General features: G+C 38.8%; 1 protein-coding gene across 3 annotated transcripts; it reads left to right on the top strand.

Annotated features, from left to right (window-relative positions):
• The first annotated feature begins 9385 nt into the window (after nucleotides 1–9385).
• On the top strand, nucleotides 9386–124988 carry PLA2R1 (phospholipase A2 receptor 1). 3 transcript variants are annotated; one of them, XM_036858525.1, is made up of 29 exons: nucleotides 9386–9732; nucleotides 24037–24420; nucleotides 27509–27682; nucleotides 38492–38665; nucleotides 43682–43795; nucleotides 44612–44755; nucleotides 47925–48119; nucleotides 49417–49574; nucleotides 51580–51678; nucleotides 54970–55082; nucleotides 64612–64781; nucleotides 77217–77419; nucleotides 79654–79799; nucleotides 83356–83440; nucleotides 85639–85771; nucleotides 86348–86383; nucleotides 86853–87010; nucleotides 92495–92559; nucleotides 98738–98841; nucleotides 100403–100542; nucleotides 108247–108364; nucleotides 109055–109185; nucleotides 109556–109703; nucleotides 112864–113102; nucleotides 114679–114847; nucleotides 116802–116942; nucleotides 118791–118907; nucleotides 120210–120386; nucleotides 122885–124988. In XM_036858525.1, exons 1-29 carry the CDS (start codon nucleotides 9618–9620, stop codon nucleotides 123097–123099), a joined length of 4365 nt encoding a protein of 1454 aa, XP_036714420.1. In that variant the 5' UTR covers nucleotides 9386–9617; the 3' UTR covers nucleotides 123100–124988. The 3 variants fall into 3 exon arrangements, with proteins under 3 accessions (XP_036714420.1, XP_036714422.1, XP_036714421.1); XM_036858527.1 differs by lacking the exon at nucleotides 122885–124988 and having other exon boundaries at nucleotides 120196–120354; XM_036858526.1 differs by lacking the exons at nucleotides 120210–120386; nucleotides 122885–124988 and adding an exon at nucleotides 119582–120180.
• The last annotated feature ends 701 nt before the right edge of the window (nucleotides 124989–125689 follow it).

The following is a 125689-nucleotide window of genomic DNA, read 5'->3' as shown; positions in this document are numbered from 1 at the left end:
AGGTTTTTTTTATTTATACAGTGAAGAAACTCAGCAAGATTATGTAATTTGACCAAAGGAACACAGCTGAGAAATAATGGAAGAAGAATTTTTAACCCATCGTCTCTACCCTGCTCTCTTTTTCTCCTCCTCCTCCCTTTACCTAATCCTTCAACATGTGAACACACCCACAGACTCTGCTTCGATTTATCAGGGAATCCTTTAGATGAAATCAAAAGGTGCAGCCACCCCTCTATTTTGTTACTGTTTTTATTTAAAAGGCGCATTGGTGATTACAAAAACTACCTTACACACTTTTCTGAATATTAAATGGAATAGGATATCTATATCCTATATCCTAGGATATCTATATCTATATCTGAATATTAAATGGAATAGAAAATGATTAATAAATGGTAAAATAAATATTGATCCATCACCAGGCTTTCCCATTAAGTTCTGGAAAGTTCTAGCCTGCAGGGTGACAACCAGAGATGCACGGCTGGAGAAGGCTCTTTGGTAGCACAAGTTTCCAAATGGGGCCCCTAGAGTCAGGCAGTCCCATACCCCGTGGCAGCCAGGCCAGGTCTCCCGGTCTGCTGTGGCTGCCCACACCTTGCTTCTCCCTCCCTGTGTGATTACAACACAGCCAAGTGGAAACTTTACATCTAAAACTCACCCCTCTCCCTGAACTGAGAGGTTTCTTGTCAGTTTCACTTTTTTTTCAAGTGCCAGACATTATCTCCTGCCCTCATCTATTCAGAATCCAATGCCCTTTCATGGGAGAAAGGAGACATTCCCCACCCCAGCTGCACGTTACAATCACTTTGGGAGCTTAAAAAAAAAGTACTGCTGCCTGGGTCCCACCCCCGACCCCTTGAATCGGAATCACTGGGGGTAGGGGCCTCCGTATTGGTGCTTTTCACAAGTTCTCCGGGGGACTCTGACCGCAGTGAGGGCTGAGCACCACTGGGCCAGCTGGGTTTCAGAAAACGTGTGTTGCTGGTGACATGCTCTCCGGAGGGGTCTCCTCTTTCCTCTACAGACGGTGCCCCTTTGCCTGCTACCTCTGCACGTCCTCTACGAGGTTACGTGTGAGAGGCAGAAGGAGAGCATGAGTATGCAGAAATTAGGCTGTGTGCTGACAGGGGAGACTTAAGATACCCTATGAAGACCCAGTCAAGACAGAGGCTCAGCTAAAACTTCCAAGTGAGTGGAACTTTCGGGCTAAATACCACACACTGGGAAAGCCGTTAATTGAATTAAATTGATATAAATTGCTGCCTAGACTAAGGTGAAAAACTAGTTCATTAACTCATTATGGAAATTGGCCCTTAGCCCAATGAATTTTTACTTGTTTTTACCCCTTAGTACTCCAGTCACTGTGGGTGTTATTAGTTAAAATACCACAGTACTGCTAAATCACAACGTAAAGCAATATTTTGAACACATCCAGAAGTGTTTAATAAATGGCTGGGGGAAAGCTGTTGAAAATACATATTAAATAGGTTAGAAAACTCATGTCTTATGTAAACCAATGTTCTCTTTTATCTACAGTACAGTTTCCTCTTAATGGGATAGCTTATTATGTGAAGTTAATGCGTAGTTCAGGGTAAGGCTTTAACAATAAGTCATTTAAGCTCTCAGTGTCCTCATCAGTATATAATGACTGTAATAATACCTACTTCACAGTGTAACCGTTGTGGGTATTATCTAATAATCGTAGTTACATCTCAGGAGCACTCACTACTTGCCAGGTTTTGGGTGTTTTGCATGTATTATGTTATGGGGTGGGCACTCGCAGTGCTCCCTTTTTACAGAGAGGAAAGAGAGGCTGGGCGAGGCACTGTGATTTGGTGTAGGTCACAGAGCAGACTCCCACCCAGGCAGACTTCCCTCTTCACCACCACGCTGTGGATACAGCAAGCACTCCAGAAATGGCAGCTCCTCGGAAGAAACAAGGTCTATCATACGGCTTTTCTCTCTACCCAGCAAGAGACCAAATCAATCCTCATTCTTTGTTTGCCCCTCGAGATATTTTTTTTATGTAGGTAATAACAATAATAAAAACTACCTTTGCTGAGTGTTTACTCTGCCAGTCACTGTTCTAAGCAGCTTCCAGATATTTACTCTTTTAATCTCCATAACAGACCAATGAAATGGCACTATTATTGTTCCAAGTTTGCAGATGGGGCAACTAAGGCACCTGGAGATAAAACCTGCCCTAGTCATACAACCAGCAGATGACAATCCCAGGGTCTGAGACTGGCGGTATGGCCCCAGAGCCCCCTCTGTCTGCCTCTGCTTGCCCACCTGTGATCATGGAGCCACATCCTGTGAGATCCCATCATCATCATCAACTTCTCTCCTGCCAACATCTTCAACTCCCTGTAGGTAATATCCTGATGGGGTGACATCGATCTGGATGAAGCCCGGTGTCCACCTTCCCCCTGCAGGTACCTGGGCTACTGAGCATCATTAAGAAAAAAACATCCACTCTAAAATCGTAGTCCCTGACCACATCTGGGCCCCTGGTTATGCCCAGATTTCTGGCCACATTTCCCCAGCAGCTCTCTCTGAGGACGTCAGAGCCAATCTCACCTCCTCTCCCCAACTCCAGCTCTCCACTCATTCTCGGCAGATGAACGCCCCTGCTACTTCACAGGGAAACTAGAACTTAGCAGAGGAGAGAACTCTCAACTCTACCTTCAGTTTACAGATTTGCCTGTGTCTACAACCATTATTTCCTATATTCCTGCTGTAACGGGAGACATCACCTTCCTTTCTAAAGTGAATCCTTTCACTTTTTGCTCTGGAAACTTCTTAATTCTCAGGGACCTCACTCTGAATTTTCCAACAGTAAGTATCTTTGAATTCCCCCTGTCTGCTGGATCCTTCCCATCAGCATTTAGATGTGCTCAAGTCTCTCATCTAAAAAATAACAAAGTAACAGAAATAACAGCAATGGGTTCACCCTCATCCCCAACCATATACGCACAGCCTGTACAGCTACATCTCCTGTTCCCTACAGCCACCAGCTACTGGGAAGAGTCATCTACCCTTGGTGTCTTGGCTCCTAGTCATCCCCAAACCACTGATGTGCCTTCTCCTCCAACCATTAGGAGCACTCTCCCCAAGGTCATAATTTCCCTCCTTGTCCCCAAATCCAGTGCACATTTCTGCCCTTAAATCCACTGATCTCTCCAGAGAATATGGAGCTGTCAATGATTCTCTCCTTGAAACACTCTTCCCCAGCTTCCAGACACCTAACTCCTTCTCAGTCTGTTTCTCTAGCTATCCCCAAATATTGTTCCCTATGATTCTTTTCAGGCCTCTCCTCTCTTCTCTTGACGTACAACAATCACATCTACTCCCATGGTTTCAATTATCAACAACAGATAACTTCCAAATCTATGCTTTCTGACTTTAATACCCATATATGGAACTGCCCCCTAGACATCTTCACCAGCCTCTCAACATATCCCAGACTGAAACCCTACTCCTTCCCCAAACTTGTTTCTCAGAGGATGAAGCCACTAGGTTGCCATGCCAGAAATGGGACATCATTCTTGATAACTCTCTCTTTCTCCCCAATACACCCGCTCAAACCCTAAGTCTTGTTGATCCTTCCTCTTATACATCTCGCAAGGTGTATTCACTTTCCCCAGTCTTCTACTGTCTCCTTTCTAGTCCAGACAAGAGCCATCTCTTTATCCAGGATCCTGCCGCAGCTGCTTAACCCTTATGAATTGCTCACCCCCCAGTCCATTCTCCATACTATGGCAGGAATGTTTTTTCTAAAATGTAACACATAAATCTGGTCACAATGAAACCCCCTAATGGCTCCCTGCTGGCTCTAGCATAAAGGTTTTTTAACATGATTTAAGACCTAATCTCAGCTTTCCTATTTAGCCTTAATGTTCCTAGAACCTCCCACCTCAATACCCAATCTCCCTGCTAAAAGAACTTCTCAAACACCTCATGTCCACTCTTGCCTCTATTCCCTCTGTTCTGGAACATTTTTCTGCTCAGCTAAGTCTCTCCTCTCCCATCAGCCCCCCATTCCCATTCCCAGGCAACCACTCACCTGCTTTTTGTCACATTTTAGTTTACAATTTCCAGAGTTTTGTGGAAATTGAATCATAAAGTATGTACTCTTTTTTGCCTAGCTCTTTCACTCAGCATAATTATTTCAAGATGCAGCCATGTTTTTACATGCATCAGCTGTTCATTCCTTTTTATTGCTGAGTAGGATTCCATTGCATGGATATACCTAAATCTATTTATCTAATCATCCGTTGATGGGTATCTGAGTTGTGTCCACTTTTGGGCTATTACAAATAAAGCTGCTATGAACACTCATGTACAAACTGTATATGGACATGCGTTTTCATTTTTCTTGAGTAAACACTTAAGGGTGGAACAGCTGAATCCTATGGTTGTCGTACCGGATTGAATAGTGTCCCCCCAAAACCATGTCCACATGGAACCTCAGAATGTGACTTTATTTGGAAACAGGGTATAGTCAGATGTAATTAGTTACAATCAGGTCATACTGGATCAGAGTGGTCCCTAAATGCAATACTGATGTTTTTATAAGAGAGATTTAAAGGGAAGAAATCCATATGATGAGGTACTACAAGCCAAGTGACGCTAAGGATTGCCAGCAACCACCAGAAGCTGGTTGAGAGGCATGGAACAGACTGTCCCTCAGACCCTCAAGATGGAACCGATCCTGCCGACACTTTGATTTTGGACTTCTGGCCTACAAAACTGTGAGAGAACTAATTCCTGTTGTTTTAAGCCACCCAGTTCATGGTGCTTTGTCACAGTTGTTCTAGGAAACGAAGTAGTTATATGTGTTTTTTTTTAACTTTTGAAAAGACTGTCAAACAATTTTCCAAAGTGTTTGCACCATTTTACATTCCTATCAGCAGTGGGTAAGAGTTCCAATTTCTCCACATCCTTGCTGCCACTTAGTGTGGTCAGTCTTTCTAATTTTAACCATTCTAATAGATGTGTAGAAGTATATCACTGTGGTTTAAATTTGTATTTCCCTAATGTCTAATGGTCTTGGAAATCATTTCATGTATTTATTTGCCATCTGTACATCTTCTTTGGTAAAGTATCTACTCAAATCTTTTGCCCATTTGATATTTGGGTGTTTTTTTTTTTTCTTATTATTGAGTTGGAGAGTTCCTTATATATTCCAGATACAAGTTCTTTATCAGGTATATGATTTGCAAATATTTTGTCCCAGTTGGTGGCTTTTCCTTTCATTCTCTTGATTCCTTTCATATCTTTTGAAGTTAGCTAGCTATTCAAGGTGCCAATTTGGATGCCACTTTTTCTTGGCATCACTTTCTCTGAGCCTCAAGCTTTGATGAGTGGCCCTTCTAAGTACTTGTCAAGTTTCAGACACATTCTCATATCATGACATGCATTGTAACTGTTATTACATTAGTTTGTTATTGTAATTGCTTGTTTACCTATTTGTTTCTCCCCCAGACTCAGAACTCTGTGAGCACGGTCAAGGACTCATCACATCCTGCTCTCTGTTGCATCCTCCACACCAGTACTGAGATGGGCAGAAGATGCTCACGTTCATAGTCACTGTCTGTCTCTCCAGACTCACCGTCCATAGTTCTCCACCCTGCACTGTGTTCTGGAAAGCTGACTTCTGGGGACTCCTGGACCACTGACTCCCGGCTGGGTCAGCCAATTGGAAGAGATCAGAGGGCAGGAGAAGAAGGGACAGGCTCTTCATTTTCTCAGCTTCCTCCCTGACAGGCTCCAGTTTGGTAACAATTGCTCTTCTCCTGTCCTGCCAGATGGCCCCTGTCGCAGAGGTGCAGCTCTCACGAGGCCCCTATAACTGTTCCCTGCCAGGTCCCTTCAGGCCCTGATACAGTCATGACAGCTTCCAGCACTGGCTAGAACCTAGGTCTTTCCCTTCCTGTTTTGGTTCCCTTCACTCTGCCCATAACTTTGTAAATAGTGTTTCACTATAAATCACTATAAATCAGGGTCTCACCCTTTCTTGCGGAGACTCTGATTCCTACAGTGATCTAAATACATTTGTTAATCTTGACTCTCACCATAACCCACACATTAAGTAAGTTTTAAATCCCTGAATCTTCTTCACCGTTTTCATTCAACATCATTCAGGTTTCTAATATTTTTCTCGAGTTACAAATGACTCCATACACTACATTCCTGTCCACCTCCTTCCTTCCTTCCCTCCTTCATTCACTCACTCAGCAGAGACTTTTGGAGAATTTACTAAGTGCCAGGAACTGTGCTGCCCTGGAGAATCAAAGAGAAGGAAAATGTAGTGGGTTCCTCAAGGAACCTACATTCAGGTGAGAGCTATAAATAAAGAATTCTAATTCAAAATGATGGAAGATGTACAAGGCTTGCAGGTGCAGGTGTTGCAGGCCGCAGCAGGCAGGAGACATCATTTCAGCAGGACAGAGCCCTGCAGAGTTCGCTCCTGAGCTCTCCTTTGCTCCTTGCTGCCCCGCTTCCTCCCCCTACTCTCACAGCTCCCATGGAAGGACATTGAAAATATGCCAGACTCTGTCCCAAGCACCGCGCAACATTATCTCATTAAATACAGCAGCAAATCGTTCCATCTGCATCTTACACGGAAGGAAACTGAGGCTAAGGAGACTAAGTAACTGGCTGGTAAGTAGCAAAGCACCTACTTTCACCATCGCACTACCCTACCTCCCGAATCTGAAACAGACGCAAGACCCGGGTATGGGGAAGGATCATTTTCTTGAAGGTGTAAAAGTTTTTGCCACAGATTTCCACCTCAAAGCCACAATACTTCAGGAAGAGATGAAAACGAGCCCTTATTGGAATCTTCTAATCATTGAATAGGAAATTTGGTGTCAGTAGGCCAGGAAGCTGTCATCACCATTCTTCATTACGCTAATTGCTTTGAAGATGAAATATGACTGGTCTCTCCTCTTTATCCTGCTCGTATTCATAGCTCTGCTACTTTGGAATATTATCTGCTCTGGGTCGGGGAAGGCTTTTTCCCCCCATTAGAGAGAGGATACAACTGAAGCCCGTAGCAGGTGGATGTCTCACCAGGATCCCACAGCCAGTGGGAGGTAGTCCAGTGTCCCAGTGACCGACCTCGCTTTCCAGGCTGCCCAGTAGCCAGCCTTTGCTTCAGCCAGGCCCGCCTACTCACTCTCTCCCGTGCAAGTGTTTCCCACTCCAGACTTTGTATTTTCTCTCACGACTTCTTCCCATCCTAGAACAGCCTCTTGCTCCTAAATACCCTTCACCCCATCTGAACACATCTAGCCCTGCGCCATCACTCTAGCCCCTCCTGGCCTCTCCCACTTTTACGTTCACTGCACTGCACCTCACCAAAGATTAATATCAAGGCTGCACTCTCCTACTTAATTATGCCACTTTGATAGCACTCAGCTGCCTCAATAGATGCCAGCCCACTCAGACAGGGCTGAACCATCTATACTTTGGGGTAATTCCCATAACACATGATATAGTGCTGAGTCACAGGAGAGATTTATAAATACTTCATGACTGAGGTCTATATAGTCTCATATGCTGAAAGCATCCTTTTTCTGCATGTTTCAGGCAGGGATGCTGACTTCTATATGTAATAATATGCTATTGACTCAGGGCACACTTTGGAACTTTTCACATTCTCTCAGCCACACCCCTTACTCCAGCCACCTCTGCAGCGGCCAGGTCTGCACAGGTTCCCTCTGGGGCAACGTGACAGCACCTCACCTCTGGCCACGCCATGCACCTGTTGCTGCCTGCCACAGGGCTTTCCAGTGGCCAAGGCATGGGACCAAGCTTGGAGCTTACCACTGCTATGGAAGTGTGCAGAGGAGTTAATAACCCTAGGACCACCTTCACCAGCAGAGACGGTGAGCCTAAGGATAAATGTTTCCCCCTTTCCTCTTCTCCCCAGGACAGACAGTTCTGAGACCTTCCGAGGTTCCTGCAGGACTGAGTGCATGTTGCTACGACAGTGGCCAAGGCAGTAGCTGTCCTTGCTTCCTTATTTCACTCTGATCTTCAATCCCACTCTCTGCCAGAGATCTCAACCCAGGCTCTGCTTTCTGGAGAACCAGGCTAAGACAATTTTATTAGTCTGTTTGGGCTGACTCAACAAAATATCAGAGACAGGGTGGTTTAAACAACAGAAATGTATTTCTCACAGTTTTGGAGGCTGGAAAGTCCAAGATCAAGTTCCTGAAGGTTTTGGGTTTTGGTGAGGTCACTCTACCTGCCTTGCAGATGGCTACCTTCTTGCTGCGTCCTCACATGGCCTTTCCCTAGTGCCTGGATGGAGAGATCTCTCTCTTCCTCTTCTTATAAAGCTGACCTTATCTAGGACCCCACATTTAAGACCTCATTTAAACTTGATTAACTCCTAAAATTCCTATATCCAAATACAACTACATTTGGGGGGTTAGGACTTCCACATATGATTGGGGAGCTGGTGGGACACAATTCAGTCTAAAGCTGACAGTGTTACTCAAAAATATTGGTTTGGTCTTGCCCAACAGGCAGCTGAGAAAGGCAAGATTCTCCAAGACCCCATCACCTTCCTTTTATTTTTTTAAAGCTCCCTTTTGCTTTCTTCCTTCCTCTTATGTTTTAATGACTAGCGTCATAAGCAATGTTTTGTTTAATGACTATTTAGGAAAGATCTTACATTAGCCTGTTCTCATAAATATTGAATGTTTCTAGTGTTCCACTAGTTATTTGAAAGACTACGCTTAGAAAGACTACATTCTAGTCAGGGTTTTCTTAGTTTAGGGAGGAACTTTTGCCAAGTTAGGGAGTAACCTCTTCTTAGAGCAAATCACTTTGCCTTTCTGGACCGGTTTTCTAGGTATAAAGTGGGACAAGGCAGTAACGGCTGTAACGCGGGATAACCCAGCTATTTTGCTGGGTTAGGAGGATCCAAGGAGATGGAAGGGGGAGGTAGTTTTTAAATGGGAAAGGAGCTCAACAATGGAAGAACCTTCAGCGTACTCTGGAGTGAGGAGGGTAGAGACCCCGGTGCACCCCCAGGGATCTCCGGGCTCCACATTCGAGGGGAGAGGAGGTCCAGAGCTCTCCCAGCGCGCCTGGGTCCACGGAGCAGCTCGGTTTACTCTAAGCTGCCTGCTGCCAAACCCGCAGTGTTTACCATAATCCGGGTGGCTTGCAAACCCAGATGTCAGACTTCCCGTCCCAGAAATTCTCAACTCGCTCACCCCCACCTCCTATTTGGCCTCCGCAAGAAGGAGAGAGAAGGCTGGAAGCAGGAGGAGCGTGCACGGGGCAGCCTCACCCCTCCTCTCTCCCCACCCCAAAGGCAGGAATTTCTGGGATGGGCAGATGGTCCACCCCCTCTTCCTCCTCCTGCTCCAAGCCGGAGTGGGTAGGGCGGGGAAAATCTCCTAGACTTTTCCGCCTTCCAGCCCATAACCCCGAGTGCCCGCACACTGTGGCGACAGGGGTGACGGTGACGGAGTGGATCTCCGGGACGCAGGGGTGGCGAGGCCTGGGGGAGGGGTGGAGCGCGGAGGAGGCTGCGGTCCCGCCTCCCCCACCGCAGCGCCGGGCGCAGTGTCCGGCGAGTCCAGTGGTTAGCGATGTCGCTGCTGTCGCTGCTGCCACCGCTGCTGCCGCTGCTGCTGGCGGTGCCGGCGGGCTCCGCCGAGGGCGCGGCGGTGGCACTCACCCCCGAGCGGCTTCTCGAGTGGCAGGGTGAGTGTCCCCCGGCCCAGAGGGACCAGATGGGCACGTCGGGGGCGGGGGTGGGCAAGAGGAGGAAGGGGCGAAGCTGGGGCGGGCGAGGGCGGCCGGGATTAAACGGTGGCCCGCGTCTCTGCCGTCCGGAGAAAGCCCTGCGGATGGGCTAGTCCTGCACGGGGACAGGCCCTGCACCCCCTCCCTGCCCCGCTTCCTCCAGGCTTCAGTCGGGGGCGCGGCGTGGGGCGGGGCCACGGCTCGCAGGCGGTTTGACTCGGCTGCGGTCGGGGACAAGCTGCGCGTAGGAGGGTAGGAGATGTCTCCAATGTAAACTTCCTAGAGCAGTGTATTTGGGAGGACCATCTCTGGGATAAATGATGGCAAAAATATGTCCCATTTTGTCCCCTCCCAAAGCAAGCGCTCTGGGTGTACGCTGCCACCTGCGGAGCGGCCCCACGCCTGGCTTCCCCGCTCTGCCCCTTCGGGAGAGAAAACAATCTTCTCTGTTAACGCCTCTCAGACCAGATGGGGGAAGAGGAGCCCCTGTGGCCCCAATGAACTTGTGAGCTGGAGCAAGTTACCCTCTTTGCTCTTCAGTTTCTCCCCTTTGAAAAGTGGGGCCTGTGACAGACATAGGACCCCTGAGGGTAAAATGTGATCCTTTGCAAGGCACACGGCAGGCCAGTGAGTGGAGCGTTCCTGCGGAGTTACCACTGCCATATACACGTGTACACGGGATCAACTGATCAAACATGTATTGAGCACCTACTGTACATAAGATTCATAAAGGGCTATGGACAGAGGCAGAAAGAGAGATCGCCCGCTTTCGTAAATGACTGTATGGGCTGGCTCTGAGGCAAAGGAGCCAGCGTGCAGAAGTGCAAAGCCCATGTGTGAAGGGAGGAAAGAGGTAGAGAGAAGCTAAATAAACCAGGAGAAGCCTCCAGGCAGCCTCCAGACTCTCAGCCTTTGGGGATAAGCTTGGACAGAAGGAGTAGAACATGTCACCAATGTCTGTGTTTATTTTTTTTCCCCTCTCAACATATTATGCATACATTTTGGAGGTAATCTTCTCTGGACTGTATTCTCTAGCATTCCTAGGAGGCTTTACCAGGGGCAGGTTGAGCAATTCTTATTCTAAAGTGGCCGAAGGTCAGAGGCCTCTTACCTCCTTCGTCAGTTCAATAAAAATGCTCCTGCAGATGCACCTGCGACCCCATGGGGTGATCCGTCGCCACTGACAGTCGCTGTGCCACGCTTACTTCTTTACATTTTAAAATGTGGGTCTTGCCTGAGCACTAAATGTCTCTCTGGAACAGGGCAGCAGCCGGGAGGACAGAAGCTGGCACCTAGCCACACAGAGAGAATGCGCTGGTGATCCTCTGAGCCAGGATTAGCACTGATGGGCTAATCCCTTCTATATGTAGCAGATCCAAATCCCGGCTGAGACAGCTGCTAATCAGTGCCTTCTTTTTAATAGTCAAGGACACTATGAGGTTAGAATCATCCACTACCTCCTGTCCCCTCCAGGTGACAGTTTGCAAATCTGAAGGCATTTGACATAGTTGGCATAGAGATTCTTCAGATGTGAAAATGCTGCTCCTAATTTCTAAAGAGCACAGAGACTGTGTGACGTTGATTGCTCCAATCCTCACACAGGCTCCCCTCCTTGACTCCAAGCACTCACATCAGTGGAATTTCAAGTATAATCCAGATGGGTTTAAAATCAGGTTTTTCCTGTTTGTCCAAAGATGGAAACACAAAATCTTAGCGTTAGAAGGGACCTGAGACATTGCCTACTCCAGCCATCCATTTTTCAGATGTAGAAGCTGAAATACAGCAGTGTTTTTTAGCTGTGTTTGGGTGCCTACGTTTGCCACTGTGTTCACTGGACTACATTGACTTACTCTTAGCCATGATTGGCATCCCCAGAGCAACCAGGAGAAGATATGCACCTATGTCAGTTTCATATCCACTAATAAGGGATAGGTAGTAATACAAGGCAGATTATACATATAGTGTTTTTCATCTGAAAATTTCTTTGATATGTATTACTGATTGATCTCTTACTTATTATAAGCATCCCAGCCTTGAGAGGCAGATGATGGACAGTATGGTGCTGACTTTTCAGTCATTTACCAATAAATTTGTATTAAAAAATCAGTAGATGCAGTGTCATATAGTAGTTAAGTTCATGGGCCCTGGAACCAGATTGTTGGGTTCAAATCCTGGCTCTACCATTTACCAGCTGTGTGACCTTGGGCAAGTTACTTAAGCTCTCTGTGCCTCAGTCTCCTCATATGTAAAAATGGAACTAATAATAGTACTTACCCAAGTATTGTCCTTTTGTTTCAGTATCACCACGGTGTCCTCTTCCTCTGGCCAGTCCAGACCATTTTGACGTGTTGACAGCCCTGTAACAATTACTTCCCTGTGCACAGCACTGTACTTGGCATGTCTGCAGTCTGTCTCCTACCTCTAGTTGCTATAGCAAGGGACCTCATTGCGGTTCTGAAATCTGAGCCCTTCATTCTAGCACGTGCTAAAACTTGATAATTTCATTCAAGTACCCCAGATACTGGGAGGGTAGAGGGGAGATCAAAGAAAGGGACAGGGCATCCTGGGGAAAAGTGGGCATAGTCTCTGTGGAGGTTGCTAAAGGAAATGAACTGGGGGCAAGTAAAAGAAGTTTGAAGCGACGTTGAGGGCTGAAAATTATAAATGTGAAATGGCCCCAACCAACATAGTAAGAGAGCTTCCCCTACAGCACTCAGCTTCCCAGCAGCAGGGGGGAGGGAGCCCACGGCTGTGTCAGTGCTCAGAGACGGTCAAGGTAGGCTCTTTTGAATGGCCAATGACCAAGGGAAGTGAGGGTGAAAGTAAGGAGACGAGAGAGATGGCAGAACAGGAAGGGTAGTGATTATACAATGGAAATAATGAATTTTGGAGGTGGGTCCATTCTCAGTAGTGACCAGGTCCAAGGTATGGTTGCAGAAGTGATCACTAAAGCGAGAACAAGTGAAAGAAGGTCCTCGGAGCAGAGGGGGTCAAGGAACCGAGCGTCCAGAGCAGTACAGACATATCCGTCTGAAACAAAAGTTTCATTAAAAAACACCCTTACCTAATATGATGTGCTGCTACTTTTCTACTGTTTTACTCTATTTTGCTTTGTAATGTTCCACTCTATTTTGATTCCATGATGCATTAATGGGCCACAGCCTGCACTGAAGAAAACACTGGGCCAGAGTGTTGGGAGTTAAAGGCCTTGGGGTGGGGAGGCCAATGGGGTGTTTGCTGGAGTGACATAGTGAATGTGAGGAAGAGGTCCAGGGCGGTGCGCTCGGTATGGAGCAATGAAGAGAGGGTGCCACGAAGGAGAGGTTTCTGAAAGAGGGTGGTGAGAGCCACCCCCTGGAGGCAGCAGTGGGGAGGAGTCGTGACCCTGAGATTTTCCCCTTAGCTCCCATTTCTAATACAAAGGTCAAAATGCCCCTCACCACAGCCAGCTGGGTGCTATTAATGCATACCCTTCCTTCACAGGTGAAGACAGGTTGAGTAACTTGCACCTACAGGAACTTGTAGAGTAGGGATGTGAACCGGATCCACAAGCACTAATGCGGAGGACCCCTGTACAGCCTTGTGACCTGATAAGATAGCTCATTCTTATCCCGCTGTTTGCTGGGAGCATGTGACTTGATTATGTGACAGGAGGAACAGGAGGCCAGCCTCTTGCTCTCTTCAACTCCTCCTTTTCTAAACCTGTACTTCCACATGTAGGAGTAAACATTTTCACAGAGCTGAAATGTGCAAAGCCATTGATTTTTTTCTAGGCAATTTTTATATCCCTGGGCAATGAGCCATTCTCCTAATCTGGGGATTTGGAATTTAAGTAAAAGCATGATCAGCTCCTGGTTTAGCTGCCCTGCCTGGCCATCAATCCCTCCAACCCTCAGACTCTGTTTCTTCCATCTCTGTTCATCATCTTTCAGAAACTCTTCCACTTTATACTTTTCTCATCCCAGTTTCTCTGACCGGCTTCTTTCCTCATGAGCCTTTGAGAGTCAGCATAGACTTCCAATTTTTCTGGTCCTTTTTACTCTTTCTCATTAGCTCCTAACCTCTTTTCCTATTATTGGTTGTCACAGTAACTGATACTACACCATGCGGGTTCCACGCCAATTACCAGAAAGGTTGAACCATACAGAGTTTCGTTGTCCCCTCAGCTTCCCTTCCTTGAGCTAAGAATTTGCTTACTTATATCAGGATTTCTGAAGAAATAATTCTTTGTTCTGCCTCTTCTGAACTCATCCCTATGTGATGAATCTTCATATGATCTATCAAAGTAATGTATTTGAGACATTTATAGACCCTTGTCTCCATCTTCTTTTAGAAATTATCCTTGAAAGCCTTTTAGGAGATGTTCCAAACCAAAGCTTGGAACGTAAATTATATTTTTTCATTGATCAGAGTGAAAAGAAATATTACAGTTCATAAAAGAAACAAACACAAGAACACCTTATAAACACTACAGTAAGTCACTTAGGGTAGAATATTTTATAAAGTCATTCAAGAAAAATGGAGGAATTTTATGAGAATTCCTATAAACTGGGTTCTGTGATACAGAGCTGAACAAAATAGACAAGAGTTTTCTGCTTTCATGCGGGGCCACATGACTTTCTAATTTACTATACTTTCCAGACTACTACAGTTCCAAAGAAATATGCTAATGAAAAAATTTCATTTCTTCTGGCTTTTTGCATCACGCTCTTGAGAGCTTTCCTTTTCGGTTATGAAAATATAAACAGAAAATTCAAAGTAATCATTTAACTATAAACATTGTTGTCTTATTTTGCTGCTATTTTTCACTACCCATGTCCAAAGTTAAGATTTGTTTTTCTTTTACTAACATTTATAAAGGGGTCGTAGTGATTGAGGTAGTCCTTATCAGGATCCTATGAGGACAGCACTATAATTAATTAAGCCCATTGTGCCGATGGAGAAACTAAGGCAGATACTCTCAACCTCAAGCAGTTCTGCCCTAAAAGAAGTGCTCTGTGGTTTGCCGAGGTCTTTTTTCCACAGTGTTAGCCTTGGCCAGTTAACAGGGCAGTCTTTATGGGCGTGTGACCAGAACTGTCTCGTAGGGCTCCATGCTCAGCAGGGCCTTGCCCTTGGGGTTGAATGCTCTGTGGTTTGGGGTCTTGGAATTCTTAGTAATTTTTATTTCTGAATTTGTGCTTTGGGTGTGAAATCCTGTGGGACAATGGCGCACAGACCAAGAGATTAAATCTAAGACCCTCCTCACGTCACCTCCCCACTTTCCTTGGGTGGGTTTTCAGCCTCCCCCTCCATACTCCTGTGCTCCGCCCACCACAGCAACAGGTTGCCTTGGGGCTGGGAAACTGAAGGCCCAGGGCCTGGGAGTGGACGACCAGTGGTATCTGGGGGCAGGACAAGGCTGCTGTCCCCACCGGGTTGGCAGCACCATTGCATGTTCCGTGGGGACTGAGTGGGGACCTATCACCTGTCCCCAGTCCAGGTACTGAGCGTGTTCCCAGAGCTTTCTGCCACGGAGGTTGCAACCCCTCACAGGCCCACGGGAAGTGAAGATTGACTGGACTTCCCTGTCCCCTCCAGGGCCCTACATTTTCGTTTTACTCTGGGCTCTGTGAATTACGTAGCTGAATAAGAAGCATGGGACTGTTATGAGTTGAACTGTGTCCCCCTCAAAATTAAGATGTTGAATTCATAACCCCCCAAATACCTCAGAATGAGGCCTCATTTGGAGATAGGGTCTTTTCAGATGTAATCAAGTTACAATGAGGTGGTTAGGGTGGGCCCTAATTTAATATGACTGATGTCCACCTAAGAAGGGAAAATTTGGACACAGAAATATGCATAGAGAGTAGATGATATGAAGAGACACAAGGAGAAGACAGCCATCTACAAGCCAAGGAAAGAGGCCTGGAACAGATCCTTCCCTCACAGGCCTCCAAGGAGCCAACCCAGCCGACACCTTGATTTTTGACGTGTAACCTCCAGATCTGTGAGACAACAAATTTCTGTTTAAGCCACTCAGTTTGTGGTACTTTCTGATGGCAGCCTTAGCAAACAAGTACAAGGACTAACAATATATCTACCATTAAGAGTTGGATTTGGTTGTGTTTTCTTTTTCTTTCTTTCTTTTTTTAAAATATTTATTTATTTATTTGGCTGCACTGGGTCTTAGTTGCGGCATGCTGGATCTTCGTTGCCATGTGCAGGAGTTTCAGTTGCGGCATGCAGGCTCTTAGTTGCGGCATGCAGGCTCTTAGTTGCGGCATACGGGATCTAGTTCCCTGATCAGGGATAGAGCCTGGGCGCCCTGCATTGGGAGTGCAGAGTCTTAACCACTGGACCACCAGGGAAGTCCCTTGGTTGTGTTTTCACTTCTGTCTCCCACTTAATACATATTTTTCTTGAGTATATTCTCAAAGCAGACAAGATGGATAGCTCAGTGTGAACACTTCTGCTTTCAATAACGTCACATCATTTCCAGGGTTGTTTGGTTGTTGGCTGAGTTGTTTTCTGCTTTTGTTTGTTTTGGTGACCCAGTCTTTGAATCATATCCCCCAGGGCTTCCACACGAAGACACGTTGAGGGAAGTTTAACAATGTTCTGTCTTATTGTTTCTTGCCATAACATGGTCTTCTGTAGCAAGACTCCCTGGTGACTGAGATGGTATATTTTCAGCACAGTCTATAAGATGTTAACAGAGCTGCTGTGAATAATGAGTTTCACACCAGCAATGTCTGAATGTCTGTTAGATACTTTCCAGTTAAATAAAGACAAAAATGATAGAGGAATAGACTAAAAACTAAAAGGAAGAAAAATGTTTTCAACTCAGTTTAAAAATTCACTGGTAAGATACAGAGACACAGCGAAGAACTTTGAAAGAGAGAAGATTTTCTGTAGAGGTCAGAAGATTTACTGCTAAATGTGATGGACGAAGAGGGGGGGCGGGGAGGGAATGAGAGTGGCAGAGTGGCGAGGACAGTCTGGAAGGGTTAATCTACTTCACACAGGGGTTGGTGACAGGCAATTTGAATCCTGACAAAACTGGAGCCCGGTGGAGCAGATTAAGCCAGGTTTCATTTTTCCTGCGTGCGAGAAAGAGTATTGTATGCCTCGTGGAACTTGGAGTGACGATTTGGGGAGATTAGGAAGAAAAGGGAAGAGAACATGTAAAAAGATTTAGCAAGAGGGGTCCCACGGGCCTGTGGAGGTGGTGATTATCCAGGTTCAGAAGCTGCAGGAGAATAAAGAAGGCTCAAAGTCAAGGACAATGCTAGGGCAGGGAAAGAGAAGAAGTTCTGAGACAGGACAAGGGGATATTTTAAAACATACTTAACTTTTTAGTTGATCATAGAAATCAATTGTTAGGAAGCCACGGGCTTTGTTAAGTGCTGTCAGATTGTCAAGAGATAAACACCAAATCTCAGATGATCTGGGATAAAAATGCAAGTATTCATGCAGGGATGGCCAAGGAGGACAGAACACACTTTTCACTTCGTTCTGTCCTTTCAAGTACAATGCACATGCTGCATGCTGCAAACGTCAGAAATTCCTTGCTTATTGGTTTGGAAAGTCATATTAAGAATCCAGCTTCTCTGCATCGTTCAGCCATGAACGGGACTTGATTCAGCACCACACAGCATCCCTTCCTGCTACAGAGTAATTAATCTAAGTAAGGAAAACAATCAAATCGGAATCTGAGTCACTGGACAGGACAAACCTGAATTTGTGTAGCTGGAAAATGTCAATACATCTCAAGAGAGAAGCTGCTCAACTTTAGATTGGTTTCAGGGCAGAGATGCCCTCCCCATACTTCCTGGACCCTTTCCATGCCGAAACTGAGATACTGTCAGAAGAGCAAGGAAATGGACAGATTCAAGAGATGATCCGGGGAAGGAAATGCTTGAGCCCAGCACCAGCTGTGTGGGTAGACGGAGTAGAAGAGGTTTAAACCCAGGGGAATGGAGTAGGAGATTGAAATTGGAGTGCAGTGGGCAAGCTGTGGGCTTCCTATTAGGAAGCTTGTCTTAAACATTGCACTTGACGTGAACCGTGCATTTGAGCTTTTCCTTCCAGTTCCCATAACATGGAAGGGCCCAGAGGCCGGTTTATACGTCGTTTGGATTACGTGCCACCGTCATGGTGTTATTTATTAAACACCAGAAAACCCTTTGCTTGCCTAAAGTCCACCATAAAAAGAGGATTTCTTTAGGAATTGTTTCGTTGTTTGTTTCAAGTGTTTTGGTTTTTTTTCAATCAAAAGAACATACATCTCACCGAGGCTTAACATTTCAAATCGTATCTGATTTACGTAACACTTCATACCTCAGCCAGTTCTAAGAGTAGCTGTTTAAAGGATAAGGGGACACTGAAAGGCGGGTGGAAGCAATCAGAAGGGGTGCTGAGCATGAAGTGGAAGGGCCTCAAGAGGAACTTCCTGCAGGGACCCCCAGTTGGCACTCTTCCAACTCTAATCGCAGCCCCAGGCTTTATTCTCCAATCTCATGGTATCATAGGGATTGGCCGGCATCTGACAGTGTATCGGATTCCTGAAGCCAGAAAACAAGTGATTGCAACTACCTTTTCCAGAATCCTCCCATTCTGTCGATCACCAAATCCTGTCACTTCTTCCCTCTTCGAATTCTCTCTCTAGTTACTAGAGTCTAACCATTCCCTTCCTTTCTCATCACCACCAGTTGAACTGACACCTCTGTCTCTCTTACCGGATCAAAGCAATAGTCTTCAGACTGTTCTCCATTCTGCACGTGGGCTGTCTCATCCCAGCTGAGAACTCCTCCAGGACAGGAACTTGGACATTTGTCTCACACCTCTACTCTCCTAAAACCGTGCTGGGCACACAAAAATGCTCAATAAATGATTTTATCGAATGATTTACCACCCTGATTCATCTTCCACACCACAGCCTCAGTCACGCCTTCTCTTGTTCCAAAAATTCCCTTTATCTGAATAACATACAAATTTTTGAATAAAATTTAAGCTCTTCATAAAATGGCCCCAAACCACCTCTTTCCAACTTTGTGTTCTACAACCACCAAACGCTTTTAGATAGTGAGGCTCTTGTCACCCTAGAGCTGATTATTTTCATCACCTCTGAGCTTTGATGACTTTTGCTCTATCCACAGTGCCCCCGGCCCAACCCTTCACCTCTCTGTCTATACCTTCTGCACTACCTGAACCCTCCATCTGTAATGAGGACAGGCACCCATGCTGGGCTAGTTCACCCATGTACCTCCATGTGCAACAAATATTAGGTCCCTATCAAATGTTTGTTGAATGAAAGTGTGTGTGTGTGTTCTTGTGAGAGAGTGATTGATTGATTGATTGATTGATTTCTCTGATCTTCTAGGCCAAAGTGACCCCTTCTAACTCCTGCCTTCCACCGTATTGTGCTTATACCTCTTACGTCAATATGTATTTTGGCATTAAGTTATAGTTCTTCCTGTATACTTCATGATGTACTCCCAGGGAGAACATCAGTTCCTCGAGGGCAAACACTATGGCACATATATCCTTCTATCTGAAGAGCTCCTAACACACCACCATATTAGGCGCTCAGTTAATGTCTGTTTGAAATTTCAAGTCTCCCACTTCAAATAATTTGGCAACAATCTACAGCAGCTCATTTTCTGCTTTCTAGGTTATAAATGAATGGATGTAAATAGAGTTAGACCTATATGGTTTTCACTAAGTATATCAATATAAAACTTCTAAGAAAAAAATGGATTTGGAAAAAAAAATGTGTAAGAATGATTCAGTTAAATGAGCTTTACAGTCCCATCCAGCGCTGAAGTTCATGGTTCTGGGTGTATGGGTAGGTAGTCTCCTCTGCTATGTCCATGTTCCTTCCGCTGCTGTTCTGCTGTCCCCTCCCCAGAAAATGGGCCAGTACGTGCACACACACCCACACACCCACACACACACACACACACACACACACTCTCCACCCAGAAAGGTCTGATGCCACTGAGCCACCATGTCCACCTCACACATGACATCACTTGAAGATCCACTCAAGTGTTTTAAATTCTGGTCTATTTTCTTTTTCTTATCTTTCATCACTTGTTTTTAAGGGTTTACTTTAAGTGCAGTTACAATGTTTTCTTTGGAACTGATGGAACTCCCTTCTTTTCATTAACTAGGAGAATTCCCATGATTCCAGAACGAATACATATAGTTTTAAAGAACAGATATTTAGAAAAATGATTCCTCTATCTCCGGTACCCTACACAGTGCCTTCCACATAGTCAGCACCCAGTGAATGCTTGTTCAATGAGTGAATAAATAAATAAATGAATAAAGAAATTCTCCTTCCGGGCTTCCCTGGTGGCGCAGTGGCTGAGAATCTGCCTGCCAATGCAGGGAACACAGGTTCGAGCCCTGGTCTGGGAAGATCCCACATGCCGCGGAGCAACTAGGCCCGTGAGCCACAACTACTGAGCCTGCGCGTCTGGAGCCTGTGCTCCGCAACAAGAGAGGCCGCGATAGTGAGAGGCCCGCGCACCGCGATGAAGAGTGGCCCCCGCTTGCCACAACTAGAGAAAGCCCGCGCACAGAAACAAAGACCCAACACAGCCATAAATAAACAAATAAATAAATTTTAAAAAAAAAAAAGAAAAGAGCCTCTTAAAAATAAAAAAAAATAATAAAAAAAAAGAAATTCTCCTTCCATTCCTTAGAAATACATGTCATCTTGAGGGGCCAAAGGGTGGATCTAAAATGATCTCATCTCAAAAGGCACTCAGAAGTAGAAAGTAGAGCCCCTATCTTCTATGGATTTTATTTTATTTTTTAAGGATGAAAATTAGTTTATAAGTTACTTCTGGTAAACCAATCCTTTTTCTCCTCCTAAACTTATAATTATGAAGGGAAGTATAATAGCATTTTACTGCAAAGAGATTTAGTAATTCTGGCAGTACTTCATTAATCACTTAATCAGTGTTCAAGCAGAACTGATGTCCTTGACATATATAATCAATCTTGATTCCTCCCACATTTGATCTTCATCCTTTTTGAAATCTGTCTACAGACACTAAGGATTGGTGACTTATTTTCATATTATGTTTTTGTTAGAGATGACTCATATACACATATAATAATAATCCACATATTGATACCTATATTGGGTCTCCTCATAGTCTATTTGAAAACAGCTGTTTTCTATTCAGTGAATTTATGGAGATTAATGGTGCTAGGACCAGATTCTATTATAGCTTAATGGGAAAATGGGATTGGGCCGTTTTTTAGCTTAGTGTGACATATTATTCTTTTGGAGATGGCATATTTATTGTTATTGGTAAGCCAGAGCTACTTGTTTATGATACATTCGGAGGAACTTTTCCAAAGCCACATCCTAAAGGTAGCTGGGCTTAGAAATATGATAGCACCCTAAAATAGAGCAGCAGGGAATTAAGTTTGTCTAATATCTTCTGCTTTGGAAAGATGTTTTTATGACCAGTGGTAAAACTACAGAAGCTCTGATTCTACCACTCCTTTTCTCTTAACACTTAATAATTTGGATATTTTAAAACATTATTTATTCACCTCAAATTTTAGTGATTTATAATTTCCATGTCCATTTACTTACAGACCACTCGTTTACCCATGCATAGACTGCTGGTCAACATCAAGCATTTTTGTCTTTCTTGTAAGAGAGCTGCAGTATAGACTTTACAGGTTGACAGTGTAGCAGATGAATAGATGAAGACTCAATTCATAATCACACATGTATTTGAACAAATGAGACAAAGATTTTGTCATCTGGTTATCTGAGGAATATTTTTCCTCCATGAAAGGTGATAGCATGGTATTTCTGGATTGTTAACTAAAATGTCTACACCTACTATGTGCTGCAGAATCTAAAGTAAAAATGAGCTTTTGTGCTAATGCTAGAAGTCTTTGGGGGTATGCTCAAATTAGTACTCTACAGGTGTTCAACCAGACCTACGGCTGGATCTGCAGATCAAGAACCAGGCAGCTAGAAAGATGACAATGACAATAATAACAACAACTCACATTTACTGAGGTCTTCCTGTGCCACGGTAGCACGTGTTGTGCTTTGCAAGGGTTATTTAATGGAATACCCTTAACATCCCTATGAGGTGACTATCATACATATTCCTAGTTCAAAGAGGAAAGGCAAGGCTCACAGAGATCAAGAAATTTGCCCAAAGTTACAAGTCTGGTCTGTGGCAGATCTGTCTGATTCCAGAGCTCTCAACCACCAGCCAGGTAGTCTACCCACCTATCTTAGGTGTATGAACTGAGGCCCAGAGGGTTATGGTACAGCCAGTGAGTTGCAGAGCTGGATATATTTGAACATATATATTAGATAGAAGCTAAACTACAGAACAATTATAGTAAAATAATTATCCTTTAGTGAAAAATTAATGGGACTCTGGGCTAGCTAGAAAGTAATTAGTAGATTACAACAGAAATTAAGGTTAACATTCTACCCAGGCATGGAAAGGTGAATAGGAGAGCTGGAGAGAAGGTTAATAATTCTCAGAGTCCACACTGCATTGGCAAGAGGTAGATTTGATCTTGAATGACTATTACTAATAACCACACAGACATGGGCTTCATTAGGAAAACAAATTTCCTGATCTAAATGAAATCTCCCTAAAACAGTTCATTCTCTGCCCCCTGCCCCGACTCCTTTCTCTTTTGTTCTGATGTATGGTGATCAAAGCAATTTTCTGACAACTAATTCAACTCCTCAAATATATGGTTATAAATAAGGTTATCAATTATTACATGAAGTATAGCTTCCATTAATACACTGACAATCTTTTTTCAACAGTGTCTTAAGTGATTTTGGTTATTGTAAATCAGTTCTTCTTGGCCTGAGCAACTTTAGAAAAACAAAAAGAACTTTTACCAAAATGAAACATTCCAGTGCACGAGGAGGCTCATTCTGCAGTGTTCCCAATCTCTAGAAGGCTCTGCCTGTGTCCACTATGGCCCTGCCACCGCACACGCCTGGCCCTAAATCACAGCCGTTTTAAGGGAACCTGATAATGTCCCTTTAGATTTTTGAAGAATGGACAGGAAGTAAGACGTGAGAGCAGAGCCTAGTGAATAGGAGAACAAAAGAGCTCTTGGACCTGACCAGACAGTCTGAGCTGAGTAACCCAGCAACCTTAAGCCTAAGTAAGCAGCAGCTGCCAGCGTGTTTAATCAACATCAAACATTTACTGAACTTCCACGATGTGCTCAGGACACTCTGAACTTGGACAAAAGAAATCAGACATGATTTCCACCTTCAAAAAACCTGTGGGAGGACATGTTCATAACTGTTGTGTAATAGGTGCCTTCCAGGCCAGCGACTTGAGGTAAAGTCAGGTAGTGGGCAGGTAGATACCACTAAGCCCTGGCTGGGCCCTGCCAGCTTTTCCACAGGAAACTCACCCAAATCTCCTCTTCTGGCTCCCAAAGGTTAGAGGCTCAGGGGTATATCACAAAATGTCTACTTCCTCCACATTCCCACGTGGCCTGTGTGGTTTCTATCTTGTCACAGTGCTCTTGCAACCTCTCATGTACCTAGGTGAGGGGCCTCACCTAGTGTCTTGGGCATCTGTCTGCTGTTGCCTAACAAGGATGTTCCCAGGAGGAGGCCATCCCCGTAGCGTATGTCCCCACCCTTCTACTCCTGATGGACCCAGCACAGAAAACAAATGTGGAGAAGCATTTTTTCTCACCAGCATTGCGTCTTGTATCAAGACACAAAGCAGCCCTTAACTTCTATCTTTTAGGTTTTCTACTGAAATTTGATGGTGGAAATTTTCATTTCAGTGGCTCTTGATTCAGCTGCCACATTCCTAACATTCAGGCACTTGTCTGAAGAAAACCAAAGTGACACCATGCCTCTGGGCACCCAATGTCTCTCCCTTGCAGCGCTGAGTATTATCACCAATCCCCGCTCTCTCTTCAGTTGTGGCAAGCTCCTTTTCTATCAGTACCATTCCGGAGTGGATTCACAAGCATCCTTTGTTACTGGAGGGCCAATGCAGTCTTAGACCAGAGGTTTTCCATTAGCTCTAATAAGTCCACGTATGCTTCCCAAGAAACTCCTTTGTTTTGTGCAAATCAAGCCCCCGTGGTGGACCTCACGCATTAAATTCAGATCTTTTTGCGACAGCTGTCAGTGTGACATATCACAGCTCAGACATGCACATTAGGATCCTCCAGACACTGGTTAATTATATATGAAGATTCTATACCATATCTTCTATTTTGCTGTTTCAGATAAAGGAATCTTCATTATCCAAAGTGAGAACCTCGAGAAATGCATTCAAGCTGGCAAATCTACACTGACCCTGGAGAGTTGCAAACCACCCAACAAGTACATGCTGTGGAAGTGGGTTTCAAACCACCGCCTCTTTAACATCGGAGGCAGCGGCTGCCTGGGCCTGAATGTGTCTAATCCAGAGCAGCCGCTGAGCATATACGAGTGTGATTCCACCCACATTTCCTTGAAGTGGCGCTGTAACAGGAAGATGGTCACTGGCCCGCTCCAGTACATGGTCCAGGTGAAGCACGACAACACGCTTGTGGCCTCCTGGAAATATCATCATAAGTGGGTTTCCTATACGTCAGGCGGTGGAGGCATTTGTGAATATCTGCACAAAGGTAAAAAAGAATTTCAACCAAAGTACACATGAAATGATATGTTTAGCAAGTTTGCCCATAAGTAAAGATTTGTAAAATATATGAAAGAGGTACACAGCACCTAGAACCTCCAGACACTTCTACTAAACACAATTTAGTTGCTTATTCGCTTATTGTAAAAGGATTACTGGAGTCTTGGAATGGGCTTGCTAAATTCTGCTAAAGAAGCAGAACTGCGAATTTAAAGGCATTAGAAGAGAAAACACTTAAATAACTTTGGGAATCAATGGAAAGGAGAAAGAACAGGAGGACGAGGGAGAAAGAAAATAAGAATAGAAGGAAAAGATTTTTTGAAGTTAGACTTTCAGGATGAAAATAAGAGCCTCTCCTGTCAATAATTCTTTTATTGTAGAAACTTTGTCCCATGTATAGAGTGTGTCTGCAGGGCACCTCAGTGCCTCCTAAGGCCTGGCTGCCGTCCGTGTGGTGGTCATGTTACAAGGCATTTATTTTATTTATTTATTTTTTTAAAGATTTTTTGACGTGGACCATTTTTAAAGTCTTTATTGAATTTGTTACAATACCGCTTCTGTTTCATGTTTTGGTTTTTTGGCCCCGAGGCATGTGGGATCTTAGCTCCCCGACCAGGGATCAAACCCACACCCCCTGCATTGGAAGGCGAAGTCTTAACCACTGGACTGCCAGGGAAGTCCCATGTTAAAAGGCATTTAAAGGCAGACTATTGTCAGGGGTTATTTGGTGTGTGCCGGGGAGCAGGAAAGCATGGTTTTGGTAGTGGGTAGGGGGAGGTGTTTTCATTTTCCATAGTTCTGTGATATTTGGTATTTTTAAACAGAGAAAGAAAGCAGCTTAGTTCTGAAATTCTGAAACCTCAAACCTGTTTGTCAGGTATTGTTTTTTTTTTGTTTTTTTCTTTAAATTTATTTATTTATTTATGGCTGTGTTGGGTCTTCGTTTCTGTGTGAGGGCTTTCTCTAGTTGTGGCAAGCGGGGGCCACTCCTCATCACGGTGCGCGGGCCTCTCACCATCGCGGCCTCTCTTGTTGCGGAGCACAGGCTCCAGACGCGCAGGCTCAGCAGTTGTGGCTCACGGGCCCAGCCGCTCCGCGGCATGTGGGATCCTCCCAGACCAGGGCTCGAACCCGTGTTCCCTGCATTGGCAGGCAGACTCTCAACCCCTGCGCCACCAGGGAAGCCCTGTCAGGTATTGTTTTGTAGCTCTCTTCATTCATTCATCCACCCATTCACCGTCCATCACGCATTCATTGAACACTGACTTTCTGTGCGGGGCATCTGATTTACAAAGGCCAACAGGACAGGTGTGGTCCCTGCCCTCGTGGTGCTCTGTAGAATTATAGCTTAATAAGAGCTTCTATTTCTAAGAACTCTAGGAAGCAGAGCAAGGAGCTACCGAGATCTCAAGCAAGACTTTCTCCCGTACCTGCGAGAAATGAGTAAAGAGAGACAGAGCCAAGAGCAAGCCATTTTCAGGACTCACTACAATAAAGCAAGTGCTGCAAACCAGCACTCTGAATAATCTACAGTTCTAAGGAAGAACTTGGCATTTTGTTCCAGGTTAACATTTTAGCCATATGCCCACACTCACAATGTATGCAGAGGAAGACGGAGTAGAAGGCAGAGGATGGAAACAAGAGGATGTGTCCTGGTATACCAGTAGTTCCTAACAGCCTCAACCTCTAGGGCTGATGGTGTGGAGTGAGCTCAGGCAACACCCTTCCCCCACCAGCTGTGGGAGAGGGTGGGAATCTCCACAACCAGCCCTTTCGCTCCAGGACCTACTGATTTAATTGAGGGTGGCCCTGATCCCCCTCACTATAGAAAGCCCCAGCTGAGTCATGAAAAGTTGTTGTTTCCTGCTTAAGGCCAAGGACGACTGATCATTGAAATACTCTGAGGGAGCAGCCAGCCGGCCACTCAGCAGGGCCATCTTTCTCCTAGACCACTGCAGGGGCCTCCAGCCGGGCATCCACTTTGCCCTCTCTCTGTGTACATTCTGTTTGCCACTGGGCACCCCGTGAGTCTTTAAAAATCGGATCATGTGACTTTCCCATTGAAAACCCACTGATGACTTCCCACCGCCTTCAGGGGAAAGGTGATGTGGCAGAGCCGGCCCTCTGTGAGTTGATGCTCCAGTGCCCTTCCTGGTTCCGCTTCGCACTGGGCCTCCCTCCTCCTCCCCGTCCACCCCGCACGGTTCTTCTCACAGGTCCCCCGTACTTGCTGCTCCTTATGCCCCAAGAACTCTTTTCCAAAGACTTAAACCTCCCTTCCCCCGGTTCTTATTCAGAGGCCTTCCCTGACCACCTTATCAAAAATAGTACCTCCACCCCTTCCCCCCCCCCCCCCACACACAGTCATTCTGTTCTTACAGTATTTTGTTTTTCTTCATGGTACTTATCACTACCTGAAATTACATGTTTACTTGTACATTTGCTTTCTCTTTTTTTCTCCCCACTAGAACAGAAGCTCCATATGAAAGCCAACTTTTACTCATTTGTTCACTATTACATCATATACCCAGTGCTGGACACATTAAATGCTCAACAGATGTCTGCTGAATGAATAAATTAATAAATGCCTATGAACCTCGAGATTCAGATGCTGATGGCTGATGTATTTGGGGACTGGAAGATATTTTAAAGTGAAATCTCCAGCTACATACAATATCTTGAAATAACCAATAATGGAAAAGAATCTGACGCTGTATACCTGAAACTAACACAATATTGTAAATCAACTATAGTTAAATAAAAATAATAATAATAAATAAATTTTTTCTTCTCATCCATTCACAAATATGTATGCTACTGTAGCAGTGCACCATAGTGAATAAACAAGGAGATAAACATACAAACAAACCATTTATCAGCATTTCCCCTGAACACAGCACTCAGTCTTGCACTTTTCCATATACTAGACACTGAGGTCCTGAGGGTTCACTGTGGTAAAGCGAGGGCCTTGCCCAGTGTAGGTTTTCAGTCGATAAAAAATACATTCACTTTATGACAGTTTCCAAAGATAAAGCTGACATACTACTTATTTGACTTTGTCCTTTTCTTTCTCCTAGATTTGTATACAATCAAAGGGAATGCCCATGGGACACCGTGCATGTTTCCCTTCCAGTATAACCGGCAGTGGCATCATGAATGTACCCGGGAAGGGCGGGAAGACAACTTGCTGTGGTGTGCCACGACCAGCCGATACGAAAGAGATGAGAAGTGGGGATTTTGCCCAGATCCCAGTAAGAATAAAATCTAGTCTTCCCCATATGTCATGAAGGAATCAAGGATGATTAGAAAGTTATTGTATCTAAAGGAAAGCACTGAGATTGATCTACTAAAATCTGAATAAGCTCTTTGATTCCATTTATCCAGACTTTGATTTTATGTTTGTTTTTGCCTTGAAAAGACAATTCTGATGTATATTCCTTTTTTTCCTTAAGTTCAAAAGATGTTAATTAGCCATTCCTCATTAAGTTCAGTACATAAGGATGCTTTAACCAGAATCAAATTATAATACTCTGTGATCTCATTAATCCCAGCTTCCAGGCAGGATACTTCAAACAAACCTGAATGCATATAAAGCTCAGTTATCCTTCCAATCCACTCCCTCTTATGAGCTGCCTTAACTTCTCCATGTCCTGACTGCTTGCCTTGCCCATTGTCAAGTCCAGGCATCAGCTGGCCCTTGATGATCTTTTTAAAATCGCAGTCGCCCTCGTTATTTCTCGACAATGAGTTCTTGTCTTGATTCCCTTTCCTTGTTACTCGATTTCTAGCTATAACCTCAAAATCTTTTTCTCTTCTTAACCTGATTTTCAAGGTCCAATGACAGCTGCAATGTTCTAAATTTTTTTTTGTCAGTTAGTACTTTATTATTTTATTGTATTTTCATTTAGCTTAAAGGTTTCCAGTGGTTCTTAAGTATTGGGGGTTATTTATATATACCTTCTACTTTCTATATTCAATTTCCTTCACCTTGGTTTCTGCAAGGCAGAGAATATAGCTTTTATAATCTCTTCATGTTCCATGCCTACATTCCCTCCACATAGTTAACAAAATGCCACAAAGAAATTGAAACAAAAAGAAATTGAAGAGATTAACTCCAAAGAATCTGATTTATAAATTGCCTGTTGAATTGTTTTCTAATCTAAGAGCCAGTACAGCTTAGTGAATAAGAAAGAGTGTAGGTTTTGAAATTGGAAAGACCAAGTTTGGAGTCCTGCTTCTTCCTAACAATGAGATCCTGAGTCTCAGCTTCCTCATTATAAAATGGAGATAATAACAGTACCTATTCGGGTTATTGAGAGGATACAATTAGATGATGCATCTAAGCCACTTATCATAGTACCTGGTACTCACCAGGATTACCATCATCATCATATCATCATCAGGCCTAACTTATCCTTTCAGCATGTGCTTCTGAATCAATGATCCTACCTCTTTATTATCTGTCAACAGCACTAAGCTAAGCATAGTGTTAGGACTTAGGACCCTCTCTTCAAAGAACTTGGCCTCTAGATGGAATACAGGAAAGACAGATTTGCTCCATGCCTGGAAATGCAGACTATATTTGACATGATGCTCTAGAATCACCTGGGGGATAGCTTAAAACATATATCCTCGCCCAGTCCCAGAGATGCAGTGAGCATTTGCATCTTTGACAAGTGGCCCAGGTGATCCTGTGGCAGATAATTCTTCATCAGACAATTCATAATATGCAGGTAGTTCTACGCAACATACATCTATATACAGGGGTGATGTCAAGACATTTAGCAACCAATCTAGTATGAGCTCTTGGTCAATCCAAGTGGAGACCTTAATGTGGAGGTTAGGAGTCCCAGAGGCCCACTGCTGGTATTAACCTCTTATCTGCTGTAATGTGAGGGGATGCTGAGGCAGCAGGGGGCACTTGAGGAGCTCAGGACAGCAGCTCTTCACCAACCAGCATGAAAGTATTTCATCATTTATTAACTGTCAGATCATCAGCCTTCTCTATCTGAATCTGAATGTCTGTATGGAGGTGTACGTGCATGTAATCCCTACATTCCTTGGATTCTTGAGTCAGATGTCACATTATTTACATCATCTTCTCTTTCCATTTCCATCTCCAGTAGATGTCATTATTAAAAGTAAACAAACCAATACTAATAAGATTAACATGTATTTCACATGGCCCTGATACTATGTTTTAAACTACACTATTCTCCTTGAGATCCTTTGAAGAGCACTGTCACCATGCTCTGTCACTTTAGCCAGTTATGGTTTCCCAGGTGGAAGCCTGGGTTTAGTTGTGCCCAGGGCTTTTCAGTCCCTGGACTATCTATTTGTTCAGCTTCCTACAGTTCAGAAACGTCCTCCACTTGACAGCCTGCCAGATTCCAACTCTCCTAACCTTTACCACAACCAGCAGAAAGCATGTTTATTTGTGCAGTGCTAAATTACAGTTCCAGTTTTCTTGCTTTCTTGTTACTTTTGGTTCCTGGTGGCCAACTTAACTCAAAATGATGTGCCGGAGACTGGAATCTGAGCAAGCAGATAGCTCTTTCCATGGGGTCAAAAAGTGGACAGAACAGAGAGGAGTGAGTACATTAAAGCAAAGATTCATACTTCTGTATCTCATCTTTCTTGCACAGAAATTTTTTAGTATCTCAATGTAGAATGATGCCTTTTTTTAAAAATGTTGATTGTAAGTAAGCACAATGTAAATTTAGTGCTAATAAACACATATAAAAACACACTAGCAGGGAGGGATATGATAAAACATCTGTCACTATAGATCTTCTAGAACAAGGATGATATAGAGGAATCTTTCTGGGTTTGTTTAGAGGCAATTCTGTGTCATACTATGTCCGTCCTGGTTGTGTGTCTTACATAGCTGGAGAGTCAGGCTTAGTTAGTTTGAGATATTTTTAGGGTACCAACCTCTGGGATGATCTGATTGCCCTGGAACCTTATTCACCTGATACAATTTTTATCAGTAACTTGAATGATGTAACAGAGCAGATAGGTACCAATATTGATGTATGAGTGCCAACCTTGGCTTTGTCAGCAGTATTATTACGTGTCTCTTGTCATGCTGCTCTCTCACTCCCGGCAAGGGTCGTACAAACCTCTCTACTCTCCCCTGACTTCTAACCCTGCCCTACATTCTCCTTCCCAACTCTTAAGAGATGACCTCAATCCCTACCTCTCAAAGAAAACAGGATCCATCAGAAGGGAAGTTTTGACAACTTCCTGCTCCCAAACCTTTAAGCCTACCTGGGTTTGCACCCATCTCCTTTTTCTCCTTCCTGTGCAATAGTGGTCCTCCTCCTACCTAGGGCAAATCTCGCCATCTGGACTCTGGAGCCTCCCGTCCAATCTTCTCCAACTTGTATCTCAGTGTTTCTCAAAGTGTGGTTCCAGCAGCATCAGCATTCTCTGAGAACTTGCTAGAAATGCAAATTACCAGCCACATCCCAGACACCTATATCAGACATTCTAGAAGTACAGCCCCAGCAATCTGTGTTTTAACAAGCCTTCTAGGTGATTCCAATGCACACTCTTACTCTAACATAGATGAATGATGCATCCTTCTCATTAGCAGTTAAACCTACTCACGTCTTAAAATAACATCTTAAAATAATACAACTCCTTCATCTCCACTTCAGCCTCCTGAAAATACCTATCTCTCTCATCCCCTGCATAGACAGACTTCTCAAAAGAATTGTCTACACCCCTTCACCTTGCTTTCGTTCCTCAGAGCACTGTCTCCTCTTGGCTTCTATGAAGATGTATGCCTGACCTCCATTTCCACAAACCATTCATTCACTCTTTTCCACAAATATGTATTGAACACCTGCTATGCACCAAGCACTCAGATGGGTGCTGTCATTATAACCACAAATGTGAAAGATGAAAGTCATGGTGCCTGCCCTAATGAAGTTCACATTCAGGTGAATGCTGCTGAAGGGCCTGATCTGACAAGGTCTGAAACTAAGTGTTTGTTGGATCTGGCAACATGGAGGTCATTGATGGCCTTGACAAGATATACTCTAGTTACCCGATTGAGTGGGTTAAAGAGTAAATAGAAAAACAGAAGAGGAGGGAAGGAACACTTCCCAATTCATTTTATGAGGCCAGTATTACCATGGTACTGAAACTAAAGACATCACAAGAAAAGAAAACTACAGACTAATATCTCTTATGAATATACATGCAAAAATCCTCAACAAAATACTAGTAAACAGAATCCAACAACATATAAAAAGAATTGTACACCATGACCAACTGGAACTTATCCCAAGAATGTAAGATTGCTTGAAAATCTGAAAATCAATTAATGTAATACCTATATAAATAGGAGAAAGGACACACAATTATCTCAATAGGTGCAGAAAAAACATTTGACAAAACTTTACATCCCTTCAGGAAAAAAACAAAACTAAACTAAAAACAGAAGAGAATTTCCTCAACCTGATAAAAGGCATCTCTGAAAAACCCACAGCCAGCATACTTAATGGTAGAAGACTAGATGCTTTCCCATAAGATCAGGAATAAGACAGACTATCCACTCTCAACACCTCTATTCAATGTTGTACTGGAGGTTCTAGCCTGGGCAAGTAGGCAAGAAAATTAAAGTCATCCAGATTGGAAAGGGGGTTGTAAAACTATCTCTATTTGCAGATGACATGATCCTGTATGTATAAAATTTTAAGTAGTCCACTAAAAAAACTACTACAACAAATAGACTCATTCACAGGATACAAGATCAATATACAAAAATCAACTGTACTTCAATACTGTAGCAATGAACAATCCAGAAATTAAATTAAGAAAACAAATCAAAAAAGAGACAAAGAGAAAACAAATCCATTTATTGTAACATCCAAAAGGATAAAATCCTTAGGAAAAATTTAACAAAAGACATGAAAAACTTATCTCTAAAAACTACAAAATATTGTTGAAAGAAATTAAAGAAAATTAAATAAATGGAAAGACATTCCATGTTCATGTGATCGAGGACTTAATATTGCCAAGATGGCACTACTACAGCAATCTTTATCAAAATCCTAACTGACTCCTTTGTGGAAATTGACAGGCTCATCCTAAAATTCACATGGAAATTCAAAGGACCCAGAAGAGCCAAAATAATCATGAAAAGGAAGAACAAAGTTGGAGGACTTACACTTCTCATTTTCAAAACTTATGCAAAGCAACTGTAATCAAGACAATGTGATACTGTCAAAATGGAATAAAATTGAGAGGCCACACTTATGATTAATTGATTTTTGACAAGGATGCCAAGACAATTCAATGGGGAAACAATAGTCTTTTCAAAAAATGGTGCAGGGAAACTGGATTCCACATTCAAAATAATAAAATTAAACTCCTATCTCTCACCTTATAAAAAGATTAACTCAAAATAGATTTTAAAAATGTACATGGAAGAGATAAAACTATAAAACTCTTACAAGAATACATAGGGGTAAATCTTCATGATCTTGAAAATGCAATGAATTCTTAGATATGACACCCAAATGCAAGCAACAAAAGAAAAAAATAGATAAGTTGAACTTCATCAAAATCAAAAATTTTTGTGTTTCAAAGAACACAGTCTAGAAAGTGAAAAGACAACCCACAGAATGGGGTAAAACATTTGCAAATCAGATATCTAATAAGGGACCTATATCTAGAATATATAAAGAACTCATAACTCAATAATAAAAAGACAAAAATCCCAGTTTAAACATGGGTAAAGTGTCTGAATAGACATTTTTCCAAAAAAAGATTTACAAATGGCCAATAACCACATGAAAAGATGCTCAGTATCATTAGCCATCAGGGAAATTCAAACAAAAACCACAGTGAGATACCACTTTACATCCCACAGGATGGCTAAAATCAAAGAGACAGACAATAACAAATGCTGACAAGAATATAGAGAAATTGGAACTCTCATCCACTGCTGGAAGGATTGTAAAAGGATACAGCTGCTTTGGAAAACAGTCTGTTGGTTCCTTAAAAGGTCAAACATTGGGTTACCATATGACCCCTAATTCTACTCCTAAGTATATATCCAGGAGAAATGAAAACATATACCTACACAAAAACCTTTACACAAATGCTTATAGCAACATTATTTATAATAGCCAAAAAATAGAAACAACCCAAATGTCTACCTATTGATGAATGCATAAATAACATGTAGTATACCCAGTAGTATTTAATGGGATATTATTGGGCAATGTAAAGAAATGAAGTACTGGTACATGCTACAACATGGATGACCCTTGGAAACATTATGCTAAGTGAAAGAAGCCAGTCACAAAAAGATCACACACTGTATAATTCCACTTATATGAAATGTTCAGAATAAGCAAATCTATAGAGACAGACACTAGCTTAGTGGTTGCCTTGGGCTGGAGGTAGGGGTGAGGACTGAGGGAAGAATGGTAAGTGACTGCTAATGGGAATTGGGTTCCCACAAAAATGTTCTAAACTTGATTGTGGTGATAGTTGCACAATGCTTTGAATATACTAAAAACCATTGAACTGTATACTTTAAATGGGTGAGTTATATGGCATGTTAATTATATCTCAGTGAAACTGTTTTTTTTAAAGAGTAAATGAGAGATGAGAAATTGGAGACAGCATACGTATAAAAATATGTGATTAATGGGGGTAGAGAAAAGGCAGAGACTGCGATGGGGAGGCCAAGGGAGGGAGTTTTTTGTTTCTTGTCTTTTAAGGATGAGAGCTGCTAGGTCATCTTTGAATGCATCTGGAAAGGATCTAACAGAAAGAGGTTGAGGATGCAGGAAAGTGAAACAATTGGTGAAATAAATATGGTCTCTCAGAAGGCAGAAGGAAGTAGTGTCCAGATCATAGATGGACAGACTGACCTTTTATGGATGTAAAGACAACTTCTCCATGGGAGGGAAGAAGGAGAGAATAGTACAGGTCCAAGAAGGTTGATGGATTAAGTGATGGGGAAAATGAGGAGAAATTAGTCCAGTGGCTGTGGACTTTCTCTGAAGAGGGGGAAGAAAGAGTGAGAGGTTTGGACAACAGGAAAGGTGTGAAGTGAACACCGTGGCTGCTGGGAGAGCAAGCTTATTAGGGAAAACCGGTAATGTTTCCAGGAAGTATCGGGGGTGGTTGATAATGAACCCATCAGATGACTTTCCTTGGCAGTGCTCATCTGTTGGATGCAGGCACAGAGCAGGCAGATGATTGGGTTCCTCTGCTGGAACGCACTCCATAAAGTCACTAATGGACTCAGTCCTCATCTTACTGAAAGATTCAACAACGTGTAACAAACTGACACCATCGCTTTCCTTGGGCTTCTGGGACCCACACCTACTAGTTTTCCTTTTTCCTTTGTGGCCACCACTTCTCAGCTTCCTTTGATAGCATAGTCTCCTCTGCCTAACTGCCTTTAAATTCTGATGGGCAAGCTTGGGAAATAACATGAAAAAGATGGAACATGGTACCTGCTTTCCTGATACTTAATTTTATCAGGAAAAACAGACAATCAATAAGCAATCCCATAACGCGTCATTTAATCTCAACCGTGATCAGGGCTACCAAGGAGCATGTAAGGCATTGGGGATGAACAGCAGGAAGTCCTGACTTGGTTTGGTATCCCTTTTACATGAGATCTACCAACAAAGTACTTTTCAGGGAGCAGATGTTCAATAACTATTTGCTGAGTGTATGAAAGACCAAAGAGAGAGAAAAATAGTAACTTTGTAGCCTGGAGTTGCTTGAATAGTATAAGAGTTCTTTTTTTTAAAAGAATTCAACCATTTTTTAAAGTGGCAGGAAAGATACACCTGGGACAATGACAAAGCTGTATCCTTAGGGATGACAAAAAAGCCATATTAATAGAGAAGGAGAAATGGCTGCATCTTAGTCATAATCTATAATAAAATCGGTGTTGACGTGAATATACTTCAGTTCATTAGAAGAAAGGTGTATTTTGAAAGGGGACAAAAATCACTATCATGCAAAAGATTTTGGCAATCTTTCTTCAAACAGTAGGAGATGCAAAGATATATAGGACATAGTTGCTTCCTTCAAGGAGCTCAGAATTTAGCGACAGAAGAGATGATATAAAGACAACCAAAGATGCAAAGAAATATAACAATCTGATGGTATCCCTTAGATTAGAATTTTTCAAGAAAAAGTAAATGTACCAGCCTGCAATTTTCAGTGGCTTAGAAGCAGAAGTTAGTTATGAATAAGCAAGAGGATTAAGAGTAAATACACGCAAATGCCCCAGGCCAGGACGGGACCCTGTGGCAAGGGAGTTCCCGAGGGACAGTCTCTGAGGCCAAGATGAGCATGCAGGAGGCCCCCTGGGGAGGGGTCTCAGGATTGATACACACGGAAATGAAGGGAAGAGAGCAGGATTTCACAGGACGGTGATGCAGGGCTGGTGACTCCCCACACTGACCCACAAGGAGTTCTCAGGCTGGATTTGCCCCTAGGTGGGGTGAGAGGAGGGGGTCTTATAGCCCTGCACTGACCAGTCATGGTTTGCAGACTGCCCTTAGGAAGGGAGAGTGATATTGGGCAAAGAGCCTCTTCAGCCAAGGCAATCCTTGAAGAAGGCTTCATGTTGAGAGGTGTCTGCTGGCAGCTGGGGAAATAAAGCCTTTGGTCCTGAAGGGAGATCAGAAGAACACATCACAGTGCCCAGGCCCAAGGTGGCACTTTCATTCCACTTGTTACCATGAAATCTTCAAATCAGATCCATGGAGTCACATGCAACCCATCTAGAGATGCAAAGAGAGGACTTGTGTCTGACGGCATAGAAATACAAATTCTTATATTTTAGTTAAAACCAAATTTTAATGACAAATGGACTACCTTATTAGAAGAATATGGGCACCTTTTGCAAACATTTGACCGGTAGTTTCCTTTTGATTAACCTTAAGAACTGGCACAGATAACACAAAGCCAGGGGAAATCTAACAAAACTGGGCAATGTAATTTGTAGCACAGACAGGATCACCTGCAAGCCTCTCATCTTAACTATTTAATGTATAGAATTCAGGCAGATTTCTGCAAAAGGCTGTTTTATGTAGCTTAATCCATGTCCTGTTGAAAGGGCAGGACCAACTCTTGGCAAAAATGGGAATGAGATCAACTGAAGTGTCCTCCGAATCTTTTCTTATCATGGCATGGCTTACCATGGAGGCTTATAATTAGGACTTATTATCAAATCTTTACCGAAGGCAGTAGATGAGAGGCAGGTACCCTATACCCAGATCTCTCCTTTTGACATCCTCCTCCTATCTCCCCTTCTGACATCCTACTATCTTCTAGTAGCCAAAGGCTACTCATACCTGCTCTCCTTGGGAAGTGCTTCAGATGATTTCTTTCAAGCCAGGGTTCCCCAGTGTTTGCTTTGTGAACCATTTGCATTAGAATCAGTAATACGTTAGAAAGTCAGCTTTCTGAATCCCACCCCTGACCTTCCAATTCAAAATCTCTGAGACTGAGAACCAGGAACCTGTGGTTTTTTTAAGAAGCTGGCTAAGTGATTTTTATGCACACTGAAATTGTAAACACTCCCCTGTTCCTCTTTCATGGCCTCAGCTCTCACACGGGATGAACAGGGCTAAACTGATGTCTGATAATGCTTAGTGTGCTGTCCATCTCATGGATGGCGTAGCTTTTTAACTGAAGACGGTCTCTGAGGATTCAAACTCAGTGGGGAAATTTCTGCCACCAGGGCAAGATGATTACTGAAGATGTCCTCCTCCCTTTCTCTTCCTCTTCCTACAGTTTTCCTCGGTGATAGACTTGTCTTCTTGGTGATAGATCCTCCCTCAATCTTGGATCCTTCTATAAATACATGTGTCAGTCAGGAAACTCTGTAGACAACCTTAGATTTATGTAATAACTTCTCCTTAACTAACTCAGTTCTGGGAAGGCACATTGCAACCAGACATGAAAACAAACTTCCCACATTCCCAAGGGAGCCATCTAACTAAGTATTGTGGGAAAAAGAAAACAAAAAAGATTTCATTGTCAAATAAGTTTGAAGTATACTGAATTAAAATTAAGCTGTTTCTTAGAGAACTTCTCAGAGCCTTTAATATGCTGTTGTAGATTATGAATTCCCCAGAGGAGGCTACATATGCACTATGTTCCAGCTTTTCTTGGAGAGCTCTTGAAGTTGTAATACTCTGTGGATTGTACTTCGGGAAAAGTTGTTCTAGATTTTAGCAGATTGTCTGACCATCAGTTACACTCATGCTGTAGCATGGTTCACATTGTCTACATTATGAAATTCTTTGGCTGAGTTTGATTTCAGGTAATTTTTATGGCTGCTTAGGTTCACCTTAGGGTTTGATTTAAAATTTCAGCAAAAGCACCCAAAGTAGGTCTTCATTTTCTGTTATTTCAATAAACTTCAGATTCCAGATCCATGTTTCATATTTTATTAAATTTACTTTTAAGCAAACTACACAATCCTTGGCCAATGTTTTGCAAGTGGATTTTGCTTCTCCTCCTTTTGACTGAAAGAATTTTCTTAAACTAAATATCAGTGTTCTTAATGTTTATTTGAAAACTTCTGTTCATTTTAGGGTCATGTTTCTACTGTATCCCTTTTATTCCATCTAGCATTTTGGTATTTGCAGGGAAAAGCTTTTTGAAACAATATTTGCATCTATCTCAAATAAATACTTCAGTTCACACAGCTTTCAGTATAAAGTTCTGACTTTAAAGAATTCACTTGTTATTTTCACAAATACCTATACCCCAATTATATTTCCTTCTCTTAAAAATAGCTGATGTCATTTTCCCAGAAAGGATCAGAGCTTCTTTATTGATAATTTCTTGAATTTCCTTTCAATCTTGAACAAGTTTTACCATAAAGTGCTTATGGGAAAACAATGCAGATTTCATCATAAAGACCTAATCAAGAATAGATAAGGGCTCTGAAGTTTTAGGAGTTGCAAGCTAGAATCATGCCATTCAAATTCATCTTAGAAATGTATCGCTGTAAAAATAAAATAAGATTATAATGTTTTAATGGATTTTGTTTTCAGCATCTACAGAGGTGGGTTGTGACGCTGTCTGGGAGAAGGATCTCAATTCACACATTTGCTACCAATTCAACCTGCTTTCCTCCCTCTCCTGGAGCGAGGCACACTCTTCATGCCAGATGCAAGGAGGTGCATTATTAAGTATTGCAGATGAGACTGAAGAAAATTTCATAAGGAGTAAGTAGGTGGATGATGCACATTGATGTTGGTACAATTAAAATGATTGGTGTTTACAGTTACGTCCATGTATGCCAAGATACCTTCTGGAAAAAAAAAGGTCCCTTGGAAAATATTTTTCTGTTATTAACATGGCCCAAACTCACACCCAGAATTTTGAACTGAACCCTGGGCCATTCCATTTGACACCTGGCCGTGCCTCTCTTATTTTCTCCGCCTTGGACAAGAGAAGTTGAGGCTACAGCAAGGGACCCAGGAGAATTTTCAGCTCCAACAAGTGCATAGGGAGACTTCTAAACTTAAGTCCGAATTCCTGCTTTGCTGGGGAGCTTAGCCATTCCGTTTCCATTTATAAATAATTAAGCTGTTTACTAATTAAACAAAATCTTACCTGTCATCACTGTGTGTAGTAGTAGGGTTTCCAGTGGATGCCAAAGAACTTAAAATTTAATTGGAAAAGCAAAAGCACACACATGTTAACTAATGCTGTAAAGTAATAACATAAACTGTCAAAAGACTGCTAAGGAGCTGGGTCTGATCTATTTCAACTTCTCACCTAAACTCTCTTTTTACTTCTCTTTTATAGATTAAATGTGTTTGTAGACGTGTACATGCAGCATTTAAAAATCTTTCTGAAACATTTGAAAGTGTCACAAAATTAGTCACTTTCATTAAAAGTTTCTGATGCTTTTTTCCAAATTATATTGCACATGTTTCTTCTAGAATAACAATAATAAAATCATTCTAGGATAATTTTAAAAGTTCAAGTATACAGAAAGAAAACCAAAGGAAAAACCCTCATAGTTCCACAATCCAGAGATAACCATGTTTCTTTTGCAAAAAAACATACAAATGCATGCATAATCCATAGTATCTATGAAAAATGATATTAAATAAAAACATGAGGCAGTTGTTGCACAGAGGTTAGGAACAGGGACCAAAGAGTCACCTTCATGGGTTTGAATCCCACCTCCATCACTTACTAGCAGTGCTAAAGAAGTAAATTAACCTCTCTGTGCCTCATCTTCCCCGCTCTATCAAGTGGAAATAATAACAATACCTACTTTTTGGTGGTGAGAATTACATGTTATAGAACAGGTTAAAATTTAGAAAAGTGCCTGGCACACAAAACAAACACTCAGTATGTGTTAAACATTTAACAGCAACTATGCGCACAGTTTAGTTACATGCTTATGTAATTTACCTGCATAGAATGAACATCTGTCCATGTCTATAAATATAGATCTACATCATGGTTTTTAATGGTTACATAGTGATACAGGTTAGAGATAATATATTTAGCTAATCTCCAAATATTAGATAGGGATAGGTAGATAAAATTCTTTATTTTGTTTTTATTTACTTATTTGTTGCTATGGAAAACCATCCCTCACATACCTTTGTGCATAGATCCCCGATTATTTCTCTCTAAGTTTGTAGAAGTGGATTCACTGGGTGGAAGAGGAAGCACATTTTAAGGCTTTTGAAAGTCATTAATAACTTCTAGAAGGATTGTAACAAATGCATGAACAGTATATGTCTGCCCCTTTCCCCAGACTTGCAAAAGTGGGAAATTATCACTGAAACTGATCTGAGTGAGTCATATTGCGGGAAAACACCCATTTCCAAAATCATTATTAGCCTGTAATGGTATTTATAGAAAATTTTGTGCACCATTTATGAATTACAATTGTTATCTATTTTGACTGCTAGGATCTTTAATAAGAGAGTTTAGACTTATCAGACTTGAATAAAGATTAAAGGAATAAGATATGTCAGAGACTTTGATTTAAATAACACAACTTTATAATTAGATTTCGGGGACTGTTTAGATTGGGAAAACAGAGGAGTATTCATAAAGACAGAAGCTTGTTCTGACCAAGGTTTTTTTTTTTTTTTTTTTTTTTTTCTGACCAAGGTATTTTTTAATGTTGAGAATAGTCTACTGTTTCTTGTTAATCGCTGATGAACATTAACTATGGTATAAGGAATTATCTAAACTGCCACAAATGCCAGGAAATAGCCAAAGGAATTTAAGTTTGCATTTACTATTACAGAATTGTGAGTCAATTTACTTGTAAAGCTAAGTAGACTATTTTTGTACTTTTAAACACAGATTAGAAATTATACAATGATTTTTTATATGTACTGTCAAAACAGTCACACAGAGGGTATTCAAAATAACTCTAAGGTAAGAATAATTAATACTTAAATATTTTAAGTAGATTACTTGAAAGCATCACTTGGTACTTACCCCGATATGAAATGTGGAAATTTCTCCATCTTGTCAATCCATCTTCCATTCTGCCTTCTGTCATGATGACACCAGTTTTGATTTAATCAAATGGTGATATTGGAAGGACTAACCAAATAGACATTAGGAAGAGACTTGTGTTTATGCCCCAGAAACTTGGAAAGGCAGGGCCCATGAATGTTATGCTGTTTCTGTCCAGTGATTTCAGGGATCTCAAAATTATAAAGCACCTTTTTCTCTTTCCTTAAAGGTTTAGCTTCTTCCAGTTTTCCACTGTTGTTTCGAAATACCCAATCACAGAAGGTGCTGCAGCCTTGTGATGTGAATGCACTAATCTTTACAACCTTGGTGACCATACAATCGATCATCCAAACTGAGATCCTTTGAAGAGTAAAAGGTTCTGCCATCAATACTTATTCTGGAACTACCAGCATAAGCCATGAATTTTCCAGGCAAACTGGGACATACAGTCACCCTATTTATAACTCTTATCTGTCAGGGTCTCAGTCTCAGGCAGGGTCCCTGCATCTGGCTCAGAATAAATTGGGTTCTGAAGCAGATGAATCATAAGGGATCAATGCTCTCCTTTATAGATTAGAAGATTCAATGGCAACATTTGAAAGTGTCACAAAATTAGTTACTTTCACTAAAGTCTCTGACACTGTTTTTTCCCCAAATATTACAGCACGCGTGGTACATGTTTGTTCTAGAGTAATTTTTTAAAGTTCAGGTGCACAAAAAGGAAAACCAAAGAAAAATTTCCCCTAATTCTACAATTTTGATAAGCATATTTTTCTACACAAGCATGTCAATGCACATGTTTCTACATAGCATTGATAACAAAACTGGAATTGAATTAAAACAGGAGGAGCCGAGGCACAATGGTTAGGAGAAGGGGCCCACAGAAAACTTTCTCCCACACCAAGCTGAAGAAGCATTTGCACTGCTCATGGCCCCAACCTGCTATTTTTTTTTTTTAACGTCTTTATTGGAGTATAATTGCTTTACAATGGTGTGTTAGTTTCTGCTTTATAACAAAGTGAATCAGCTATACATGTACATATATCCCCATATCTCGTCCCTCTTGCATCTCCCTCCCACCCTCCCTATCCCACCCCTCTAGGTGGACACAAAGCACCGAGCTGATCTCCCTGTGCTATGCGGCTGCTTCCCACTAGCTATCTATTTTACATTTGGTAGTGTATATATGTCCATGCCACTCTCTCACTTCGTCCCAGCTTACCCTTCCCCCTCCCCGTGTCCTCAAGTCCATTCTCTAGTAGGTCTGTGTCTTTATTCCCGTCCTGCCCCTAGGTTCTTCATGACCATTTTTTTTCTTTTTTTTAGATTCCATATATATGTGTTAGCATACGGTATTTGTTTTTCTCTTTCTGACATACTTCACTCTGTATGACAGACTCTAGGTCTATCCACCTCACTACAAATAACTCAATTTCATTTCTTTTTATGGCTGAGTAATATTCCATTGTATATATGTGCCACATCTTCTTTATCCATTCATCTGTCGATGGACACTTAGGTTGCTTCCATGTCCTGGCTATTGTAAATAGAGCTGCAATGAACATTGTGGTACATGACTCTTTTTGAATTATGGTTTTCTCAGGGTATATGCCCAGTAGTGGGATTGCTGGGTCATATGGTAGTTCTATTTTTAGTTTTTTAAAGAACCTCCATACTGTTCTCCATAGTGGATGTATCAATTTACATTCCCACCAACAGTGCAAGAGGGTTCCCTTTTCTCCACACCCTCTCCAGCATTTATTGTTTGTAGATTTTTTGATGATGGCCATTCTGACTGGTGTGAGGTGATACGTCATTGTAGTTTTGATTTGCATTTCTCTAATGATAGTGATGTTGAGCATTCTTTCATGTGTTTGTTGGCAATCTGTATATCTTCTTTGGAGAAATGTCTATTTAGGTCTTCTGCCCATTTTTGGATTGGCCAACCTGCTGTTGATCCCTCTACATACTCTGGTCCCTTGGATCATGCTCTCCTCTTGGCCGGACAACCCCCATTGGCTCTCCAACTGGACAGCCCTCCCCCCATTTCTTTAGCATACCTTAAATTTGAGAGCTTGCCTCCCGACACTAACAACACTTAATCTGCCTTCCCCTTCCTAGCCAGACCCCTAAGGAAAAGGTCCTCTAAATTGTTCAATTTTTTAACTATGAAATATTTCAAGAGTATTGACAAGTGTAAACATTACGTCTCTGCACACACATACCCATTATAGAGATTTAATAGCATTTCTTCCTATTCCTCTTTCTCAGGGCCCGAGGTAGCCTGAGCTCAGCATACTTGAGTCCTGAGCCTCCAGATTGAGGCCACCAGACACACGTGGCAAAAAAAAAAGGAAGACAGAGGGGCACTTTGTAGGACTGGCCCTGGGCACTTCCTCCTTCCCCCTCTAAAACCCTCAAGTGGGTAAGCTCACACAGGTCAGATGGTCTCAGATTTGTAACCATGAACTCTTGATGGATTGACGACCGTTGAGAGGCAGGATTCCTGTATGCTTAGATTAAGCACTTCACAGTTGCTGTCAGTGAGCCTTGAGGAGACTGCCATGTTTCTCAGGCTGGCTATTTTTACTCTGAAGCACCAGTGTGGGGTTTAGTAGCACTTAAACCCTTTTCTGTCATTGATGGAGTTAATTTATGACTCCATGCCCCAGGAACAGGAAAACAAGAAAGACGTGTAACATTGATTTTTTTTTTGAAGCTCCGTATTTCTCTTATTTCAGAGCACTTTGGCAGTGAAGCAGTGGAAGTATGGATAGGTCTGAATCAGCTAGATGAAAATGCTGGTTGGCAGTGGTCTGATAGAACACCACTCAACTATCTGAACTGGAACCCAGGTACCTGCAGCGTTTTGTTTACCTTCAACAGGTGGCATTGTCCCACAGCCTAAAATAGCAATATTTCCCACATATATATACGACATGTTATTGTGAAAGTGGCTTATAAACATTTTTAAAGCCTGATTGAATTTCTAAAAGGCATGCTTTTCCGAACGAGAAAATGGAGGCCGAGAAGGTAAGCCAAGGTTGCAGGAAGATTTGGGTCAAAACCAAGATTCTAGTCAGTTGTTTTAAAAATAGCAACAGAGATAAGAAATTAAATCTCAGAAGTAGATGTTTATGTACAGATGGTTTTCGTATATTTTTTCCCTCTCTCCTAGTCAATTTCCTCTCTCTTCAGTTAACCTTTGCCCTCCAAAGATATGATCAATTACTGTCTTACATCAGTATGTCTCACACAAAAAAAGGAAAATTGGTTTTTCTTATGGATTCTAAGTCAATTACATTAACTGTGTAATACAACGCACTCACATTCTGTTTAAATGTGTTGTTTAAAAGATTGTTATAGTTGAACCTTGAATAACTAGAAAATATAATAAAGTACGATTGCATTTTGTGAAAAAATAATAGCAACAGATTGCAAAGTATGTCTCTACCTTAAAACAATAAAATCAGCTGTTGCTATCTTTGGGAAATCATTTCATTGTCATGCCTGGACTTCAACTGCAAAATCATAAATATAATTATCTTATAGGATTTACTACATATGCCAAAGAGAAGGGCTGCCTCCTTGATGCTAAAACTACATTTCAGTATATATTGAACTAACTGCTTTTGCTTCTAACATTAAGTACACACACATTGTATTTTCAGAAATAAATTTTGAGCCATTTGTTGAATATCACTGTGGAACATTTAATGCATTTATGCCAAATGCCTGGAGAAGTCGGGATTGTGAGTCCACTCTGCCTTACATATGTAAAAAATATCTAAACCATACTGATCACGAAGTAGTTGGTGAGTGTTTTTATTTTAAGCTGTTTTTATGAGTTGCTTACTTGTCCTCTCAATATATTCAAAGTCCTTTATTTTTTGCTAATAATTTATAATTTAAACTTAGCTAAGGCTAGTTTTTATATGAATAAAAATGTGTAACAAGATAAGATCTGTTATTCCAAAGGCACCATGAATTTAATAAACGCATTTAGGTTTTTACTAAAAACTAAAGTAAAATAACCTAAGTATAGAAAACATTTTCTCCCTCTCTTTTTAAAAACTTTGCTTTCTTATTCATTCTGTCTTAGAAAAACAAGATATGCTTCATTTTCTATTCTAGTTGAGTTTTATTTATGGTTACCCTAGAAATTAAACATATGAATTAGAAAATAGTTTTATAAAATTCTTTACTTCACTGATCTCCTGTCATACTCTCTATCTCTTATTAGTAATACTTCCTCCTTGAAATAACAAACAAAACTTTTAGGTGTACCTGAGACTTAAATACCACATAATTACAATCTAGTACCTGAAGCTCAGTTATTTCTATTCTTAAGATCTATTACTTCTTCTTAGTTTCTATGGAATTAATGTCTGAACTCAGGAAGTAGAGATAAAAACACAACCATTTTCAAAGAATCATTACCAGCATAATTAGAAACAACTCTACATTTAAAATAATAATCTGAATTATCTTTCTAAAATATTATCCCTTACAGTTAAGCTTTTTTATTTTATTTTTTATAGATTTATTTATTTATTTTTTTTTTTTGCTGCGTTGGGTCTTCGTTGCTGTGCACGGGTTTTCTCAAGTTGCGGCGAGCAGGGGCTACTCTTTGTCGAGGTGCGCGGGCTTCTCCTTGCCGTGGCTTCTCTTGTTGTGGAGCACGGGCATGCGGGCTTCAGTAGTTGTGTCTTGTGGGCTCTAGAGCACAGGCTCAGTAGTTGTGGCTCACCGGCTTAGTTGCTCCGCGGCATGTGGGATCTTCCGGGACCAGGGATCGAACCCATGTCCATTGCATTAGTAGGCAGATTCTTAACCACTGCACCACCAGGGAAGTCCCCAATTAAGCTTTTTTAAATTGAGGTATAGTTAATTTAGTTTCAGGTGTACAGCAAAGTGATTTTGTTGTATATATATATATATTCTTTTTCAGATTCTTTTCCATTATAGGTTATGACAAGATACTGAATATAGTTCCCTGTGCTATACAGTAGGTCCTTGCTGTTTATCTATTTTACATATAGTAGTGTGTATCTGTTAATCCAAAACTTCTAATTTATCCCCCCCTTTCTCCTTTGATACCCATAAGTTTGTTTTCAATGTCTGTGAGTCTATTTCTCTTTTATAAATAAGTTCATTTGTATCATTTTTTTAGATTCCACATATAAGTGATATGATATTTGCCTTTGTCTGACTTACTTCATTTAGTATGATAATCTCTAGGTCCATTCATGTTGCTACAAATGGCATTATCTCATTCTTTTTATGGCTGAGTAGTACTCCATTGTATATATGTACCACATCTTCTTTATCCATTCATGTGTCGATGGACATTTATGTTGCTTCCATATCTTGGCTACTGTAAATAGTGCTGCTATAAACATTGGGATGCATGTATCTTTTTGAATTAGAGTTTTCATCTTTTCTGGAGTTTTCAGGAGTGGGATTGCAGGATCATATGTTAACTCTATTTTCAGCTTTTTAAGGAACCTCCTTACTGTTCTCTATAATGGTTGTACCAATTTACGTTCCTGCCAACAGTGTAGGAGGGTTCCCTTTTCTCCACACCCTCTTACAATTAAGCTTTAACTTTTATTTTCCTTTAAGTAGCTAAGCCTAAAGATATTGTAGAATATGGGGGTGAGAAGAAGCATATCATCATTTTTTTACGTAGAGATTTTTTCATTATGTCAAGAATGTGCTGACATTGCTATCACTGTTATTGTCCTGTCCCTCCCTCTTTTCCTTTCATTTTCCTGCCTCAATTTCTTCTGTCTTCATTGTTTTTTCTTATGCCCTCCTGCACTGCCTCCTGCTATCCTTCTTTTCTTCAATTTTATTTGCTCTCCTGATCTATTAATTGCGGTCAGAAGACCAGAAATGATGGCAGCTAAGCTAACTTTGTTTGGATTATTTGCTGTTGTTTCAAGTCCAACAAATACTTTTGATGATCTAGTCCAGTGTCTTCCAACTGTGCATCCAGGGTCCCCAGGTTCCTTCTTTATCTCCACCCTTGCGTCAATCAGAGAAGTTCCTCTTTTATCTTTTTATCTTACCTCTAGAGTGAAGTTTAGGGGTCATTTTTTAAAGGGGTTCTGTGACTGTGTTTTTAGGTTGATATTATCTATCTATCTAAATGTTTTAACATTCATCCACTGTGATTCTAATAGCTGTCAGAGTCCTAGAAGCAATTTTAAAAGAATGTCTTGTTTCCCAAATTAGCAGTGAAGTTGTTTCTAACTAAGTTAGTGCTTAAGGGAGGCACCCAGTTGTGGTTAATAAAATAAAGTAAAAATGCTGTCATCAGGCTGGGGGCAAGCTCCTGGAAGAGGAGAGCCAAAGTTGGCATGCACACAGCTGCCTTCCCTGCCAGTGTCAAAGCGTCGTGGCATTATTTTGCTGTAAGTCGAACCCAGAGTCCATATGAACCCAGAGGGACATCAGAGGCACTCAGCCTGACCCCCAAAATAAAAGCTATCATCTCTGCTCTAGAGAAAGTGGCCAGAATTTCAGATTCTTTTCAGCTGAGAATAACTATCTACCCCCCCACCTACTACTGTATATAAAATTCTTTAAAAAGCATTTAAATTGTGTTCCATAATACTCCTTTTTTAGTGTAAAAAGGCTTTTTTAAATGGATAGCTCTAAATGCTAAATTTTATATCTAGCCCTGACTCTCACTTTGGTTGTATGACCTTTATCAAGTCTCCTTAACCTCTTTGTGCCTTAGATAGCTCATCTGGAAAATGAAGCACTGAGATCCATTAGATCCTAGATCCAGATCATAGATGGGATCCTTTTCAAGTCTGAAGGTCTAGAATGCTATGATCTATATCTTATTGTACCATACGCTTCTGTTTTTCAAATTTAAAAAATAATCATATATTAATGGTGATTTATATTGGGGTAATAAGTAATGTTAAAACAATTGTGGAAAATAACTTCGTTTTTTGTTGGTTCAAAAAGAAAACGATGCTTGGAAATATTATGCTACCCACTGTGAGCCTGGCTGGAATCCCCACAATCGTAATTGCTATCAACTTCAGAAAGAAAAAAAGACCTGGAATGAAGCTTTGCATTCTTGCCAGTCCAATAACAGTGCATTAATAGACATAGATTCGTTAGCAGAAGTGGAGTTTCTTGTAACCCTCCTTGGAGATGGTGAGTGCCAAGTGTCTTTGGTTCAAGAAGTATGAAATATAATGTAGTAACTCTCTTTATCAGTGAAGTTGAAAAGAAATTAAGCTATTTAAAATTGATTCTTTATGGCACATGTATCTGAAATTTCAAATAATATCCAGGAGTGAAAATTCACTGAATTTTTACAAAATACATATTCAGAAACTTTGTAACATCTCATAGATTCCAGATATATTAGATGTTTTCATTTTTTGGGTTTTTTTTTAAGGGGGAAAGGTCATTTCCTAAAACTTCTAATTTGAAAAACCTGAACCTGTAATTTAGCATAATGGGCACTAGATAGCAGTAATGTGCTGCGACCATGTAATCCAAGCAATCAAGGAAATTCCTTACAAAAATGATTAGATTTAAATAACTTTAGCCAGTGAAAATGGGTAATTTATTTGGTGTGGTGTTTTTCAAGCTGTGTAGCATATTCAGGGGGTCCAAGCTCTGAGGCCTCCACCCTGCTTTACCCACCAGAGCAGATCTGCCCCTACCTATGTCATATATGGACATAGAATTCTGCTGGAAAACATTGAAATCATTGACTGAGATTAAATCTTTTTTTAGTGGAAAAATCCAGTGTCTACTCTATTTCAGTGTTAGGTTTTAGTTTGGAGTGAAAACAAAACTCCTTCTGTCATTGTTCCTCACCCTTCACATTTGGGATTGAAAGAATCCTGTGACTGCCACTGTGTCAGCAGGGCACTGGAACACTCTCCCAGCCATCGAGGGTCTTTTCGCCCTACCTAGACTGGCAAGCTTTATTTTATTTACTTTTCCAGCAACCCCACTGCTCCTATTCAATGCTTCTAAGAATTTCTGCTCCTTTTTTTTTCCTAGCCAAAAGAAAAAAAAGTAAAGCTAGACATCATCAAAAGTTTTTTTTCTAAGTGCCTTTTCTTAATTCGATTGACCTTCCTATTTTTCCTTTATAGAGGTAGAAGAAAAACCAGACTTTTCAGATCTACTTTCCATACTGTAGCACGAACTAACTAGAGTCCCAGCAATCTGACTTGCTTAAGCTTTGTCCTTGCCCTGGCTTTCACTGACACTCTGCCTCACTTATAAGGCCTATATTGAGCAGATCTGGATAGATTAAGGGGGGGAAAGGTTTAAGCAGGTATTTTATACCAAAACTTAAAAAGGTTTCATTCCAAGAAGAAACAAAGAGGAAATCACATACAAAGTGGTATATATTGGTAATAGCCCCTCTGTGTTATCGCCTTTGCAGATACTATGATTCTTGTAAGTAATTTACGTTTATCTCTTGCAGAAAATGCATCAGAAACATGGATTGGTTTGAGCAACAATAAAATTCCAGTTTCCTTTGAATGGTCTGATGGCTCCTCAGTCATCTTTACTAATTGGCACACACTTGAGCCCCAAATTTTTCCAAATAGAAGCCAGCTATGTGTCTCAGCAGAGCAATCTGTAAGTTGATTCATTTGTTCAATGCTCACTTTGCTGGACTTGTACTGAGGGCCACCTGTGCCAGGGACTTGGGCTGTGGCAGAGACCAAGACAGGCACAGTGCCTGCTCCTCCTGGGGTTTCCACGCTAAGCAGTAAAACATATACACACTAAAACCACATGGTAATTATAGTTGTGATGATAGTTCTGAGGACATAGGTTCAAGATGGTGAGAAACTTGGGTTGGGACAGCTTCTTCAGACAAGACAGTCAAGGAGGGCTCTCTGAAGAGGTGACAATTAAGCTGGGACTTGAAGAAAAAAAAAAATCTCTTGAAGAGCAGGAGAACATTCCAGGCAGGGGGCAGCTGCCCAAAGGCAGGCCAAGGCTTGCCATTTCTGATAATCAAAAAGGAGACCAGGGTGGTGTGGAGGTATGGACGGTGAAAGGTGGTAGGAGATGGGGCAGGAAGAATGCAAAAATGTGAGGCTTATAGGCCTGGGATAGGACCCACTAAAGGGCTTCCAGGAGACAAAAGCATGATCTGATTTACATTTTAAGAGCAACTGTTGCTGCTACATAGAGAATTGATTGGAGAGAAGAGAGTGGAAGCAGAGAGACCAGTTTTGATATAATTAAGGTGACCTTAGTTTCCTATTGACATTCTCCTTTTTTATTTGACAGACATGGGTATTTCACTTAGCATATTCACAAAGCAGGAGCCAACATTTGGACAGAGAAATTGTTTTTAAGAGAGTGAGGATAGGTATTAATATTATTGGAGGTGTTAGGACAGTGCTGCTGTAAGTGTGATATTTTGTGGCCCCTTTTTAGCAACTCAGTAGCTCCTTAAATAGTAGATGCATAAAAAGTAACACTTATTCCCCTGAAGTTGAACTCAATATGAATGTAATTATTATAATTAACTAGTTACCTAAACATGGTCGATACCTCAATTTGAATCTGAGAGATTGGTAACTATTCATTCATCTGTCCATCCAATAGTTACTAAGCAACTACAGTGTGCCTGACAATATCCTATAACTGGATGATTTGCTGGGGACTCCATGGGGATGGGCTACAAGGCTGCTCTTACAGGTGAAGGTGTCAGCCTCCTACATAGTATGTTTCTGAGGGTCATGGAAGAGCTCTCTACTCACCTAAAACCCTGCATGCCTGAGATACCTAAATTTTGAATTTGAATTGTGTGAAAATTTGAATTGTGTGGTTTTAGCCTAAAGGTCTGATTAAATGTGTTAAAATAAAAAATCCTTTGGGAGGATAAAATTTTAATCAGTTAGCAGTTATTGTATTTCATCATTAATGAAGGATATGAGAACAGCCTTCATTAGAACTAGGAGAAGACATGAAGGTATCTGCCTGTCATATAAAGAGGAAATGGAGTGGGGCTTTGGAGAATTCGTGATGAAGAAGGGTACTGGGGGTTGAACATGAAGTTCAGCTATGATAATGTTATCTCGGGTGATTCATGGTGCTTTCCAGGCATTTCCCCAGCATCAGGTTTATACAGCATCAGGCAAGCAGCGAAGCATTCAATTTAACACCTAGAAGTGATCGGAGAGAAGAAGCAGCATTCTCACTTGGTCAGGGGAATAGTTTCATATAAGTGGTTCTCAGAGTGTGGCCCCCAGACCAGCAGCATTCACATCACCTAAAAACTTGTTAGAAATGCAAATTCTCAGGTCCCACCTGACTTACTGAATGAGACACACGGATCCCAATCAACTGTGTTTTAGTAAGCCCTCCAGGTGATTCCAGTGCGCACTAAAGATTGAGAATCACTATTTATCCCATCTTTAAAAAAGTATTGAGAGAAGTTTAACGTAAAGCCAGACCTCCCACTCGTATGTAGAGAATCAACCCTTTCTAACAACACAAGATCCTGACACATTACCCCCCTTGAAACATGCATTATTAATCATATTTTAATTCAGAATTATTGACTTTGACTATCAGCATCAATAATGGAGTGTATTCATTCATCTTGTAATATTTTTCCTCTTAGGAGGGACACTGGAAAGTTAAAAATTGCAAAGAAACACTTTTTTACGTTTGTAAGAAAACAGGCCATGTCCTTTCTGACACTGAATCAGGTTGCCAAAAGGTAAGAGCTGTGAACATTGGAGGGACTTCATAACCAGACTGATTTATCCACCATCAAATTAAAGTGTATCTCTCTCCCTCTCTTTCCTGCCTTGGCTCCCTCCTCTCTCTCTTTCCCCTGCTTCCCTTTCTTTCTTCTTCCCTTCCCTTCTTTTTTTTCTGAGTGGGCTATTGTAACAAACCAAACAATTATCAGCTAGGGGCACATGAAAGATTTACAGCTCTGCTAAGGATTGTTGTCTTACCATCTACTTGCACCCAAGACTAGTTTTCTTTTGAGATAAGAAATGTAAATGATCCTGTTATACCATCTGTATAAACAATGTCTATCATGTGATACACTGTCTCACACGCGGTTTTCATTGTCTTCCAATGAAGACTGTCAGAGTGAAAGCAAATGCATTCCTTTGAGTCAGAGAGTGATCTTCTGCACCCAGAGTCTTGTTTTCCTTTTCACTTTTCTTAAACTTGAATATTTGAATAAAATACAATAACAAAGAGAAGTGCATGTTTGCAACACATTTATTATTTAGGAAAGGGATAATAAAAATACTTTGTATTTTAAGTAATAAACTATTTTTGGTACTTAAAGTACTATTTTCAGTACTAAAAATAATAAAAAACATATTTACTTTAGGTTTAAACTTTAAAGGTAGAAAATAATCTGTCTTAAATTTCTTAAAATACATTCAATATTCTGCAGTGTTACAAAAAATTTATCTATCAGTGTCCTTAGCACATGCATTCCCTCTCTCTCTCTCTCTCATCACACACACACACCTAAAAATTTTGGATTTAACTACTGGAGATTTTTATGCTGTGTGAGTCTCAAAGTGTTCACAAATCTGGTTTTTATGCAATTCTCTTTTAATTATTTTCTCTTCTAATCCAGTTACTTATGTTCCAATTAAACGATAACCCCTCTCTTCAGAAACTGCATTTGATTCATTCATCAATGTGTAAGCATATGTTACTCTTCACACTTTAGCTGAACAATACATGTGCCATAGCTGACATGTGACCAGACGTTTTACCTAATGATTACAATTCCTGAATTAGTTATTACTGATCACTGATCTAATCTCTATCTGATCAGAAATATTGAAAAAAATCCATCCTACAGTGGCTTTCAAGGCAACTCAACATGTTTTATTTGTGTCGAAAGAGTAATTAGCTTCTTACACAGCAGAAACAACTGATGTTCTACCTAAACTTTTGTATACTGCTTCCCTCTTTCTGACCAGCCTTATCAATATTTAAGGATTCTGGGTTCAGAGCCAGTTCTTTACTCTTATGGTGAAATTCCATTAATTTCTTTATGCATCTATGAATATGGTTTTCGAAAGTTTCCTTTCTTTTAGCCATCTGCTTCAGTGCAATTCTCTAAACAGTTTGCACAGGCAAAACCAACTTATAAAATAAGTCTGGATAATTTCAAAGCAGAAATTTTTTAAAATTTTATTTCCATCTAAGTCACTTTTGGGGGACTGGATAATATGAGCAATCGTTTCAGTACTGTCACCATCATGACTTCATGTAAAAAGAAATGGCATCTCATGTACAAAGGATATTCACAAATACAATCAATTATTCTTCCCGCTTTCATTGTGCGGACAAAGGCTTATAGTAGAGTCTTTGTTTTCCGGTTATTACTATGCCACATTTCCCCCCCCCCCCCTTTCCTTGAGCCTGTTCAAGTTCTTGGGTTTTTTGTTTTGCTAAGCAGCCTATGATCTAAAAACCACTAATGAAGAAGGAGTACTTTGTCAGAAAGGTCAAATTGTCAGCCTTCCTCCTCCCGTCCTTCCAAATACAAAAGCAGTCTAACCTCCCTGCCCCCTCTGGAGTGACCCACGGAGGGGTTCTGGCTGACACTGTCAATTACTCACACAGATAAGCTTGGGGAGAGAAGTTAAGGGAGTGAATTCAGAGCACATCCTGGCGGGCTGGATGTGGTGCTCCTGTGATCACGCCTCATTTAATAATGTTTTGAACGAAAATAGCTTACTTCTAAAATAAGATTTTTCTCTAATTTACTGCAAGGTTGAGACATTTTCTGAGTAGTATAGCAGAAATCATTTTATATCTGATCAAAATCTGGCAAGTATTGGCATGACACAAAATGAAGTGTATTTTAAAACTGGTGAATACATAAAAATAGACTGATAGAAGTGATATGATTTTATAATATTGGAAGAGAAAGAACTAAAATATCTCAGTTGAAATATAGAAGACTAATGAACCCATGTCTCCTGTACCGTATGATTTTAAAGAATAGAGCCACCCTTCTTTGCTCCCAGGGCTTAGCCATACACGTTTGTCATTTTTTGTCTAGGTGCCAAAGCTTGTTTGCTTTCTCTCTAAACGGCTAGCCAGTTGACTTTGGAATGATCTTTACCAAAAAAATATATATATATATATTTTAGCCAGTCTCTATTTGGAAGCTTGATGATCCAGACAAAACCATTCTGGATTGCACCAAAATTAGGTTCCAGGCCAGTTTATCCACTAGTCTCTGACTTAGATTTTCTAAGTCCCTAATCTCAATGGGATAACAACATGAAATAAGCAGTATGAAAGACCCTTAAAAAAAAAATCAAAACAGTACACTGTTACCTAGATACTTATGTCCTCTTTGCTCATACCGAGTTCCTGGCTCTATTCTAGGGTCTCTGCCTGCATTTTCTCCCCTTGATTCTCAGAACAACCCCATGAATACTATTATTATCCATATTTACAGAGGGGAAAACTAAGACACGGAGCGATTAAATAAGGTCACATGATGGTGGAGCCAGGATTCAAACCCACGCATTCTGTCCTTAAAGCCAACACATTCGATTTTTACCATCCCATAGGAACCATTTACAGTAAATCTTATAAGTCTGAACAGAGAGAGAGAGAAGGAGAGAGAAAGAGAGAGAGAGAGACAGTGTGTGTGTGTGTGTGTGTGTGTGTGTGTGTGAGAGAGAGAGAGAGAGAGAAAGAGGAAAGGAGAGAAGGAGAGATCTTGAGTGAATGTCCCTTTTTTTTAAATTTGCTTTTAAGGTTTTGGGCTTAAAGATTTTAAATTAGTTAAAACATTTAGGTTTTAAGAATTAATTAAATAAATGTAGAAGTGGCTGTAGCTAATGGCAGGTAGAATAAATATAAATATATCAAGACAAACATTCAAGTTTTGAGTTTTGAGTGGGTCAGAGAAGAAAGTGGTAAATAAGATTACACCAAAAATATATATATTTTACTATTTAACTAAATCAGATTGGGTCCTTAATTTTCATTTTCCTTGTTTAAGGGATGGGAGAGACATGGTGGATTCTGTTACAAAATTGACACCGTCCTTCGAAGCTTTGACCACGCCTCCAGTGGTTACTACTGTCCTCCTGCACTTGTAACCATTACAAACAGGTAAAACAGAAATTTTCTATCAGAAACATGCAGCGCTTTTTTGCCGTGAGGGCTCTTAGAATGATAAAATCTAGCCACAATCAGTAACTAGTGAAAATCTAAAGTGTGCTGTACAACAGAGTATTAAGTTATTTAAATTATTGATTTAGATGAATTTAAACCATACAATGTTCATTTTAAATTGATTTTTGAGTAACAAATAGTAAAATTTAAGATGTCTTTTATTTTCCATAAAGATTTCTTAATTATCTAGCTTTGCTAATATATTCAGTTGTAATGATATTTTATCTGAGTCCTTGTAATAGAAAAGAAATATGTTATTTAAATATGAAGTGTTTTTTAAATGTAATGTGTATGAGTCATGTGGAGTTTTTTTAGAACAAAAGTAAGTGAAACTAAACTGTGGAGGATTTTCAAATGCTTCCCCATTGCTTCTTAGGTCTAAGTTTGTTTAGATTTAGATTTCTCTATGCACAGGTATCTGTACATACAAACAGAGAAACTGTGCCCTTTTTACACTCCATACAATTTGCAACATGTTACAGATGTGTAGCAAGGGGTAAAAGTACTAACATCAGAAGAGACCTCAGTGTCACTATCAATGCCAGGAGGACAGTGAGAGCTGGGAGACAGACTGCTCCAGGCTGAAGACAGAAGCAAGGTAGAACTCTTCAGTGGTTCCGTGGAAAACTATACCCACAAAGCAAGTCGCTTGCCTTTTTACCGAGGTCATTGCCTTTAAAAATATCTGTTGAAGACCAGGAAGCAGGACAACTGGTGCTATGGTTTTATCTAGAGACCCCTTCACATGCAGGTCTAACGTGTAGGAGGAATTCTGTGTGCTTTCTCTGCTCTCCCCACATGGGAAGTCAACGTTCAAAGCCGCCAGTATTTCCTTCCTCCTCTTACCTCTTACCTTCTGTCCCAGTCTTTCCTCCAAACAATGCACAGGAATGCACACACACACACACACACACATACACACACAGAGGGATAGATTGACCGCATTTGGCAAAATAAATTGCCAGGTGAAATATTTTATGCTCAAGAAACCCTTTCTTCGGGGCCCAGCACCACCTCTGATGTATCTCAGTGTTGTTTTTAGTTCTCCTCTCTCCTTCCCAGAATAGCTACCAGCCAGAAGAAAGCCTTTATCCTCAGCTTTGTTCACCCACCCACAAGTTGTCGAGAGTACCTTGGGCTAGAAGTCCTCCAGTCAGTGAGTCAGCATTGGACCTTATTCAGGATCTTGACCAATGAAGCTATGCTCTTTCATTAATTATAATGTTTTTCACTGAAGAAAAAGGTCTAATTATTTCACCTGTTTTTACATCTTATTCTTTCTTTTTGTGTGTGTAATATTCATTGAGTGTCTATCACATACCTGGCACTGTGTTAACTACTTTTCATATGTTATCTGACTATGCAAAAATCAATAGTCAAGAGTTTATTAGAGGGACTTCCCTGGTGGTGCAGTGGCTGAGAATACACCTGCCAATGCACGGGACACAGGTTCGAGTCCTGGTCTGGGAAGATCCCACATGCCGCGGAGCAACTAAGCCCGTGTGCCACAACTACTGAGCCTGTGCTCTAGAGCCCACGAGCCACAACTACTGAGTCCACGCACCACAACTACTGAAGCCTGTGCGCTCTAGGGCCCATGCTCCACAACAAGAGAAGCCACCGCAATGAGAAGCCCGCGCACCGCAACAAACAGTAGCCCCTGCTCGCCGCAACTAGAGAAAGCCGGTGCGCAGCAACGAAGACCCAAAGCAGCTAAAAAATAAATTAAAAAAAAAAAAGTTTATTAGAAAATTATTTATTGAATATCTACACTGTGAGAGGCATCATATTAAACACTGGCGTGCTGTACAAAAAATAAATAAAAATAAAAGGCACAGTGCAGTTGCCCAGGTGCCACTTGCAGGCCAGCAGCTAAAGAGATAGAACATAAACGCATGAAACAAGTGAAGAAAGTGGAATAACACAATAAATGGATAAACTCAAAGTGACATTACAGATAACTCATAGTGCCAAAGTGACCCAAGTAAGGCAGAAACCTGTTAGAGTTCAAACACTTCATTTTCTAAGAATCCTTTGGGGACCCCATGCAAATGATAGAAAGTGTCTAGAAAAAAACCTACTATGTTTCATTTCCCCCAAAACTGAATACGAGAGTGTGCTGTGAATACTATAAAATATTTTTTAATGAACGGTATTCAGTAGCCAAAGCTGATGTGTAGTCCAACTCTAAAGCAGATCTATAGCTTGGGTAAATTTGTTTTCATCCCCTCCTCGACCTCCTAGGCCCCCCAGGTGACCTTTCGCTGGCATGCTACTCAGTCACCAGTCAAGCCCCCGAGTACTACACATTAGTCCCAGTGAGGCAGCTCTCCCAGGCAGTTAACATGCCTTGCAAACATGTCTGCATCCAGAACAATGACTCAAAAATGAAACATACAGGCTTCCCTGGTGGCGCAGTGGTTGAGAATCTGCCTGCCAATGCAGGGGACGTGGGTTCGAGCCCTGGTCTGGGAAGATCCCACATGCCGCGGAACAACTAGGCCCGTGAGCCACAACTACTGAGCCTGCGCGTCTGGAGCCTGTGCTCCGCAATAAGAGAGGCCACGATAGTGAGAGGCCCGCGCACCGCGATGAAGAGTGGCCCCCGCTTGCCGCAACTAGAGAAAGCCCTCGCACAGAAACAAAGACCCAACATAGCAATCAATCAATCAATCAATAGATCTTTAAAAAAAAAAAATGAGACATACAAGTTGAAGACAGGAAGTGTCCTAAGCTCTTGATTTTTATTCATTCGGACCTTATCAGATAAGAAACAAAGACCCACGGCATACTGTTCTTTGAGTGACAATTCACATTCGAGTATTTTTGAACAGCATCTTTTGTCTGAGAAGGTTGGGCAGTAGATGGACAGTCTCCTCAGATCCAGGAGTATCCACTAGCAGCCTTGCTAATCATTTTCTTCCATTACTGATTTCCTGTTTGAGTTAAGACACTCCTGTCACTCACCAGTACCCAAGCTTGTAGTTGCTAATTGATTTTCTACTCTTCTGCACAACTGAGCGACACATTTGATGGGCACAATTAGAACCACCTGCTACAAATTACGTACTTCTTTTGTTATAGGGCAACTGCTCCTGGTCTAGGACTTTTAACACTTTGTGGAAGAGAGAGAGAAAGAAAAACAAACCCTTATTGCCAAATAACAGAATTTTATTTGCTTGCTGTTAGAAAATTTTGTTAGGCCTGGCCACCTGCTTTCAGACAGAGCACGAATGCAAAACTTGAGTTCCGAAGTTACCATGGATAATTGTCTAAATGCATGTATATCTAAACCTTGAATCAATCAGCCTTGGAATATTTGTACAAAATAATCCAAATGACATTCGATTTTGAGAATTTTGCCTAAAATGAGAAATGCTGCAATATCTCATTTTTTCCTAAGTTTAAATGTGCATTATTTGCAAGCATTTTTATAGCTCTGCCGTTTTCTTGCAACCATATCCCCCAAACACTTTTACAGTTAACTTTTTAATATTGTGGCAAAATATAATACATAGCAAAATTATCATTTTAACCATTTTAAGTGTACAGTCCAGTGGCATTAAGTACATTCATATTATTGTACAACCATCACCACCATCCAGCTCCAAAATATTTTTCATCTTCCCAAACTGAAATTCTGTATCCATTAAACACTAACTCCCCATTTCCCTTGCTCCCAGCTTTTGGCAACCACCATTCTACCTTCTGTGCCTCTGAAGTTGACTACTATAGTTACCTTATAACTAGAATCATACAGTAGTTGTCTATTGTGCCTGGTTTATTTCACTTATCCTGATGTCCTCTAGGTTAATCCATGTTGTAGCATGTGTCAGAATGTCCTTCCTTTTTAAGGCTGAATAATATTCCATAGTATGGATATACTACATTTTGTTTATCCATTCATCTATTGATAGACACAAGATACTTCTGCCTTTTGGATACTGTGAATAATGCTGCTATGAATATGAATATCCAAATATCTTTCAAGTTCCTGCTTTCAATTATTCTGGGCACTAAACCCAGAAGTAGAATTTCTGGATCATATAATAATTCTCTTTTTAATTATTTGAGGAACAACCATACTGGTTTCCATAGGAGCTACAACATTTTACATTCCCACCAGTAGTGCACAAGGGCTCCAATTCCTCCACCTCCTAGCCAACACTTGCTTATTTTCTGTTTTTACATAATAGCCATCCTATGGATGTGACGTGGTATCTCACTGTGGTTTTGATTTGCATTTTCCTAATGATTAGTGATGTTGAGCATCTTTTCATGTGCTTATTGGCATCTTTATATCTCCTTTGGAGAAACGTCTATTCAAGTCTTTTACCCGTTTTTGAACAGAAGTGTTTGTTTTCTGTCATTGAGTTGTAGGAGTCCTTTATATATTCTGGATATTAATTGTTTATCAGATACATAATTTGCAAATACTATCTCCTATTCGTGGTTTGCCTTTCACTCTCTTGATAGTGTCCTTTGATGTGCAAAAGTTTTTAATTTTGATTAAGTCCAATTTATCCTTTTTATTTTTTTGCCAGTGCTTTTGGTGTTTTATCCAAGAAATCACTGCCACATTCAATGCCATGAAAAATTTCCCCTATGTTTTCTTCTAAGAGTGTTACAGTTTTAGCTCATATGTTTAGGTCTTTGATCCACTTTGTGTTAATTTTTGTAAATGGTGTAGGGTAAGAGTCCAGCTGCATTCTTTTGTAGGTGGATACTCACTTTTCACAACGTTATTATTGAAAAGACTGTCCTTTCCTCATTGAATGGTCTTGGCACCCTTGTGGAAAATCATTTGACCATATATGCAATGGTTTATTTCTGAGTTCTCTATTCTATTCCATTGGTCTATATGTCTGTCTTTATGCCAGTATCACACTGTTTAGATTACTGTACTTTTTAGTAAGTTTTGAAATCAAGAAGTGTGAGGCCTCCAACTTTGTTCTTGTTTTTCATGCTTGTTTTTGCTATTCAGGATGTCTTGAAATTCCATATGAATTTTAAGATGAATTTTTCTACTTTTGCAAAAAAAAAAATCACCGGGATTTTGACAGGGATTGCATTCAATCTGTAGATCACTTTGGGTAGTATGGACATTTTAACAATAAATCTTCCAATCCATGAATATGGGATGTCTTTCCATTTATTTGTGGCTTCTTTAATTTCTTTTTTTTTTTTAACATCTTTATTGGAGTATAGTTGCTTTACAATGTTGTGTTAGTTTCTGCTGTATAACAAAGTGAATCAGCTGTATGTATACATATATCCCCATATCCCCTCCCTCTTGCGTCTCACTCCCACCATCCCTATCCCACCCCTCTAGGTGGTCACAAAGCACCGAACTGATCTCCATGTGCTATGCAGCTGCTTCCCACTAGCTATCTATTTTACATTTGGTAGTGTATATATGTCAATGCTACTCTCTCACTTTGTCCCAGCTTACCCTTCCCCCTCCCCGTGTCCTCAAGTCCATTCTCTACATCTGCGTCTTTATTCCTGTCTTGCCCCAGGTTCATCAGAACCTTTTTTTTTTTTTTTAGATTCCATATATATGTGTTAGCATACGGTATTTATTCTCTTTCTGACTTACTTCACTCTGTATGACAGACTCTAGGTCCATCCACCTCACTACAAATAACTCAATTTTGTTTCTTTATATAGCTGAGTAATATTCCATTGTACATATGTGCCATATCTTCTTTATCCATTCATCTGTCGATGGACTATTTGTGTCTTCTTTAATTTCTTTCAGCAATGTTTTCTAGTTTTCAATGTACAAGTCTTTTGCCTCCTTGGTCAAGTTCGTTCCCCAGTACTTTATTATTTTTGATGCTATTGTAAATGGAATTATTTTCCTTTTCAGATTGTTCATTGTTAGTATATAAAAATGCAACTGATTTTTGTGTGTTGACTTTGTATCCTCCACTTGCTGAATTCATTTATTAATTCTAACAGTTTTTATTTTTTTGGTAGAATGCAGTTAACTTTCTTTTTAAAAACACATTTTGGTTACCCTTTTTAAAATTACACAATAGAAACAATAGAAACATTCTCATTGGTATAAATTCAAGCAAGCCAGAAGAATATCAACTAAAAAGTGAAAGTGCCCCCTTACCTTTACTCTTGCCCCCTCCCAGCCAATCTCTCATCCCTCCCCAAAAGTAACTGCCACTAACAGTTTGGATTGCTCTTCCAGGTTTATTTCCTGTGTACATATTAGATGTATTTTCTAATTCTATATTTTTCTTCTAGTCTTTTGAAAGAAACAATATCCAAAAACTTAACATTTCTAGTTCTTGAGGAATACCATCAGAAACTTCTTGCAATAGTGGTCATGACATGTCCCCCATTTGAAAACTACTGATATTCTATTGCCATTCTTTATTTAAAAGAAAGAAATTTATCATTTTAATATTAGTTCAGCAATAGAGTTAGTTATTTGAAAATGGTATCAAAAGTGCTAACAAGTGTTTTATTGGGAGAAATACAATTGCACTTACTCAGCTCAAAGCTGAGTCCCTCCTAACCAAATCATGTATGTGTATATATATATATATATATACATACATACATACATATACATATTGTTTAATTTGAAATGGCTCTCTAGTGAAGCTACTTCCAATGCATTACATTTTTTCAATCTCTGGTTTTAGGTACCACAAACACAGTCATTAATTACTGATTTCTGCTAACTACTGTGTTATTCACAGACAAGAAGCATCTTTTTTTTTTAGCTACATATGTCACTGGCTAAACTGATGAAGAAATATAATGTTCAATTAGAAATTTAAGCATAAAATACCTTTTTCAAAGTGTGCATTTTTGAAATATAAAATATTTACTTTGAAATGAAAAAATGTGTCAAGTATGCCAAAAAATATGCATTGCTATCTTCAAATTGCATTTTTTTAATTAAAATTTAATGTTTAGCACCATGAGCAACAGATCCTTCTCAAACTGATACAAGTTCAATATACACTTGTTTTTTTCTTGTTTACATTGAAAATAAAAATTTGATTTCTTGCCTTTTTAAAGGATTGATGGGAAATTTTTTTCTGATTTTTAAGAAGTATTCACCTACAGACTTTGATTTTATAAGTAGGTTATAAGCAAAATATTTTTATCACTTGTTTTTATGAAGAATAACAATTTTTACTTTACTGAATTCCTCAAAAAATATATAAAAATATGTACATATGGTTATTGTTTGTTTCTTAAATCATAATAACATTTGAATTAAACAACATCAGTGAAACCAGACAAAAAATCCAGATATGAAACTCTGGAATATTCTCAAATGAAGAATTCTAAAACACAGGGCCAGAAAAGACTTTAAAAGGTCATCTGCGCTATTACCGTAAGCCAGAGTTTTCACAACCCTTTAAGTGTTTGAAGCCAAACAGTGAGTGATAAAGAATATAAAAAGATCTCTTGTTTCTTTATCAGTTGGAAACAGACACTCAAGAGATTGCATGCTGTTATCCAGAGTTAATTTCTTAAGAGTACATGGTTTAGAAAAAAAATATAGTTGCTGAATTTTGTTATTAACAATGCCATCTTCTAAACTGGACCAGGAAAAACTAGAGTCCTGTTTTTATCTGAAGGTTATAGGATTTAATGTATTAGTATTATATGTAACTGCTTAAAAGATATACTTGCCAATTCAAAAAGCAGGTTTGTATTGTTTTGAGCAATGATAAATGGTTATAAAATAGCAAATCAGAGTGGACTAAATAAATCTAAAACCAACAGGGGACAAAAGCAAAGTGTTGTCATGAATAATGATACCAGAGGCCAAGCTCACAGACAACGTTATCTCTCCATTATCCAATAAATGCCATAGTACAAGGTAATGGAAGAACCAGTGATGGCCCCTGGGTTTAGAACCAGCACAGTGACTAGTGGTCCTGACCGTAGCCTCCATGGTGCAGTGCCTTGCTGGCCTCCTAGCAGTGTAGTTTCAGGCACCAGCGATGCATGATAATGATGCTACTCTGCCTCAGAGGGGAGAAGGAAAAACGGATCCTATGTTATAAGAGCATGAACCACTGGAAGTGTAAGGAAACTTACACAGCATCTAGAGAGTATTTACTTTTATTACCTTCTTTTTGAAGCATGTTTATGTAAGGTTCTGCAATCTGATTAAAAAAAAACTTTTCTAATTTCAAATGTGTGCTATTTAGATTATCAATAGACTATCTGCAGAAAATAGTCACTAAAGCATATGCTCTGCAAAGATGAGTATCATGGATGCCTCATATAACTAACTGTTGCTAGTGATGTTCATAAGGCAGTTAAAAAGTTTGCATCTTTGTGTTCTTTTCTCTTTCTCTCCCCTATTTCCTTTGAGACTCCTCTATTCTTGAATGACCCCATTTCTTTTGCTTCCTTTAGCAAGTTAAAGATGCATGGTAATGAAAAAAAATCCAAAATCAGATGAAAAAGTCTAATTTGCTTTCTCCTTAGGTTTCCCAGATAATTTCATCGGGCGTTTCCTTTCTTAATGTCTCAGCGGGTCTCGCCAAAAGTTACCACTGTTTGAAAGGTGTTTCTTCAAAACTTTACATGTATCGAAAGCAAATTTTTCAAGATAGTTTCCAACTTAGCTTAAAATTTCAATGCTGGTTAAAGCTTAATACATATTTCTGTTAGGTATTCATGTGGAAGCATGTATACAAATTTTCTAGATTCTGCTTTCAATGCATTCATGTTGAAGAGGGAGCATTGCCAGCAGTTAATGAACACTAATTCATTCAGCCGGTTGAGGAATATAGTGGGTGTACTTCTTTGGATTAGTTCCTAGGGTTTTAAATTTATCTTCAGTGAATATGCACATCTGAACACATTTGAATAAGCCAATGACTCCATGTGCCTGTGAACAAACTGATCTGGGAGACATAAAATTGCTACTCCAATTTCTGTTCCATTCTCACCAGGCAAGTGTGGTGGGTGGGCGCATGTGAACCCTGTGTCGGCAGATGCTCATTCAGAAAAGCATAGTGTCCCTACTCCTCCCTCTTCTCCACCTCCCCCACCGCCACCTCCCCACCAAATGCACATTACAGCATGTGTGTGCTGTGTGGCCTAATTACACAATAGGGCACATGTTGCACCAAGAAATGTATCGCTAGCTTTCTGGACTTTACTACCTACACTCCGAAACTGGAACCGGACTCTATTCCTTGAAAGAACTGAGCACCACCTTTGAGGATCAAATTTTCCTCACTCATATATTTCCGGGAATTGCACTGACGTTTGGCAATTTATTAGTTTATTTGGCAATTTACATTTATTAGTAACGTTCAGGGTCTTTGAGTATTTTTCTGTCCCATGTTCTAAAGAATTCATGAGAAATGTTTACACGGGTGCCATTCTGTGCACCTCATTATGTTTTAACGACATTTCTTTATTGCCCAGAAACTTACTATAATCATTTCTTTTTTCCCTTTTTCAGGTTTGAACAGGCTTTTATTACCAGTTTGATCAGTAGTGTGGTAAAAACGAAGGACACTTATTTTTGGATAGCTCTTCAAGATCAAAATGATACAGGAGAATACACTTGGAAGACGGCAGGGCAGAAGTCAGAGCCGGTGAAGTACACACACTGGAATGCACGTCAGCCCCGTGAGTAGAGGGCACTGTCACACCACTTCTCCCTCCTGTTTTCTTTGCCCCCAAATTCTATCCACCTCATGGTCCACCTCCTCTGATTCTTCCTTAGTGTTTTCTTAATGCATAAATCAACTAAAACAATTACCACCAGTTCTCAGGGGTGATATATGGCTGGCCATTTTTTAAAGTATAATTCATATGAGTCACTTGACAAGTTCAAGGTATAAATTCATTGCTCAAGACCACACATGCCTTTGTTAGCAGAAGTCCAGTTTCTCCCTCCTAAAGTCTTTTCCTCATCCGCCCTCATTGTCCAAGAATCTCAGGGGCTTACTCAGTCCAGAATAGTGTGTCACACTTCAAAGCAGAGTGAATGGGCACATTTGAGCGTAGCTAATCAGTTCACAGTCACTGCCACGTGACTTTGCTGTGGAATGTCACTTAGGTAACATTCTTGCTACTCCATCTCCTCCATGGACTTCTGTGGTACCTTAGCCAGAATTTCAGAGTTACAGGTCTATTAATTCACCATCCTGTGCTCAGTTCTGGATCCCAAACCATGAAACTGTGCCAGAGAAGCTAATGGTTTCAGCCATAATCTACACAAAAACCAGCCCCTGTGGACCAAGCTTTAGGCCCTTGTGTTAATCTTAGGTCACCAACCTAGATCCAACACACCTTTACCTCAGTGTGAACCCTGTTTGGATGCCTTGATCCCTTTCTTTTTTTTTTTTTTAAATAAATTTATTTATTTTATTTATTTATTTTTGGCCGCATTGGGTATTCGTTGCTGTGCCTGGGCTTTTTCTAGTTGCAGCAAGTGGGGGCTACTCTTCGTTGTGGCTTGTGGGCTCTGGAGTGCAGGCTCAGTAGTTGTGGTTCACAGGCTTAGTTGCTCTGTGGCATGTGGCATATTCCCGGACCAGGGCTCGAACCCGTGTCCCCTGCATTGGCAGGCAGATTCTTAATCACTGCACTGCCAGGGAAGCCCTTGGTCCCTTTCTTGCCTGGGGATCTCAATCAGGGCTACCCAATAGATAATAGACAATAGGCTACCTTTAAATTTGTATCTAGAGGAAATGGGTTAGAGGCTCAAGCTCTTCCCTGAGGAAAGATAACTATTATTGTAATATTATAATAATTGTTATCATATATCATATATATAACAATAATTAGAGAACTAAACACCAATTAAAAGATATTTTTAGAGTGGTTCAAAAAATAAGACCCAAGTATATGTTGTCTTCAAAAACCCCACTTTAAATATAGACACCTGGGCTTCCCTGGTGGCGCAGTGGTTGAGAATCTGCCTGCCAATGCAGGGGACACGGGTTTGAGCCCTGGTCTGGGAGGATCCCACATGCCGCGGAGCGGCTGGGCCCGTGAGCCACAATTACCGAGCCTGCGCGTCTGGAGCCTGTGCTCCGCGACAAGAGAGGCCGCGACAGTGAGAGGCCCGCGCACCGCGATGAAGAGAGGCCCCCGCGTGCCACAACTGGAGAAAGCCCTTGCACAGAAACGAAGACCCAACACAGCCATAAATAAAAAATAAATAAATAAATAAATCAAAATTAAATATAGACACCTATAGATTAAAAGTAAAGGGATAAAGATATCCATGTTAACATTAATCAAAAGAAAGCAGGAATAGCTATATTAATTTGACACAGAGCAGATTTGAGAACAAGAAAAATTTCCAGGGATTAAAAATGGACATTACATAAAGATAAAAAGTCAGCTCTAAAGAAGACATAACAATCCTTAATGTGCATGTACCTAACAACAGAGTATCAAAATATATGAGGGAAAAACTGATAGAACTGCAAGGAGAAATAGATGAATCTACTGTTATAGTTAGAGACTCTTAACACCCCTATGTCAGAAATGGACAGATCCAGCAGACAGAACATCAGTAAGGACAAAATTGAACTCAACAACACTATCAATCAACTGGATATGATTGACATCTATAGACTACTTCATCCAACAACAGCAACAGCAGATTACACATTCTTCTCAAGCTCATGTGGAACATCCACTGAGATAGACTACATTCTAGGCCATAAAACACACTTAACAAATTTAAAAGAAGTCATACAATGTCTGCTCTCAGATCACATGAAATTAAATAGAAATAAAGAACAGAAAGATAGCTGAGAAAATTCCAAAATACTTGGAGATTAAACAATGCACTTCTAAATAACGCATGGGTCAAAGAAGAAATCTCCAGAGAAAATTTTTTAACATTTTAAATTAAATGAAAATGAAAATACATTTGTGAGATGAAGAGAAAGCAGGGCTTAGAGGAAAATTTATAGCACTGAATGCACATACTAGAAAAGAAGAAATATTTAAAATCAGTAATCTAAGCTTCCACCTTAGGAAACTAGAAAAATAAGAGCATATTAAATCCAAAGTAAGTAGAAGAAAAGAAATAATAAGAATTAGAGCAGAAATCAATGAAATTGAAGACAGGAAATCAATAAAGAAAATCAATGAAACTAAAAGCTGGCTCTTTGAAAATATCAATGAAATTGATAAGCCTCTAGCCAGGCTCACTAAGAAAAAAGAGAGGAGACACAAGTTACTAATATCATAAATGAAAAAAAGGGACATCACTACAGATCCAATGGACATTAAAAGGATAAAAAAGGAATATTATGAGCAACTCTATATCCATAAATTTGACAACCTAGGTAAAATCGACCAATTCTTTGAAAGACACAATCTGCCAAAACTCACACAAGAAGAAACAGACTCTCTGAATAAGCCTATATCTATTAAGAAATTGAATCAGTAATTCATAACTTTCCAAAACAGAAAGCAGCAGGCTCATATGGGTTCAACTGGTGAATTCTACCAAACATCTAAGGAAGAAATTATACCAGCTCTCTACAACCTCTTCCAGAAGTTAGAAGCAGAGGGAATACTTTGTAACTCATTCTATGAGGGCAACATTACCCTAATACCAAAGTCAGACAAGGACAATACAAGAAAAGAAAACTACAGACCAATATCTCTCATGAACATAGGCACAAAAATCTTTAACAAAATATTAACAAATTGAATCCAACAATGTATAAAGAGAGTTACACACCTCAATCAAGTGGAATTTACCCCAGGTATGCAAGGCTGGTTCAACATTTGAAAACTTATTAATGTTATCCATGACATCAACAGGCTAAAAAAGCAAAATCACATGATCGTATCAATAGATGCAGAAAAAAGCATCTGACAAAATTCAACACCCATTCATGTTAAAAACTGTTAGCAAACAAGGAATAGAGGGGAACTTCCTCAACTTGATAAAGAACGTCTAAAGAAAACCCACAGATATCATACTTAATGGTGAAAAACTAGAAGCCTCCCCACTAAGATCAGGAACAAGGAAATGATGTCCCTTTTCAACACTCTTTTAAACATTGTACTAGAAGTCCTAGCTAATGCAACAAGACAAGAAAAGCAATTAAAAGGTACAGATTGGAAGAAAAGAGATAAAACTTTGTTCACAGATGACATGATTGTTTATGTAGAAAATTAGAAAGAATCAAAAAAAATTCCTGGAACTAATAAGCAATTATAGCAAGATTGCAGGATACAAGATCAATGCTCAAAAGTCAATTGCTTTTCTGTATACCAGCATTGAAAAGGGGAACTTTAAATTAAAAACATATTACATTAACACCCCTCAAAATGAAATTTTTAGATATAAATCTAACAATATATATAAGATCTATAGAGGAAAACTATAACCTTTAATGGCAGAAATCAAGAAGAACTAAATAAATAGAGATTCCATGTTCATAGATAGACTCAGTATTGTCAAGATGTCAGTTCTACACAAATTGACCTATAGACTCAATGCTATCCCAGTCAAATCACCAGCAAGTTATTTTGTGGATATTGACAAATTGGTTCTAAAGCTTATAATGAGAAGCAAAAGACCCAGGATAACCAACTCAGTACTGAAGGAGAAGAACAAAGTCAGAGGATTGATACTACCTGACTTCAAGAGTTATTATAAATCTACAGTAATTAAGACAATATGGTTTTGGCAAAAAAAAAAAAAAAAAGACAAATAAATCAATAAAAAAGTATAAAGAGCCTAGAAATAGACTGACACAAAAATAGTCAGCTGATCACTGAAAAAGAAGCAAAAACAATACAATAGAAAAAACTTTTTGACAAATGGTGCTTGGGCAATTGGACATCCACATGCCAAAAAAAACAAAAAACAAAAAAAAATAGACACAGAGTTTACACCCTTAACAAAATTAACTCAAAATGGATCATAGACCTAAATGTAAAACACAAAGCTTTGACATTTCCAGAAGATAACATAATAGAAAACCTACATGACCTTGGATATGGTGATGACTTTTTAGATACAACATCAAAAGCAAAATCCATGAAATAAATAATTGATGAGCTAGATTTCATTAAAACTAAAACTTCATTAAAACTTGTGCTCTGAGAAAGATAATGTCAAGAGAATGAGAAGACAAGCCACAGAATGGGAGAAAATATTTGTAAAAATCATATCTGATAAAGGACTGTTATACCAAATATACAAGGAACTCTTAAAACTCAACAAAAAACCCAATCTAAAAATGGACAGAAGATCTTAAAGAAGATATATAGATGAAAAGTAAGCATATGAAAATATGTCCAACATCATATGTCATTAGGAAATTGCAAATTAAAACAATGAGATACTGCCACACACTTATTAGAATGACCAAAATCCAAACCATTGACAACACCAAATGCTGACAAGGATTTGGAGCAACAGGCGTGCTCATACATTGCTGGCAGGAATGCAAAATGGTATAGCCACTTTCAAAGACAGGTTGGCAGTTGCTTACAAAAGTAAACATACTCTTACCATACAATCCAACACTTGCACTCCCTGGTGTTTACCCAAATGAATTGAAAACATGTCCACACAAAGACATGCATATGGATTTTTTTTTTATAGAAGCTTTATTCATACTTGCCAAAACTTACAAACAATCAAGATGTCCTTTAGTAGATGAGTGAATAAACTGTGTTACAGGGGCTTCCCTGGTGGCGCAGTGGTTGAGAATCTGCCTGCTAATGCAGGGGACGCGGGTTCGAGCCCTGGTCTGGGAAGATCCCACATGCCACGGAGCAACTGGGCCCATGAGCCACAACTACTGAGCCTGCGTGTCTGGAGCCTGTGCTCCGCAACGAGAGAGGCCGCGACAGTGAGAGGCCCCCGCACCGCGATGAGGAGTGGCCCCCACTTGCCGCAACTAGAGAAAGCCCTCGCACAGAAACGAAGACCCAACACAGCTAAATAAATAAATAAATAAATAAATAAATAAATTTTTAAAAAAACAAAAAAAACAAACAAAACTATGTTACATGCAGACAATGGAATATTATTCAGTGCTAAAAAGAAATGAGCTGTCAAGTCATGAAAAGACATGGAGGAAACTTAAATGCGTATTACTAGGTGAAAGAAGCCAATCTGAAAAGGCTGCATACTGTGTAATTCCAACCATATGACATTCTGGAAAAGGCAAAACTATGGAAACAGTAAAAAGATTAGTGGTTTCCAAGGGCTGGGGGAGGGAGGAGTTTATAGGCAGAGCACAGAGGATTTGGGGGGCGGTGAAACCATTCTATATGATACCACAATGGTGGATATATGTCATTATACATTTGTCCAAACCCATAGAATGTACAACATCAAGAGCGGCCCCTAATGTAAACCATGGGCTTGGGGTGATAATGATGTGTCAATATAGGTTTTAACAAATGTACCATTCTGGTATGGGATGTCAGTAGTAAGGCACGTGGGGCACAGGGTATAAGGGAAGTCTGTACCGTCTGCTAAATTTTTCTGTGAACCTAAAATGCTCTAAAATATATTGGTTATTTATTTATTTTTTTAAAAAACTATACTTTTAAAGGATGCATGCAAGGTGAAGTAAGACAAATTAGATTCTTTGTGTATAACCATTGGTTTAGGAAATTTGTATATAAACCGGTGACTGCATAGCTCTAAACAAGAAACATCACAATTCACTCAATAAACAACCTTCTCATTCTACAAATTTATGAATGTTATTAAAATGCAGAGAATAGTAAAGTTCCATGTCACACTATTACTGGAAAAAAATCCCCAGGTATCATTTCTAATATACTTTGTAATTTTGTTAGGAGTGTCTATACCTGTCAAAATAAATTAATACATTTTGACTAGACAAAATTCTTAGTTTTTAATGTTATCTTCCTTGGGGCATATTTGGATGTCTAAAATTTGGAATTGAAGCAGAACTCCTTGTCATTCATAAGTTTCTGCTGTAATTTATTTGAGTGGCACTACTCTTTTTCTCTTTTCCCTGAAGCAAAAATAATATCGTGATGCTCAGTTTGGCTGCTCAGGCTGATTGACACTGAGTAAATTGTCTCTGAAAATGTAAATCTTTTTTTGAAGAAAATAGCAATATAAAAACCCCTGTGTTTCCTTTTTCCTTTAAAATTGCAGTTTGCAGAAACACCATCCTAAATGACATTTTTTTTCCTGCCTGTCACAAAAGAATCCATTAGCTTGGTCCCCATGTCAGAACCTTAATCCAGCCCAGACTGACTACATAAATTGACCACTGAACAGGAAGCCTGAAGCTTTTTATAAACTCAGTGAAGACTCTGTCCTTATGTCATATCATCAAAATATTCAATCTGTGGTGGAATCATAGTTCTGCCATTTTTCAACCTTGTATTATGTTCACCAAATAGCATAATGAACCACCATATATACCCATCACCCAGTGTCATCAATTATCAACCCATGGTCAATCTTGTTTCATCTATACTCCCACCCACTCCTCCCATTTCCCATATTTTTTCATAGAAAATCCCAGATATCATATCATTTCATCCATAAATATTTCAGTATTATCTCTAAAAGATAAAGACTCCTTTTTAGAAACATGACTATAATACAAGTATCACAACTAAAAGTAATTAACTATAATTCCATAGCATCATAAATCTTCAGTTAATGCTCAAATTTCTAAATAATTCATAACTATTATATAATGTATTTTAGAGTTCTTCATTTGAATCAAGATCAAGAAAAGGTGCATGCACTGTAATTGGTTGGTATATCTCCTGAAGTCTGTTTTAATCTCTGTGTTTTCCTCTTCCTTGCCCACTGTCATTTTTTTAAAATTTTATTTGTTGATGCAAATGTGTTTGTCCTGTACAGCTTCCTTCAGTCTAGGTTTTTTTATTGTATTCCCACAACACATTAAAAATGTGTTACTCTTCTGGAAGAGGCCCGCCTGGTATTCTAGGAAGTAACAGTTCACTAAAGAGTATATACTGTTTGTTGAGTTGGAAGAATAACAATATACTACCTTTGGTATAAAAAGCAAACATTTGAGTATTCTTTGCACTGAGTGTCACAGTGCTAATAAATGGAAGTCTTTAATATAAAAAAAAGTTACTCTATTCTTTTTATTTTTCATAAAATTGACATTTTTAAAATGACATTTTTAAAAAGTTAGAATCAGAGGCCTGATCTAAATCAGATACTCTTATTTTTTTGGAAAGACCATTTCACAGATAGTTGTATGCTCCATATGGAGGCATATAATGTCCAGTTCTCTTACTATTTGCAATGTTAGAAACCATTAATGATCGATACCTAGATCCATGGATTCATTAGGGATTTCTTCATAGCTTCATAGCTGGGATATTTCTATACAGAGATAATTTCCTGCTATCCTTACTAAAACAACAACAAAGAGACTATGGTACTTGGTATTTTAAGAGAAGTAACTATTCAGGTAAAACAGGAAAAACAGTTTTGATCCATACTAACTAGTGCCACTGATTAAAGGGAAAGAAGACAAATAGGGCCTTTCTCATTTAGGGAGAATCTAATGCATTAGAAACCTAAATGTACTTTGTACTTAGATTAAGGATTCAATATAAATGGAGGCTGCTCTATGGTGAAAGAAAACAGGTAAGTCCATCCTTTAAGACATTCAAAAAAACGCTTCCGGGCTTCCCTGGTGGCGCGGTGGTTGAGAGTCTGCCTGCCAGTGCAGGGAACGCGGGTTTGAGCCCTGGTCTGGGAGGATCCCACATGCCGCGGAGCGACTGGGCCCGTGAGCCACAATTACTGAGCCTGCGCGTCTGGAGCCTGTGCTCCGCAACATGAGAGGCCGCGATAATGGGGGGCCCACGCACCGCTATGAGGAGTGGCCCCCACTAGCCGCAACTAGAGAAAGCCCTCGCACAGAAACGAAGACCCAACACAGCCATAAATAAATAAATAAATAAATAAACAAACAAACAAACAAACAAACAAACCCACCCAAAGTTAAAAAAAAAAAACTTTTCCAAGTTTTATTAGAGTTTCACAGTTACTTCATAGAGAAAATTTTGCATCCATCCATAACTCAGGCTCTGTGACAAAAGGTTTGTGTTTCTAGATCTAGATAGCGCTGTGAAAAAGGTATGTTTCGCTCATGGGATAACTCCAGAGTATTTACCCTAATTGTCTCAAGTCAATGGAAATCTTCTGTCAGTGACAAGGAAAATGGGATTGCTTAGAGCCAGTCAGATATGTTTTCTTGAAACTGCCCTACACATGGCAAGGAGAACCCTGTCTAGCCAGCAGATAGTTATCCATTTTGTCTCATCAGAGTACTGAAATGCACCAACACACAAATGAGGACAAACAGCCTCATTTCTGAGCACCCTTTTGGTATTTCCATATCTTTTTATAAATATATAGGTAACTGTCATACACACTAAAAATGTGATAGTAGATCTTCAAGGAAATGCTTCGGTCTCACAAAGGAGAGAAGCATAATTAGAGGGGAAGATTCAAGCATTCATTCAACAGCTATTTATTGAATGTCCACCTCCTCTGTACCTTGACATTGTCTCATGGTAGACTCAGTTAAATATGGTTTCAAATTCCAGATCAAACCCTCAAGAACTACATGGCCCTCAGGCAAGAAACTACACCTCTGTGCCTTGGTTTTTCCATTAGTGAACTGTAGATGCTAATATCCACCTCAAAGAGGTTTTGAAGTTAAATAGGAAAAAGACCATATAAAATGCCTAACATGGTATCAGGCAGATAAGCAGAGCTCCATGAAAGCTCACCTTCCCTGACCCAAAGCTTCACTTTTCTCCACGGAGAAGCAGAGGAGAGAGATGGAAGGTGGCTGGGGCAGAGGGCCTGAGATTAAGGATGTGAAAGTTGTTGCAGGGAAAGGGAAATGAGTAGACGGGCTCAAGTAAAATAATTGTCTAAAGGCCCGGTTATGATTCCCTCCTGCCCTGAGGCCACAAATAGATATTGTTTGTTTTCAGGTATATGGCCAGAGAAGTGAAAGATGGAGGTTTTCCCAGGTTGGTTCAATTTACTATAAGGCTAGATAGTTTTGCCAAATTGAAGAGACTAGACTAGTGAATTGGAATTTCTTAACTGACCGAAAGTGTTCCCATTCGTGTTTGATGGAGAGAGTAAAGGGGCGGGGATAGAGGGAGGCTAAGGCAGGTGAGGAGAATCAGTTCAAATGTGAGATTCACCGCTAAGGGATATGACGACAGTTGTTCTTTTCCAGTGAGAAATGAGTTAATCAAATTGGAGAACAATTTCTCTGGGAGAAGAAACACCTCTGCTCTTTTCCACACCCTACCCTTATTATTTGGCTTTACAAGCATCCCCACAACATAAGATTATAAATTTGGTTTATATCTCCCTTAGCCCAGTCTCCCTTTATTATACCACTTTACTGCTTCTTTGAGGCTGAGACTCTAAAATTTAGGTCAAATGTTCCATTAAGTTAACCATTTTCGAATACCAATAACACTACTGCACACTTTTTATCTTCATAGCAGTTCACAAACATCTCCTTCTTCACTAATGAAGATGAGTTGAATATCTAGTGTCTAAAACCAAAGCTATTTAATCATTGTCTGATGTGGGAAAGTAAGACAAAATGCAAGACCAACAAAAAAGTATATTGCATTTTAAACTTGCTGATTTGAGCTTTTTAAAAATTCTTTGAACATGCAGGCAGAACTTGTGCCACAAAATCCCAGCTTTTGTAATGAAAACAGTCAAAATAAGAATAGAAGCAACATCTTAGTGATGGTTTTAGCCCTTCATATCTTTCAGGGAGCTTTTTAATATATTATTTTATCAGATCTTCCTGAAAATCCATAAGAAGAGAAGGGATTATTGCCCCTATGTTTTAGACAAGGCTTTTTGTGATTTATGAACCTTGAGTTTCAAGTTACTAAATATTTGTGCTGAGACCAGAACCCCAGACTTCAGGCCCCAAGTCAAAGGCTGCTGGGAAGGAAGGATGGAAGAGTCAGGTGGGAGTGTGTGTTTTTTCCTGCTCTTTCAACTAGAGCAATTCCATCCATATACATATTAGGTTTTCGGCTTCCACATGGATTTCCACAGTTCAGTTTCATTCGAATTTCATTACACAGAGCGGGCAGCATCTCCTCTGTTGTTCATGACTCAGCTAGATTGTGAGCTGCGTTCCACAATTACACTCAGCAGACCTGCAATGCTCCATTCACAGCAGGGGCAGTGGCATGCTATACTATCTCCCCTGCTTGGCCCCCCAGACTCCACCTTGAACACTAACTAGCTCTTCTGGCCAGTGGAGCCAAATGATGGCCTTTGCGTGGACCAACTCTCTCTATTGACTTCCGTTTCTTCTGCATGTCACACAGTCATGTTTTCTTGTTTACCACTGGTCATTTTCATCTTTGTGGGTCTCTTTGACCATCAGCGTGCACACACGTTGAGCTTCCTGCAGGTGTCTAACACGGGGTGTGCACCCAGGATTGTTGAAGACACAAACACTCGTGTTGTAGCTTCATTATTCTTTCTCCTTCTTCACAAACTCTTTTCCATTCCTTTAGGAGGAATGTAAATCTTTGTACATCTTCCTCTGTCTTCTTCCTTCTCATGCCACTCCTCATTATCTCTCTCTTTAGTCTTTCTATCAGCATAAAACAACCAAAACATGGCTGGCAGGATAATGTCAATTACCCTGTATCTACAGAAATTGAAGCCATTACTTCTGAAGGGAAATTAAGCAAGACAAATATCTAGTACCAAGTGACTACATTTTTTAAAGTGCCTTTAGATCCAGAATCGTCACAAGTCTTTAGATGCTTCATCTATAATCACTTGCTTTTTTAAAAGCACCCCTTGAAAACTTCTTTCTCCTTTTCATCCTTCAAAATTCAGCTCAAATGTGATTTCCTGCAAATCCTTTACTGACATCCTGAGGAGACTCCATCACTCCTTCTGAAGTCTCCCCACAGAAATTTTAACACACTGTTACTATAGCACTTAATCCATCATGTTTGCTGCCATTAATCATTTATTTTTTTGTGTCTCACACTAAACTAAATGTTTTTTGTCCTTCTGTCTCAAGCAGCTAATAATATAAAGCCTAGCCTGGTACGTAGATACAGATGCATAATTTTATTGTTGTTGTTGTTGAATGTTGATTTAGTTAACTGAATGATCGCTCTGGATTGATGAAAAAAGAAGCTCATTTTTACTCAATTTTTATTCTATTTTTGGAATGGGATTGTTTTCTACTAGTCACTGAAATTTGAAGTGCATTTTTTAGCTGTCTTATGAGTTGTATACATTTGATGACAAACTTGAGAATCTTAACATAGAAATTGCTTCTATGGAAAAATATGTTTCATTTTCCAAAATGTTCAAACATATGAAAAAGAATAAAATGGAATTTGTCCATAACTAAATGGTCTTTCCCTTTTCCCTGATGTCTGCCCCTATCCCTGCCCCCAGAATTTCACCCCATTTAGAATATACCTCATTCTCTCCACTCTTCCATGGTGTACAGTTTGGTTTTCTGTTGTGTACCTTGCAGTCTGCTTTACTCCATCATTTATGTATTTTTTCCTGTTGAATCTATTTCTCAAAGAATCAGCACTATGCATTTTTCATTGTTAATTTTTCACAGTTGGGTTTCAAAGCACAGTGTACAGGGTAGGTATTCAATAAATGGTGAATTAAATTTTCCTCTGCACAGTTAAAAAGCTCAATAATTCAAAGTAGAGGGATGTTGGCATTTGATGAGATATGGGGGATATTTCAGTCCCAAGTTGGAACAGCACCTAATTTCCCATCATTTGCCATCTGAGCTCAAAATGCCCAAATTTTAGGCTTCATAGTCTCTCTTCTCTCACTTTGCCATCTACTATTCTCTTCTCCAGAGATGAAGAGAAATGAGATGATCAGGCCAATAAAGCATCCTTTTTCATCTTTATTGTTCTTTTCTGGATGCTTCATTATGAGATGTCAACTATTCAACACTCTAATGAGCTGTCTTCCAAGCACAAAATGTTCTAGTCATCTGGTATTAAAGTGTTGTTTTCTGCTTTTAGGCTACAGTGGTGGCTGTGTTGTCATTCGAGGAAGGAGTCCCCCTGGTCGCTGGGAAGTGAAGGACTGTAGACACTTTAAGGCAATGTCCTTGTGCAAGCAACCAGTGGAAAATCAGGAGAAACCTGAGCAAGAAGAGAGATGGCCCTTTTCCCCCTGCTATTTGGATTGGGAGTCAGAGCCTGGCCTGGCCAGTTGCTTCAAGGTAATACTAAGGTTACATGGGCATTCTCAGTGGGACCAACATTATTCCAGCTTTGTCCATGTATCCCAAACTCCTTTATTCCAGGATAGTGCCTGGCACACAGCAGGTACTCAGTTAATATTTGTTGGCTGTCTCCATCCTTTCAGTTATATTCCAAAATAATTTTTAAGTCAAAATATTGACAGATCCCTGGTGACATTGAGGCCTCCTCATGAGGACCGATATCAAGGCCCTGATCAATATTGTTCTTATTGCATATACAAATGAACAAGGCAGACATGCGCTGGATATTGAAATGGTACAATTCCATATTGTTTGTAAGCAAATGAATAATGTCCTTCTTCTGGAATAATACCATTCTCCTGCCAAGAATAGCTTTCGCAGCTTTTGATGATCAAAAGTTTATATAGAGAGATAGAGATATAGAGAGAGATATAGATACAGATTTACAGAGAGGTAGATATAGATAGAGATATATAGATGTAGAGAGAGATATAGATATATACACATATGTGTGTGCATGTTAGAAATGTCTTTTTGCAAATCATCTTTAGATCCTAGGTTTAAATCAGTATCTACAATCTTCTTCTCAGAAATACATTTTTGAAATATGATGTTTTTGTTTGGTGGTTTTGTCTTTGGTTCATTGTACAAATAGAGATTTCCAAAATCCTGGGAGAAAGTTCTTCTCTGGCACCTGGGCACATGAAGAGCAGAATGGAGACAGCCTTTATCTCTAGAAATATTGCAGTCTCATAGATGGCCTGAAACACTTGTAATACACTAAATTTAAATGTACACATGTATAATCCTACATTAAATTCATGGAATAATAGGCCCAGAAGTGACCACACAGAGCAATAAGTTAAACCTTAGAAATGAGTAAACTGCGGCATGAAGTGAGATGAAGTGATTTGCCCAAGATCACAATTATTTATTGACAGAGTTGGAATAAATTGCGGTTTTGGAACTCCCAGTCCAGTGCTTTTTCTACTACACATCACCCTGATATGTCAACAAATATATGGTGTGTTTGATGGGCATAGCAGTAGGACTTATGAATTTAAAGTGATTCCAGAAAAGGTTCCCAGAGGAGGTGGGTTTTGACATATAATTTAAAAGATGGAAATGCTGTGCTGTGGTCCATGGGACTGGGAAGGTTATTCATCCTGGTTTCAGCAAATCAGAGCCTGGTGAAGCCTGGCCGCAGGGTGCCTGCCTGGCATTAGAGACTCAAGCATAGTGTCAGGCAGTTAAAAATGAGAAGGGTGCAGAGGCCCAGAATCTGAAGCTCCAGGTTTTCAGTTCCTCACCCTTGACCTTAAATAAAGTCAAAAGTATGCCCGTCATTTGACTGACTTCTTCCTGCTACCGTGAGGACAGCTGAGAAACAGGAGAGAATTTAGTCACAGCTAAAACCCAAAGACCCTAGAAATATACCTGCCCTAGGTCCCAGGTCTCATTTCTCATTTCTTCGCCTGGGTGAGCCAGATTCATTCAGCTATGGAATACGAGGTCTAATCCTAGCTCTGCTAGTTTGTGGCTGTGTGACCTGAAATTTGTAACCTCTCTTATCCTGACTGTCCTCATCTCTTGACAAACATTTTTTTTTTTTTTTAATTTTTTATTTATTTATTTTTATTTATTTATGGCTGTGTCGGGTCTTCGTTTCTGTGCGAGGGCTTTCTCTAGTTGTGGCAAGTGGGGGCCACTCTTCATCGCGGTGCGCGGGCCTCTCATTATCGCGGAGCACGGGCTCCAGACGCGCAGGCTCAGTAGCTGTGGCTCACGGGCCCAGCTGCTCCGCGGCATGTGGGATCTTCCCAGACCAGGGCTCGAACCCGTGTCCCCTGCATTGGCAGGCAGATTCTCAACCACTGCGCCACCAGGGAAGCCCTCTTGACAAACATTTTATTAAGGGACAAGCATATGCCAGTCACAGGAAATTTAGGAGGGGAAAAAAAAAAAGAGATTTCAAGGAGGAAAAGGGTCCTCATCTGTTAAACTGAGCCTATCATATCCTCTGCATGACTTTGTCATGAGAATAAAATGAGATAATGGTATTACAACAACTAGACACACTTTAGTTCAATAAATGTTATTTCTCCCTACTCGGTCAAGCTTTTAAAGTAGAATAATGACAACAATTATATTATTGTCATCTTCTTGTCCAGAATTAAACAGCCTCACCTTATTCATGACCGTGTCAACTTTTTTTTCCTTTTACTACACAGGTATTTCATAGTGAAAAAGTTCTGACGAAAAGAACATGGAGAGAAGCTGAAGAATTTTGTGAAGAATTTGGAGCTCATCTTGCAAGCTTTGCCCATATCGAGGAAGAGAATTTTGTGAATGAGCTTTTACATTCAAAATTTAATCGGTAAATACTTGTTAATTTTGAAAAATTTCAGTCACATATTTTGTCTCCAAGTAATGGCTTCTTAGGCATGAGTATCCCAAATATTGGGGGTATTTGGGATATTCAAAATCTCAAGTATTTAAGTCTAAAACCAACTAAACACTCGTTGTGAAAGAAAAATACATACTTACGGTTTTATATTTATATTGCACCAACTACTCATTCCATAAAACAAAGAACAAAGTGACGATTGTTTTGATATTTGAAATCTTTTCTGTGTACCTCAAATCAGAATTTTAGAGCTTTCCTGCCAAGTTCAGAAATTATCTAGCCCAGTGGTTTTCAAAGTGCTGTCTGAGGGTCCGGAGGGTCCTGAGCCCCCAGAGCAGGAGACCAAGTGGGCAGAGCTCCTGGTTCCTTGCTCACTGACTCAGCAGGTCCAGCCAACTCCACTTCTAGTTGTTTTGTATACAACAGGAGTTCATGTGAGATTTGGTTTGAAAAAAAGAAAGTCCCACTAATTTTTTTAAAAAATTCCAATCCAACCTTCTAATTTTACCTCTGAGGAAACAGGCATTCACTTGTCTGCATCCGTTTTGCCAGTTTACAGAATCTTGAATTTAACGAAGTTGGAAAATCAATCAAATTTAAATTTGAAGAAACATAGGAGGTCTTGTGCTACCTCTGACCCAATGCGGGAATTTCTTCTACTACATTCCCGTGGTCATCTACTGTCTACATCAGGGGTCCCCAACCTCCGGGCCGCAGACCAATACCGGTCCGCGGTGTATTAGGAACTGGGCCGCACAGCAGGAAGTGAGCAGCGGAAGAGCGAGCTAAGCTTCATCTGCTGCTTCCCATTGCTGGCATTACCGCCTGAACCGTCCCGCCAACCCCCCCACCCCCGGCAGTGGAAAAATTGTCTTCCACGAAACCAATCCCTGGTGCGAAAATGCTGGGGACCACTGGTCTACATAGTTCCTTTCAGTTTCAAAGTGCTCTTTACTTGGCATAAAACCCATTCCATTGTTGGAGGCTAGTTTCAAAGATCAACTTTCTAGTAAGCCAGAGCAATACAGATCAAGTCTACTCCATTTTCAAATATTTGAAAATAGCCATCATGTTCTCTTTTAGCAAGTCTTCTCATCCCTTGGCCTCTTTCTCTAGAATGTTCTTGTCAGTTAGCATGTATTTTGGGAATATGTTCTGTGGAAGGGACCCTATTATATGCATGGGTGGCTGGAGAATGCAATAGACATGACAGACAAAATCCTGCCCCTGAGGATGTCGTGGTCTGGGGGTGGGGGCATGCCTCCATATATTTAACACAAATATAATACCAGGTACTCTGTTCCAAGCTCTGGAAATCTGAAGTCTCAATGAAACACTTACCTGAATCTCAGAGAAAATCCAGAACTACTTTTTGAGGAAAATCCTGGCCTTCCCCACAAGTTTCCTTTAGGACCCTCCCCTAAGAAGGTTAATATGTAACATCTATCAAATTATTCATCTCCAGCATCTACAAAAATGACCTCAAAGGTGGGAATATCTCCCAGTGTGTGTCTCATGAAGTACTCCAGGGGAAATAGGGGGATTTTGTGGTCAAATATGTTTGCAAAACAGGGCACGATCTTGCAAATTTGCCATATACCTTAGCATTGTAAAGACTTCTAGAAGGAAGCAATTTCTTTGACTGCAAAACGCTTTTTTTTTTTTTTTTTTTTTTGAGACCACTTACCAACATCCCACGGAACTGCTGGTCCCTGCAGGAAATGCTGGCCTGAGACCATGGTTCCCGATTTGGCTGATTCTCACGCTCACTTGGGAGACTTTTTCACACAGTGCCCTCTGGTCTCACGCCAGAGCTGCTGAGTCAGATTCTCTGAGGCTGAAGAAAAGTTCAAGAAGCTTCCTTGTTGATTGGTTTGCTAGTCTGGTGCGGGGCCTCAGATCCAAGGGAGATGTGACCGTCTCCACTGTTCTAAGTTGTAACTTGGCTTCATGACTTCAGCCCCTTGCAAAACATCCTTTCATACTTGCATATGGTGAGGTTTGCTATATGAAACAACACATGCAAACTGCTTCCAAGTTTGCTGTAACATCAGATTTCATTATAACACTTGTATTTATATAAATTCTCACACTTGGATTGTCTCATAGAATTTAGTGTCAAGTATCTATCAAATTATTGATCTTTGGCACTTAATCACGAAAGCTATATAACGTATGTTTTACTTTTTGTCCAGACTGCCAGGGAGTTCAGCCAAATCTCATGCTTAATTATACCAAATAAACCAATTCTCATAGTTAGCATACATGCTTCTTCTCCTTCTTATGGCACTGCTTTTCTATTTTATTATATTCATATTATATTATATTAATTAAAGTTACATAATTTTAGGAAAATGATGAAGAGAAAATAAATACCAGTTCATCGTTTAGGAGCCAATATATAGCAGGAAAAATGTAAAATTCTGAATTCAGTGAGGAAAGGAATAAAACGCTCTCAACGCAGGGAGAGTGACGTGAGTTTTCAGCCTGGCCATTAAGATTAATATGCCTGGTTTAACCTTAAGGTAGCATTCTCACCTTCCCACAACCTTAAATGTAAGTTACTATCATGGCAGTGACCAATGCGCCTCAGTGATTCTGACCTTTTCTAAGTCACATTTTACTTTCATTTGTATCGTTCAGGCAAAGGAGCTCAAATATCTGAGAAGGGGATGCTTCAGAATAGGCTTGCTTCTGTGCACTAAGGAAAATAAAGCATCTGTCATGACTCCTGAATCTTTTAAATCTTTAATTCTTCAAAATTATTCTCAGAAAATTATCTCAGTCAGATGATTCGTTGTACAATTAGGCTTTATTGCTTGATTTATTGAGTGCTCTCTGGTTTGATGCATTCGTCCTCAGCCTAATAGGAGGGAAGATGGTTCTCTGTGGGGCTTCTCACCAAGTCTAACCAGTGGTGACGGCTGAAGTTAATCTACCGTGCCTCAGACTGGTTTGCTGTGGAATTATTTACATTGGGACATTAAAAAGAAACCAAAAAAACAAATCTGCTGTGTACCTTTTATTAAATGGGGTGGTGATGATTAACCTTCAGAGAATACATGAACATTTGACAAAAGAACAACAAATTAAAAGAGTGAAGTAGTATAAATAGTATAGTCAATTAGCAAATAAATAGTCCTCTAGGGAAAAGACGTTCCAAAATTTCTTACCAACTTGCTTTCATGTGTTCTTGTCTTAATTGAAAGACATTGCCCTTCCTAATGAACATGTGAAAGCCATGTTCTCAGTACGAGCTGACGGTTCCCCCAACTGCCCATCACCAGTGAGCACACCATACAAACCAAGAGAAATGGGAAGTGAGATTAATCTTCTCTCAGTTCATTTTATAGCTCAGGTTTTGCTTACAGGAAATGTTCCATAAATGCTTGCTGACTTGACCAGTTCTGCCAGTAGCGTCAGCTGTTCCCTACACAACTAAATACTTTAAAATATTTCTTGAACATTTTACATAATGTTGTGAATTCAACGGGAAGAGCCAAGTTTTTGTTTCCTCTCTTCATAGGACAGAAGAAAGGCAGTTCTGGATTGGATTTAACAAAAGAAACCCACTGAATGCTGGCTCTTGGGAGTGGTCTGATGGAACTCCTGTAAGTCTTTCCAAGCTGGAGAAAAGAAAATGAATTCAAAGCAGGCGGCCCTGGAAGCACTTGGTAAACCAACCAAGAGAACCTGGAGAGAATGACCATCTTCCCCATGACCCAAACCTAAATCAAAAACTGCACCAGACCTTGGTACCAAAAGAGTTATTTCAGCAAGGTCTTGAGAAACCTTTGCTAGCCAGATAGTTCTAAAGCCAGCTATAAGATCTCATCCCAAAAAGGAATCAAATTCTCTGAAAAAGCCCCCAAAACCATCTCCCATGTGAAGACTCTCCAGCAGAGAAGCAACTATTCTCTAAAATAATACCAGGCTTCCTTTGCACCCCCCACCCCTGCTGCATAGCACCTGATTGTGTAAGTGCGGGACCGTTGTCTGTGTCGCAGTGAAAAGAAACATTTTCAGTTTCTCTCACTCTGAAAGAACAGAAACGCCAGCCTTAAACACAGCTCCCCCTTCTCAGACAAAGCAAGTTATTTGGAAGGAAGAAAAAGACTTGCTTTTCATTCAGCCTCACGTGTAAAAAAACCTCTATGAAGGGAAGAGGGAACTCACAATTACGTTTTGGTTTTTTTTTTTTCAGGTACAATGAGGATTTCTCAGATTTTCCTCATAATAGGGAAAAAACAGTAGCAGTATTCCAGATTAAAATGAGATCCATCTGAAGGCACATGCAGAATCAAGTTATTCAGTTTCACCTGTGAACTGGGGGGTAGCAACAGCCTGCAGTGAGCATTTAATGCAGCTCCTGTTCCTTGAGCCCTAATTATGTTCTGAGCACTGAGCTGAGTGCACTCCTGCATGATCTCATTTCATCCTTGCAGTGATTCAATATAGTGGGTATTAAAATGATTAAGTAGTTTGCCTAAAATAATACATAAGAGAGTCAGTATTTGTACACAGGTTGTCTGCCTCCAAAGCCACAATATCGTAATGTCTCCTCGTTGGCAAAACAGCAGCAACCAAACTTTGATGAAACAGTAAAGATCAATAGAGAAAAGGGACCTATCTCTAGGCCTGCGACATAGATGGTGTTCAAATCTGTAGCAAGGAAGGGGTTTGCGGAAAAGCTACATGCTTATAGTGGGAACAAAAATAGTAAGAGTGTGCTAGTTTAAAAAAAATAATGATTCTACCCCAGTACTGCTTCTTTGAAAAGGGCATCAGGACCAGAGAACAGGAAGAGATCTTAGAGATCACCCAGCCCCACCCAACTGTTTTGCGGATGAAGAAACCAAGGCCCAGAGAGTGGAAGGGGCATAGCAGGGTCGACCTACCCCATAAATGGCAGCTACCACATGGCACAGTTGGTTAACATTAATACGGCACTTGGAGCATAAAATGTGGTACATAGAGGCTGAGAATGCGTTTTAGTAAAACAAACAAACAAACAAAAACTCATCAGTAATAGGAGGGGAATAGACAATTTGGTTCAGAATCAGTGAGATTAAGCGGTGAAGCAGTGGACTGAGTCCCTTGCCACTTCCCTCTGGACAAAATAAATATCAAACTCATGCCATTCTCCAAATCTGAGCTTATATATATTTAAGTTAGATGAATTGTTGCATGACTGTGTAGATGTTTGAGGAGGAGCATAAATGGTTTCAAAACCCTCTTTTTTTCAAATTTTTTACCTCAGTTTTACTCATGGTCCATCCACTCTTCTGTCAAGTAGTCATCAAATCATTGAGAAGGTTGAATCTCTAGTCAATACCCCGTTATGTGATCATTCCTGGAAAACATTGGATAGTTTCCTGATTAAAGCTAGGGTTGACTTAGAAGTTAGTGATTAGAGACTAAAAGCCTAGTATTTATGCAAAAGAATCTACATCAAAGGTGAGACTCGATTCTGAAAGATCCTTGAGCCTCTAAACAGTTTACCCAGGATCCCAGGGCTAGCCTAATCTTGCCAGTGAGAAAACAGTGCAAGTTCATCTGACTTGTTCCTTCTGGAGAAAAGAGTAGAATGCCTCTTAAAGAAAGAAAAAAAAAAAGGCATCTTCAAGAAAAAAATGATAAAGCTTTGATTAGCTTGCTTTTCACAAATGTGGAACAACCTTTAACTGGCATCATAACCATACTTCCTCCAGAAGTCTATTGTGATTTATTTACAGGGATGCCTTTTTGATCTTTTGAAACTTTTTGCGGGGGATCATTATTAAGGAATAATGAACTTCATCTGCTGCAGGTTGTCTCTTCATTTCTAGACAATAATTATTTTGGAGAAGATGCAAGAAACTGTGCTGTTTATAAGGCGAATAAAACGTTGCTACCCTCATACTGTGGTTCCAAACGTGAATGGATATGCAAAATTCCAAGAGGTAAAAATATTAATAAGATCTTTACTATTTGTTTGCTTTCTAATAATCTATAGCATTTTCCCAAGTGAACAGTTACAGAGGTCTAAAATTTAAGCACCCTGGAGCACAGTACCAACAGCCTTCATGATGAACCAAATTGTAATCTTTTAGCAAATAATGTATCATGGGGGAATGAGAAAAGATGACACCAGTGTAGTATGCTAACTTAGTAGGAAATGAAAATAACTGCCTATGTTGTGGAATACTGTATTTTGCAAGTACAACCTGGAGGAAATGTCACTGTGACATTACAAGCAAACAAAATTACTTATCAAATGAGTAAGTGAAAGCACCTGGCACAGTGTGTGACACACAATGGGCTCTCAACAAGTATTCACATCCTTTTCTCTTTAACCAGAGATCTCTCTTGAGCTTCCTCTTCAAGTATGAGAACTTACCACTTTCCAAACAACACCTGGTTCTTAAATGATCTTTTAAAAAGCAAAGTCCAAAATATTGTGTTTAGACCTAAAGTAATTCAGAGATAGTACACCTGTAAATAAAGTTCACTCAAACTGGTTTGCTTTCACTTTGCAGATGTGAGACCCAAGATTCCACCCTGGTACCAGTATGGTAAGGACTATCCTGGCAGTTCTTGAATTTCTAATTATGTGCTATTTTGTAGCATTACTGTGTTATTACATAGCTCCAATCAAGTTTCTCTTTTCTTGTGTCAATTGACAACTAATTTTTTCAAATTAACAAATTCATCATTAATAAATAATCAAACTAATAAATGTCACTAAATATTACTGAAGACTAATATCATAGCTTAACTCCATGTTCATGACACATGATTTTAAAATACGTATCTATCCCAGACTTTTGAATATACGTGAATGTTTCTTATATGAAATAGACCAAGGAAAATAAGTAAATTGTATACTTATTTATGTGTGGGAGTGGGTGTATACACACACATTTTCTTAATGCTGAGTGACCAAATTACACATTTGGGGTCAATCATAGCATACCCTATTTAAGTCTGTATTACATTGCTCAATAATTGTTGCCTCACCTGTGTTGCTTATTTTTCTTTCAGATGCACCCTGGCTCTTTTATCAGGAGGCAGAGTACCTTTTTCATACCTCTGCCTCGGAATGGTCCTCCTTTGAGTTTGTCTGTGGCTGGCTGCGCAGTGATATTCTCACTATTCATTCTGCACGTGAACAAGAATTCATCCACGGCAAAATAAGAGCGGTACTTAAATATGATTAACTATGAGAAACTCAGAGCTTAACTCCTTCTTTTGTCCTTGAGGGATTTTGTTTTTATATTACTTCAGATATTTATTTGTTTCATTAAAAGTCTTAGATTTTTAAGAACTGTTTTTCTTCCTGTTATAGAGATTTAGAGCAAATAATGGAAACACAGGTTTACGATGCTGGTCAGTCATTTCACTTCTCCTCATGCTTTTTTAGCAACAAAGGATGAGTAAATAGCATTTTATTGTTTTTGTGAGGTTCATTCCATCATTCAATGCATATTTATTGAGTATACTCTTCTAGGGGCTGAGGCTCTATCAGTGATTAAAATAGACCAAAATTCCTGCCCACCTGGAGTTTTTAGTCTAGTCTGTGAAGGAAGACTGTAATCAATATAAATAAATAGAATTACATAATATTTTAGAAAAAGATAAATGGATAAATGCCATGGAGGAAAATAAAGCACAAATGAGGGACAAAGAGTACTGGGAGGTACATGGCTATTTTAATGTTTCAAATTTGACTTATAAGAGTACAATATTTTTTTAGACTCTATGCAGAAAATGGTAAGGAGTGGTTCTCCATTTCAACTTCAGATAGAGAAATCCTCTGAGAACCTAGGCTTGTTAGAAAGCAGCATGCAAAATCCATTAAACAATGAATAAGACTGCCAAGGAATAGTGTTGGTTTTCAGTGTATTTCTTCAGCAAGCATTTATTGAGCACTAGGTATGTCTCAGACACTGTGGTATTTGTCAAGGACACAAAAATGTCAAGGACGTAAAAATGAAATACAGTCAGTGTCTTTAAAAAGCTGGAAATAACACGATGTAATAAGAGAAAAGGGAGCAGTATGTACAATACCAAGGGGGCACCAGGGAGGAAAAGCCTCATTCCCAATTTTCCCTAGGAAATTGTTGAAGGTAAGAAAGAGCCTTTTTTCTTTTCCCATAATTTAACATTAGTTCATGGTCTGCAGGAATCCTTGGTTGCTCTATCATCTTTTCCTATGTTTGTAAGTTGACTGTTAAAATGAAGCTCTGGATTAAAGCATCCTTGACTTGTAAGAGAAGTGTCTCCCCTCACACCTCACTGGGCTTTCCTGTTTCTATAGTTCTGTTTGATACACATACAGCCTGTGAGGTGCATGCAGGTTGGGACTACTACTGCATTTTGATGGAAAAGTCAAGAACCAGAGGAGTTAGGTGACAACTGCACGGCCTCACAGAGACTCAGTGGCAGACCACCCACGAGAACTGGATGTTCCCCAGTATTGGTTCATGCATTGTTTTACTACTCTCCATCTCCTACAAATGGAACACTCAAGCCAAAACTGTAATATTAAATATCAACAAATTACATATCATGACCTCGGAAAATACATTTGTTTCTTTAGCTAGACAGCAGACTCCTCACCCCTGGCGGCAATAACAAGAGATCAGGTGAATGGCTAAAAACTAATCCCTGGACATGCAAAGTGCATGTCCCAAAAGGAGCTGATACTTGGCCAATGCTTATTGTAACAGTGTCAAGCACGGCTAAGTACTAACGTTTAATGGCATTTAATCTTTCTAAGAACTCTCTGTGGTAAGTTCTATCGTCAGCACAATTTACAGATGAAGAAGCTAAGACTCCAAAGAGGTGAAGCAACTTTGTTACACAGCAGCTAAGTAGTGGAATTTGGAAGTGATCCCAGGTCATCTGACTTACAAGGTCATTTTTAAAAATGGCCGCAGGCAGCAGAACAGCATATTCATTACATTAAAGGGCTAGTTCTAAAATCCATCCAAAAAAAGGAAACCCTTGTGCATTGTTGGTGGGAATGTAAGTTGGTGCAACCTCTATAGAAAATAGTATGGGGGTTCCTCAAAGAACTAAATCCAGCAATTCCACTCCTGGGTATATATCTGAAAAAAAATGAAAACACTAATTCGAAAAGATACATGCACCCCAATGTTCATTGCAGCACTATTTACAGTAGCCAGGACATGGAAGCAACCTAAATGCCCATCAACAGAGGAATGGATAAAGAAGATGTGGCACATATATACAATGGAATATTAGTCATAAAAAAGAATGAAATTTTGCCATTTGCAACACGTATATGGACCTATAGGGTATCATGCTTCATGAAATGTCAGACAGAGAAAGAGAAATACTGTACGTTATCATTTATATGTGGAAGCTAAAAAACAAAACAAATGATTAATATAACGGAACAGAAACAAACTCACTGATACAGAAAACAAACTAGTGGTTATCAGTGGGGAGAGAGAAGGGGGACAAGATAGGGGTAGAGGATTAAGAGGTATAACCTACTATGTATAAAATAAACAAGCTACAAGGATATACTGTACAGCATAGGGAAATATAGCCATTATTTTATAATAACTTTAAATGGGGTATAATCTATAAAACTTTTGAATTACTATGTTGTATAGTTGAAACTAATAGAATATTGTAAAACAACTATACCTCAACTTTTTTAAATTAATAAATAAAATAAAAAAAAATAAAATCCCTCCCCAAAAGATGGCTGTCAGCTCTGTCTCAGACATGCACAGTAAAGGGCTTCTTTGATCGTTCCAGCAGAGCTTAGCTCTTTTAGGAACCTCTGCAGGTCTTCTCTCTTAACCTTTCCCTCAATTCACTCTCCCAGCCTTTGGTTGTTGGGAAGCCAGTGGAAATGGCAGAGTTAATACCTCCCATTGAAGGGAATAGTAAAACCCCACAGGCTTAGACATTTGAGAAGGCATAGCCAGTGCCATGATCTAGTTGAGGACTAGATCTAGTGATCTCAAACCAGACAAACCTTGTAGTGTCTTATACAGCAAAATTATTACCAAGCCTATGACCATGTTAATAAAGAATGCCCTGTCAGTATTATGGGTGAGTGGCTGACTGATCTAACACTGCACTGTGCCACAGAAGAAAATCATCATAGGGAATGTGCAGACCAAGAATGGAGCCAAATGGGAAGGGTATCAATTTAGAAAAAAGAATGCTGTACATTTCTAAAGCAGTTCTTCCTCCTGCTTAGTTTATAGCAGTTAGGCAATTTTTGTTGGTGGTAGCGGTGGTATATACGGTGACCATTTACATTTCTTAACTAAGAAATCCCATATCTAAGAACGTCTTGCTAGAATGAGTCAGTCCAGAAGTTCTGGATGAGGAACTAAACATGTAGAGGTCATACCACTCATTCTTGTGGCATGCCCATCCTATAATTGCAGGAAGAATAAGAATTAAATATTTTTAAAGTTACATATGCATTGTATAGCTCCTCTAAGAAGAGTAGTAACTCAGAAATGTGAAAGACAAAGATAACATTCAGTTGGGAGTAGAAGAACTAATTATTGAAAAAGAAAGCTGGATGCATTTTTTTAAAATCTGAAGCAGAATTTTTTTAACAGAATATTTCCGTCTTGGAAAAGTGATGAGTCAGAATTTCCTCTTTGACTAACAGAAAGCATGATGCGAGGGAATTTTTGAGTACTAGTTTTTTGAGCCATCTTGTTGGTCAGATTAATGCCAAAAAAGTAAAAAAACATGAGCACTTTAGGAGTTGTTTGACATGAACTAACATTTTTATGCTGTGTTGTACAATATTTGCATTTCAAAATTGCAATTTACTCTTACTTTTAAATTTTTATTTCAAAATATTTCTAACAAAAATATATCAAATCTATTAGTCATCCTCAAAAATCTGGTGTTTTAAATCCTTAAAATAACTTGGTTTTGCTATTTTTATGGAAACATTTTAAGAGATGACAGGTTGTTCTTCCTTATACTGCTTAGTAGATTAATATACTGGCTATTGCTGTGGGTTATTTCTTTTTGGTGTGTTCTTCCATACGATGCTATCTATAATGACTGCTCTTCTGTAACAAAACATAATTGATACTATGAGGTACATGGTTGTATCACGTTTTTTATACAAAAGAATACTAATGTCTTCTTTTGTTGCGGTTTCATACCTAAACGGAAATTTACAACATCTATTTTTCACATTGGATTTTTCACTTTGGGTGTCTTCTATCTTGTCCTATGAATTTCTGTTCCATATCACAACAGGTTGTGATGTGCCCTGTGGAGGATTACCGTGCTATAATCGAGGTAGTAATAAATATGCCGCTTAAGATGCAGTAGTTACACTTCCCCTTTAGAGGTCCTTAATTGGGGCAGTGAACAATCAGGCCATGATTTCCACTATTGTTGCACATGAGACCTCCTTAGATTGAATGAAATTGTTGTGGTTCTTCCACTGAGTTCACAGCCAGTCTCGATGGACCCATTCCAAAATCTGACAATAGGAGTCTAAATTCAGCATGTAAGAACACGTCCATGAAACAACAACTCAGGGATCCAAAATTATAGTTGCTCCATCTTGCATTATTCTTAAATTGCTGATATGGCAGACAGCCACACTGATTAAGGAGTAAAAATACCTGTGTATAAATTACAATGTTAGAGAGCTATTAGGTTCTGTTGTATGATGACCTGAAATTCACATGGAAAAATATTTATATATCTTAAAACGCATTCCCAAGTCTTTACAGAAGAAATGAAAGTGTAAATTTAAATGTACAATGCCTTCAAATTAACAGGTTTTTAGCATAAAAAATTAAGTTATATTTCACACACAGCACACACACAATAAAGAATATTGATTTAAAGACCTTAGAGAAATCCTTAATGCCTGTTCTTCTTTTATAGTTAAAGAGGGAATTTCAATTTCCTGGGTCATAAGTCCAGTATTACATCTGCTCTAATGTGTGTATGCATGTGCATGCCTATGGTGTTTCAAGTTTATTCTTTATTGTACTGGGATCTATGTGATAAATAATGGTGTAAATTCATAAAATATATAAAGGATAATTTTCTAGTTGTCAAACATTGGAAATACTGTAGTATTATTTTGTCCTATAATGCGATTTCCATTTGAATGGGGAGGGTGCTAATACTTAGTTTAAAAACTTACCAATCAGACTAATGCCTAAAATACAAATTATTCTTACTATTGAGGTCTTTGTGCCTCGAATTGTTTTTCAAGTAGGTGGCATATATAGTAAACTTCTATAAATCACTGAGAGCATAAACCACTAAATTTTTAGTCAAAAAAGGAGTCCACATTCTATTTTGCTTTACAATATTACTTTTTAAATCCCTATTATGAGAGTTAGAAAATTTACTTTTAAATATATAGGAAACATTGTAACAAAGTTATGGCATGTTGTATGAAACCAAAATTATTTTCAGTATTTGATTCCAATTTTCTTACATAATGAGGAGGGAGTAGTTTAGAATAATGAAGTTTCAGGTCTTCTCAAGATGCTAGGCCTTAGTGTACTCTTCTTTAGATAATTGGGTAAAATACTGAAGAATAGAAAGCTATTAACAGCGACCCCATTAATCTTAATAGTGAAAAGGGAAAAAAAGTAGGATAAATGCTGAACATTCTCTCTCTCTTTTTTAAATAGCTATCAAAGTATGGTGTAAACTGGTGGATTGGACTTCGAGAAGAAAGAGCCAATGATGAATTTCGGTATGGACCTAGATTAATTTGCATTTAACTTTGTTTAACGGGTTTTTATTTGCAGAATGATTAGACTAGATCTTAGTGGTTAACTTGTTGAATAGGTGATTGGTTTAAGATGGTGGAGTAGAAGGACGTGCTCTCACTCCCTCTTGTGAGAGCACCGGAATCACAACTAACTGCTGAACAATCAGCAGCAGGAAGACACTGGAACTCACCAAAAAAGATACCTTACATCCAAAGACAAAGGAGAAGCCACAATGAGACGCTAGGAGGGGCGCAATCACAATAAAATCAAATCCCATAACTGCTGGGTGGGTGACTCACAGACTGGAGAACACTTATACCACAGACGTCCACCCACTGGAGTGAAGGTTCTGAGCCCCACATCAGGCTTCCGAACCTGGGGGTCCGGCAACAGGAGGAGGAATTCCTAGGGAATCAGACTTTGAAGCCTAGTGGGATTTGATTGCAGGACTCCAACAGGACTGGGGGAAACAGAGATTCCACTCTTGGAGGGCACACACAAACTAGTGTGTGCATTGGGACCCAGGGGAAGGAGCAGTGACCCCATAGGAGACTGAACCAGACCTACCTGCTAGTGTTGGAGGGTCTCCTGCAGAGGCAGGGGGTGGCTATGGCTCACTGTGAGGACAAGGACACTGGCAGCAGAAGTTCTGGGAAATACTCCTTGGCATGAGCCCTCCCAGAGTCCGCCATTAGTCCCACCAAAGAGTCCAGGTAGGCTCCAGTGTTGGGTCAACTCAGGCCAAACAACCAACAGGGAGGGAACCTAGCCCCACCAATCAGCAGACAAGCAGATTAAAGTTTTACTGAGCTCTGCCCACCAGAGCAACAGCCAGCTCTACCCACCACTAGTCCCTCCCATCAGGAAACTTGCACAAGCCTCTTAGATAGCCTCATCCACCAGAGGGCAGAAAGCAGAAGCTAGAAGAACTACAATCCCGCAGCCTGTGGAACAAAAACCACATTCACAGAAAGACAGACAAGATGAAAAGGCAGAGGGCTATGTACCAGATGAAGGAACAAGATAAAACCCCAGAAAAACAACTAAAGGAAGTGGAGATAGGCAACTTTCCAGAAAAAGAATTCAGAATAACGATAGTGAAGATGATCCAGGACCTCGGAAAAAGAATGGAGGCAAAGATTGAGAAAATGCAAGAAATGTTTAACAAAGATTTAGAAGAATTAAAGAACAAACAAACACAGATGAACAATACAATAACTGAAATGAAAACTACACTAGAAGGAATCAATAGAAGAATAACTGAGGCAGAAGAACAGATAAGTGACCTGGAAGACAGAATGGTGGAATTCACTGCTGCGGAACACAATAAAGAATAAAGAATGAAAAGAAATGAAGACAGCCTAAGAGACCTCTGGGACAACATTAAATGCAACAACATTTGCATTATAGGGGTCGCAGAAGGAGAAGAGAAAGAGAAAGGACCAGAGAAAATATTTGAAGAGATTATAGTCGAAAACGTCCCTAACATGGGAAAGGAAATAGCCACCCAAGTCCAGGAAGCACAGAGAGTCCCATACAGGATAAACCCAAGGAGAAACATGCGAGACACATAGTGTTCAAATTGGCAAAAATTAAAGACAAAGAAAAATTATTGAAAGCAACAAGGGAAAAACGACAAATAACATACAAGGGAACTCCCATAAGGTTAACAGCTGATTTCTCAGCAGAAACTCTACAAGCCAGAAGGGAGTGGCATGATATACTTAAAGTGATGAAAGGGAAAAACCTACAACCAAGATTATTCTACCCAACAAGGATCTCATTCAGATTCCATGGAGAAATCAAAAGCTTTACAGACAAGCAAAAGCTAAGAGAATTCAGCACCACCAAACCAGCTCTAAAACAAATGCTAAAGGAACTTCTCTAAGTGGGAAACACAAGAGAAGAAAAGGACCTACAAAAATAAACCCAAAACAATTAAGAAAATGGTCATAGGAACATACATATGGATAATTACCTTAAACATGAATGGATTAAATGCTCCAACCAAAAGACACAGGCTTGCTGAATGGATACGAAAACAAGACCCATATATATGCCGTCTACAAGAGACCGATTTGAGACCTAGGGACACATACAGACTGAAAGTGAGGGGATGGAAAAAGATATTCCATGCAAATGGAAATCAAAAGAAAGCTGGAGTAGCAATACTCATATCAGATAAAATAGACTTTAAAATAAAGAATGTTACAAGAGACAAGGAAGGACACTACATAATGATCAAGGGATCAATCCAGGACGAAGATATAACAATTATAAATATATATGCACCCAACATAGGAGCACCTCAATACATAAGGCAACTGCTAACAGCGATAAAAGAGGAAATCGACAGTAACACAATAATAGTGGGGGACCTTAACACCTCACTTAAACCAATGGACAGATCATCCAAACAGAAAATTAATAAGGAAACACAAGCTTTAAATAGCCCAATAGACCAGATAGATTTAATTGATATTTATGTCACATTCCATCCAAAACCAGCAGATTACACTTTCTTCTCAAGTGCACACAGAACGTTCTCCAGGATAGATCACATTTTGGGTCACAAATCAAGCCTCAGTAAATTTAAGAAAATTGAAATCATATCAAGCATCTTTTCTGACCACAACGCTATGAGATTAGAAATCAATTACAGGGAAAAAAATGAAAAAAACACAAACACATGGAGGCTAAACAATACGTTACTAAATAACCAAGAGATCAGTGAAGAAATCAAAGAGGAAATCAAAAAATACCTAGAGACAAATGACAATGAAAACACGACGATCCAAAACCTATGGGATGCAGCAAAAGCAGTTCTAAGAGGGAAGTATATAGCTATACAAGCCTACCTCAAGAAACAAGAAAAATCTCAAATAAACAATCTAACTTTACACCTAAAGGAACTAGAGAAAGAAGAGCAAACAAAACCCAAAGTTGGTAGAAGGAAAGAAATCATAAACATCAGAGAGGAAATAAATGAAATAGAAACAAAGAAAACAATAGCAAAGATCAATAAAACTAAAAGCTGGTTCTTTGAGAGGATAAACAAAATTGATAAGCCATTAGCCAGACTCATCAAGAAAAACAGGGAGAGGACTCAAATCAATAAAATTAGAAATGAAAAAGAAGTTACAACAGACACCACAGAAATACAGAGCATCCTAAGAGACTATTACAAGCAACTCTATGCCAATAAAATGGACAACCTGGAAGAAATGGACAAATTCTTAGAAAGGTATAACCTTCCAAGACTGAACCAGGAAGAAATAGAAAATATGAACAGACCAATCACAAGCAATGAAATTGAAACTGTGATTAAAAATCTTCCAAAAAACAAAAGTCCAGGACCAGATGGCTGCACAGGTGAATTCTATCAAACATTTAGAGAAGAGCTAACACCCATCCTTCTCAAACTCTTCCAAAAAATTGCAGAGGAAGGAAAACTCCCAAACTCATTCTATGAGGCCACCATCACCCTGATACCAACACCTGACAAAGATACTACAAAAAAAGAAAATTACAGACCAATATCACTGATGAATATAGATGCAATAATCCTCAACAAAATACTAGCAAACAGAATCCAACAACACATTAAAAGGATCATACACCACGATCAAGTGGGATTTATCCCAGAGATGCAAGGGTTCCTTAATATACGCAAATCAATCAATGTGATACACCATATTAACAAATTGAAGAATAAAAACCATATGATCATCTCAATAGATGCAGAAAAAGCTTTTGACAAAATTCAACACCCATTTATGATAAAAACTCTCCAGAAAGTGGGCATAGAGGGAACCTACTTCAACATAATAAAGGCCATATACGACAAACCCACAGCAAACATCATTCTCAATGGTGAAAACTGAAAGCATTTCCTCTAAGATCAGGAACAAGACAAGGATGTCCAGTCTCACCACTATTATTCAACACAGTTTTAGAAGTCCTCGCCACGGCAATCAGAGAAAAAAAGAAATAAAAGGAATACAAATTGGAAAAGAAGAAGTAAAACTGTCACTGTTTGCAGATGACATGATACTATACATAGAGAATCCTAAAGATGCCACCAGAAAACTACTAGAGCTAATTAATGAATCTGGTAAAGTTGCAGGATACAAACTTAATGCACAGAAATCTCTTGCATTCCTATACACTAATGATGAAAAATCTGAAAGAGAAATTAAGGAAACACTCCCATTTACTACTGACACAAAAAGAATAAAATACCTAGGAATAAACCTACCTAGGGAGACAACAGACCTGTATGCAGAAAACTATAAGACACTGATGAAATAAATTAAAAATGATACCAACAGATGGAGAGATATACCATGTTCTTGGATAGGAAGAACCAACATTGTGAAAATGACTATACTACCCAAAGCAATCTACAGATTCAATGCAATCCCTTTCAAATTACCAATGGCATTTTTTACAGAACTAGAACAGAAAATCTTAAAATTTGTATGGAGACACAAAAGACCCTGAATAGCCAAAGCAGTCTTGAGGGTAAAAAATGGAGCTGGAGGAATCAGACTCCCTTACTTCAGACTATACTACAAAGCCACAGTAATCAAGACAATATGATACTGGTAGAAAAACTGAAATATAGATCAATGGAACAGGATAGAAAGCCCAGAGATAAACCCACACACCTATGGTCAACTAATCTATGACAAAGGAGGCAAGGATATACAATGGAGAAAAGACAGTCTCTTCAGTAGGTGGTGCTGGGAAAACTGGACAGCTACATGTAAAAGAATGAAATTAGAACAGTCCCTAACACCATCCACAAAAATAAACTCAAAATGGATTAGAGACCTAAATGTAAGACTGGACACTATAAAACTCTTAGAGGAAACATAGGAAGAACACTCTTTGACATAAATCACAGCAAGATATTTTTTGATCCACCTCCTAGAGTAATGGAAATAAAAAGAAAAATAAACAAATGGGACCTAATGAAACTTAAAATGTTTTGCACAGCAAAGGAAACCATAAACAAGACGAAAAGACAACCCTCAGAATGGGAGAAAATATTTGCAAACGAATCAACGGACAAAGGATTAATCTCCAAAATATATAAACAGCTCATGCAACTCAATATTAAAAAAACAAAACAACCCAATGCAAAAATGGGCAGAAGACCTAAATAGACATTTCTCCAAAGAAGACATACAGGTGGCCAAGAAGCACATGAAAAGCTGCTCAACATCACTAATTATTAGAGAAATGCAAATCAAAACTACAATGAGGTATCACCTCACACCAGTTAGAATGGGCATCATCAGAAAATCTACAAACAACAAATGCTGGAGAGGGTGTGGAGAAAAGGAAACCCTCTTGCACTGTTGGTGGGAATGTAAATTGATACAGCCACTATGGAGAACAGTATGGAGGTTCCTTAAAAAACTAAAAATAGAACTAACATACAACCCAGCAATCCCACTACTGGGCATATACCGGAGGAAACCATAATTCAAAAAGACACATACACCCCAATGTTCATTGCAGCACTATTTACAATAGCCAGGTCATGGAAGCAACCTAAATGTCCATCGACAGACGAATGGATAAAGAAGATGTGGTACATATATACAATGGAATATTACTCAGCCATAAAAAGGAACGAAATTGGGTCATTTGTAGAGACATGGATGTATCTAGAGACTGTCATATAGAGTGAAGTAAGTCAGAAAGAGAAAAACAAATATCGTATATTAATGCATATATATGGAACCTAGAAAATGGTACAGGTGAACCGGTTTCCAGGGCAGAAATAAAGACACAGATGTAGAGAATAAACATATGGACACCAAGGTGGGAAAGCAGTGGTGGGGGGGGGTGGTGGTGGTGTGATGAATTGGGAGATTGGGATTGACATGTATACACTGATGTGTATAAAATGGATGACTAATAAGAACCTGCTGTATAAAAATAAAATTAAATTAAATTTTAAAAAATTTGTTGAATAGCCTTCAAACATTAACTTATAAATTTTCATTTCCCTAACCACAGACATGAATTTTTTTTAATTTAATAAAATATTATGCCTTCAATCCATATCCCAGAACTCCAAAAGTGGTGTTGGAGATTGAACATGCAGAATGAGAGAAGACCTTTAATTTTTTAATTTTCCTGCAGCTGGAGAGATGGATCACCAGTAATATACCAGAACTGGGACAATGGAAAAGAAGAATCCATGATTAATCAGAGCCAGAGATGTGGCTTCATTTCATCCATAACAGGTTATTTTGTTCATCCACTTTTGGGTTTATAATACAAACATAATTTTCAGAAGACTTGAAGTCTCCTTTTCATTGCATTAGTTCAGTGAGAAGGTTTTGTTTGGTTACTTTGCTTTTCAACTGAGTGTGTTTAATTTTATAAGTCTTAAGTCTTAAGGATGACCATTCCTACAGTTTATTCCATGCATTCATGTTCTTGAAAATAATTTATATCCAGATAAGTCCTTCCTCTTGAACCAAAACTACCAAAAATGAGCCCACTGAAATGGGTTAAAAATTGCCTGACAAATACTATTCTGTATGAAATTTCAACATGGGCCCATTTTTAAAAATCTCTTTGTAGTATCCAGTTTATAAATGGTCAGAACTTTAAACTCTGAAATTTACTTCCATTTTCCCATTTAAGAAAAATTTTCATTGAATTCAGTATTCTTTTTTTTAACACCAGGCATTAATTGCTGCCTGCCTTAGAACACCAACTCTTTGCCTGTTGGATTTAGAAGTACATGTACATTTAAGATGGGTTTTTAAATTCTATTCATCAATACAGTGTTATTGGGGTTGATTGTCCACTCATATTCATCCCACTGTTTCTATCCAATAAAAGGTAATGATGTCCCTGACTCTAACAGATTCTCCCAAGTCAGGAGAGGGATAAACATGGAAAGCAATCTCTGATGTAAGGACAGCTGCAGAGAAAGTTAAGAGATGAAAAAGCATGTTGTTAATCAGCTCGTTTTTGCCAGCAGGTGTCACAACAGCCTACAGAAAGGCTATTTGTGATTCTGGAAGAATAGCAGCTAATCGGCATTGAAAATAGCATTCCGGCCCCTCCTTCAGAATGCCAATATCTTTTTGGCTCATACCCCTCACACTAGAAAACTGAATCTGCCCTTGCAATTTACATGCATCCTTGCCCTATTCTGGAATTTATAACTTGAATGCTAATGAAATGCATTATATAACCTTTACTCTGAAAATATAGCTCTTCTAATTAAAAGAACATTTTCCAAGAGACTGAGGACTTTGGGATAATATTCCTGAGGGCATGTCTCTAAGTGTGTGTGTTTTGTTTAGGGGTCAGGGTTCAGAAGTGCTTCTTCCTTAGAAGTTCCTGAGTTATTTTTTCTAAATTATTATATTTTTAATAATTATAAAGTAGAAATGATCATCTATTGTTTTAGAATTTTTTTACCTTGAGGTTGAATACTTTAAGTCAAAAATATTACTCTACAAAGTATTCTTTGGCTAACCAAGTAAAATATTCTTAAAACTTTCATCAGTTTTGTGATTGCAATTGCAGTATTTGTTTAGATTTTTTTTTTTTTTTTTTGCATTTGCAAAATTTCTATATTCTTAAATTAGAATTACTGATTTGGCACCTTGCCCAGTTAGCTCTTGTCACTAGAGAACTCTATGATTAGTGGTTAAATTTAGTTCAATTTCTAGATTTAACAAAGTCTGGTAAACCACAGCAGTCATAAAAAAACAGTGACCAATAGAGAATGCCTACAAAGAGTCACCATTGTTTCCGGTCATTTCTAACCATTTTCTCTTCCAGGACTCTGGGCTAGTGAAGAGTGTTCAGTTTCTATGCCTAGCATCTGTAAGCGAAAAAAGTTTTGGGTCATAGAGAAAGAGAAAGATACACCAAAAAAACATGGAACATGTCCCAAAGGATGGTTATATTTTGACTATAAGGTAAACTTGTTTCCAAAAAGTTGCTTTTGTTTCTCTTTTGTAGGTTTTAATTTTAGAAAGTAATCAAAAAGCAGGTGTGGCTTTGAAAAACTATGAGTTGTCCATTGGACCTGGAATTTTTTTGTCACAATTTTCAAGAGATTTGAGAAGTTTTCTATTTAGGGACAGATCTCTTGAAATTAAAAGGTTTTGTCAAAAACAGCCTTGACACCACCCTTCATATGTGTACTCAGTTTTGGCTACTGACATTGTCATTCATTGCGCTGTATGACTGTTTCGGTAGGTGGGATGTGGGTGTGTGCACATGTGTGTGGGCATGTGTGTGCGTGTGTGCATGTGTATCTAGGCCCTGTTCCCAAATGAGCTGTCAGCTCCAGAGGGCCCAGACTGTGTCTTCTTCTTTTGTGTCTTCCCTGCCTGGAGCCCTCATAGAGCTCTACCCACCTTGTCAATTGCCTGACTAATAACGTAGCTCCGTCAACTTTGTCTTGAGCCTCATATAGCTGGCACTTCCACGAAGTGAATTTTTTTCCTAAATGGCCAGTGGGGATACTGTAAACTAGATTTATTATTTCTGATACTGTCTCCAATTAAGGCTGAGACTTCCCCTCCACTCCTTATGTTTTAAAATAACTTTATAAGCCTTAGGTGGAAGTAATTAAAATGCATCTCAAATTATAAATGTTTAACTCTTTGATAATTAAAAACTCAAACTGTGTCATAATTTCATATGCTAGTAAGAAATTGCTCCTCCATCATGGACAATTTTCAGTCTATGTGTTTAGTTACATTGGCAGGGCATTGCCTCCCTTGTGATCTTCCTCTCATTGTTAGTTTGTGAAATGGGGCCATTTGGACTTAATACACATTTATTGAGCACCCACTACATATTTGGCACTGATATTTTTAATTGTGGTAATATTCACATAATATAGAATTTACCATCTTGACCATTTTTAAATGTATAGTGCAGTAGTGTTAAGTATAATCACACTGCTGTGCAATGACTCTGCAAACCTTTTTCATCTTGTAAAACTGAAACTCTAAACCCATTAAACAACAACCCCTCATTCTCCCTCCCCACAGCCCCTGGCAACCACTATTCTACTTTGTCTCTATTAATTTGACTATTTCGGACACCGCATGTAAGTGGAATCATACAGTACTCGTCCTTTTGTAACTGGCTTATTTCACTTAGCACAGTGTCCTCCAGGCTCACCCATGTTGTAGCATGTGTCAGAATTTTCTTCCTTTTTAAGACTGAATAATATTCCATTATATGTACATAACACATTTTGTTTTTCCATTTATCCATTGTTGGACATTTGGGTTTCTTCTACCATGTAGCTGTTTCTGCTGGCAATTTCATATATATATATATGAATATATATATATATATATATATATATATATGAATATATATATATATTTTTTCTTGTTTTATTGAATTTTTAAAATACACAGAATTGTTATCCCATCTTACCTATGAGAAGACTGAGTCTAATAAAATTATGTGGTTTTTCTGAAACTTACAGCGAATAAGTGTCAGGCTGAGAATCAACCTTAAGTTTTTTGACCCTGAGTCTTGTCCCTTTCCTACAGCTGCCACTTCACATAAGAACTTAAGAATTACCAATCACCTTAGCCCTATGACACAATCAGTCCGGGGGCACTGTGAAATATTTTCTAAAATAATATAGTCATTCTCTAAAATGTTATATAGTATTGAGACACACTATTTTTAATAGTTGATACCTTCAGTCTGCTTCTTATTTTCTCAAACCATAAACTCTTTCTACCAGTTGCAAATTATTTATACATTTCAATATGACAAACATAGCAAATATTCAATAGAACTTGAGTATAACTAAGGTTTTTATTCAAACCTTTGACAATTAGCTTTTTATTGTGGTAAAATATGTATAACATAAAATATGCCATTTAAACCATTTTCAAGTGTACAATTCAGTGGCATTAATTACATTCACAATGTTATTCAACTATCATTTCTATTTCCAAAACTTATCAACATCCCAGACAGAAACTCTGTAATTGGTTAAGCAATAGCTCTCTATTCCCCATCCCCTCTAGCCCACGGTAAGCTCTAATCTATTTTCCATCTCTATGAATTTGCCTATTCTAGATAATTCATATAAATGAACTCATACAATATTTTCCTTTTGTGGCTGGCTTATTTCACTTAGCATAATGTTTTCAAGGTTTACCCATGTTACAGCATGTATCAGAACCTCCTTTTTATGACTGAATAATATTCCATGCCACATTTTGTTTATCCATTCATCTGTTGATGGACTTTGGTTATTTCCACTTTTTAGCTATTGTGAATAAATCAGCTATGAACATTGGCATACAAGTATCTGTTGGAGTCCCTGCTTTCACTTCTTTGGTGTATATACCTAGGAGTGGAATTGCTATATCATATGCTAATTCTATGTTTAACTTTTTGAAGAACGAGCAAACTGTTTTCCACAGTGGCTGAACGATTTTACAATCCTGCCAACAGTGTATGCTAGCAATTTTTCCTCATCCTTGACAACACTTGTTATTTTTTGTTTTTTTGACAACACTTGTTATTACCTGTCGTTTTGATTACTGCCAACACTAGAGTCTAGCATTATCTCACTGTGGTTTTGATTTGCATTTCCCTAATGACCAATGATGTTGAGCATCTTCTCATGTGCTTATTGACCATTTGTATATTGTCTTTGGAAAAATGTTTATTCGACTCCTTTGCGCACTTTTTTATTTGGGTTATTTGTCTTTTTGTTATTGAGTTGTAGGAGTTCTTTATATAATCCAGATATAAAACCCTTATCAGATATATGTTTTGTAGGTATTTTCTCTCATTCTTTAGGTTGTCTTTTTACTTTATTGATAATGTCCTTTGATGCACAGAAGTTTTTAATTTTAATGAAGTTCAATTTCTCTAATTTTTCTTCTGTTGCTCATGCTTTTGGTGTCATATCTAAGAATATGTTGCTAAATCCAAGTTCACAAATATTTACCTCATGTTTTCTTCTAAGAGCTTTATGGTTTTAGCTCTTATATTTAGGTTTTGATCCATTTTTAGTTAATTCTTGTACCTGATAGTTTTTCACAACTATTAAAACAAGTACATCCCATGTATAAAGAAGAATATTTTAAGGAAATTCATGACAAGTCATATTCTTGGCATTAGAGAAATAATTCTTAGAAACTTACAATGGTTGTTTTTGGTTTACCCTTGGCCATTGTCCTTTCCTTAAACTTTCTTATCTACACAGCTTAGCTCTATTCCATGTTTCCTCCTGTGTAAACATGGGGAGTACGTACACATATGGGCATGGTAACGGTGATGGTGCAGCAGACCCAGGGCAAAAGAGCAAGTGAATGCTTCCTTTGAAAGAATAAGAAGGGGCATGAGTAAAGCACAGACACACACATGAGAGGAGAAGGGCTTTCTGAGGCTAACTATGGAGCAGGATTAAAACACCCTCATGTAGCTCAGAGGGTATTTTTAATTTTTATTGATAACTAGTAGCTAGATTAGTGGTTCACAGCCCTGATCAAATATTTAGAATCACCAGGTGAGCTTTCTAAAAATATTAAGGTGCAGGTGACATCCTAAAGATTCTGATTTAATTGATCCGCATGGGATCCAGGCATCAGTATTTTTTAAGAGCTCCCTCGGTTATTCTAATGCGCAGCCAATAATTGCCCAGCAATGCAACAGTTACACAACTTAGTCTTCTAATCAATCATTCAGAGGATTTGATTACTAAGGATAGGGTCACAGCAGGCTTCATGGGAGGGTGACCTGTTACAGAGTGAGATTTCAGGGTCCCCAAGTGTGTCTCCCCACCCACAGTGCTCTCCCCTACATATTAATGGCTAAAATCCCACCACTGGAGTCTCATTCCTTTGCCTTAACACTTTCCATTAAGTTTTTTAAGGGAAATATTTCTGAGATGGCCTCATCTGTCACCTACACTTTGGGATAAATGGGTTTATCAGATCATTAGAAAAGGTGGGAATAGGAGGGTTAATAGTTGAGAGGAGTGGAAAGCCCAGTGGGGATAGTTCTGACTAACAAAAAAAAGCTACAGAAGGAAAACTGGGAGATAGCAACGACAGACATTACTCACTTCAGAATTATGAATAAGCGTCAATGTATTATGTTCCACTAAACTTTGCTTCTTGTTTGTCAACTTCCTAGGACAAATTTTCATTGGTTATTTCTCAGAAAAAAATCCCACTTGGTTGACTCTTCACCTTTAAGAGTTTCAAAACTGAGATAACAGAAGTTAAATGTCTTTTCTCATTTCTCATAAATTATTTTCCCCATGTTTGATGATGTAAAAGAGGCTTGACCAGGGATTCCCCCAGGAAGAGTGAGTCATCTAAGATACTTGTCACAGCAGAGTTGTATGTAAGAGGAAGAAATTCTGCGTGTATATTAGATTAACTCTTGTGCTTCCACTTACACATTTTTATTCAGGGACCTGGATTTAGCGCTGATGGCTGCTTTGCACCATCTAATTTTGGATTAGCCAATATTTGGTTTCATGCACGACATAGTTTTTCCTTAAAAAAAAAAAACAAAAAACACTCTCTCCTTTTTTAAATTATTCAAATTCTTAGTACTTTATTCATTCATTGCATTTAACTATGCTGGATATTGGCGACTCAATGGTGAGGAAAACAAATATAATCCCTTCTCTTTGGGAGCTTACAGACTAGAGGGAGAGAAAACATTAGCAAATCAATCAGGAAAATAACTCTAATTTACAGCTGTGACACAAGCGATGGAGAGTTACACAGTTCCATAAAAGTATATAACAGGAGGACCTGACTGAGGTGGTCAGAAGGACATGAAGCATTAAAAGTAGGGGAAACTACATGTACTAAGGACCTGTGGTGAGAAGGAATGTGACATATTGAAGAAAGTAAAAGAAGCATAGAGAACTAGAATGTAGAAAGTGAGACAAAAGAAGTAGGCAAGGGCGATTATTGTGTTAGAGTTTCTGGTTTTTATCCTAAGAGCAATAGGAAACCCTGAAGGGTTTTAACTAAAGAGAGACATGATCATCGGGATTGAGTTTTGAAAAGAATCATTCAGGCTGCAGTACCAAAGATAGATTGGAGGAAAGCGAGGTTGAGGAAAGTAAGAGCAGTTAGAAAGATATTGCAATAGTCCAAGCAAGAGATAAGTCCTTTGGGCTAAGATGATGGTGGCAGAGACTGTGGGGTGGTGGGAATAAGGAGAGTGGTGAAGGTCTCAGAAATGGGATGTCCAAGTGGTAGGACCAAAGGGGTGATGAAAGTGACTGAAGGGTGAGAAGACGCTCAGGTTTCAGATTTAGGTAAATGCATGACTGACTATGCCATTCAACGTCAGTAAGAACACTGAAAAAGGACCAAATTTGGGAGGAAGATCATGAATTCCATTTTCAAGTACTGAACTGGAAATGACTTTGAGACAAAAGAGTTTTATATTCAAAACTCGTTTGGAATAGAGTCAGGTATCCTTAATTCACAGTAATAATCAGAGATGCATTAAACTTGATCACATTTTGCAAATCAGTAAGTAAATAAACAATTTAAAATTGAGGGTGTTGTACTCCATCTTGCTACTTTGCTTTAGTTATTGACACAATTTCAAAGTGTGTTAGTAAACATGTTATATTTTTAGAAACAATGAAGTTGTGGCAATGGGGGTCTACACCCCCATACTCAAGCTGGTAAATCCTGGCTGAGGCAAACAGGGTGGGGGGTGGGGCTGGGTGGGAAGCGGGGGTATGTGTGTGTGTTTTCTGGAGAGATTTATTGAGCTAAATGAAACAGTGAGGTTCATTGGTATTTATGAATGGTTCATTAGTGCAACTATCTGAACACAAGGTGAATTCACATTAAATGATAAGACTTCTTAATAATTAGTATGCGCCACTCTTTGGAATTTGTAATTAGAGGAAAGAGGCAGAATGAAAGGAAATTGATAAAAGGATAGTCGTTATAAAATTAAAACCCTTTAAAGCCAATTCCATTTCTTTGTGAAGCAAATAAGGTAAAGGGGATCAGAAGAAGAGAAAATGTACTTCCTCTCTTAGTTGGCAACTCAAATTCAGGCTGGATCAGAGTTTCTGGTTTTTATCCTAAGAACAGTGGAAAATCCCTGAAGGGTGACATGTTCGGAATTGGGTTCTGAAAAGAATTACCTGAGCAGTATTGACATTAGGGGCTGGATAATTCCTTGTTGTGAGGGACTGACCGGTGCATTATAGATTGTTTAGCAGCAGCCCTGGTCTCAACTCACTAGCTGCCAATAGCAGTCACTACCCCCTCCCCCCTTGAACTGTGACAACCAAAATGTCTCTAGACATTATGAAGATATCACCTGAGGAGCAAAATGGCCTTGTTTGAGAACCACTGGACTAAATCTAGAATCCTGAGAACGTCATTTGACAATCATTTCAGGGTCTATTGGCTTTTACTTTGTTGCATAAATATTTATTGGGGACCTTGTTTGTTTTGCTGTTCAAAGAGGAGCAACACTTAGTCCCTCTGCTTTGTAAGGAGTCTATGACGGTAGGGAAGGGATGGGGGACTGGTAAACTTAGAAATTAAAGAAGGATACAGAAGGATGCGCTCTCACGTGGCATGGAGGTTGTCACATTAGCCTAGAATAATCTAGTAGCTGGGATTTTCTCAGTGGCAGATCTCAAGATCAGACCTATCAATGAGCAGGGTTGGCTATGTTCATTAATGAGAGAATAATCCACATGGAATATTTTTTGCATAAAGTCTCTCCTGACTTCTCTGGAACTTTGCCTGATCTGTTACAGCCTTTCTCTTCTATCTTTCCCTCTCCCCTGACTCCATATAGCCCAACTAACATGGTTAAATTTCACTGAGCTTGGTGAGGGGGTGATTTTCTTCAACTGGTCTGATCTGCCTAGCAGTTACCATTCCATATTTCTCATCCCATAATGAGTAACCCCTGCCACGCCATAGACATGATTCTCTCTTGAGTGAAAATCAACTCTCACTGCCAAACCCCACAGCCTTCTTTTTGAGTTCCTTTTGACATTGTTGGCACCCCTTCCCTTTGTTTCTCCTTCCTAGGTTTCCTTGGTCCTGCCCTTGCTTTTCTTCCCACTGGGCTCATTTTTTTCTTTTCTGCTTCTTCCTCATTGACTTTTGGACCACGTGGCTGACTCCAAGTATTTAGTGAATTTAAATACCTGATGTGGTTTGATTCCCCAGTATTCCTCTCTCACTTAAAGTGAGGAAGTGTATTTGTAAATAAAATTGAACGAATCTATTAACTGCCACTGAAAGAAATTTTTTAAAGATTAAATCCTCCACTGTAAACTTTGCAGTCAGACTGGCTCCTTTTTAGAAGGAATGCTATTTTTCATTGAGCCGAAGACATCGTTCTGACGTCCTGCATGACAAAACACATCCTTGCCTCTGTTCCCGCCTGATGCAAATGCACAAAAGGCACTGACTCACCCTGAAAGCTGGTCCTCTTTGCTTTTCTTTCACACCTTTGGAGCAGCTGGGGGAAAAAAAAAAAAAAAAAAGAGTCATTTCTGTGCAAGAAAATTATAAAAAATTTTCAAAGCTGGTCCTCAGTATCTTTAGGAAAGTTTTAATTCATTTAGAAAAATATGGAAATGAATGCTGTTTTGGACATTTTTATAGTGCCTTTTGATGAAAATCCCCAAAGACCCAAGCGATTGGAAGAACTGGACATCTGCTCAAGATTTTTGCGTTGAAGAAGGGGGGACACTTGTCGCCATTGAAAATGAGGTGGAACAAGGTAGAGTACTCAATGTTCAATCAGGCAAAAATCACCATTTTTATTCAAGCGTCTGTTAAAATATTCCTCCAAAATACTAACATTTCCAAATCAACATTTTAAGTATTATATTGCTGGTGACACATAAGTTTTCAGTGTGACCTATAAGGTTTATATCATGACATCTGTAAAAGTTAGTACACTCCATTGTTTACAAACTGCTGATTTTTTGGAGCCTTTTGTCTCACCAGGCGTAGTGGAAAGAATAAGGATATATTTATGATCGGCATTTCAAAATGGCTAAAATAGTCTGAGGTATAGTCTATTATAATTGCATGGTATAATTTTTTAGATCCCTTTAGAGTTACCTACACACTTTCATTTGCTAGTTAGGCAATAATCATATACTTTAGTTAAGTATAATGGATAAACCCTCTTTTGTTTAGAAAGGCATTGAATGAACACTGGAAATTGTTTTGCTAATGATATGATGAAATCCCAGGCTTAGCCAGCTAATTTCTGTCAATTTAAACTGAGCAAAAGTGACAGAGACTGCATCATCTTAATAAGGAGAAAGTAACAAATTCCTACAATTGATTCGTAATTAAGTTTTGCTACCATTTAAATAAAATCATAGCTATAAACAGAATTTGATGATTACCCAAATGGTTTATATGGTATTAAATTTGATAATGTATTCTTATTTTTCAGCTTTCATTACTATGAATCTTTTTGGCCATACCACTAATGTGTGGATAGGGTTACAAAATGATGATTATGAAAAATGGCTAAATGGAAGGCCTGTGTCATATTCTAATTGGTCCCCATTTGATATAGTAAATGTAAGTTTTAAGATTTATTTTTTAGAAATCATTTTAGCAAGAGATCCTATTTGAGACTTGTTTACTGAAGTTTTTCTTTTTTTACTTCCTATATTTTGTAGGCGTAAATTTTTATTAGTTGGTTGTTAATATATTAATTTTTAATAATGTAATTTCATATAATTTTCATGTGTTCCATGAATATAATCTCTTTACTCATCACAATAATTATTTATTTTGTGGGTTATGAACTGATTTGTGAACAGGTTTATTAAATGCAAATAAAGGAATAATAGTGTTTGAATTTTTAAAATTATGCCCTTAATAAAAATATCAATGTTATGATAACGTTATATGTTACCATTTTTTAAAAACGTGTATTCTTTTGAAGATTCCAAGTCATAACACCACCGAAGTTCAAAAACGCATTCCTCTCTGTGCCTTGCTGTCAAATAATCCTAATTTTCATTTCACTGGAAAATGGTATTTTGAAGACTGTAGAGAAGAAGGTTATGGGTTTGTTTGTGAAAAAATGCAGGGTAAGAAATATTTGTTTTTTTATTCCTTTCATTTCCATGGCCCACTCTTCTCTTCCACATTTGTTTTACACGCTATATAAATGATAGTTTCATAGCTAAGTGCCAGCACTTATTCTTTAAGCTTTACATATATATGGTCACTTAATCTCCACTACTTCAGGGTTGTGCCCCCTAGTGGGGTTCTAAGGACTCCAGAGACCACTTGAGTGATGACCAAGTTTATGCATCCATTTTGGTCATATTAAAAGGCTTTATGCTTGTTCTAGGATTATGTGTCTGTTCAGATATTTAAAAAGACACTGAAAAAATGTTGGAAGAGAGTCAAGGACATAAACCAACTCAATACTTACTCCTTTCTTGGAACCCTAAAATGGTCTCTGTGGCTAAATATGGCAAACAGCACATTTCTAGATCTGATGATCAGAACCCCCAATGACTTCTGGTATGAAATACCAAAGCTATAGTATTACAGGTAGCCAGTGGGGACATGAACATTGTGAATGCACTGTAAGTGACCTTGAGTAACAAAAATAAAAACAACAACAACAATAGCTCACATCTCATGCTTTTACTGAGTCCCAGGCTTCCCTAGAAGGCCATAATTTGTGTCTGGAGCTGTGTGGAATTCTAGGCAGCCTAGGATACATATGCTTACTTGGAATATGAATTATACCTCTCAGTGTTGCATACATGTGAACTCTTTGATGATACTAAGTATCAACCCATCCTCAGAAAAGCAGTTCCAGAGAAATCCTCTTTCCTAGTTCACAGTTATCACTTTAGCATGGTAGTGGTCAGGAACTGAAAGATACCAGATCAGCTATAGCAAGAGTATTATGAGAAGAGCAGAGTCTCATCAGAAAAGAAATAATATCAATACATCATTACTTGTACACTTATGATGCACCTGGCACTGTGCCTTGCTTTTTATAAGTATTGTGCCATAAAATCCTCCCGACACTTCTATGAAGTAGGTAAAAGTCTCCACATTTTACAGATGAGGAACTTGAGGCTTAGGAAAAATAAATAACATATTCAAGTTCTCTCAAATACAATGATTCTATTCTAGGACCTTGATGTTGATCTCTTCTTGAAATGTACTCTCTGACCACTTTCTCTCTTTGATATTTTTGGGACTAACAGTGTTTATGTTCTTTTGGAGATAGTATAGAGCAGTGGTGGTGGAGTTCAAATCCCACATGGGTTCCTATTCCACCTCTATAAATAAACTGTCAGCCAAGTTTCTTATCTTCTCTGAACCTTGATTTCTGCATCTGTAAAATGGAATAATAACTATCTCACAGACTCTACATATATACAATGCTTAGCATGTTCCTAGCATGTGTTTAACAAACAATTGTTGCTTTTGTTATTATTGTTTCTATTATATTATTATTCAACTACACAAGTTCTTGTAGTCTACAATGAATATCCAAATTCTGACTCCTCTTCTTTGTGTGCCGTGTGAGTATGTGTTTACACTGGGTTTCGAACCTAAAGTCTTTGATCTGTCTGAAAGAATAAAGATATCTGAATAAAAAGAGAGACAAGGGCAAAGTCAAGACCCCCAATTTTGAACTTGGTTTCCAATGGATCTTTCTCAGGGCAGCAGATGGCAAAATCATAGTGCTCAAAATCATTTATGTTTTGAAACTGGATGAAATCAATAACATAGGGAGAAATTCATATATGTGAAAATACAGGTGCACGACTTAGTGGGAAAAACCAGTTAAACTGGTATTTGGGTCACACATACAAAGAATTTCAGTTACTTTAATTTTAATAATTGTTATCATTTTTAAATGGCTACTTTGGTATTATGCTGGTTTTGTGTAAATAACATTTAGTCTTGGTACATCAGCTGGCAAACAGAGTTCTACAAAGAAAAACAGATGATGAAAGTGTGGTCCATCAGAATTTAATTGGTGAATAGATTAATTTCACTTTGGTTTTACAATATGTACTACTGCTATATTGAGGTAACAGTTTCAGGAAAAGTCAGATCCTCACTCAGCCATTTTTATTTGGGAGAGTGTGACAAGAAGAGGAGAGGAGAGCAAGAAGCAGCATTTACTGAGTGCCTGCTGTGGTCCACATCCTATAGTAAGTGCTCTATGTGAATATCTCCTTGAATTTCACCCACACGCCTCTAACGAAGGCCTTAATAATCTCTTACAGACCAGAAATCTAAAGTTTAGAGAGATTAGCTGATTTGGCCATTTAGGGTCAGGACTGGGATTGAGTCCCAGGTCTTCAGACCTATCCACCATGCTCCTTTTCAACCCCAAACGTGATAAAAACCAGTATACAGAGAGAAATCCCAGCCACTTTGGATCAGACAGTTGAGAAATTCTTACCTTTTTTGTGTGTTTTAGGATGCCTAAACTCAGCCTAAAGATAGTACAGAACAAAAAGGCAAATGTACATAGTAAAGAAGAAACATCTGTATGTAACACATGAGCTTGGTTCTCACTTGATCACAGCCACTCATTTATACAAAGCACCAATGATCATGTGTGGGAAAACCTTGTCTTTTAATTTATAAATCTTGACTCTGCTAGGTGGCATATTAATAGTAATGGTTTATAAGAACTGTATGTATTTCTAAGCATTAACTTATTTCTTAACTTCTCTTTAGAAATTATACATGTTAGCATTAAACATGATAGCAATTATCATACAGTCTCAAAAGTTTAATAAAGTGTTATATTTGAGAATATGCACTTGTAAATTGTGTTTGCAAAGCAGTGTTTGACTACATTACATATGTTAATATTCTCTTAGTAAGTATTAAGTTCTGCCAGAGGCATGCGTTAGGCTGAGTGTACCTAGAAGAAGTAAACTTGCCTAAGGAGATCCTATCAGTTCCACCAAAAAGTGGTCAGTTTGACAAGGGATTGTCAAAAATGGGAAATCTAGAAATGATTCAATATATGTTTATATTTATATTTAAAACTCACTCATTAAATTTCCTAAGTGTTTTCATTCTTTAGTATCACCTATGCTTACAGGTACTGTCTTCATTTTGAAATAGTCAATTCTGGGAAGAAAAACTCTGATGTTAACAAGAGCATGGTTCATTGTACAGGGATCATGCTAAGCTTTGCCTCCCCCTTTCTCATCCAGGTTGTACAAATAATTTTTGTTGTTCTTTTTCTAGATACTCCTGGACACAGTATAAATACATCTGATATGTATCCAATCCCCAATACCTTAGAATATGGAAACAGAACTTACAAGATAATTAATGCAAATATGACTTGGTATACAGCACTAAAAACCTGCCTGATGCACGGAGCAGAACTGGTCAGCATTACAGACCAGTACCACCAGTCTTTCCTCACTGTTATCCTCAACCGGCTAGGACATGCCCACTGGATTGGACTGTTCACTGAAGATGTAGGTGTCCTAAAATCCTTGGACAATCCTTGCATAATTAATTTCCATATCTACCTCCTTAGTGATATAGCCACTGAAATTAGCACAGGGGAAAAAAAGCCATGAAATAAGAGTAAATGTAACATTTAGGTAATTGGATTATACAATAACTACTGACCAACCTCATGAGCAGCATATAACTACAAAAGGTGTCCCTTTTTAGAGTAAACATCTACTTGCCTAATTTCTGGAAATTCATGCCCTTCAAAGTTTCTCTGAAGATGTCTGAAAAATTTCAGGATACTGACTTATAGGTGCACTGGAATACATACTGAACTCAAGCACCTGCATTTGGGTAATTTGTTGCATTTAAAGAATCCCCAAGAAAAATGAATCATGCTTCCTGCATAGAAATTTGGTTATTAATTAATTCAGTACCCCTTGGAATTTAACATGTGCGTTATTTTCCCCCTCTAGGGAAATGGTTTGGAAAGTAGTATTTTTACATTTTTTAAAATAAAAGTATTACACACTCAAATAGTGAAAAGTAAATCTATTCTATCCTGACCTCTAGTTCTACTCCTCAAAGTTAATCACTGTAAACAGTTTCTTGTGTGTCATTTAGAAATTTTCCGTGTATGCATATATATACACATGTAATGGATTAGTATGTATATTTTTTAAAAATATAAATGAGCTCATACTATATATACTGTCCTTAAGCTTGCTTTTAATTTAATATACGTTGTTCAGCTTTCTATGTCAGCTCATAAAAATCTAATACATTCTTTGAGACAGCAGCATATATGGATATACCACAATTTATTAAACCATTCTCATGTGAATGGACATTTGGGTTCTTCCCAGTTCTCACAATTCCAAACAATGCACAACAAATATCCTTGTACAAGTAGGATAAATCCCCAGGAATGAAGTTGCTAAGTACCCTTTATAAATTTTAACAAGTGATGGTGCCATATTGCCCTCTAAAATTTTGTGCCAATTTACATGCTAACAACAGTGTATGATAACATCTAGTTTTTTCACATCCTTACCAACACTGGGTATGTCAAAATTTTAATCCTTGCCAGTAGGATAGGTGAAAGGATGGTATTTCATGGTTGTTTATTGTATTTTTATATTATAGAATTTTTAACTTTATGTAGTCAATTTTGCTTTATGACCTCTGGATTTTTTTTATCAGACTCGGAAAGATTTTTCCCATATCAAGAGTATAAAATATTTAGCCAAGTTTTCTTTAGCACTTTTATGTTTTCAATTATATGTATGAATCTTTGATCAATCTTAAATTTATTTTGGTGTAAAGAACAAGATATTGATTCAACTTCACTCTGATTGCTTACCAGGAAATTATGGTGGGAGGGAACCAAGGATTCCCAAAAACTAAAAAAGATATTACTTATGGCAGATAGTCCTTTTTGTCAGGCCATATCCACAAGCTGTCCTAGACTTCCTGAAATATAAGTCTAGATGTAGAAATATAAATCTATGCATGAAGTGAGAGCTGCTCAGACAGCATTGGGTGGTGTTGCCAGCATTCATGGCAAGGAAACGATGGCTCAATTTCCCTCCACAGAATGGTCTTAATTTTGACTGGTCAGATGGCACCAAATCCTCCTTCACTTTTTGGAAAGACGATGAGTCATCCTTCCTGGGTGACTGTGTTTTTGCCGACACCAGTGGACACTGGAGTAGCACAGCCTGTGAGTCATATCTGCAAGGAGCCATTTGTCATGTGCCCACAGGTAGGTTCAATTCTATTCAACTCAAGAAATACATACTGTGAACCTACTGTATGCAAGGCACTGTGCTAAGCAAGAGCTATGAGGGAAAGTAGTAAGAATTATCTGCCCTCATGAAGCATTTGGTCTGGTAGGTGATGTACAAGTAAGTGTTACACGAGGCAGGGCTACCAAATGATATAAGAGCCATAGCAAGTGCTGTGGGGGGATAGCAAGAAAATAGACACATCAGATCCACTTGGGGAAAAGCAAAAAGCCTTCTTGAAGGACATGACTGTGAAGATTGGTCTTGAAGAATGGGTGTGATCAGGAAATGATGGGACATGGAGAAGTATTCTGAGCAGAAAAGCTTGGGCAGACATGGGAGGAAAAAAGGACTGGGCATGTAGCTGAGCAAAGCTGGTGTTGAGATTTTCCTGCATGGCAGGTTTTTGGTAAGAGAGAGGTAGGAAATCAGGCTAGAAACATAGGTTAGGAGCATGTGTGGCAGACCTTGAATACCACTGAAGATTTACGTTTAAGTCAAAGACTAATAGGATTCTAGAGCCATCATCATCCTCATCATCATCATCATCATCATGGTAATAATATTTATATTTATATTATATATGTATATATAAAACATGACAGTAATGATAATAATATCTCATTACACTGAATGTTCACCTCGCCCAACCAGATGAACATTATTTTAAAGATGAAACTTAAACTCAGAACATTAAATAGCTTCCTGAAGATCTCACAGATGTCTGTCAACAGCACCAGGAGCAGAAGCCAAGTTTCCTTGATTTCTGATGTCGTGTTTATCCCATTAAATCAGGTCCCCTTTCCTTTGATTGCTATGGTGTACAAAAAGAAATTTCCTTAACACTAACTGGTTTCTTTTTAAATCTCTCATTTAGCAAGTGTGCATGTATTTACTTACTCTCTGGATACTATAAGTCAAATAGCACACATATTACATAACTTCAGCTCAAAACAATTCAGGACAAAAATGTAAATGATAGCCATATGTATTGGGAAAGCTAATTCTCCTTCTAAAACACCATGAAGTTATCTTTCTTTTTTCAATAACGCTACATTTATTGAGTGCTTAAGTGACAGGCACTAGCTCACCTAAACTTCTTAAGTTGTAAGAAAGATGTTATTGTTAGCTCTCTTTTACGTGTGTGGGAGTGTGGGGAAGATAGGTAACATACCCACAGCCATGCACCTAGGATCTCAGTGTGGGTGCGTCTGACTCTCATGCTTGCCCTCTGAAGCAAAGACTTCCCTAAATTCCCCTTAGTTATGTGTTGTGTTATGTCATGTCATGATATATGTTATGTTATGATATGTTACATTATGTTATGTTATGTTATACTATGTTATGTTATGCTATGATATATTATGTTATACTAATGTTATGTTATGATATGTTGTGTTATGTCATGATATATGTTATGTTACATTATGTTATGATATGTTATGATATATTATGTTATACTATGTTATGTTATGTTATGATATGTTACTTTATTGAATGCTTTATTTTCTCTAAGTTGACTAGCAGGTAAGGATTTACTAAATCTTCAGCACTGAATGGAACACATTCTGTACATTTGGAAGTGTCTTTTACCAACTTCATTCAGCTGCCAGTATTTCTCTGAATCACATCCCCCAGTTTTTCCAACCTTTAGGACACTAATTGTAAATATTAAAGATAACACCCAAACTAAGCCTATGAAGCTATGCATTAATATACCCTGTTATGTGTAGGTAAAGATTATTTCTGCCAGACATGCTATAAGCCATTCCAGTTTTGTAATCATTTACATTAAACCCACTCTTTCAGAGTATTATCATGAAAATCTCATTACATATATTTATCGTGGTCTTTCATATAATGTAATGCAATGTTTATCTCAATAAGTGAACCCAGTCACCACCCTGAAATTATAACTGATTTTGTTCATAGAAACAAGACCATTTGGATACCCAGAGTTGTGCTCAGAAACATCTATTCCCTGGATAAAATTCAAAAGTAACTGCTACAGTTTTTCTACAGTCTTAGACAGTACGAATTTTGAGGCTGCTCATGAATTTTGCAAAAAGGAAGGTAATTCTTTTGTTGTGGTAAAATGCTTTCAATGTGTTCCTTCTTGACATTTCAGTAAACAATGTAGTTTTCTTCATTTGTCTGATTATTTAGTGATTTCAGAAGCAACAAAAACAATTGCAAAAGTAAATATTATTGAATTTGCTTGTTTGGGGGATGGCTAATATGTTCAATGTTCAGTATACAATTAAAAACCCAAGACGATGTCTCAGGATACTGCACTTTCCCAAAAAAGTGTTCCCTTTGAATGAATTTGAATTATGAATCTTTAATGTTCCTGAAAATTAATATTCTATTCTTTAAGTACAAGCTTGTATCTTTTAATAAATGTCATACTACTTTTAAAATTCTAATCAAAAATTACTTACTAACAATAGAAACTTTCACTTTTCAAAGCCTGAGCTTTTAAATTTTTTATTGAAGTATAGTTGATTTACAATGTGTTAGTTTCTGGTGTACAGCAAATTGATTCAGATATGGATAGATAGATAGTTAGAAATATAGATATATATTCTTTTTCAGATTCTTTTCCATTATAGGTTATTATAAGATATTGAATATAGTTCCCTGCGCAACACAGAAGGACCTTGTTGTTTATCTATTTTATACATAGTAGTATGTATCTGTTAATCCCAAGCTCCTATCTTATACCTCCCCCAACTTTCCCCTTGGTAACCATAAGTTTGTTTTCTATGTCTGTGAATCTGTTTCTGTTTTGTAAATAAGTTCATTTATTTCATTTTTTTAGATTCCACATATAAGTGATATCATATGATATTTGTCTTTCTCTGTCTGCCTTACTTCATTTAGTATGATAATCTCTAGGTCCATCCATGTTGCTGAAAATGGCATTATTTCATTCTTCTTTATGGCCAATATTCTATTGTGTATATATACCATATCTTCTTTATCCATTCATCTGTCGATGGACACTTTAGGTTGCTTCCATGTCTTGGCTATTGTAAATAGTGCTGCTATGAACGTTGGGGTGCCTGTATCTTTTCAAATTAAGAGTTTTCATCTTTTCTGGATATATGTCCAGGAATGGAATTGCAGGATCATATGGTAGTTCTATTTTTCATTTTTTAAGGAACCTCCATACTGTTCTCCATAGTGGCTGCACCAACTCGCATTCCCACCAACAGTGTAGGAGGGTTCCCTTTTCTCCACACCCTCTCCAGCATTTACTATTTTTAGACTTTTTGATGATGGCAATTCTGACTGGATAGCATCTCAATATTATTGAGATGATATCTCAGTATAGTTTTGATTTGCATTTCTCTAATAATTAGCAATGTTGAGCATCTTTTCATGTGCCTGTTGGTCATCTGTATGTCTTCTTTGGAGAAATGTCTAATTAGGTCTTCCATCTATTTTTTTATTGGGTTGTGTTTTTTTGGATATTGAGCTATATGAGCTGTTTGTATATTTTGAAAACCAAGCCCTTGCTGGTCGCGCTGTTTCCAAATATTTTCTCCCATTCCATAGGTTGTCTTTTCGTTTTGTTTATGCAAAATTTATAAGTTTAAATAGGTCTCATTTGTTTATTTTTGCTTTTATCTCTTTTGCTTTGGGAGACTGACCTAAGAAGACATTGCTATGATTTATGTCAGAGAATATTTTGCCTACATTCTCTTCTAGGAGTTTTATGGTGTCATGTCTTATATTAAATCTTTAAACCATTTTGAGCTTATTTTTGTGTATGGTGTGTGAAGGAGTGTTCTAACTTCATTGATTTACATGCATCAAAGCCTGAGCTTTATGAATTATGGTACAGAAGAAATAATTTTAATTGTATTTACATGTAAACACAAATAGGTATTCATTTGCTGTTTGTCTCTTTTATAGGATCTAATCTTTTAACAATCAAAGATGAAGCTGAAAATTCATTTCTCCTAGACCAGCTTTTAGCTTTCAGTTCTTCTGTCCAGATGGTTTGGCTGAATGCTCAGTTTGATGGTGACAGTAAGTGACTGGGTAGAGAGAGGGCATAAATAAATACACAGTGGTCAAGGTTGATGGAAATGGCATCTGCAAACCAGAAAACTTCCCTTGGATACCTTCCTGTTTAAAAAAATATCATAAATCCTAAAGCCATTTCTTCCAAAGACATCATTGCTAACCCCTTTTTATACCCTCTTGCCCTTTGAAATAATCCCAGAAAACCAAAAATGAAAACAAACAAGTTTATCTTATACTTAATCTTGCATTATGAAGATGCTTGGCTGGAACTTTGTGTTCACAGACTTAGTCATAGACACCAAACCATATTTACTTGAAAATACCCCAGGTTTCTAAATGTTATGAGAGCACAGTAGAGTTATGGAAATGTTTCAGTGTTAAATAGTGCTAGTAGAATTGTTATTTGCTACTCATAAAAACCAGAGTTTGTAATCAGATGAGAGCATGCTATTCTTTTCTTTATGTAACTGATGGTTGTTCAAAGTACTTGTAAAGAAAATTACTTTAAGTGGTATAGAGAACTTGTTACAGTGGTGTACCAAGGTGGAGGATGGGTCCATGCTGGCAAGGAAGAGTATTTCAATCACCGACATTGCTTAAAATTTCTAGCACAGGGTGATAATAAAAAGCTGACTGACTTATGCTTAGTTTTATTGTTTGTTTTAAATCCTTTTCAGACAAGGCACTCCCTTATCACCTACACATGGTTGGATTCTACCACTGCCCCCACCCCTTGGTATACCACTGGCTTGCTTTTTAAAGAAGCTCACTGTACTCTGTGCTCATAAAGGACTGTTTGCAACTACTTGATTTCTAAGATATTCAATATACTGAAGTAATGAAGTTTTTTTTTCTTTAAGCTTTTAAGTTCAACCTACGATTTTATTATTCTATCTATAAATCTAATACATTTTAAGGGGTACTTTACAAAAAAAAGAAGCTGACTGTAAAATTCTTTTAGAAAGTGATCTACTTTGTAATGATATAGCTGTTAAGACTTTAAATGATTTCTTTAAATTGTTTGTAATGATAGGGAATATTTCAAATTCAAACTGTACATTAAGAAACATGATATCTTGAATGAACTAAATTAGAACAATATACCTAAAATAAAGAGAGTTGTTCACCAGGCAATTTTACTTATACCTACATTTTGATGTTGAGTTCATGATTTTACCTACTGAGTTGAATGCATCAGATAAGGAGAGAGTCTCATTAAATTTAGGGGCTGCTTTTTAAGGTTCATTCCAGACTTAGTATGTTTGATAACCATGCACATAATTCATGTTAGCATTTTTTCCACAGATGAAACCATAAAGTGGTTTGATGGAACTCCCGCAGACCAGTCAAACTGGGGTATTAGGAAGCCAGAGATGGACCACGTCAAACCCCATCTGTGTGTTGCCCTGAGGATTCCTGAAGGAGTGTGGCAGTTATCCTCATGTCAAGACAAAAAAGGATTTATATGTAAAATGGAAGCAGGTGGGTAAAGTTAGAAGGTAAATCTTCATTTTGCTTCTACCTTGACTAAAGTTGACCCACCTCTTTAGCACTTAAAGCTTTTAAAATCTAAGTATTCAGAGAGTATTCAGGTAGATTCTAACATTATCGTCTTGTTTTACATCAAACAAGTCGGAGAACATTTCAGCTCCTTCCTCTGATATGAAGAAAACAAATAATTATAAATCAAATCAAAGACTATGACTTTCTTATGTCACCCTAGCTGTTAACTTAATGGGCAAAAAAAGAAGTTTACCTCAAGCAAATAGAGCTGGGAATGTAAACCAGCAGCCCTCATTCTGGCAGCTGCTACTCAGAATTTTAAGCTCCATCTTTGGTCCCAGGAAATATAATTCAGGTCTAGGTATCCTTGTTGTGGATAAGTAGATGTGATTCTCTATTGCAAGCCATAATATATTATAAAAATCATATAACTTCATCTTGAGCTATATACTTAGTTTGTGGTGATTATAAATAATTTTAGAAATATAAGCCAGAAAATTCTAGTCAGTTGCAAATAACAGAGCTTTCTAAGAGAAGACGTTAACAAGGATCATTAACAGTGGGAAGGTGTTTATAGTAATCACAACAGTTTCTAGATGCAGGTATTAATAAAGAAGCAGGGATTGATATGGCCTGGGCTCCTGAAGAAAACTTCATAGAGGGAATGAGTCTTTGGAATCGCAAAAGGTAATGAGAATAGAGGAGGGAAGGAATATTGGATAAAAGGTCCAGAATGACTAAAGGCAGAAACTGAGAATGAGCTTAGACTGGACCACGTTAGGTGGTGTTGGGAATAAAACCGTATTACTGTAGGATCCATCCACAGAAAGTGCTGGGCTAAAGAGCTGAACTCCATGGCGAAGGACACAGGGAACCCCTACATGCTCTAGAGACACCAACAGTGGAGTCACACCCATCTGATGTAAAGGGAGACGGTTGTAATTTGAGTCATAGAACTGGGAACAAAAAAGGGAAGGTGGAAATGGGAAAAGAGAATCATCAGGCTTTGGTGACTGATTAGATATTGGGAATTAAAGAGCAAAAACTGGTAGGTGTGGGAACCAAACTTTGAAGCTCCGAAAGTATGGATATCAACTCTGTTTGGAAACCATGACTAACCTATTAGTGTGCCCAAGCAACCACTAGCATTCAACTATCAAGAACAAATCAGAAACACCTCATGTCTGTTCAGGACTTTAAAGCTTCCTGTACTACATAGGACACCTCTTTTATCCTACACAGCAACTTTCCAAGGCAGTGAAGCAGATACAGTATTCCCATGTTACAATGAGAAAAGTCCTTGTCCAAACTGAGGCTACATGGAGAACTACACGCCACATTTTCTGATTCCATATGCCCCTTCTATACCTGCCCGCTGCCTCCATCCTGAGAATGAATACTCGTTCAACAGTCTTTCTTTAAAATGTATCTTTACACATACACAATACTACATGTTTTCAATAATATTATGCAAAATTATACAATATTATTTTAAAATTGCAAAATTGAGGTTTTTTTTTTTTTAAAGTGTATTTTTGCCATTGGTAATGTTGACATTTCTTTTAAGAGTGAATGGGCATAAGTAGTGCACTAAGGCACTTCCTCCACTCACAAATCTTTACTGCTCTGCCTCTGGGTCATTCCCTACATATTTCTCTGGATCTTTGCTTAAATCAAAAATAGCAGAGTTCAAACTTTGATATAGAGTCTACTTGGAAAAGATACATTCTTACAGTAGAAAATCCTCAAACAGGAACCCTCTAACTTTTTGAATGGGGGAGCTATTATTCATTTCTCAAGATTCTTGAGATTTAAAAGGTGAGAAGGTGCTGATTTTTTTAATCTTTGCAAAAAGCCAGGGAGGTTACCGTTGCTGGACCAACTCCACATCAGATCCCAACAAAACTGAGTTCCTTGCAGGCAGGGACTATATTTTACTCATATTTTTAATGCAGCACAGTGCTGAAACTGGATGGGGATTCTTCAGCTTAAAAAAAAAGCAGTGTATGTGTTTGTGAGCACTAATAATGATTATTATAAATCAGGGGTCAGCAAACTTTTCTTTAAAGGACCAAATAGTAAATATTTCAGGCTGTAGGAGCCATATGGTTTCTGTCACACTGCCTTTGTAGCACAAAAGCAGCCATAGACAATAGAAACATTATTAGTGTGGCTGAGTTCTAATAAAACATCATTTGTAGAAACAGGTGCCCAGATTTGATCCATGGACCATTATTTGCTGAGCCCTGCTATAAGCAATGACATGACTTTGCTGATCAAAAGGAAATTTTCATCTCAGTATTTTTTGTATTTGATTTTAGATATTCACACAGTAAAGGAGGATCCAGGAAAATGTAGGTTTCAACAGTAGAGAAAGTTTTGATTTTTCATAGAAATAATAAAATAGAAAGTAACTATGTGACAGTATCTATCTTACTACTTGTCATTGAAGTTTTCTTTTTTTCATCTTCTTTCAGGACCAAGTCACAGCATTATACCCCTTGCAGTAGCAGTGACACTGATAGTAATTCTGGCAATTTCCACACTTTCCTTCTGCATATACAAGCACAATAGTGGTATCTTCAGAAGACTTGCACAGTTTGGAAATCCTTACTATCCTGCAACCAACTTTAGTACAGTACATTTAGAAGAAGATATTCTCATTTCTGATCTTGAGAAGAATGACCAATAATAATGAAGTGAAAGGATGCCACGGCCATGAGAATGAGTAAAGAAGAGTACTTTCCTTTACAGACCAGATGCCGCTCTAATGTGAATCGTGTCACCATTTTAATTATTCTTAAAATGATTACTGGTTTTGAATTGTAACCAAATCAGATAGGTGTTCATTTATTCATTTCCTCGAACTGTGATCTATTCTTTAAAAGGGGAGATTTTACAATGGCTATTCTTCAGAAAACAAAAACTATTAAAAGAAACTCCCAAATGAAAACTCTCAAACCAATGTGAGTAATAGTTTTTGCATTAATATGCTTCTACTAAAAATTTTTGGGAATTTTAAAACTAATCTGATATCTATTCAGACGTTTACCAATACTCATTCCATTAAAAGAGAGAGACAGAGAAAAGCAAAACAAATTTTAAACTCCTACACTTGTATAAGAGAGGAAAAAAGAAAAGGCTTTTGAGAGGTTTCTTGTTTGTTTTTTAGTTTGATCAGATTAACAGCAGGGTTTGGAAAACACTAATTTCTAAGCTTAAAACTCACAGGTTCTGGGCTCTATACTAGTATTTAGGGTGACATTCATTTCATTAGTTCTGACTTCTCAAACTAAAGGAGAAGAAAAATAACCTTTCTTTAAATAGTAAAAATCTTGGTTAGCAGCACAATTTCATAAGCAACCATGCAATGTGGCCTAAAATCATCAATTACTAAATGATGATAAAGTTGGATAGTTAAAAAGATCTTACAGATAAGCTCAGAGGAACTTATTGTCATCCTAATACTGTTAAAATTCACGAGCTTTATCAAAGACTAAAGGTATAAAATGTATACCACTCCTAACAACCAAAAGATATAAAATGTAACTTGAATTTAAAGGGGAAAAATGAAAGATGTGAATTACAGTTTCAGTAGAACAAGACAAGTACTAAATAAATTACTCTCCAGTAGTAATCTAGATACGTTTGCTCTATAAAGGAGTTTATTTGGGGAGTTCTATTGAGTAAACTAGGGTTTGGGGGAACCAACTCCATTTGCATTGGGCTAGTTCATGCAGTCAGTAAAACATGATTAAAAGTATGGTACTATCCATAAATTAAAACTCACAGATTTGATCTTCCTTCATTAATTTCTTATAAAGAAAAAGGACTTCATAATCAATGTTCAAAAGTTTACTCATTGCGTAAATGTTTATTGAGTTCCTGTTAAGAACCAAGAGCCATTCTAGAAATTGGAGGTATTGCGGCGAGCACTTATTTTCGAATGAAGGAAAACCAACAGTAAACCAGTAAAGAAATGCATAAGAAGAAAATATCAGGTGGTCATGAAAATTAAGCAAGGTCCTGTGATAGAGAGAAACTGGGGGAGTCTCCCTAGAGTGTGAATTTTAGTTATTACAACCAGCTGCCTCAAAACTGGTGGCAAGTAGTCACAAGATGGAGCTTGGGAAAAGTATGAATAAGTTTCTAAGTGGAAAACTATCATCATTAGAAACACAATTTGAAGAACGTGTCCTAAGAATGAAGTCCTTGCGGCCTGAAACAGTTAATACAGCTTCCAAAGGCAGCTCTTTGCTACTGCTGTGCAGTTTACACACTGAGACAATCTACTTCCACAATTTTGTTTGTTTGGGGACTTTATTTTTTTTTAAGATATTACATTATGTGACAGTTGTATATTTATGACTCAAAAGAAAAATTGGCTTGGACTAACCAGATGTTATAAAAGCTCAATTTAATCATCTGTCTAGTGAAATTAAAGTTCTGTTCTTTTTAGTGGACTTGGTAAAAACTGCTAATCAATTATCCTTCCAGTCAAGGTATATTGAAGTTGAATAGTCAGTCGCACATAAAAATTTGACAAAGTATGTCATTAGTAAAGTGGTTTTGCAGGAAAAAAAACTGTACTGCTTGTCAGTGCTCTGTACTTTGACATTTAGTATTGAACCACATCCTAATGGACAGATCATGCGCTGCTTCCCATTACTGAAATTTCAGAAATAGGAATTACTGAAATACTCTGTTTTATTCATATACGTGCACTTTTAAAAACTTTCTTCCACAACAGTTTTTAATCTGAGCTAGATTTCATGCTATACATGAAAAGAAAAAAGTAGCAGGGTCACAAACTCATTCACACATAATTAATGTGCCCCCTCCAAAAAACAGTCAATTATTTTCTATAACTCTGAGTAATAGAAACTCTTGGATTTTTCCAATTGAAGGTATATTGGGCTCTTCCAATTCCAACAGTCTTCTTTCAGATTAAATGTTTCTTCTATTGATAGTTCCACTCCCCATCAAGGGTGCATTACATGGTCTCATTAGATAAACATTCAGTCTTCCGGAGTTTCCATTCCCTCCTCAAAATGGTGGTTGGATGTATGAGAACTTGTTGTGTCCTTGTGGTACGGGGGGGAGTAGGTGATAACTGACTGTGGCTGTGTTATCTGGTGTCCACTGATGGTAGTTGTCTGGCCCACACCTGGGAATTCTACTGGCGTCTCTATGAAGTCTGTATCTGGTGTAACCTGTAGTCTAGTCTCTTTGGACTGGCCCCATCCTGGCTTTCCCTGGCATTGCCTTAGCCCTGGCTGTGA

This window comes from Balaenoptera musculus, chromosome 7 (genome assembly GCF_009873245.2).
Source record: "Balaenoptera musculus isolate JJ_BM4_2016_0621 chromosome 7, mBalMus1.pri.v3, whole genome shotgun sequence".
NCBI lineage: Eukaryota > Metazoa > Chordata > Mammalia > Artiodactyla > Balaenopteridae > Balaenoptera > Balaenoptera musculus.
Note: the sequence above shows the minus strand (reverse complement) of the source record. Positions and strands in the feature narration are given on the sequence as shown.

Excerpts from the sequence above, each read along its gene's own strand:
- PLA2R1 (XM_036858525.1), top strand. The coding sequence starts at position 9,618 with ATGTCGCTGCTGTCGCTGCTGCCACCGCTGCTGCCGCTGCTGCTGGCG. Across the intron at positions 85,772-86,347 it reads GATATGCAAAATTCCAAGAG|ATGTGAGACCCAAGATTCCA; the intron begins GTAAAAATATTA and ends TTCACTTTGCAG. Across the intron at positions 92,560-98,737 it reads AGAGCCAATGATGAATTTCG|CTGGAGAGATGGATCACCAG; the intron begins GTATGGACCTAG and ends ATTTTCCTGCAG.